Source organism: Tiliqua scincoides, chromosome 4 (assembly GCF_035046505.1).
Source record: "Tiliqua scincoides isolate rTilSci1 chromosome 4, rTilSci1.hap2, whole genome shotgun sequence".
NCBI lineage: Eukaryota > Metazoa > Chordata > Lepidosauria > Squamata > Scincidae > Tiliqua > Tiliqua scincoides.
The window spans coordinates 116,989,481-117,111,376 of NC_089824.1; the positions used below are offsets into that span (position 1 = coordinate 116,989,481).

A 121,896-nucleotide genomic window follows, 5' to 3' on the forward strand; every position below is an offset into this window, starting at 1 on the left:
AATGAGGAGGAAGGTGAGAGTGAAAGATGCAACAAACAAACTTTATTGCAGGGATAAATTTACAATAATAGGGAAGCAATTCTATCAAAATAAAGCAATTCAGGGCGCAATCCTGGCTGTGCATTGGGCCAGCATAAATCTCTTGAGCCAGCCCAGAAGGGTTGCAAACATGTTGTAAAGCATGTATGTGCCTCCTGAGAGTTGGCTGGGCCAGCACAGGGACATGCATCAGCCTGTGGAGGCTGCATTCAGCCTCCGCACCAACTTGGGGAGGGAGGGTTGTGTCAGCCAAGTTCAGTTGACATAGAGGTCTGGGGTGGGTGGGGAGGAGGCAGAAGGGAGGCATTCTGAGGTGGGGGGGAGGGTGGGCAGAGAGCAATCCTGGGGACGGGTGGGCAGGGAGCGGGAGGTGGGGCTGGGACCTGGCTGTTATGCCGGATCTCAACCCCATTTCCCAAGCAGCATGGAGTGACTACAAGCTGCTCCGCTCTCCTTGGTCTTATGCCACCTCCGGAGGTGGTGCAAGTTCAAGGAGACCCATTGGAGCCATGGTGACTTACCCGGAGGTTAGGAGAAGAGTTTCCTCTGGCTGAGCCACTTCAGTTCCTAATATTGCTCTGGATACAGTGCAGGTCTCCTGCCTGCCTGTTCCATCACAAAATTGGATTGGACTGTCAATGTTTCTTAGCCATTCACACAGCCATTCCTTGGATTCAAAAAGGAAGAGTGGTGGGTTGCAATGTTCTCATTCCATTGCTCTTCTTTCTTCCATTCTCCTTTCCAACCTAGCCTGTTCCACTCTTCCATTTTGAATCCAAGGAGCAGGAGGAAGAAGTGGGCCTCTGCCAATTGAGCTGGCTGCCTCAGAGGGCCACATGGATGGGCCAGCGCTGCTCTTAAGTAAGTAAGCTATAGGATCTGGTAAAATACTGCCTATCTTTTGTAATGGAATTAAAGGTGAACAACATGCAGGTTCAAATTCTGCCTGAAGGCAAACTGTGATGAGCTGTACCTTAGAAATTAGGGAGTGGGAAGCATAACATAGCCCAGTCCTAACCGATGCTGAAATGGGGAGGCCGGCTGGCCTGCCCCATATCCAACGCGAGGTTGGAACCAACTGTGGCTCAGCCCAGGGCAAGGGGAATTCCCCCCTTCCCCTGAGTAATGCTGCAGCAGCCCCAATGGGACTACTCAGATGTGCGCCACATCAAGAGGTGGCACAGATCCGAGCAGCCAGGAGCGGCTCCAGGCTGCCTGGGACCAAGGTTAGGATTCAGCGCAAGTGCTTGTTCCTGGTCCCACTACCCTGCTTACCCACAGCCTGCCCATGGGCCCACCCACCACCCACCCTCCTCCTGCCCCGAAACACCACCTTCCTGCTCTCCCCCCACCCCTCCAGACCCCCACACCAACCTGACCTATCTGGTGTGGGGCCATCTCTTGTGCTGGCTTGTGGGGCTTGGGCCAGCCTCACTCAGTGGTGCAAATGTGCATATTTGCAGCACCTCTGGGCAGGCACAAGGGACTTGTGCTAGCCCATCACCCTTTTGGGATTGCGCCCTCAGTGATACAGCAACAACTTTGCATATAGAAGGTTTCAGATTCAATCCCTTGCATTTTCTGTTGACGGATCTGAAGCAGCAAGATTAGGAAAGATCCATAAGAGACCTCAACAAGCTGCTGCCAGTCAAGCAGATGATACTGGGTTAGGTAGACTTGCTCTGTAAGACTCTGACTCTGTAAGACCACTTCACCTATGTTCCAATAAGCAAGGTTTTTCTAGGGACACTGGACAAAGGAGGCAGACCAAGCAGAGAAGAACTATGTTCTGAATTCCATATCTACTAGAAAGGGCTGAGTTATTTTAGTGACTCTCTGAGGCTGTACTATCTCTGCCTCTTCTAAAAACAGGAGAACTTCAGTTTCTTTAACCTTAACTGTCATTCTTTTTAAAACATGCAGCCCTGTCTGTGATTGAGAAGCACTAACCCTGAGCACAGAACATTCTCTCTGAAACCCAGATGGAGTGCTCTTTTTAAATGAGGTCTGCTGCTGCTTAGGAAAAGGGGAGAATGAAGAAGGATCAGTGGACTATATCTCAGAGCTGTGCTAAATCAATTGGATCCAAGGGGAAAAAGAATTAGTCTTCTGGTACCAAGCTTCTGAAAGGAATACAAAACTTCCTCCTTTCAGGATCTCTGTATGAGACTGTGACTCATCTCATTTCATGGATGTACTGAACTGTGCTTGTCTGAAACTCTTTTTAACTACCTGCAAAGATACATATTTCCAGCCATTGCAGCAAATGGGCTATTGTACTTGTGTGCAACAAATATCTGCTGCATGGGTGTTTGGGCTATGGGCATCCCAAAGAACCCCAATATACCTTTGGTTTACATCATATCATACAGGCCTCTTTTGCCTGGACAAGGCAGACAGATTCACCTTTGATATTCTGCTCATATCATTTTTGTGTTTGAAGTTTCAAGGATAAATGTCTGCAAAAGAGAGCAGGAGACAAAGCCCAATCCTATAATTTATAATCCTGTAACTTTTTCAGTTCTCTCTTTTTCCTCCCCTCAGATGTTTCCAAGGAATTTTCTTTTAAGAACCATGTTTGAAATTACTGTTATTTATTTTACATAAAAAACACACAGTGGCAGCATGTAAACAGGCTATTTTAGAGTTCCATGTGAAAAAGACTTGCCCTCAAGGAGTGCACAATCTAAAATTCAATAGGGGGTTTTGAAGAATGATCTTAAGGAAGATGACACTGCACATGTGTTCAGGATGGGAGTTCCAGGCACAGGAGGCAATAAATTAGCACCGTAATAGTGTTTTACAACTTTTATTATGTGTCCCCTTGCAATAACCATGTGAGATACGTAACTTCTATTGCCATTTTACAGTTGAGTAAAATGTAAGGCCCAATAATATCCAATTTTCCAGTGCTGGTTCTGCTGTGCCAATGGGGTAGGCACTGCTTCTTGTCATGGGAAGGCAGTCACAGAGGCCTCCTCAAGCTATGAGAACATTTGTACATTTGAGGCAGTACCGATGCTGGAAAGTTGAATAGGATTGGGCCCTAAATGTAGCAGTGTAAACTATGGTCCAGCAACTGGAGAGCTTTAGAATCTTGATTGTGGCTACAATTTTATCCACACTTTCCTGGGAGTAAGCCCTATTGACTATAATTGGACTTACTTCTGAGTAGACATGCATAGGCTTGGATTCTAAGGCCCCAATCCTATCCAATTTTCCAGCACTGGTGCAGCCGCAATGCAGCCCCAAAGTAAGGGAGCATACCTTGAGGAGGCCTTTGTGACTGCCTCCCCCACCACAGGATGCAGTGCATGCCCCATAGACACAGCTGCACAGGCACTGGAAAATTGGATAGGATTGGGCCCTCAATCACCTGTAGCAGCAGTGTTACACCAACATCAGGGTTACATTGGAGTAATATAGTATTACACTGCTGTAACACCAAAGCTTGTATGATATTGCCAGTGCAGAGGTGAAAAATGCCTGCCCCTAGGGAAGGAGCAGGGCTTAATCAGTATCTTAAACTCTCTCAGACCTTGGGCTTTTGACTGAGAATGGCATTATATTATGACTACAAAAGTGGTTGAATTAAAATATTCCCTCTGAAGTCACCAATGGGCCAAAAACCACTGCTCCCCCTTCTTCCTGCTTTATTTCCACAGCTATAACACAGCATAGCATTCAGACTAAATCTGCAGCCAATCACAGCTCAACAGTATATAATACTGTTGTATATTAACAGTATATAAAACAATAACAACAGTATATAAAACCCTGCCTGGTAACCCATCATTTCCGATAATAAGATGGTAACACATAGGGCTGTATTGCTCCAACCTAATGTATTGCAAAAACAGAGCACACAAGGTATGTGAAGGGTCATCTTGGTGACCCCAGGTTAGTTCATATATGAAAAAACTTAGAGAAATTGCAACAAATTAAAGTTGGTTTTTTTTCCCCCAGACTTGGAAAGATACCCATCAACATATCCAAAATCTATGAAAACTGAAAGCTGCAGTTTTTTGATGCCAGGCTACTTATGCAGAATGCTCCCTTCAGGTGTCACTCCCCTTCAGTCACTGCCAGTGCAACCCTTGCCAAGTCACAGACCAGCCATATGGAACAGCACAGTCACTGCACAGAATCTCACTGCAACTCTGATCAAAAGTAAATACTGTTACTACAGCCTCTCCCACAACAGATAAATCCCCAAATGTGGATCTGAGTTTATCAGAGTCATTTGCCATGCGTTGAGTCTGTGACAGGCATGGGAATGGAACCAAAGTCTCTCCATTTAAGGAGTTTCTTGAGCCATTCGCATCCAAGTCCAGGTTAGAAGTGAGTGCTGCAGCACAATCCCATATATGCCTACCCAGAAGTCCTACTTTGTTCAATGGTGCTGCAATCCTAAACTGTACATACTTGGGAGTAAGTCCTTTTGAACTCAATGGCGCCTACTTCTGTTATGTCTAGGATGGATAAGATTGAGCCCTTAGTGTAATTTTTAATCATAATTGAACTCTGGTTCTGTTTTTCATTATCACTTTTATAAACAATAGAATTTATTTTTAGGCTAGTATGCATCATTACTTCTATTACTGTTAATCTTACATGAAGGATAAGCAGATGTGAAGGACTTTGAAATGATACATGGATCATCTTTCATTTGGAATTCACTGCCAGGGAAAGTGACACAGCTTATGTACCAAGAAGCTGTCTCATATCCCACATTCAGACTGTGACTCTGCAGAAAGCATAATCTGACTCAGTGAGAAATGTATTGAATGTTTTATGGCTTGTGAGCTCCGCCTGCACTTTCCTAATAGGGCATGAATCCAGGGCCATTCTAGGATATGGTATTGCTGACAATCCTGTTTGAATTTAAAGAGTGACATGAAAATGTAATTTCATATGAAACTAATTCACACATGCAAATATCTAATTGCCTGGTTGCTCTCAGGGTGACTTTAGCATTTCATCTGGGCAGGCGAGATATTTGGTAGTAAGCAACTTGAAAACCACAGCTTTTGTCTGCAGGGCAAGAATTTAGTTTCTACTGGTCTCAGGACTACCCACAAAGCAAGGAAAAGTAATCACTTCAGGTGGTAATCATTTTTCTGCTTTGATCTCTCTCTCTTCTCATTTTTAAAATGAAGGGTGTTAATTTGAGTTAACTTTTCCTTTACATACAAAAATATCTTAAGGCTGACACTGGTAGCCCTACAGCAGGGGTGGGTAAACTTTCAACTTTAGGGATCCTGGACCTTTAAGAATTGAGTAGGAGAGAGAATTTCAGCAGGTACAGCTTGTCATCTATGAGATGACAAGCGGCACCTGCTAAAATTACCTCTTCTAGACAACACACCCCCACCTACCTCTCCACTGCCCAGTGGTTCATATGACTGCTGAGCAGTGGAACACTGCTGCTCCACCTGCGCTAACCCGGTGTTAAGCTAGCACTGGTGCTCCACCAGTGCTGAGGACAGCAAATGTACTTTACAGCATATTTATGACAGTGCGCGCTGGAGGTGAGTCAGCATACACTGCATAGGGTTGGACCCTTAATTCCAAGTAAACATGTACAAGACTATGCTGTTTACCTTACTTTTAACAAAGCATCTGATTCCTCCAAGTAATGCAGACACTCTGATATGATACTGTTGGCTGGACGTCAAAAAGCCTAACATGGACCGGGCCCAGCACAAGTACTGTACTTGTAGAACCTGAGTCCCACATAGAGGTGCTTCCTCCCATTATTTTTTAATTTTCTTTAGTACACAAAGTGTCCCACCATCTTTCACTCTGCCCAGTTTCAGTGCATTTCCCCTCCTCATCCCACCATCTTTAGTCAGGCTTTATGTATCATCTCTGCTAGCTACCGCAGCTGCTACTCTATTCTTCTCCCTACTTCCTTTTACTGTTCCTTGCCCTGCCACTCTTTTCAAACTGCAGGGGTAGAGATGGCCAGCTGGGATGAGGAGGAGGAAGTGGAGGCATCATGTAGGTGGGGCAGTAGCAACCATGGCAGCAGATGAAGTGCTGTAGAAGATGTAGGAAACAGAAGGGCTAGGGAGAAGGCATAAGGGCTGAGGCACATTCTGCCACCCTCCCAAAGTGTCATGTCGCATTAGGGTCCCACTGGAGTCTACTGAAGGGCAGTTCCTGGGATGGATCACATAAAGTGTCACTCTGACAGTGATTAAGGGAGATGGGAAAGGGAAGGGGAGGAATATGGAGAGAGAAGAAAACACTTTTCTCTTTTTGTGATAATAGATCAGAAATATTTTCTCATAATGGTTGGAGGTTGCCATGAGTTCTTAGTGCTGATTATATAAGACTACAAAATTCACTAATAAGTCCTGTTTCTAATAAAAAAATAATGAGGAGAATAATGAGGGAGGGCCTGAGAAATTAATACTGAGTAAGGGATAACTAACTTATGCAGAAGAGAAAATGATCTCAGAGGCAAAAGGGGGAGACTGTATGCTGGACAGACACTGGTACAACAACCCTGGTTGTTGCCCAATAGCTGCAAAGTAGAAGTGGGAGGGCGTGATTTACAAGGACGTTGAGTGGCGGAGGAAGTTCTCAACTCTCAGGCCTTCCCCTTGCTTTTCCTACACAATCCTTTCCTCAGTTGGTATTTCACCAGTGTCACAGGGGAAAGTGCCTAGGAGAGGGGGACTTACAGGGGAAAGTTCCTGGGGGAAGGGTTAGTTATACAGGTCCAGACTATTTATACACAGATTTTTTATACACAGATTTGACACAATTGGCAAATACTGTTGGTTCCAGCAGCATCGCAGGAGTTGCCAGAACGTGACTGTGTTCAGCTATGAACTGCCTCAGGGACTCCAGCTCCGGATTTTGCCTCGAGGTTGACTCCTGAAGCCTTTTCCATAACTGGATGTAGCCACAAGGCAGTGGAGGTTTGGGATCAGTTTTCCTTCTCTCAGATGAGCTGCCTCCCCAGGCTGACGAGTCCCACCTACCCGGTGGCTGTTTAGTCACCTCTTACGACAAGTACAGCCAAACTGAGGGCCTATTCTTATCCCCAGCCCCCAGGGGTTTAATGCCCCCATGCCTGAAATAGAAGAACTTTAAACTGGGCACTGGGGAGGACTGGAAATCTCGCTGATTCTTTTGGGGGGAGGTGGGGGGGGGGTTTGCAGGCAGGCTACAGAGTAAGCTCCATTGACCACTATGGGACTTACTTCAGAGTAGACATGCATAGGATTGGGCTCACAGGCGGCAATCCTACCCACACTTTCCTGGGAGTAAGCCCCATTGACTCTTATGGGACTTACTTCTGAGTAGACAGGCATAGGAGTGGACTCTCAGGCTGCAATCCTGTCCTCACTTTCCTGGGAGTAAACCCCATTGACTACAGTGGGACTTGCTCCTGAGTAGACATGCATAGGCTGGGGCTCTTGGTCTGCATTTGTCCAGTGTTCTTCTCCCCCTCCATGCACTTTTCTTCTGCAGCATCCAGGCTGATCTGCTTGTCTTCTTTATCCCAGTCTGTTTCTGCAGCAGGTGCTGGCCTGGCAAGCCTGGCCCTAACCAACTTTCCTGCACCCATCCAGCCACCCATCCGCCCAATCCTGTCCACACTTTCCTGGGAGTAAGCCCCACTGACTCTAATGGGACTGACTTCTGAGTAGACATGCCTAGGATTGGTCATCACCACATCTTGTGGCTGCAAATTCTATACATGTGTGTAGAAGAACTTTCTTTGGACTGTTCTGAATCTGTTGCCCTCAATTCAGTGGTTGAATTTTAGGGGTTGGAACACTGAGTGTCTGTGGAACTCCTTGCCTCAGGACATGGTGATAAATACAGTGAATAGGGGGATGCTCTTTTCCCTCTAGCACAACACCAGAACCAGGGGACGTCCACTCACACTGAGTGTCTGTGGAACTCCTTGCCTCAGGACATGGTGATAAATACAGTGTATAGGGGGATGCTGTTCTCCCCTCACAGAACACCAGAACCAGGGGACGTCCACTCACACTGAATGCCTGTGGAACTCCTGGCCACAGGATGTGGTGATAGAGTGGGCAGGGGGATGTTCTTTTCTTTGCGCCAATCATGTTTCAATGTCTTGAGCCAATAGAGGGTGTGTGACCACATGATTTTTGATCCATAACTTGTTTATTAATCAATTAATTAACCCATCTTTTGTGCCCCCTCTCCCCCGTGTGCTAATTGATTTGGGTTCAAACAAATCTGTAGAGTGATGTAATGTAATCATTTTTTATATTTTGCCTTCATCAATTGTGTTAACCAATGTTTATTAAAAGTTTTAATTAAATTTTTTGGTTGTTACATATTTGCAAATACATGCAACAAGCCTTGATATAATCCTTGGTGGTGGTCCGTCTCTTTTTGTTCTTCTCTCTTGAAGATCTCCCCTCATTTTCTAGTTCTTAAGTAGTTGGGGAATGGGGATTTAAAGAGAGAGAAATGAAATGAATACATAAATGAAATAAATAAATAAATAAATAAAAGATTTACTTTAAATAAATAAAATATTTTATATATTTATTTTATATATTTATATATAATATATTTATATATATATTAAATAAAATATTTTATTTTAAATAAATTCAAAAATAAATAAATAAATAAATAAAATAAAAGTTTAACAAGTCGTGAGTTCCTGCACCTTTTTTTTTTTTTTTTACAAAAAAAGCACTGCCTAGAACAAATTTTAAGTCAAAGCTTCAATCTGGTATTTTAATACTTAGAAAAAGTGCATGCTAATTGGCTGCTATAACTGTTGGAACAGTAGTGGATTTTTATGGCTGAAATCTAATGAAAACCCATCTTGATGATGATGATGGTACTACTTTCTCTTTTAATCTTTTTTGTCAATCTGCTTTTTTGTCAATCTGCTGCCAGCCCCTCCAAAAGTTCATATTGGATCAATGTTTGAATTGGGGTCCATTCTCTTGATGCCTGAAACAAATAGCTCAGGTTTCTGTCAAATGGCTGATTTTTCCTTCATTTTATTTATTTATTTATACATGTATTTATAGACTGCCTTTCTTTGGTTGTCAGATTTCTCCTCAGACTTTAATCCAAGGCGGTTTACATAGGCAGGCTGTTCTAAACCCCCGTAGGGATTTTTACAATTGAATAGTTCTAGTCTTTCATAGAACTCCTCGTTCCAGCTGGATAGCCATAGTGAATGGCAAAAAAGCGGTGTGCCATCAGTTCTAACTCCCAGCTACACTTTTCCAACTCTTCGTCCAAATTAGAAATCCAAGGATTCAGTTGAGAGAGATTTTCTCCACAATTCATCAAGTGCCTTGAGGCTATCTCGTGATTTGAGTGACTTCTCTGTATACCCTGGGCTGCCAATCTCATGTGTCTTCCAGCCATAACCAATTCTCTAATGATAATCTCAGCTGGTGAATTACCACCTGGAAAGAGAAAGCATAACCCTCCCATGCTTGTCAGCTTTAAAGACAGAATGTGTTCACACGCAAATTTTATAGTAATAACTAGATATTTATATACCGCCTTTCTGGTCATTAGATTACTCCTCTGACTTTATTCAAGGCGGTTTACATAGGCAGGCGTTTCTAAATCCCTCAAGGGGATTTTTACAATCATAGAGGTTCTCTCTTTCAAGAACCAACAACATTTCAGAATGGATCTTCCTGGTTTGGTCTCACTTCTGGCCTCCAGTTCTCCCACGCAGGCTGACAAGCAGCTCCATCTCTCACATGGAGGGCAGCCAAGACACTTCTTGCTCACACCAAGAACAGATGGAATCACTCAGCTGGGCTTGTCAGTTGCTTCAGGGTCCTGCCATTCTCAGCCGTTCAGGGAGCTGCCGGTGTCCTCGAACTGGAGACCTTCTAATGTTATCTTCAGGCTAACGGAGGCTCTACCCTCTAGACCAGACCTCCTGCCCTGATCTGATCAGTTGCTAAGCATTTTTTCTGAACTCTGTGATGTCACAGCCAGCAGTTCCGATGAGTGGTTTTATAGATAGCTTGAAATATGGACCTTTCTTTCTTTCTTTCTTTCTTTCTTTCTTTCTTTCTTTCTTTCTTTCTTTCTTTCTTTCTTTCTTTCTTTCACCACATGCTGTGGCAAGGAATTCCACAGACCAACCTCACACTGAACAAAGAAATACCTATATTTTCTTTTGTCTATCTTAACTCTCCCAACACTCAATTTTAGTGGATGTCCCCTGGTTCTGGTGTTCATTCATTTAAATACTTTATGTTTTAATATATTGGACTTGGTGCTACCACGGCATATGGCTGCATTTACAGAGTTGTTACAGAGCTGCACTTTTAACAGGCTACTATGTCTATGCTTTTAACAATGTTAGTTAGTGGTACTTACTCCTGGGTAAGTGTGGGTAGGATTGCAGCCTAAGACTATTAAAATTTTTCCTGCTTGATGATGTCACTTCTGATCATGACATCACTTCTGGTGAGTCCTGACAGACTGATATCATCAAATCATCATCACTATAGCAAATCAATTTAAAAAACAAAGTTTCTTTGCTCCAGTAATTTAAAAACAGCCTTGCTGACTTTTGTGATGTAAGATAAGAGTCATTAAGAAGATAATCCATCAATCAGTCATCCTCCAAGCACTTCACTCAGTCTCTCCCTTCACCAGTGCAAAATGATCACCTTTCTTTCATGTACTCAGAGGGAAGGGAGTGGTCCACTGGAGAGAGAAGGATTGATGGATTGTCAGCCAGGTGCCCCCCCCCCTCTCATTAAGAAGGCTATTGTTAAAGGACTGTTGTTTTTTAAACTGATTTTAAATGGGTACATTTTCCCCTTCTCCAGGGATCAGCACATTCTCATTTGCAGGGACCATTTGTGATAGCAACTCAATTGGTCTACTGCTTTTGCAGAGCCTTTTAAACATTTTCTCTGTTAACTATCCCCTACTGAAGGGCCCCCAAGAACAGTAGATAATGGCATCAGACTGCACACCTCCAGGATCTCCACAGACTAGAACAGGGTGGGCAGACTTCAAGCTTGTGTAATCACACAACAGGAGGGAGAGCGCTAAGAGAACTCCATCCATCCTGGGGTAGTTACACTGATGGGTAGAGGAGGAAGAGAAGATACAAACAGCTGCTATTACTCCTGCCACTGCTGCTTTAAATTAAGGAATGGCAGAAACAGCCATTCAAGAACAGTTAATATTGAATGGGAACAAAAAGGAAATACAAGGAATCTCTAAAAGCAATAAGAGAATGCCTGGATGGTTAGTCAGCAACCACCCAAAATGAGTCACTTATTTCCACTCCTCTCCTTTGTAACAGTAACTATTTGAGTCACCTGTTTGCAGAGGTAGGTCGCTATCACTGCTGCCTCTTAATTTAAAGTGGCTGCAAGAGCAACAGCAGCACCTCCTCCCTGCCATGTGGTCCACTGAAAATTGGCTAACAGTCAGCCACTGTGACATTATGCCCAGCGCCTGGGCTAGAATTTCACCTCAGTGCCCTGAAGACTTGGCTATAAAGCAATTTGCTGCACGCTGGGAAGTTTTGCTCCAAGATCCAACAGTTTTAATACATACTGAAGAGGGCCAGCAACTGTGTCCAGCAGAGCTGTTCATCCTGGCTATAACTGTGCTGCTCAGTCTCATTGCTGAAGTCTCGTAAGTGATGCAACTGAAACAGGTTGATGACGGTAATGTGGACTAGCTGCTGAGAGTTGAATGTTTTTTGGAATAGCAGCCTCTGCAACAAAGAACATGCATATTTGTGAGAAACTAGCGCAACATGAGCTGCTCAATCTGACTAGCAACTACTCGTCAGTCATATTTATATTTATTTTACATATACCATACATTATTGCAATGTGATCAAGCACTGCAAAAGCTTGCAAGAAGAGGTCTCTATCAATTGGCAGGAAGAAACCAAAACTTCTTTGCAGGATGTTCCAGAAAGTAGGTGGCATCACAGAGGAACCTGCTCTGAATCCCAAACAATCTCATTTCAGTCAAAGGAGGAATATGGAGCAAGCCTCACCAGATCTTAAGGGACAGGGGGGAATACTCGAGAGAAAGAACTCCCCAAGATGCATCTGTGTTCTTTTAACAGGGAAAACTCTCATCAAAGTACCAAACCCTACATGGACGATTGTTCAGTAAGGAAAGCAGGACATTCTGTGCAGACCAACCTTGAACTGCTCCTCTAACTTCTCACGAAGAGGGTTCAGTTTCTCTAAGTTCTTACTCAGATACACATGGCCATGGAATTTTATAAAAGCCTTGATGAAATCACATAATCCCCACTGAGTCTTCACCTCATCACGACTGCAATTAAGAAAAAACAGTATTTCAGTCTTGATAAACAGATGCAATAAAAATATGCGCCCTGTTGCACAAAAATATACAGCAGACTAGCTTCTTCTTTAAGGGAGATAGTGTATGACAAAAAAAAAAGAAGATTGCCAGTGCCTCCCAAGACAACTGCATTAACAATAAATAGTTTGGTTTTTTTTACCAACTCTCCAGCTAGTAGATTTTATTCCTTGTGTAGACTAGAAACAGACAACTTTGGTGTAATCTCAAGACTCACTCTGTTCTCCATACAGTGATCTACATGTGATCATAAGAGAAGATGGCTTCACCCAGCAGAAGAGTTCTGCACAGTTATGGAGAACCCATGCTTATGTATAGCATTATGTACAAATATGTAGAAGTACTGCAAACAAAATCCAAAAAACAAAAGTAAAATTAAAGTGTGAATCTATTTCTGACAACATAAAAGCATTTTTGTTTGTCCAGCTCATGGGACAACAATTGGTTATTTTTTGACTAGACCAGTGCTTCCCAAACTTTTTAGCACTGGGAAGCTTTTTTAAGAAACAACAATCTACTGGGACCCACCAAGCTTTACTAGACAGAAAAAGAGTTGTAGAAATAAATGTATTAATTAATAAACTATTATTAATAAATTATTAATAACCAGGGCTCTGTGCTCCTGAGGCTGCTAGAGACCTTCCATATAGTATGCTTGGGTAGTCAGTTTGCTAGACTCTCCCTAGAAATGCGACTTCAGGACTATCCCCCAACCTGAAACTGGGTTCACATATGATCTACAGCTTGCCAATTACTAGGGAAAATTAGAAAATGTGACATTTTAATTTGGGGGTATGAAGCAAGTTAGCATTCCAGTCACGAGAGTAGTTTCTCTATCCAGCTTGCCTGTTTTGCAATTTTCTTCTGCAAACTGAGCAAGGGTGGTTGCAAGGTTTTCAAAATATATTTCAGAAACTTTTCGCAACCCATCAAAATCGGCTCGTGACCCACTGGTGAGTCCCAACACCCCGTTGGGGAAACACTACTCTACAACATATCAAAATAATGTGCTTCGAATAGAAGCCAAGGTTCTCTTAACTTGATTCCCTTTCTGTACACACTTTTGATACCTTCAATCAGTAATTGTGAAAAATACAGGGGTGCCCCCGTATCCACAGTGATTTCGTTCTGGAACCTCCCAGTCCCTGCAGTCAGGGGGAGGGGCGCCTTCCCAGAGGTGGGGGAGCCTGAGCTCAGCAGAGGCTGGGGATCTGTATCCCCAGCCTCTGCCAGGTTCAGACTGAGCTCTGGAATAGAAAAAATGCAACTTCCTGTATCATGGAGAAACTGGAAGTGATGTTTTTAACGCTTTATAATGCATTCAAAATGTCACTTGTGTTTCTTCTATTACAGAACTCAGGCTGAGCCCAGCAGGAGTTGGGGATGGATGCCCCCAGCCTCTGCTGGGCTCAGATTCCCTTCTGGAGATGAGGGGAGCAGAGCTCTGGAAGGGGCATGCAAGGGGGTCAGGACCCGGTGTGCAGATTACTGAATCCACAGATATGGAATCTGTCAATATGGGGCCCCCCCGTATATGTATATTCACATATGCACCAAGCCCCTGTCCTGAACATACCTGCTCATAGACAAATCAGTGGCATTCTCTTATGAACTACAATTTAGGATCATAGCCCAGAATGAAACATTTCTGCTGTTATTACTAGCCTGAAAAAGGCACAGATTTACTTACCTGTAACTGATGTTCTTCGACAAGTACTGTCTACAAAGAGGCACATATCAATATTGTGAATTAGGGAAGAAAACCTCTACAATATGCCTGCCCTCCCCGCACACATGCAGAGGAAGCTTATAAAGGGCCACACAAAACCAGAACATACCTTTCCAGTGCTTTAGAAAGTGCTTTTTGTAGATTAGTAGAGGCTGCTGGGAAAGGGAATTTCACAGCAATGCTTCTGCAGTAGTAGAAAATTGTGGTCAGGTGGTCTCCTTTGGAGGATGCTAAAATAGCCAGCTGATTGTAAGGCTGACCTAAGGCCAAAAACAAAACCCAAAGTTTCTCATGGAGCTCAGGACTAAATTTATATGTACAATCCAACTTTGTCACTGCATTCTAGCCACATGTCTGCTTTTGACTGCTTCAGCCTATTTATTTAAACACTAGGTAGGTTACTACTTAAATATTTTATTATCGTTTGATTTCTTATTTTTATTTTCAGTCATTTTAATCCAGCCTTTCCTAAACTGAAAGAGGTTTACAATACCAAAAATATTAAAAGAATCATCCATCAATGAACTGTAAAATCAGAACAGAAAAGGTGCCATATCATTTTCATAGATGAGCTCAATCTCAGATACCTTCAGAACAAAACAAGGGCAGCAACTTGCCAACTTGTCATCTGGGGTGTATTCCAAAGACTCACAGCAACAATGGCCAAGGCCCTGCTCGTCACAGATGTGAAGCAGGGTCTGGCTCACTCCCCACAACTGCCATAGGGGTTCACGTATGGAGAGGTGGTCTCAAAGCATGTCCCAGACTATGAAAGTCTTCAAAGTTAATACAGTTTCTTAAATATGGAGGCTCTTTTAAAAGTTGGCTTGCTACAGCTGTTGTTCCTGCCCCATGCAGTGAAGACAATTGCAGTTGGGTCCTGCTTCAAATGTCACACAAGCATATATAGTAAACAAAAGGGGACATCTGCGAGATTATGGGGGGAGAGGAGGAGAAGAATTCAAAGAGGGATAACTGATGGGAGATTGAGCTATTTGAAGGAAAAAGATGGAAAAGACTCATGAAGACATTGTATCCCAAAATGCTGGAAGCCTCAACAGAATCTCAAAATCTAAACATTCAAGAGAAATTCTCCTACACAGGGTTTTTCACAGCCATGAGATAAGAAACTTGAAAAAACTATTTGATGCCAATGCAGTATGTAATTTGCATATCCCAGAGTCACAATATTGCCCACTAACTCACCTGTGTGTAAAAGCCACTAGCTGCCTCTAAGAACAGAGAAAGGTTTGCCTGAACTTCACTCCGATTTGGATTTGATCGGTTTTTTGCTTGACCCTGTAGAGTTGTGATCTGATTCTTAAAGGCATGATTCCACCTAGTAAAGAAAGAGAAGCTTCTGTGACAAAAAATTACTAACTGAGCAACACTGCCTCTTCCACCCCCATGAGGGGGAAAAAGAAAAAGAATGCTGCTTATGACAACAGTTATGAAAGCACTGGAAAGTAGAGGCATATTCACAGTTCTTAACTTTGACCTCATCTGCATCTTTTACAAGAATAAAGTATCCAAAAGCCATCAAGATAATGAAGCAGTATTGTGTTCCTTCCTTTCAGTGTGATTTGTAGAAGAAAATATTTAGAAGATTTAATACTTTCAATAGCTAGCATACATTGTGCACCAATCAAGCGACGGATTGCAGTAGTAAGTAGTATTGTTTTCAATTTCTATACTGTGAATATCACATTATGATATTTCTGTTTGGGCATACATCATAACAGTCACTGCAGAATTCTGTTCATCTTCAAGGAAAAGTCAGAACAAGCCAGGCATCCCCACATACAGAGGACATTTTCTGAATTCTACCGACCTCTATACTAAAATATAACAATTGCGGTCTCTGGGCCAAATCCCCTCCCAAGTGTTAATGAACTAGGAAAACAAGAAACATGTCAATCAGATTTGGCACACAGGCAGTTTTGTAATGGGTTCTGAATCCTCACTCACCTCTCAAAGTGGCCCCCGGCAAAACTAGTTGCTGACCAGGTGCTGGTGCCTAAGTTTAGTCAGTGATTAAGGACTTAGGAGTCAACCCCAGGGTTCTAATGTGATCAAGATAAGGACTCCACAGCAGAGCTATGAAGATAACAGGTTCAGTTCTAAGACCACTGATAAGATATCCCACAGGGAAGACAATGGATATCTGTATTATATATGAGCCTTCCATCCTTTCACCACCATCCAGGCTGTCACAATGAATGACTTTCTGTTAGATGCTTAATAAAAGCCAATGCTAGAGGTATGCCTGCATCACAAACAGCATCCAGTTCAAAGATCAAGAACACCATGGTCAAGTAAAAATCAACTTGCATCATGGTCCTCAATGAGAACTAAAAACCTAAGCTGCTTTAAAGCTGGAAACTCTAGGTCCTAAACAAGATTGCCTACAAGCCCAAGATCTCAACTAGCTAGCTTCTCAGAATCTGCAGTTTCTTTTAATTCACTTACAAAGTACCTTAACTCCTCTCCAGAGCACTTCACCTCAGCTGGCATGTTGTGCTCCTACAGAGCACAACCTGAATAGCTAAACACATTCAGGAAGTATCAGTAAAGACAAAGTGACCAGCACAAAAGCTGGTTTCAAATGCAGGAGAAGATAAGTCTTAAATCTGGTCTCTGGGTCCCCTCAAAGTAGGAGAACTGACAAAGTGAGAAACAAGTCTACAGCTCAGAATTAACTTTTTTTTTTGGGGGGGGGGGGATTAACCCAGGTGGAATTTCAATGGATATCATACTTTTGAAAGTCCTGGAGCAGGGGCTCCCCCCACCCACCCACAATGTTGCTCTTCACTTGGTCAATCCATTATGTGTTTGAGCGCTTCATTTAAATAAAAACATTATTTCAGTAATAGTAGGTATTTGTGTCAAATCAACGACCTCAAATATATAAAAAAAGAAAATTATGAACAGAATGTCACATCACACGTTATCAGTCAAATCTTGTGTCATCAGTAATTTTCAAAGCTATACCATAAAAACATACTGGATGATCAGTATTTGCATTCTCCCCTGCAAAGTGACATCCATACTGCCACTTTGAAGCTATTCTCAGGTTCCCAGATCCATGTCCACTGCTTCCTGTCAAGTCTGACACTACAGTATATGAAGCATGAAAGAACAGGTTACAAAGGTTTAGAAGACGCAGAAGGCTTAAGGAACAAATACAAATGAGAAGTACTTAACGTAGATAGGACCAGGAAGGAATACCTACTCATATCGATCTTTTTCAGTTTCTTCAGCTGTTTGGGATAAGCCTTCCTTTTAAAAAAAAAGAGGTAATTGTGAACCAGAGGAAAGATTAATTTTTTATAACTTGGCATGCTATCTGTGTGATCATGTATAATTAGAATTTGGAGCCCTTACATGAGAAAGCATTCAAGGCCTTTTGAGGGTGTTCATTCACAATCTCAGACCTGCTTACTTCCCAAAGTGTTGGGACAGATAACAGCAGTTAAAAATAAAACACATACAATAATGGTGAGGAGGATTACTGAAGGCCCAGACATGCATACTCCCCTTACCAGTGCTGCAGCTAAGGGAGAACAGGGATACATTGCCCCAGGTACCAGGCCTTGAGGGGGCGTCAAGGGAGCTTGACACTAGTGATCAAAATTGTGGAAACCTTGGTATTTATGGATAACACCATCATGTTATATATCATTTGATAGGTAATTTAATGAAGAATGCAATTAAACAAATTTCATTGAATTACCTGTATTCTATCAAAGGCACCATCTTGGATGCCACAGAGAGACAGTGAAGACCCTGAAGTCCTTCTGTAATGTGCTTTTTTGCAACCCACTCAGGAAAGGAGATAAGCTGCTTAGTTCTATACCAACTGAAGTTTCTGGACAGTCATCAAGGGCAGGCCAACAAGGATCATGTTACAGTAGCTAGCTTTGAGATTATGAAGGTGTGATGAATGCCCCATTCCCCCATTTTTCCTTATTTTTGGACACTTCTAACTCCCTAGAAGCTTATGGACAGGTTCAGCAGTCTAAAAGGCAGTGGGGACATCTTACTCCTGCAGTTTTGGTCCTTTGCTGAAATGCCATTAACAGCCAGCCATTTTGACTTTTTCCTGCCTAGTCCATGTTCATGTGTAATCACGTCTGATTGCTCTTGCAGACAATACTGTGAGTTCAATTTTGAGTAAGAATCCCTGCAGTTCTGTGATCTCCTGGGAAAGGAATTTTTGCCAGATGGTCCCCCTCTGCCTGGTCTGTATAGTCTGGAATAGTAGTATCAGATGGAAACTAACACACACACCCCAATTCAACTGCTGACCCAAAAAAAGGGAAAGCAGGAAGCAGTAGAGGTGCATGAATACTAATCACTAGGCACTATTCCCTCAATCATCCTGCTTTGTCCCAGGATGGATAAAAACAGACATGGCCTTTTCACAAGATGTAGGGCACAATCCTAACCAGGTCTACTCTGGAGTAAGTCTTATTTTGTTCAATGGGGCTTACTCTCAGGAAAGTGTGGTTAGGATTGCAGCCGTATTTTCTGAATGGCAAAATTGAATACTGTGGCTGCAACCTATACTTCCAATTGAAGCTATGGGTCAGAAACACCCTTTGTTGGAGAACCAAAGTTGAATACCACCTGTTACACCTGGATAACAGAGAAACACCTGAATACCACCTATTACAAGTGCTCCTATCCACTGCACCCTCCCTGCAGTCACACTACCTTACTCTGTGCAGGCAGCAGGTTACTAGAGGCCTAAGGGCAAAACTTTGCCCTGAACTCCTATGGTACCCTGTTTCATCCCCTGATGGTACAATTAGGAGCTACTACTGCCACTGAGGGTTCAGGGACTGGTCTGGTTTAGTAGGCTTTGGTAGGCTGTAGGCATGGGCCCACAGCCAGTACCCAATCTGGCTGACCCCTGAAGCCAATCCTGACCTCATCTCAGTCTTATATGCATTCTATTTCAGCTGACAACACACATCTAGTTCCAAGGACACTGCAACATGTACACCATATGAAAAACAGATCTTTCAAATTACTTCCCACACATGGCTGTGCAGTAAGCCTTACAACAGTCCCGTAATATGCCTCTGCACAATTATCCCCATATTGCAGATGGAGGCCTGAGGGTGAGAGAGAATCTTGCCTATGGCTACCTAGTAACTAACACATTGCACAGGCAAAATTTGAAGTGGGAATTTGATTTTCTAATTTATAGGTCAGTCTTGTGCAGTGTAAGCCTATGCACATTCATGCAGAAGTCCATTACAATCAATGGAGCTTACTCCCAAGTAAGGGCCCAATCCTATCAAATTTTCCAGTGCCATGCCAATAGGACATGTGGGGGGGGGGGCAATCATTTGTTCCCTTTCCAAAAGGCTGCATTGTGGCACTGGAAAGTTGGATCCCCATATTGTGGATAGGATTGCAGCCTCACAGCCCAATCCTATCCACACTTTCCTGGGAGTAAGCCCCATGGACTCTAATGGCATTTACTTCTGAATGGACATGCAGAGGCTTGTGCTGTCAGTCACTCTGCTGTCCCAGCTCTACTACTTCAGGGAAGCTGATGGATGGCAGCTCAAACACAGCCTATGTGTACTATGCATGCTAATATAGGAAGACTTATAGCCCCATCTACAGCATGTCTACTCAGAAGTAAGTCCCATTAGAGTCAATAGTGCTTACTCCCAGGAAAGTGTGGCTAGGGTTGGGCTGCTAGAGCCCAGCACATGCTTGTCTACTCTGGAGTAAGTCCCATTATACTCCATGGGGCTTACTCCCAAGTAAGTGTGGACAGGATTGGGCCCTTACCTCTTACCTAGTGAGTATCCACAGGGTTGGGTGTCAGAAGGCGCCAGCCTTTACCACTGAACTCAGTGGGACTTACTTCCCGCTGAGGAAACCCGCTGAGGATCGCGCTGCCCGTGGCAGTGATGCTTGCTGGTGCAGGAATCAGTGCCCGCTGAAGGAGCGTTGACAGGAGGGAGGCGCCACGGGGAGGGACGGTTGACTCCCTTTCAAGGCAGGCCTCAGCCAACTGTGGTTGCCATAGCGACCACACACCGCTGCGCATCCCCTCCTCCACCCCACGCACTCCCCGTTGCTATGGCACCGGCCCAGCCAATAGGATGCCGCGTTGGGCGAGCGAGGGAGGGAAGAGTTTTGCAGCAAGCTACAGCGGAAGCGTGACCAGCGGGGCTTGGGCCGCGGCCGGAAGTGTGGGTTGCGGGGGCGTCGGCATAGTTGACGGGGAAGCCCGAGCCGGCCTGACCTGGCGCGCCCGCGCGAGAGAGCGACGGGTCTCGCGAGAGTCGGCTTCCTCGCGCGGGAGGCGGAGAGCAGAGCCGCTCCTCCCCCCCGGCTGTGCCTGTTTCCTCCCCCCTCCCTGCCGCGCCGCCTCCCCCTCCAGGAAGCGCCTGGGCCCGACACGGGAAGATGGCGGCGGCCGGAGGCGGCGGCGGTAGCAGCAGCGGCCGCGGCGGCTGCTGGGCAGCGGAAGGGCCGGAGCTGTGAGACCCCAGCCCAGGGCCGGTGCGGGCGGACGGCGGAGGATGAGCTTGCTTTGCGCTCAGTATCTCCGGTGAGGGGGAGGAGAGCGCAGGAGGCTCCTTGGGGCCGTTGGTGGAGAAGGAGGGCGGGGGGCTTCCTCGGGGGCCCCGAGCGTGGAGGGAGCGAGGGGCCTGGGCGAGGCGAGGCGAGGCTCGCGTGTGAGGGATGCTGGGCGGCCGCCGGCGAGGGGCTTCTCCTCCCATCTCGGGGCAGAGGCCGGGGCAGCCCAAGCGCGCGGAGGGCGAGCAGCAGCAGGCGTCCCTCTGCCGGCTCCCCCGTGGCCTGAGCAGCATCAGCCTGGCGCTGGGGGCAGCGTGACTGGACCCGCAAGGGAAGGACCGGGGGTAGGTGGGCACAAGTGGAGCCTGGCTGTCCTCCTCCACACGTGCAGGCACTCGGCTCCCAGCACTCGGAGGAACAAAGAAAGAGGACCCAGGTGGGAGCAGAAGTGAGGGACGTGCCTGGGGAGTGGGAGAGATGCTGAAGAAGGCAGGTGGGGCTGGCTGAGAAGGGCTGTGGCGCCCCGTGGCTGATGGGAGAGAGGCGCCTGCATGAGCACAGGGGGAGACTGCACGATGGAGAGCAGTAGACTTAAGGAGGGCAAGTCCTGGGCCTGGGATCACTTAAAGGTGCTGCTTAGTAGCATCACAACTCTTGCTGCCAAGACTGTGTCTTTCTTCTAGAGCAGGGGTGCCCACTTGCGGCCCTCAGGGAGCCCCCAGTCTCCAGTGAGCCTCTGGCCCCCCAGAGACTTGATGCAACTGCTCTCAGTGTGACAGCCTCTCCTGTGAGCTGTGGGACGAGGGCTCCCTCCACTGCTTGCTGTTTCACCTCTGGGATGCAGCAGTGGCAGGAAAGGAAAGGCTGGCCTTGCTTTGTGTGAGGCCTTTTGCAGGCCTTGAGCTCCTGCAAGACCTTCATTCATTCATATCAGTTCTATCTCTAATATAGTCATTTATTCAAATTTGAACTGTAAATTTATTTTTATTCCCGGCCTCCGACACAGCGTCAGAGAGATGATGTGGCCCTCCTGCCAAAAAGTTTGGACGCCTCTGTTCTAGAGTACTGAATGGATGTGCCACAAACATACTGCTCCAGTGGTTCTCACACATTTAGCACCAGGACCCACTTTTAAGAACATAAGAACAGCCCCACTGGATCAGGCCAAAGGCCCATCTAGTCCAGCTTCCTGTATCTCACAGCGGCCCAGGGAGCACACCAGATAACAAGAGACCTGCATCCTGGTGCCCTCCCCTGCATCTGACATAGCCCATTTCTTGAATTGGAATCTTTCAGGGCCCACACTGGAAGTGATGTCATGACCGGAAGCAACATCGTCAAGCAGGAAAATTGGTAACCATACTAGGCTGCAGTCCTACCCACAGTCCCGTTGACTGTCGTTGCTAAAAGAATATACATAGCAGCTTATTAAAAGGGCAGGTCTGTAACATTTCCCCAAATGCAGTCACGTCCCATGGTAGCATCAATTCTGATATATTTAAATGAATGGTTACCCACCTGAAATTGGCTCATAACCCACCTGTGGGTCCTGACCCACAGTTTGAGAAACACTGTACTATGCAATTCTGTTTCACCTTGTTAAGCAGCACCAACATTCATCTCAGATGCAAAGTAAGGTCTGCAACTTCGGTAGGCGAAGTATCTAGGGCTGCAAATCATTACATTCCTGGGAGTGCGTCCTGTTGAATATAATGGAACATACTTCTGACTTGGCGTGCATAGGATTGTGCTGTAAGTGTCCTCTGTTTAAGATGTTGTAGAATTGGTTTCCAGTTACAGTAGTTAGTTTCCCAGCAGCTATCATACTCTTCTTTTAAATTTTGTAGTCTTAGACATTTTTGAAACCCAGCAGTCCTTTGCAGCAGGAGAGGAGATAGTCTATATGTGATTGTTCTTGTAAGATGTGCATAATGTATATTTCAAAGTAGCAGTTTAAAGCTAGTGTGTAAAGAGAACAGTGCCTCCAATCAAGAGTTTTCAGTCGGGGGGGGGGGTATAAAACTAATGGGTTATGCTGACAGTTTCTAAATGGACTTTCTACCTTTTTTCCAGTCTTCGATCTTTATCTAACTAGTTTTGGATATTAAGAAGATGCCTTCAAACAACATTCTGAAATGTATCTCTGTTCCTTCTGCATTCTTTTATGAGGAAATACTGTATTATCTTTCCCTGTCATTTCTATCATTTATTGCCCAAGCCTTTCTTCAAGTACCCCATGTTTGTGAATTGCTAAATTATTACTTAGACCTTATTTTGTCTGGTGTTCAGCTGTTAAGGTGAACGTTGCTTTGCAATGTACCAGCCAACGACAGGCCACATACGCAATGGTCCATCACCAGTTACTGTCCCCTTCAGCCAAATCTCTGAAGCCGAGGAGAGCTGTGCTCCCCTCACTTTCAGTGGCATTTCTGAGCTTTGCAGAGGCAGCATGTGTCTGCGCACTGCCTCTGCAAGGCTCAGAATAGCCTTTTCGACCAGAAGGATGCAACTTCCAGTTTCCTCAGGGAAACAGAAAGTGATTTTTTGGGGGGGCCTTATAAGGCATTTGGAGGCCCAGAGAAGTTTCCCCAAGGAAATTAGAAGTTGTGTCTTTTTGGCGAAAAGGCTTTTGAGCCTGTGTGGGACTCAGAAAAGCCTCCCAGAGGCAAGGGGAACACAGTGTTCCGAGGTTCCATTTAGTGTCAGGCATTGCTTGACAGTGGGGGTGTGGGAACACATCCCTGTTGTAAAGCAACACAGACATGTATTTCCAATTTCTTTTTATCTTTCTGTATCTTTATTACCATGGCGGACGATAGAGCTGTCAATATTTACTTATTTATTATTTATTTATAGTATTTTTATCCTTCCTTTCTCCCACACCAAAAGGGACTCAAGACAGTTACCAATGTGAAACATAAATACAATAAATATTAAAATGAAAGCATTAAAACAATTAAAACATTAAAACAAACAGGATCACAACAGTTAAAATATAAATCATTAAAAAGCGCCAGCAGCCAGAATCAGTTAAATGCCTTCATGACTAAGATGGTTTTGAGGCCCCACTGAAAGGTCTCTAGAGAGGGACCTGTCCAGGAGAAGTGAATTCCATAAATAGGGTGCCACCATCAAGAAGGCCCTTTTCCTAGCTGCTGCCGCCCCCCACTTCTGCTAGTGGTGGCACAGTCAGGAGGTCCCCCTCAGATGACCTGAGAGGATGGGTAGGATTATATGAAGGTGGTCCCTCAAATGCTCTCAGTGAAAATGCAAGCTTGGCAACCTTCAGTCTCGAAAGACTATGGTATCGCGCTCTGAAAGGTGGTTCTGGAACAGCGTCTAGTGTGGCTGAAAAGGCCAATTGGGGAGTGACAATCCCTTCCACATGGAGCAAGTGCAGTCTGTCCCTGGTCTGTCTCCCTGGCTATGGGCCTTCCTTCTTTGCCTCTTAGCCTCAGACTGTTGGCCAAGTGTCTCTTCAAACTGGGAAAGGTCATGCTGCACAGCCTGCCTCCAAGCGGGCTGCTCAGAGGCCAGGGCTTCCCACCTGTTGAGGTCCACTCCTAAGGCCTTCAGATCCCTCTTGCAGATGTCCTTGTATCGCAGCTGTGGTCTACCTGTAGGGCACTTTCCTTGCACGAGTTCTCCATAGAGGAGATCCTTTGGGATCCGGCCATCATCCATTCTCATGACATGACCGAGCCAACGCAGGTGTCTCTGTTTCAGCAGTGCATACATGCTAATGAATTTATGTAAAATAGTATTTTTTCATGGCTATATGAGAGTCAGTCTAGTTAAGGGGAGTCATCTAGAAGAGACTGCCACCCATGGAGTCTTGAGTCATGCAAATAGCTTGCCTACTAGCAATATTCACAGTTTAATTAGGGAATAACTGCCCTTAAAAATTATTCTTAAAGAGACATCACTACTATCCAAATCTGTTGTTAAGATCTATTTTTTTCTGCAAAATGAGTAAGGATAGGTGGTAATGTTTGGCAGTATCCTATACAGACAGCCACATAGATTTCTTAAACTGTCATTGCCTTGTCTGCACAACACCGTATTAGAAATGAAGTACATTTTCTCCAGTATTTTTTTTAAAGTATCATTTATTCAGTTAACTACACTGATCTCGCTTTCAAAACATAAGAAATGCCATTTTTAAGTAATACTTGTCCCTTTTTGGTTATCATGATTTCTAAGTATTATTGTCTTCCAAGGAATTCTTTGATGGGAGAGGCCCAGAAATGAGTGCTTTGATGGTGCCGCAGCTACTGTGGCGCTACTGGGAGCAGGAGGCTTTAAAACTTGCCTGAAGGGCACCACTGGCCTTCTGCAAGTTCGGGGGGGGGGGGTGGGTGGGCTCACAGCACAAACTGGAAGTGGCTTCTAATTGGAGATAAGTGGTGTTTATAGCAGCACAGAGGTCTGCAGAGGGGACTGGGAGCCCCCCAGACCCTGCAGAAAGCCAGCACTGCCCCCCAGGTCAGTTTAAAAGCCCCTTGCTCCCAGGGATGGTGATTTCAATATTTTTTGCTTGAGAGTTTGTACTTTTCACAAATCTGGGAAGCAAAGCCCACCTCCTGTAATTTAGTCAGGTCAGGTCAGTCAGGTAGCCCCAAGTAGTGCACTAGTTGGACCCAGCTTGTTATCTGATTGCATCAGTGGGGTTTACAAAGAGAACAATTCGTGCTTTTCGTACGTGCAGCATAAAAGTCCATAAATTAGAGCTCTGTTACCTTAAGGATAATGAATATTGAACTGTATCTGATTTTGAATGTAAAATTTGTCTGATAGACAGTAATTGCTACCTATATGTACTGAGGGTTTTACTTTTCTAATTTTTCTCTTTTGATTTTCACCCTAACCTACCCAACTCTTCCCCAAAGACTGGGGCTAGGTAAGATCATGTTAGGAGTATATAACCCTTCCAAATAATAAAAAGTAACCTTAATTGCTCTGCTTGAGCCATCAAGATCCAACTGCAATGAAAAGAAGGCTTACATCGCTTGTGGGAGGATTCACAGTAGCTTTGGTAGCTTTCCCTAAAGGCACAGAAAGAGATTTCTATGATTTGTCTCTCTTTAAAGAAGCAGTGATCTGTCTCCTAAAATAAGTATCTGAAAAAAGAGGATCCAACCAGTTGTAGGCCTGTGTCCAGTGTTTAATTTTTAGCGATAGGTATAGCAGAGCAACTCAAGATGTTTTTGAATGATCCATTTCTTCTCAAAACATTTCGTTGGCTTCAGATTTGCTTTGGGAATGGCATTGGTAGCCCTGATCAATCTCTGGTCTAGAAAATGCTTCCTTCCTAGTTTTGTTGGAACTCTCAGTAGCTTTTGATGCTGTGGACCGCATCATTCTCATAGATCAGCAGTCTCCAAACTGCTGGACCTCAGCGCAACAAAAAACTCTTCTCCATCCTGCACAGTGCTTACTGTTTTGTGTGGCAGCCCCGTATCTTTCCCTCTGATCTCCTCATGCTGGACAGCCACATCTGACTAGAAATCTGGGTGCAGAGTCTGCTGGGGCGATGGACAGTTGAATTGGCCGCCCGGTACAAGCTTCTAAGGAGATCAGAGGGAATGATATGAGGCTGCCACATGGAACAGTAAGCAAAATGTGGGACAAGGAAGGGGTTTTCATTGTGTCGAATCCAATCTAGGGGCCATAGTATAGAGCAAGCTCAGTAGTGCTAGAGATCAGGTTGAGTTATAAGGTGTACTCAACAATATTCTGTTCCTTTTAGGCTAATTGAATTCAGGAAACGACCTTTCAAGAGGGGAATTTAGCCCCATGGGAGTTGGTACATGGTGTTTCTTAGGGTTCAGGTTTTTACTAGTGCTCTTTAAATCCCTGTGAGGGTGGTTGGAACGACCATCTGCTTCAGAGTTGGGTCTCCTCAGTATGCTGTCACCCACCTCTATATAGCAAAGCAACTGGGAGTTACTGTTCCTGTCCTTGTTCACTGTTTGGGTGCTGCAGTCAGATGGATAGGGTTGAACAAACTGCAATTGAATCCAGGGCAGTGATGCTAGTGGGAAATCTTAGTACATAGCAGGATGAATAAACAAAAGTTTATGTGCTTAGGGCCCAATCCCATCCAAATTGCCAGTATTGATGCAGCCTCAATGCAGCTCCAAGGTAAAGGAACAAACATTCTCTTACCTTGAGGAGGCTATTGTTTGTTACTGGATTATCTTTGCAATTTGAAAAGGGCTGAAGTAGGTAGAAACAAACTTCATTTGGACCCAAGGTTCTAACCCATTCTGTAGTAACCAGGAAGTCGTTAATGCTATAGCCCAGAGTCCGAAAATCTTGTGTTGCATTGGAACTGTTTTAAAAGGGCTTCGGGCTGTGGTTTTCAAACTCACAGTTTTCAAACTTCACGTTGGCGGAGTGCAGTTGCCCCACTCTCACTTTCCCTGACCCAAGGAGCCCTGCAGGTGCTCGCGCCTGGCTCCCCACAGCCAGGGATAGCTGCTGCAGGGACTCGAGGGTGCACCCCAAAAGGGGAAGTGGGGCGATTGCACACCGCTTCCGGTTTAGTGGAGCGGGGCGCGATCGCTCCGCTGTCACCTTCACTGACCCGGGGAGCCTGCCAAAGATCACGCAGGGCTCCCCGCACTCCCAGGGAGCTGCAGGGAGCTTGGGCAAGTGCACCAAGCCCCTGCAGCCCCCTTGAGTGTCGAGATTCTGGGGATCACGCTGCTGTCTCCTCCCTGCCTCCTGGCTGCCCCTGCCCCTTAAGGGAAAAGGGACCAGGACCCTCAGGCTGGAGCATCGCGACACCCCAGTTTGAATACTGCTGGCTTTGGGGAATCTCTATATAATCATTATTTTTATAAAACTTGTACAGATGTGGTTGTTGCCTTGTTGTGAGGGTGATGTCCCTTTTTTAGATAATGTTCAGGGATTAACCACAAATAGTCCAGATGATATTGCACATTATCTTGCAGTTAGTTCATTTATAATTTTTATAGACTTGCATGTACTTTGCCTTTGATAGCGATCTTCCTGTCAGGCTAATAGAGTAACAGCCCAATCCTATTCATGTTTGCTCAGAAGTAAGTCTCATTAATGTCAATGAGGCTCACTCCCAGAAAAGTGTGGATAGGATCGGTCTGTTAGTTTCTTAAAGATCACTCTTTGAGGACATGAGGATCTCCATATGTCGATCTTAATCAGCAAATTGCTCCTCTGTTCTTTTAGTGCCAATGCATTCCTTGAGATAATATTTCTGTAGAACTAGGAAAACCATGTAACATTCATAACCTGATTGCTATATAACTCTGACAGAGAGATGGCTTTTTTAACCATTACTATCACTTCCTGAGGTCTTGAAGATCTGCAGCTAAAAGTGCCAGAGCTCCAGAACAGCAATTTTTCAATCACTGTGCCAAGGTATATTGGGGTGCTGTGAATGGTCTGCAGGTGTGCCAAGGGAGTTTGGGGGAGGGTCATAAATTGGTAGGGCCGTTGGGGGATGAGTCCCATACTGGCGGTGTGGTGTGCCTTCCAGTTTTCAAAAAGTGATGTGTTCCTTGACAAGTTTAGTGCCTTCTCAGTGTGGCATCAGTAGAGGTGTTTGAAAACGGTGCTATTTGCCTGCTGAAGAAAGCCCATTGCATTCAGTGAGATTTAGGCTATAATTCTATCTTACTCACCAGAAACAAACACCTCTAGCTATGAGATGAAAAAGGTTGAAAAACACTGCTCTACAGAACATATGCTGTGGAATGAAGACTTTATATCATGCTAGCAGTCTCCAGGCATTCTGTTTGGGAAGATGGTCCTAATTAATGGGGGAGCTGCTATAAACATGAAAGATCTGTGGCTGAGCCCTGCTGCTGTCCCAGCAGTCTTCGAACACTAACTGTGCAGTATGTTGCTTAGTAAGATTCTACAGCCTCTATAATGTTTATTAAGGAAACTATTATATAAAAATTTTACTGGTCTTTTAAAAATAGTATTGTGACTGGATTAGACAGAAACATATTCACTATGCTGTTGCATTTTTTATAGCATCTTTACAGCATAGTTGTGGCGCCACTACAGAGAATGCTCACCCTCATGCCACCATCCCTCTCACTTGGGATAAAGGTGGCACTTGCAGGAAGACCCCCTCAGATGAGTTAGGAGATTGGGCCAGAATGTATTGGACTACTAGGCGGTCCCTCAGATAACCTTAACCCAAACCATGAAGGGCTTTAAAGGTCAATACCAGCACCTCGACTTTTGACTTGTATAATTTGAACTGTAATTTGCATAAACAAAATTAGAAAATATGACATTGATGAGAAGGCTATTGCTACTAGAAAGTAAAGAACTGATCTGGTACGGACACTGTGCAGCCGGGATTGAGTCCTTGTTTCAAATGATGTCTCCAGACTACAGGCACCTGTGTTCCTCCATCCTGGATAAGGGAGTTCCATAACCAGAGTGACACTAAGTTCTTTCATATGTAGCCACCAGAAGTATTTCTGTTGGTGGTGAAGCCTGTAAAAGGGCTTTCCCCAAAGACCTCAGGGGACAGGCAGTTTCATGTGGGATGAGGCAATTATTCAAATCGTCAATGGTCATTGGTGCTTGTGTGCTTGGGAAGTAGAGTGTCCTAGTTCATACACTACATATTCAGTTTCCATAACATGGAAAGCTGGGGAAAAAAAAGAATAAAATGCATGTGTGGCATGGATACAGAGATCCCCTTTATAAATTGGGATTAGGGAAAGGAAACTTTGGTTTTATAGCAAAACAGCATATAAAGGAGAATTTCTCCCATAAGAAATCATGTAAATGGGACCATATGTCTATCCATACCCTACACCAGTGGTTCTCAACCTTTTATCACCAGGACCCATTTTTTAGAATGAGAATCTGTCAGGACCCACTGGAAGTGATGTCATGACTGGAAGTGACATCATCAAGCAGGAAAATTTTTAACAATCCTAGGCTGCAATCCAACTCACACTTGCCCAGGGGACTATCAATAGCCTTTTGACATTGATAGTCCCTAAATGCAGTCACATATGGCAGCATCAAATCTAATATATTAAAAATAAAATATTGAAATGAATGGGGACCCACCTGAAATTGGCTCACGACCCACCTGGTGGGTCCCGACCACAGTTTGAGAAACACTGCCCTACACTGAACTTGGAGGAGAATTTTTTCTCATACAAAACAATGGAATAAAGGTAGGGATGTACTCTTGAACACACAGAAACCAGCACACACCTTGTATCCATTCACAACAACCCAGAAGGGTCCCTTCCACCTATAGTGCACTGTTACAGCAAAGGTCTGGATGTTGTCTCCTGTAAATGATGGTGTTAGCCATTTGCCAGTGGCAGATGTTGTTTGCATATGTTCTTTCCTGCTTTGTTGTTTATGTGGTGGCATGCAGAGCAGTCTATAATCCCAAGTGCCAGAATATGGGTCTTATGGCTCTCTCTGTTGCTAAAGGGCATGTGGTGATTTGCAGGTAAGAAATGGTGGGGAGAGCTGTGTGCTTGGAGCTGTACACTAGCAACTTCCTTCTCCAGATGATATAAAAACTTCTGGGAATTTTGGCTGGTCAAAAATGTTGCAGGGAAGATTAAACATGTGACCACTTTTTTTCTCTCTCCTGAAAAATTCACTTACCACCTCTATGTATAGCAGAGAAGCAACAGGTGTGATTCTTATATCTGTTGAAAGTGTAGATTCCTTTCATACTGGTCTGTGTGCATAAAAGACTTTTCGAAGTGGGTTTCCCAAGTCAAATTGAAATTAATGGGAATTAGTTTTGACTAATTGACTAATTTAACTAATTTGACTAATTTAACTTGAATCATTGATTTCAGTTGTGCTTGTTAGAATTTACTTTCTTAGGATATGATCTAATCCCAAAGTGTGGATTTCGACCCACTGGTGAGTCATGAGCTCATGTGCGGTGGATTGCAACCAGGGCCCACCTGCCTGCCCCTGGGACTGTTTGGTTCTATATTGGAGCCATTTCGGAAGGAGGGGTGCGGACCCAGTGATGCTGCCAGCCACAAAGCCTTACTCAGAGGCCTTAGAGGCCTCTTTCTGGGTTGCTCTTGTCTGGGGACGTATTCTGTTGGCCTCTGCAGGCATCTGAATGGCTTGCAGAAGTGTCTGGAAGTGACTTCGAGTTTTCAGATTTAACATCCAATTTGCCTCAGAAAACCAGAAGTTGCTTTTATTTGTTTCTGAAGGCCATTCTGAGGCTCTCAGATGCCAATCAAGTGGGTCAATTTGGAAGAGGCCTCTGGGGTCTCCCTAAGCACCAACAGAAGCATCAGGGTGCAGAAAATTTTGGGAATCCCTGATCTAATGTATATGGTTGTCCAAAGAGATTTGATGATGCTATTCCCCATGTGTTATACTGTCCTTGCAGTTTGCTGCTTGTATATGGGGAATTGATTTTCTTTTTCAGAATCCATAGACCTCACCAAATAGTGTCAAGAGAGAATTTTGTGTGTGTGTGTGTGAGTGAGAGAGAGAGAGAGATAAATAGGTTTTTGGTCACCAAAATTGTGGTAATTCATCCCTCTCCATGTTGGTTTGGAGCTTGAGGAGCCAAGGAAGCCCTTCCCCCACTCCATTCCATAGCAGGAAAAGATGGTACAGGATTTGTCTCTTTGGCCCTACATCATCAAATCATTCTAGGCACTACAGCCAAGCAGTCATCAAGCACGCTTTCTGTGCTTCCCTTGCTCTTTCAGTTAGTTTTCTTTTTTCTTGGAGAGAAAACCAAATGCAAGGACAACTTGCATAATTGGTGCAGAGTTCTAGAAGACAGCATATGAATAGTCTTGGCTAGAATGGTGCTATGATGACAAAGCTACTTGGAGTGAGAGGCAGTTAGCAGAATAAGGCTGCAATCCTAACCACACTTTCCTGAGAGTAAGCTCCACTGAACAAAATAGGACTTACTTCTGAGTAGACCTATTTAGGATTGTGTCCTCGGATGTGTATTTCAGTGTTTTATGAGTACATACCTGTATGGAAAAATATATAAAATATGAACCACCAAATAATTGATCTAATCAGTGGGATTTTCTTGCTTCCTAACACTACATTTCATCTAAAAGTATTTGCATAGCCTTCTAGCATCAGTACCAATGTTTCTTGCCTTTTAACTAACTTTAGTGATTATCTGGATACATCTGGCTTGTTAATTAACTTTCGGACATTATATTTTGGTAGTCAAATATGGCTCAGCTTCTCTGAAAGTACTACCTTCTCACATTTTTCTTGGTCATTTTCACTGTGTATTTTTTTTCTGGTGTAGGTTTCTTTCATTTTTTTAAAGTTGTCTTATTGCTTCTGTGTTCTCCTGTAAGATGAAAATACTGTGCATTTCTTGCTTATGAAATCCATATGTTCTTTAAAACTTAGTGAGGGTATGAGACTGTAAGTGTATACTTAGTCTCTTCCTGCCACTTTGTAGCATTTGGAATAAGAAATCCAACATTTACCACAGGTGGAGTATTTACCTGCATAAATGTTTCATGTGCACCCTCTCATGCTTAAATTCACTTACCAAATGCTTCTGCCTATCCACATGTAAGGTTAACATGCCAGTGATTGGTGGCATGAATGGGTGTGCCAATGTTGTGGTAATGCTACATGCAAATAGGTTGCTATACTTGCCACACATGTGCTGTAGTGCACATAGAATGCACTGTAGATGCATTAGATGGATATTTACTTGTGGCTGCTGTTGCATCTGCTTTGGGAATACCAACTTACTTCAGTACCCTTCAGTAAATGCAAAATGACTGACCCAAGTGAGGAGTGTGCACAAGCAATATTGCCTTTGTTGGAAGCCCGCTTTTATTTCATACTAGGAGACAGGACCAGCCTTAGAGCAATGGGGTCTATGTTGTGACATTGGGCCCCATTCTCTGCTCCTCCCTTGCACTGGGGCGGTGGGTAGATCTCTTGCTGCTGCTGTATCTGGCAGCCTGGGAAATCAGTTCTGTGAGCAATGTGTGGGTTTGCTCGCCTTCTCCTGGGACTATTTGGTCTGAAATGGGCCTCCCAGAAGTAGTTGGCAATGACGTTATGTCACTGCCAACTACTTCCGAATGCCATACTTTGCACCCAGCACCACAGGCTTCTGGCTTGACACAGCTGCAGTTGCCACATCAGCCTGATGAGTAGCTTTGGGTCCCATTGGCCCTGAAGCCAGCCCTGCTAAGGGAATGCCTGTCTTCATGTGCAGAGAACACACATTGAACATTGTAGACGACCCATGGGGGAGGGAGCAATGTGTCCTTACCCACAAACTCATTGCTTGATCCCCATGAGTGCCAGAATTTAATGTCCCATTACAAAGTTAACCCAGTTAGCATACCAGTTCTGTTCAGTGTTAGTGCATTATGAAGGTCAGAACCTTTTCAAACTCTGGATAACCAGTGCTCCTTCCCCTTTTGCATGTTTGGGCACTAAATGGTGCTGTTTTCCTCTAGTTTCTTGAGAAACAGGAGGGGGTTCAGGAAACTTCTTAGTTTGAAATCTATTCTAAATGATCACAAGCTTCTCCCTGGAAATAACTTTGTCTCCTAGTGGTCCCAGTAATGTGGGAGGAACGGTCAAAGTAAAGAGCTGAAATTGGAGGTTGTGTGTAGGGGTGAAGGTATCAGCTGCCAGGAAACAAGGGCTGGGACAGGAGCTCTGATAGCAGGTGTTTGAGTGTCAAGGTTAAAACTATTTTTAGGAGAAAGTGCACAAACATAGCATGGCATGTCTGTCTATGTTTTGAATACTGTCTTTACAAAACTATATGCAAAAGAAGGTTTGCATTTGATGAAGCAAAACAACATTGAGATCTGTGTCCAGAGTAGCTTTGCTAGCTAATATAGCTGTTCTTCTAACTCAGTTTAAAATAGTTTCATGTATTTTATTTTGCATGACATAAGATGTTCTCTTAAAACACAACAGCTGTTAACCAAGAAATAAGTAGAGGTGTTTAAAAACAGTTATTTATTTTACTCAAAAGTGTGCCCATTGTGTTCAGTAAGATGCTGTAGTCCTATCTTACTCAATGGAAATGAAACGTTTCTAGAAAAGAGTTAGGATAGCTACAATTCCAAATACAACAAATCCAATTTTAATTGTTTGATTGAATGATTTGTATACTTCTTTTCCTTCCGAATAGTCTAAGCGCTTTATCTGGTTAATCGTCAGATATTTAGGAAGTGCAGGCTTTTGAACTTCTGTACTGTTGAATAAAAATGTTTACATAATAGGAGTGGAGATTCCCATTTTAAGTGGACTTCTAAAGGGTACAACAGTTTCTATAAATATTCCTGAGAAAGAGATGCGAGTTCATAGATATCTTGAAATACTGGAATTCCTCTGGTTCTTAAATTTAATTACTAAAATTATGGAACTTTGTGAGCCACCTTGGACAGTTGCTTTGGCCTGGGAAAGGAGGGATAAAAATTTTTCAAATAAATTTATACAATGTTCTAGTTAAATTGATAGGTACATAAGGTCTTAATGGGCAGTGAAGTTGGGGTGAATACATACTTCATGGGGTTTATATGGGCCTTACTTAGAGCCCAGTCCTAAACTCTTTAGTGCTGGCAGTATGTGCATAAGGCACACCTGCAACACCCTGTGCAGAGTCAACACCAGAGCTGGCCCAGCACCAGTCAGCACTGGTTCCAGCACCGGCTGGATGCTGCTTGGAGCTAGGTAAGAGGTCTAGGAAGCAGTGAGGGCCTCAGGAGTGGGGGGGCATTCCAAGGCAGGGTGGAATGGGACAGGATGAGGAACTGGGCTGGGAGGTGTGCGACTCAGAGCTCTGCTGGATCCTGAGCTCTGTGTTGGCCCAACATGGAGCTTCTCAAGTCTGTGCTGGCAAAATAGCTGGCACAGACTTGAGAAGCCCCATTGTGGGGCTTGGAGCTTTCCCTGGGGGAAGGGGACAAAAGTCTTCTTCTCCCTGGGGAGATCTCCGGTGGCTGCAGTGCTGCCTTTAGGATTGGGCCACCCATCTGTTTGTAAATGGTAAAGCAGATAATTTGGTGTGTATCTCTCTCTCTTCCTCCCCATCTCTAAATCATTTCACAGTCCTGCTCCCTAGGTTTCTGATCAGATATGGAAGTGTAGTAAGAATTTCACAGACAATACAGGCTATCATGTTAGCTGATAACATGTGCCTGCTGCCATAAGTTATCATTTGATAAATGGTTGTATTCACCCAATGTGTTTGACTACTGTTAGAATTCCTTGGGTTGTCTCTTAAATTTAGTTAGTCATGACTAAGTCTCAGTGAAATGAATGGGATTTGGTCATAACCAACTTCCTTGGTCATAACTGAGCCTATGATCTAAAATTTTATTGTGATAGTAACCTTATCCAGAGTAGACCTATGCTCTTCCAGTGGGTCAGAAGTTGACCAACAGTACCTCTGTCTTGTCTAGATTCAATTTCAACTTGTTTGCCTTCTTCCAACCCATTACTGACTCCAAATGCTGATTTAGAGCATCCAATGTCTCCCTAACTGAAGATAAAAGAGAGAGGTAGAGTTGGGTGTTATCCATATACTGGTGACAGCCAACTCTAGTCTCCCAAGTGACCTCCCTCAGCAGTTTCACGTAAGTGTTTAAAAGCATGGGGAACAAGATAGAACTCCAAAGGCCAGCACCACCTTCTGGAAAGTACCCTGCAGGAAGGAATGGATAACAGTAAGTAAACAGTAAAAGGCTGTCATGGTCATTGGTACCAAAGCGCTCTGAGAGATTCAACAGAACCAGCAGAGATGCACTCTTATCCACTTCCTGGCATAGATCATCCATTGAGTGACCAAAGCAGCTCTGGTTCCAAATTCAGGTCAAAACTCAGATTAAAATGGGTTGAGAGAATTTGTTTCACCACTGCACACTTGAGTACCTTTCCAAAAAGAAAGATTGGGATCCAGTCAGAAATATACAGTGGGATCTAGGGAGGATTTTGTTCAACAGAGGTTGAACTGTTGCCATGCCAGAACAGGCAAGGGTCGAGCGTGCACGTGGGTGTTCTCAGGCTCACAGGAATTTAGTCCATGTCCTGAGGCTGCATATGCTGAAAAGAATCTAAAACAACTGGACAAATGGGTGTGGAGGGAATGTCCCTTTAAACCATCAAAGTTGAGTTTAAGCTCTTGCAGATGAAAGTTCTTATCTGCAAAGTACTTACTTAGTAAAGTCACAGTGGGTTACCAAGGTGCCCTCTTTTAAATCCACTAAAGTATAATGGACATTGAACAGTCCTTTTGAATGGCTCTCTGTGAATATGATGGTGGCAAGGAAGTAACCCTTTTTTTGCTGCTATCACTACTATAGAATAGTTCTCCAATCCCATGTTTGATTGAATTTTTCATAATATTCCTCCATTGTTGCTCAGGTTTATCTCCCTAGACCAGTGATTTTCAACCTTTTTCGTCTCACGGCACTCTGACAAGGTACTAAAATTGTCAAGGCACACCATCATTTTTTGACAATTGACAAGGCACATCATGCTGTTGGTGGGGGGCTCACATCCCCCAATGACCCTACTAATAAATGACCCTCCCCCAAACTCCCGCAGCACACCTGCAGACCATTTGTGGCACACCAGCAAATGAAAATGGCTACCAAAGACACCATTTCTAGCAGCTCTGCAGTAAACTTGGGTCTTAGCTCTGTGAGAACAGAGGGGACGCTCATGAGTGATTGTTGAATGTATGTAATTAAGAGCAGTGCAAAAGAGTATACAAAGTCTCTTTCTTTCACTATCTAACTGCAGTCTGTTCCCACACACTTAGCAGATTGAAGAGCAGGGATTCCAGGATAGATAGTCCCTTTGTTTGGGAGGAGGTACTCACTAGCTAAACTAAGTGCTACCTTGCCTGATAATTCTTTTGGATTCTAACTAAAGTAGCCTAAGATGGGGGCCAACACCCTCCTCACCAGAATGGAGTTGGTCACTTTGCCCTCTTTGACATTTTTCAGTAGCGTCTGTACTGGGGCATACCACAGAGCAGAAAACGGAACTTACAACCTGTACCTGCACTGTACATGTTGTGTAAAGATTCCCTGGACCCTTTAAGGGGCCGGTGGGGGGTTGAGGGCAGCAAAGCAATCAGCAGGATTATGTTGCTAACGGGGGCGTAAGCGAGTTGCTTATACTCATGGAGGGCTACTGCAAGCTGCAGAGGTACTGGGAGCCTCATGCAACCCTGTGGAGGGCTCCCTGATGCTTAGAATGTTGAAACTGAGCAATCGCAAAGCACTTGGTGTTTGCAAATGCAACTGGAAAGTGCTTTATGATAGCTCCTTTTGAACATTCTACGCTTCAAAAAACCCTGTGCGAGGCTGTGCCAGGCCCTGTGCAAGGCTCCCCATGCCTCCTGTGGGGAGTAAAACCCCTGAGAAGTTTGAGAACTACCAATCTTTAGGATGGTTTCTAACTCTTCCTTTCTAGTCACAGTAGTCAAATGGATGGTAACTTGGCAGCTCCAAACTTTCCTGGATGAAACACTTTCTTGGTCTATTTCCGTCTGTTTGTTGGCTGCATTTTGGGTCTGCTTCATGATCTTCACTGAAGAAAGAGATCTCTCTCTGATTTTCAGTATGGAATATGGTAATCTTGTGGATCACCTGTAGGATTTGGAAGCACTACTTTGCTATGGTTCTGCTCCTGTATCACAAGTAGATTCCAGAAGGAATGGAATCCTTAACTATTGTGTAATCAAGAAGTCATCCTCCTTGACTATTGTGCAGTCTACACTGTAATTGGAGAAGTGGCACCAGGTAGAGGTTCGTGATTGCTCATAGTGACCAAATTTATAGGGCTTGATTAAAATGGCAGACATTACTAGTGGTGTGCATTTGGGGGGAGATTGTAGGTCACATCTGAGCTATTTTTCCTTGGTAATTCTTGACAAGCACATTTGGCATAACCAGAGAATTATCTGTTTGACAATGCACCATTCCTTTGCAGAATTGTGATTTTATTAGCATGTAGGCGACCTTGTTTTGAAGCCCACCCAGAACTCACCACAGACACCCGCCTATAAGTCGATCTCACAGACAAGTCAAGGGCAGGTTTTGGACCCCAAATCATAGAATTTTCTGTGACCCTCGGATAAGTCGGGGCTTAAACTTAGGGGGGTCTGACTATAATTTTATCTGATTTTACCCGAGACCAGATCCAGAAAAATAACCTTCCAGTAAGTGTTGCCTAAAAACTGTACAGTTTCTAATTTATTAACAATACAATAAAAGATCATAAGATGCATTTTTGTTCATTAACTTTTAAAATTCTGGTCTTCACAACATTTGTGTAAACACTGTCAGAGTAAGTGTTGTGCTTGTAAGCAACATACCAGTAGAACCATCAGTCAAATCCTTCTTTAAGGTGCCTGGCATGTTAAGCCAGAGACTCTACATATGACATGCAACATAAAACATGTAATTGGGAGTGTGCAGTTTAGTTCACAGCAGGGAGACGAGCAACAAGGACTGAGGTGCGCACAGTTTCAACCCTCTTTACTCAGAAGCAGACTCCCTGCTTTCCATGGGTGTTAGTCTTATGTACTGGTGCATTGCAGCCTGGGACTTTGTTTCAGATGGAAATGAGGATCACATCCTGGGTTTTTAAAAACCAGACCCCTAAACTTGGGGGGGGGGGGAGGGAATTCTTTGCAAATGACTTGCCAGGAATGTTCAGAGGCAGCAGCAAATGAAGGAGGCATTTCCCTTCTCCAAACTGGAAGGGAGACAAAGGGGTTTCTAGGAATTGTGGGGAGGCTTTGTGGGAGCATGTGCTGCATTCCATAGCAGCAGCCCATACAGACTACAGTTCCCAGAAGCGCCTTCACTTCTCTTCCTGTCTGGAGAATAGGCTAAAATGGCTGCCTCTGAATACCGTAATTACTGGTAAAAATTCTGCTTTTTCCCCACCTGCTTCCTGCTTCTCAACCCATTTCCACCCCCCCCCCCCAACTTCACCAGACAGCTGCTGAGCCTCCAGAAGCTCCTAGAGGACGCTGCTTCATTCACTGCATTTACCTGGGTATAAGTCAGGATCTCAGGCTCCATTTTAGGCATAAATTTTTCGATCTATAGGCGAGTATATACGGTTTTTCCCCATAGTCTGTAATCTCAGCCTGGTCTGTCTTCATGCTGCAGTAACTCATGAAAGAGGCTGATATAGAATGGGGGGATGCTAATACAGGTATGTCCCCATATCTGTAGGGGTTCCAACCCCCCCCGCAGTTAAGTGAAACCACATATACAGCCATACACCCCGCACCCTCCCCTTCTCTTCGGAGGTTTGTCTGAGTGCACAGATGTCTGTGCCGGACTCAGTCTGAGCCTTGGAGGCAAAAACACATGATTTCTGGTTTTTCAGAAAAAACGGAAGTGATGTTTTTAATGCCTTATAAGACATTTAAAATGTCGCTTCCAATTTTCTTCGTTAAACCGGAAGTTGCGTTTTTTAAACTGCTGGGCTCAGTTTGAGCCCGGCATAGGTCGTGGTAGAGGTTTGCGCATGGGGGCCCTGCAGATCCGATATGTAGATAAATGAATCCGTGGATACGGGGGGTCCATACACAGTTCATTGCTACTTTGAATTTTCTGTTCCCTTCTTTCAAGAGAGACTCTTGCAGACTTGTGCATATAAACCTTTTTTTAGCCTGACAAAATGCATTTATTTTGACAGTTGTATCCTGCCTTAAAAGACACAATTTTCTCAAGGTGGCTTACAGATTACAAAGCTAAAAGTACCAAGTAGAGTAGTGGCAGCCAAACTGGAGATTGAAACAGGGATGTGTAAAATTCATTTGAAAAATCACAGTCTGTTTTGGCAATGTGCATATTCTTTCCAGTGCATTTGTATGATTGCAATAAAGTGAAAGGAAATTAATCCTTGGACTGGAGTTGTGGCAGAAATCTTGCTGAGTATATGAACTGTTGTAAGATTGTGAAACTGATTATAGGTAGTCCTACAGATGTTTAATGGACTGATGATAAAGGTCAGAAGCCACTAATTCTGACTAGCTTATTTTTTGACAAAATAGCTAATTAGATTTTCCTTGTTAGGTTATCTCAGTAAATTATAAATGCATCATTCGGGTGGTGAGATTGCATATGAGATTGAGCATAAAGTATTTTACAGGAAATGCTCAACAGGCTTGTTCAGTTTAGAACCCTAGTAGCACCAAAACATTGTTCTTGCATATTGAAATTCAGATAAGCTGCACTTTGTCTGCAGGGAACTGACACTTTAAAGTCTGAGTGTACTTGTATGTTTCCCTTAATCAGATCTTGTTGGTTGTAACAATATTTATTATGCTTTCCACTTGCAGGCAGGCAGAAGTCCTGAAGGCTGACATGACAGGTAACTCATCTTTCATCACACAGCTGTCAGAAACTTAGGTGATCTCCTTTCTACGAGTGCTATTGCATTGCATGAACTAGATTCTGTAAATCCTGTTGTTTTGACTGAATACAGAACCTAGCCCCTCTTCTCAACCTCAAAAACTAAGTGCCAGCCTAACCCACAAAACTATATCCAAGGAACCTCTGTGCTAGGATAATGTTATCTGGATTGCAGAGTAAGCAAATCTGTGTTGGTAGTACCTAACTCATCCACATTCTATCTGCTTGATATAAAGCCCAGATCTTTCTTTATGGGTTGACTGTTCTCAGCTGCCTGTAGTGATGTAGTAGAGATGTTCATCCTCTCATAAGGAAGGAGTAGTAAAGATTTAATTGTAATGATGTTTTAACAAATGTTTACTCTTGTTACTCAGATTCAAAGCTGGGTCCAGCTGAAGCCTGGACATCCAGACAGGCTTTGCAGGACTTGTATCAGAAAATGCTAGTAACGGATTTGGAGTATGCATTGGACAAAAAAGTGGAACAAGATCTGTAAGTACTTTATCATAACCATATATGCTTTGCGCATGGGGATCTTAATCCATTTGGGGAAGAACGAATGCAGTGTGTTAAAGTGTTATTAGACTTGATAGCTTGTTTTATTATTTATAGAGCCATCAATGTACATGGTGCTTTACATAAAGTAAAAAGGACAGGTCCATGCCACCTTTCCCTCTAAGTCACTGGTTCTCAACCTATGGTCTGGGGATCACTTCCAGTGTGTTCCCCCATGGACCACCAGAGAGGGCAGCAACCCATAAATCATCACTGTAAATAATACATATAAACTCTAATAAATCTATGATTATTACAAATTTAATTGTTTTTGTGTGTGAAGGAGTGGGGGTTGCTTGCAGGGCCCATGAAAGGGTACAGGTGTAATTTGTACCTAGGCCCCAGGTCAAAAGGGGGCCCAGGAGCTAAAGGGGGGGACCTCAGAAATTTTCTGGAATCTTTTATATTTTCCAATCTCATTGGGACTTGCTGCCCACGTGGGATGATGAGTGCACAGTGGCTATGGCTGTTGCATGCCGTATGTACTGGGCCAAGGAATGCTTACATGACACTCCTGGACTCTGTCAAATCTGGGAGGAGACTGGCCTGCTATATTAGCTCCTTTGGCTTGTGGATCTGCTTATGAAGGAGCATATCAAGGACACAGCTGTGGAAGTACGTTTTGGTACGCACAGAACACTTTCCATTCTAGTGTGAACCTAAATATGATGATCTGATTTTCTGCAATGATTTTTTATATTTAAAAATTTTTAGACTTAGGAGTGTGTGTGTGGTTTTCTGTTTTACTGTGTCTAATTGCTGACACTGTATGGGTAGGTAGACTTGGGCTCCACATTGGGAAGCACAGTAGACAGTGCTTCAAAGACTCTTCGTGCTGTTGCAACCCTTCCCCTGCCCTCCCTATCCCTGTTCTGTCCATCCCTGTCACCACCCTCCCTGACTGTTTCATCCTATCCCCTCCCCTTTGGGAAGGGTCCCAAAGGACATTGTTCCCCATGATAAAATTCAGCTTGGAAGCCCTAGTTGCATGTGGTTCACGCTAATTCCAATTTTTGTCTCTGTGGTCCACGGGCTCCTAAAGTTGGGAACCACCGCTTTAAGTGGTCTGTGCTGATTCATGAACCTATTTGACAGTTGCAAAGCATTACAGGTCATTGTTTCACTGTCTCCTGATGTTCAGTGATGTCATCACTAAATTTTTGGCTTGCTGAGCTTTGTGCTGTTCTAGTTTCTGCCCTGTGAGCTTATAAAATCAACACAAAGAAAATAAAAAAGGATGATGAACCAGGGTTAGACATGGTAAGCAAATGCGGTTCTTTCAGTTTCATGAAATCTGTAAACTTAGTTGTTTAAATTGGTTCAGTTCAAATCAGTAAACTTAGTTACTGAGGGGTGGTTTACATGCTTGAAGATTACTAATCATCCAGTATGTTTTTATGGTATAGCTTTGAAAATTACTGATGACGCTAGATTTGACTGATTTGATTACATGTGGTGTGACATTCCGTTCATAATTTTCTTTTTTTATATTTGAGGTAGTTGACTTGACACAAATACCTAATATTACTGAAATAATGTTTTTATTTAAATGAAGCGCTCAAACACATAATGGATTGACTGAGTGAAGAGCAACACTGTGGGGGGGGAGCCCCTCCTCCAGGGTTTTCTAAAATATGATATCCATTGAAATTCCTCCTGAGTTAATCCCCCCCCCCCAATAAAGTTAATTCTGAGCTGTAGACTTGTTTGTCAGCTCTCCTACTTTTAGGGGACCCAGAGACCAGATTTAAGACTTAACTTCTCCTGCATTTGAAACCAGCTTTTGTACTGGTCACTTTGTCTTTACTGATACTTCCTGAATGTGTTTAGCTATTCAGGTTGTGCTCTGTAGGAGCACAACATGCCAGCTGAAGTGAAGTGCACTGGAGAGGAGGTAAGGTACTTTGTAAGTGAATTAAAAGAAACTGCAGATTCTGAGAAGCTAGCTAGCTGAGATCTTGGGCTTGTAGGCAATCTGGTTTAGGACCTAGAGTTTCCAGCTTTAAAGCAGCTTAGGTTTTTAGTTCTCATTGAGGACCATGATGCAAGTTGATTTTTACTTGACCATGGTGTTCTTGATCTTTGAACTGGATGCTGTTTGTGATGCAGGCATACCTCTAGCATTGGCTTTTATTAAGCATCTAACAGAAAGTCATTCATTGTGACAGCCTGGATGGTGGTGAAAGGATGGAAGGCTCTTATATCATACAGATATCCATTGTCTTCCCTGTGGGATATCTTGTCAGTGGTCTTAGAACTGAGCCTGTTATCTTCATAGCTCTGCTGTGGAGTCCTTATCTTGATCACATTAGAACGCTGGGGTTGACTCCTAAGTCCTTAATCACTGACTGTACTTAGGCACCAGCACCTGGTCAGCAACTAGTTTTACCAGGGGTCCACTTTGAGAGGTGAGTGAGGATTCAGAACCCATTAACAAACTGCCTGTGTGCCAAATCTGATTGACATGTTTCCTGTTTTCCAACTTCATTAACACTTGGGAGGGGATTTGGCCCAGAGACTGCAATTGTTATATTCTAGTATAGAGGTCGGTAGAATTCAGAAAATGTCCTCTGTATGTGGGGATGCCTGGCTTGTTCTGCCTCTTCCTTGAAGATGAACAGAATTCTGCAGTGACTGTTATGATGTATGCCCAAACAGAAATATCATAATGTGATATTCACAGTATAGAAATTGAAAACAATACTACTTACTACTGCAATCTGTCGCTTAATTGGTGCACAGTGTATGCTAGCTATTGAAAGTATCAAATCTTCTAAATATTTTCTTCTACAAATCACACTGAAAGGAAGGAACACAATACTGCTTCATTATCTTGATGGCTTTTGGATACTTTATTCTTGTAAAAGATGCAGATGAGGTCAAAGTTAAGAACTGTGAATATGCCTCTACTTTCCAGTGCTTTCATAACTGTTGTCATAAGCAGCATTCTTTTTCTTTTTCCCCTTCATGGGGGTGGAAGAGGCAGTGTTGCTCAGTTAGTAATTTTTTGTCACAGAAGCTTCTCTTTCTTTACTAGGTGGAATCATGCCTTTAAGAATCAGATCACAACTCTACAGGGTCAAGCAAAAAACCGATCAAATCCAAATCGGAGTGAAGTTCAGGCAAACCTTTCTCTGTTCTTAGAGGCAGCTAGTGGCTTTTACACACAGGTGAGTTAGTGGGTAATATTGTGACTCTGGGATATGCAAATTGCATACTGCATTGGCATCAAATAGTTTTTTCAAGTTTCTTATCTCATGGCTGTGAAAAACCCTGTGTAGGAGAATTTCTCTTGAATCTTTAGATTTTGAGATTCTGTTGAGGCTTCCAGCATTTTGGGATAGGGCTTTAGACAGAATAATTCTTATCCTTCCTCTGTCCAAATTGTTCTTATAAGCTTTCATCCACTGTGTTATTTAAAAGGAAAATACAAATTGTACAAAAGCAGAACAAAAAAAATCCATATTCTGAAATATGTAATGGGAAAGAGTAGGGAATTCCTTCCAGGTCGCTAAGTTCTAAATCTGATGGGTATATGGGGGAGGGGGAATCCTACCTTCTGTTGTGCAACTCATTGATATAGCTGTTAACTTTACAGCAATATTTTCTTTTTTGCAGAAACAGTAGGTACTGTGCAAATGTGACTTGTGCTGAATCAGACCAGTGTTCTCTGGCTGGCTGTTGATCTCCAAAATCTTGGCTGGAGGTCTTTCTGATCCCTGCATCCTGAGATCCATTTAACTGGAGATGCCAGAGATTGAAACTGGGAGATTTTGCACATTAAGCCTGTAGTTCTACTTCATAGGAAAAACATCTCCCGTAACACTATCCAAGGACAAAATTGTCTATTTTCAGTCAAATGAATCTGAATTGATCAGGCATGGCTTTTGTGGCTGTTAATTATTATCAACTTATATTATGTAGAAACTTGTTTTGATGGAGGATAACAGAGTAGAAAGGTAATTCCAGCTCCAAAGAGGGAACTTGAGTTCTAGAAGTAACTGGCTATTGCAGCATTTCTCAAACTGTGGGTCACAACCCACTGGTGGGTTGCAACCTAACAAACCGACATGCTGGGCTGTATCACGATGTTCTTTGCATTGTCGCTTTGCCTTCTTGGGCAGCCCCCAGGGGCCACTTCTGGGTTTCACTGAGCCTGCAGCTTACTCCATAGGCCCCAGAAAGCCCTGCAAAAGCAATTTCTGGTTTGCAGGCTCAACTTCTGGTTGCTTTTGTGGGGCATTCTGGGTCCCGCAAAGGGCAATGGAGTGGGTCGTGGGTACAGTGCAACCTAGAAGTGGCCCCTAGAATTCCCAAGAAAGCATTGCAGTTCTGCAGGGAGCATTACATTGCGACCCATTGTAGAGGATGCGGTGGGTTGTGGCACTAAAATGTTTGGGAACCACTAGGCTATTGTATATGATAGCTCTATTAGACACGGTTGTTTCTAATTCCAGCTACTGCAGGAGCTGTGCACAGTGTTTAATGTAGACTTGCCCTGTCGTGTGAAGTCCTCCCAACTGGGAATTATCAGCAATAAACAGACGCACACCAGCGCCATTGTGAAGCCACAATCTAGCTCCTGCTCGTATATTTGCCAGCACTGCCTTGTCCACCTTGGAGACATTGGTGAGTAATAGAGGCAGGGAAAACTCCAGAGTTCTGTGTAGTATCAAGTGTGGGCCCAATGCTATCCAGTTTTCCAGGACTGGTGTAGCTGTGCCAATGGCCATGCACTGCATCCTGTGGTGGGAGAGCAGTCACAGAGGCCTCCTCAAGGTATGGGAACATTTGTTCCTTTACCTCGGGGCTGCATTTTGGTTGCGCCGGTGCTGGAAAGTTGGATAGGATTGGGCCCTGTAACATACAAGCAAACATGTGGCAGGGGGAGGTTTTGAGTGGCTGTCAAATATTAGTCTGTGGGAACAGTAGTAAGCCATGTGAAGGCAAGTATTTTATGGATCCCTTGACCATAGAAAATAGGGCTGAAGAAGCTTGCTTCAGGTGGCAGATTTTGGAGTACTATTAAAGGGTAGCACACTTTTCAGTTCTGAACACCATTTGGCTTTTGTGTTTCAGACATTGACATGTCTTGAACCACCTCTCCATCGAGTAAACAGAGTCCAAACCATTTTCACAAGGCATATACTCTCACTGAACAGTAGAGCTGTGCTGTTTTTGCAGGATGTTTATGCAGAAGGGTCTGATGTGAAAACTGAGAGCCAGTGGATTTTGGGGAAGAGCTCAGAGGTGGCAATTATGTTAATGGCAATGTACATTAGTAATACAAGAGGCCAAAGAGAATACATGTTCACGAATTGCCTTGCCTGGAACAGACAAAGTCCAGCAATTCTGTTCCTAATAGCAGTCAGTCAAGCGCTTCTTGGTGCTCACAAGCAGGACAAGAAATAGATAGGTATCTACATTTGTCCTCGTCTTGGATACTTCATCTGTTTATAGCAAACTTTATGCTAGCTGGCTGGCTTTGTCTTGAGGTTTATATCCTGACTTTGTAATGCTCAGGTTGTATAGTTTTGTAACATCTTCTGTGGTTTGTTACCATCTATAGTCAACAAACCTCACCTCTGAAATGGAGAATGTAGCATGTTAATGTTCTCTAACATTTTTCTTCTTGGTTTTTCAGCTCGCTACAGAAATCAGACCAGCCAGGCTGAGTCCTACTATAGACATGCAGCTCAGCTTGTCCCCTCCAATGGTGAGTTTGTGAGATGAGGTCCATGTGGTTGAATTTCTCCATTTCAAGTCAGCGCTATGCATATTTTCTCAGAAATAAATCTTGCTGTGTTCCATGGGGTTTATTCCCTATTTAGTGAGTTTAGAATTGCAGCGATAAGCATTTGAACTCCTCATTCATCTTCAGGTGTGTGCGTGCACAAAGGGGCTCTAATACAAGTGGTTACACAGAAATGTTCACTGGTGAGTATGTTCATTTATGTAAGATGCCAAGTAACTCTTTGAGATGTACTTGCTTCTGCAACTGTAAACTAAACAATATTTTTGTTAAATCCCATTGGAATGGAATTCCATTTCATATTTTCATCAATTAACCCAGCTCTGTTTCTTGAAAATAGTTATGTTCCTTTCTAAAGTGAACTGTGTAAATGTGCCAGTGTAGTGTAGTGCAGTGGTTCTCAAACTGGTGGGTTGCAACCCACCAGGGGTATGGGAAGGTGTCCATTTCCCCTTAATGGGAGTGACCACAAAATTACTGAGGCAGCAGCAGTGCAGTGATTGCTGTGCTGCCATGAAGAATGGACTTGTAAACATATCTGGGGGTAGTGCCAGCTGTCAGGAGAGTGTGGGGTGCTTGCAACAGCCTCTGCAACTTTCCACTGCTTAGGAAGGTTCTTAGATTGCAACCCACTCTCCTCCTGCAAAGGCTTACCAGGTTCTGAGTAGGATTTTAAGAACACTGGTGTAGTAGATGACTGGAAAATGGAATTACTGAGCTCTTTTTAGGTAAGGTTGTAATGTATCATATTGCAATTATGCTATGAGGTAAAACCTTGTATACAGTGTCTTCATGAGTCTTTTCCATCTTTTTCTTCAAATAACTCAATCTCCCATCAGTTATCCCTCTTTGAATTCTTCTCCTCCCCTCCCCTCACAATCCCACAGATCTCCCCTTTTGTTTACTATATAAGCTTGTGTGACATTTGGAGCAGGACCCAACTGCGATTGTCTTCACTGCATGGGGCAGGAACAACAGCTGTAGCAAGCCAACTTTTAAAAGAGCCTCCATATTTAAGAAACTGTATTAACTTTGAAGACTTTCATAGTCTGGGACATGCTTTGAGACCACCTCTCCATACGTGAACCCCTATGGCAGTTGTGGGGAGTGAGCCAGACCCTGCTTCACATCTGTGACGAACAGGGCCTTGGCCATTGTTGCTGTGAGTCTTTGGAATACACCCCAGATGACAAGTTGGCAAGTTGCTGCCCTTGTTTTGTTCTGAAGGTATCTAAGATTGAGCTCATCTATGAAAATGATATGGCAACTTTTTCTATTCTGATTTTAAAGTTCATTGATGGATGATTCTTTTAATATTTTTGGTATTGTAAACCTCCTTCTGTTTAGGAAAGGCTGGATTAAAACGACTGAAAATAAAAATAAGAAATCAAACGATAATAAAATATTTAAGTAGTAACCTACCTAGTGTTTAAATAAATAGGCTGAAGCAGTCAAAAGCAGACATGTGGCTAGAATGCAGTGACAAAGTTGGATTGTACATATAAATTTAGTCCTGAGCTCCATGAGAAACTTTGGGTTTTGTTTTTGGCCTTAGGTCAGCCTTACAATCAGCTGGCTATTTTAGCATCCTCCAAAGGAGACCACCTGACCACAATTTTCTACTACTGCAGAAGCATTGCTGTGAAATTCCCTTTCCCAGCAGCCTCTACTAATCTACAAAAAGCACTTTCTAAAGCACTGGAAAGGTATGTTCTGGTTTTGTGTGGCCCTTTATAAGCTTCCTCTGCATGTGCGCGGGGAGGGCAGGCATATTGTAGAGGTTTTCTTCCCTAATTCCACAATATTGATATGTGCCTCTTTGTAGACAGTACTTGTCGAAGAACATCAGTTACAGGTAAGTAAATCTGTGCCTTTTTCAGGCTAGTAATAACAGCAGAAATGTTTCATTCTGGGCTATGATCCTAAATTGTAGTTCATAAGAGAATGCCACTGATTTGTCCATGAGCAGGTATGTTCAGGACAGGGGCTTGATGCATATGTGAATATACATATACGGGGGGCCCCATATTGACAGATTCCATATCTGTGGATTCAGTAATCTGCACACCGGGTCCTGACCCCCTTGCATGCCCCTTCCAGAGCTCTGCTCCCCTCATCTCCAGAAGGGAATCTGAGCCCAGCAGAGGCTGGGGGCATCCATCCCCAACTCCTGCTGGGCTCAGCCTGAGTTCTGTAATAGAAGAAACACAAGTGACATTTTGAATGCATTATAAAGCGTTAAAAACATCACTTCCAGTTTCTCCATGATACAGGAAGTTGCATTTTTTCTATTCCAGAGCTCAGTCTGAACCTGGCAGAGGCTGGGGATACAGATCCCCAGCCTCTGCTGAGCTCAGGCTCCCCCACCTCTGGGAAGGCGCCCCTCCCCCTGACTGCAGGGACTGGGAGGTTCCAGAATGAAATCACTGTGGATAAGGGGGCACCCCTGTATTTTTCACAATTACTGATTGAAGGTATCAAAAGTGTGTACAGAAAGGGAATCAAGTTAAGAGAACCTTGGCTTCTATTCGAAGCACATTATTTTGATATGTTGTAGAGTAGTGTTTCCCCAACGGGGTGTTGGGACTCACCAGTGGGTCACGAGCCGATTTTGATGGGTTGCGAAAAGTTTCTGAAATATATTTTGAAAACCTTGCAACCACCCTTGCTCAGTTTGCAGAAGAAAATTGCAAAACAGGCAATCTGGATAGAGAAACTACTGTCGTGACTGGAATGCTAACTTGCTTCATACCCCCAAATTAAAATGTCATATTTTCTAATTTTCCCTAGTAATTGGCAAGCTGTAGATCATATGTGAACCCAGTTTCAGGTTGGGGGATAGTCCTGAAGTCGCATTTCTAGGGAGAGTCTAGCAAACTGACTACCCAAGCATACTATATGGAAGGTCTCTAGCAGCCTCAGGAGCACAGAGCCCTGGTTATTAATAATTTATTAATAATAGTTTATTAATTAATACATTTATTTCTACAACTCTTTTTCTGTCTAGTAAAGCTTGGTGGGTCCCAGTAGATTGTTGTTTCTTAAAAAAGCTTCCCAGTGCTAAAAAGTTTGGGAAGCACTGGTCTAGTCAAAAAATAACCAATTGTTGTCCCATGAGCTGGACAAACAAAAATGCTTTTATGTTGTCAGAAATAGATTCACACTTTAATTTTACTTTTGTTTTTTGGATTTTGTTTGCAGTACTTCTACATATTTGTACATAATGCTATACATAAGCATGGGTTCTCCATAACTGTGCAGAACTCTTCTGCTGGGTGAAGCCATCTTCTCTTATGATCACATGTAGATCACTGTATGGAGAACAGAGTGAGTCTTGAGATTACACCAAAGTTGTCTGTTTCTAGTCTACACAAGGAATAAAATCTACTAGCTGGAGAGTTGGTAAAAAAAACCAAACTATTTATTGTTAATGCAGTTGTCTTGGGAGGCACTGGCAATCTTCTTTTTTTTTTTTTGTCATACACTATCTCCCTTAAAGAAGAAGCTAGTCTGCTGTATATTTTTGTGCAACAGGGCGCATATTTTTATTGCATCTGTTTATCAAGACTGAAATACTGTTTTTTCTTAATTGCAGTCGTGATGAGGTGAAGACTCAGTGGGGAGTATGTGATTTCATCAAGGCTTTTATAAAATTCCATGGCCATGTGTATCTGAGTAAGAACTTAGAGAAACTGAACCCTCTTCGTGAGAAGTTAGAGGAGCAGTTCAAGGTTGGTCTGCACAGAATGTCCTGCTTTCCTTACTGAACAATCGTCCATGTAGGGTTTGGTACTTTGATGAGAGTTTTCCCTGTTAAAAGAACACAGATGCATCTTGGGGAGTTCTTTCTCTCGAGTATTCCCCCCTGTCCCTTAAGATCTGGTGAGGCTTGCTCCATATTCCTCCTTTGACTGAAATGAGATTGTTTGGGATTCAGAGCAGGTTCCTCTGTGATGCCACCTACTTTCTGGAACATCCTGCAAAGAAGTTTTGGTTTCTTCCTGCCAATTGATAGAGACCTCTTCTTGCAAGCTTTTGCAGTGCTTGATCACATTGCAATAATGTATGGTATATGTAAAATAAATATAAATATGACTGACGAGTAGTTGCTAGTCAGATTGAGCAGCTCATGTTGTGCTACAGTTTCTCACAAATATGCATGTTCTTTGTTGCAGAGGCTGCTATTCCAAAAAACATTCAACTCTCAGCAGCTAGTCCACATTACCGTCATCAACCTGTTTCAGTTGCATCACTTACGAGACTTCAGCAATGAGACTGAGCAGCACAGTTATAGCCAGGATGAACAGCTCTGCTGGACACAGTTGCTGGCCCTCTTCAGTATGTATTAAAACTGTTGGATCTTGGAGCAAAACTTCCCAGCGTGCAGCAAATTGCTTTATAGCCAAGTCTTCAGGGCACTGAGGTGAAATTCTAGCCCAGGCGCTGGGCATAATGTCACAGTGGCTGACTGTTAGCCAATTTTCAGTGGACCACATGGCAGGGAGGAGGTGCTGCTGTTGCTCTTGCAGCCACTTTAAATTAAGAGGCAGCAGTGATAGCGACCTACCTCTGCAAACAGGTGACTCAAATAGTTACTGTTACAAAGGAGAGGAGTGGAAATAAGTGACTCATTTTGGGTGGTTGCTGACTAACCATCCAGGCATTCTCTTATTGCTTTTAGAGATTCCTTGTATTTCCTTTTTGTTCCCATTCAATATTAACTGTTCTTGAATGGCTGTTTCTGCCATTCCTTAATTTAAAGCAGCAGTGGCAGGAGTAATAGCAGCTGTTTGTATCTTCTCTTCCTCCTCTACCCATCAGTGTAACTACCCCAGGATGGATGGAGTTCTCTTAGCGCTCTCCCTCCTGTTGTGTGATTACACAAGCTTGAAGTCTGCCCACCCTGTTCTAGTCTGTGGAGATCCTGGAGGTGTGCAGTCTGATGCCATTATCTACTGTTCTTGGGGGCCCTTCAGTAGGGGATAGTTAACAGAGAAAATGTTTAAAAGGCTCTGCAAAAGCAGTAGACCGATTGAGTTGGGGAATTTCCCAGAACTTGAACAGATGGAGTTTAGTTGTTATGCAGCCATTTTCCCAATATAGTCCAGAGATTTCCTGGACTTGTTCACAGTTGTCTGGAGTCTTAATAATGAGGCATTTACGTAGCTCTGTCTGCATAGCAGTTAATGTTCAGAGCATAGACAAAAATAGTAATTTTAAGGCAATATGATACAGTGAAGCCAGCCTATCATGTTGCTTTGGAACTCTTGGTAGAAGTGGTTTTTTAAAAAGAGATCTCAGCAAATGCTCATAATTGGTGACCAGTTTCTTGATCAAGCTGAAGTGAGCAAAAGTCCTGATGGCTTTTGACTGTTTGAGGTTATAGGTTGATATCAGGGAAGAAGGTTTTCTAGGCAGAGCAGATCAGATGTTTTCTTGCAAGCTACCTTGTATTTATTGCTGTGTGGGATTTTCTGATTCCGAATTAGCAGTGTTATTCAATCTCATTAGCACATAAGAAAAGCCCTGCTGGTTCAGGCCAAGAGCTCATCTAATCCAGCATCCTGTTTCCCACAATGATGCACTAGCTGCCTCTTGGAAAGCCCACAAACAGGAGAGAAGACATGCTTCTTTCCCACCATCACTCCTCTGCAGTTGGTATTTAAAAACACATACTGCTGGAGGTAGTGCATCGCCATCATGACAAGTAGCCATTGAGAGACCAGGCCTTCATGGATTTGCCCTACCCTCTTTAAAGCCATCTAATGGCCTCCTCAACATCTTGTGGCAACAAATTCCACAGACCTAATTACGTGCTGTGTTGGAGTAGTCCCTCCTCTGGTCCGTCCTAAACCTTCCCCCAGTCAGTTTCATTGGATGACCCCTGGATCTGTTGTGAGACAGAGAGAGAGAAACTTCTCTAGTCACTTCCTCGACAGCATGCATAATTCTATGTCACAGTCACATCCTCCCTTTGTTGCTTCCCCCCCCCCCAAAGCTAAAAAGCCCCAAACAGTATTGTCATGTAAGGAAGGTTGCTCTAGTCCCCTCACTATTTTGGCTGTCTTCATTTGCACCTTTTCCAGTCTACAATATTCTCCTTGTAGTGTGGCAACCAGACTGTCTACAGCATTCCAAATGTGGTTGCACCATTGTATAGGAGCATTTACAGGTCCAGTCTCGTTATACATGGGTTTGACTCAACACAAATGGTCACTGCAAATGAGAAGGAATGTGCTGATCCCTGGAGAAGGGGAAAAATGCATCCCTTTAAAATCAGTTTAAAAAACTGCTTTTCTTACTAATAGTAGAGAGACATTTATGCAAGTGATTACAGGTATAACCTACTTATCCATGGATTTGTCACCCATGGAAAATGGGAATGAGAAGGTTTAACAATAGCCTCTTTAATTTGAGAGGAGAGAGCGCAGCTGACTGAAAATCCATCCATCATTCTCTCTCCAGACACTTAGAACCCCCTTCCCCCTGAACAAGTTATTATCACCTCCTCCATTAGTGCCTGAAGAGAGACTGATTGCCTCTGTGTGCATTACAAAAAGTCAGCAAAGCTGTTTTTAAATTGCTGAGCAAAAGGACATTGTTTTTTAAAATAGATTTGCTTTAATGTGATTTTTGCCATCCAGGTGAAACCTTTGCAAATAATCAGACTCAACTCAATAATATTAGCATTTAACATTGACTGAGGGTGTAATTCTGTACGTACTTACCTGAAAGTACTTCCTGTTGAATTTGATGGGACTTGCTTCTGAGTAGACATGCAAAGGATAGTGCTGCAAAAGTGATTTATTACTTGCCCAGTATAACCTAACTGCTGAACAGATCACTACATTGCTACTGGTAGGTTATTTGGCTTTGTGGCTGTAGCTGGTGTCGATTGATTTCCAGCATGGTGAGATTGATACCAATATGAGTGGAAACTTGGGGTGCTATAGGTTGCTTAACTGTTGCCATCTACTGTCCATTTCTTTCCATTCTCATTATTTTTCACAGAAGTCAAAAGTTATATACATATGCTCCCTAATGTCATTATAGCATAATCTGGACCTGCTTCCCCCAGTTAAAATGAGATAACTTAACCAAATAATAACCAAATAATGCTATCATAGCTGATCCATACAGAAGAATATATATGATGTCTGTTCTTTTTCCTAGTGTCTTTTCTTGGAATCCTGTGCAAATGTCCACTCCAGAATGATTACCAGGAAGAATCTTGGGGTTCTTACCCGCTTCCTGCTCTCAAAGTCTCAATGGATTGGCTGAAACTTAGACCCAGTGTGTTTCAGGAGATGGTGGTTGATGAAAGACAATAGTAAGTCTTGTCTTTTCATAGCTTGTCCTTATTTGTTGTTTGTATGAAGTGAGTTAGTAATAAAGAATTTGTGGCAGAAGTTGGATGTTTGAATAAGAGCTACACAACTGCAGTGATTAAGACTGAGCTGAAAATAGGAAGTCCCTGGTACAAATCCTGTTTCTGCTGTGAATTCAGTAGGTAGATGTGACCTTTTCTTGCCATCAACCCTCCATCTGCAGTACAGGGATAGTAATATTGTCCCATCTTTACAAAGTACTTGTGAGATTGACTGAGACGCTATACATTAAAAATTTGGAAATGCAATATAAATGTTAAGTATCTTTTCTTGAAGCTTCTTTACTTTATTCCTCTGAAGAATTCTTTGCTAGACCAAAGTAGTTCATGGTGTGAATCTCCTTCTTTAATGCCCTGTAAACAGAGGTGTGATTTCTTTTCAGTGATAATGAAATAAAAACACATTGCACCACTTTCTGCACTTCTCATTTTTGTTTAAAAAAGAAAAGAAAGAAATCTGTGAAAAATATTTTCTAACACCTGATTGACTGTGTCATGACTGTGGCTGCATCTGCTGACACTATACCAACTATATCTCCTACCTAGTACACTTTTAAAGCTATTATAGTTTATGATTTTATAAAAATGCGCCCATGGAATAAAAGCACATAACTCTACTTTCTGCAGTTTTTCGGGGGGGGGGGGGGGAATGAAATCAGTGAAAACATTCAAATGCTTAAAAACACCTTTCCCTACAAGATACTGCTCATAGCACCTTACAAGCAGGTCCACAGAACCTCACAGGTACTGAGATGCTCTTGGAAGCGTTTCCATCAGCTTTTTCCACACTCTCACTCATTAGCTACCAAACCAATGCCTTCTGGACCCAATAGCATTCCTTGCATTCTGTAGCCAGATTAAATAAACCTGCCAGTACTAGCATTGAAGAACCAGCAGCCACTTGCTGTCTAACTGCGTTCCTTCTGGGCACCTCTTGTAACATTTGTTGTTCCCAGGTGGCCACTACAACAATCACCTTGCTTGATTGATGCTGAGGAGGCTTAATTAGGATATCCTTGATCCTGGACTAGGTTGAGAAAGCAATAGCTTCAGACTGCTTTAAGTGTTAACCTCAGTTAAGTATCCCACCGACAGATAGGGCACCGTCTCCTGAATAGGCATAGCTAATATCACCTGTCTGTGGAGATCTGTGTTTGGTTTTTTATTTTGTTTTTGTTTACGCTTATCCTACCTTTCTTCCATGATGAAACTCAGGTTGGTGTAAATAGGATGCCCAGGCAGTCTCTCTTCAAGGCATTGATCAGGCTTGGGCTGCCTAGCTTCATCAAGGTTGCTGCATTACATAACTCAGACCAGGCTTGTTCTCTCACTTTAAATGTGTACAGCCTATGCTTGGTGAGGGAGCAAGATCCATCTGCAGTGTGTCCCATTTCCATGCCTGTGTTGAGCTTCCACGTGTTAAATGTAACACGTGTACAATGATTATGTGCATAAAATTCAGCATATGTAGGCTCAAGCCATGCAATTGTTTAATATTCATACAATCTGGGAAATAACTACATAGTTTAGACCCATGCGCGTAGTACCGAGACCAGGGTTTCTCAAACTTTGAGGGAGATTTACTCCCTCAGTAAGTTCTTGTGTGGGAGGGGCTAGGGCAGCAATGTGATCCCCAGGATTGCATCCTGAAGGGAGGCAAGGGGGGGGCGCTTGTGCCTTACTTTGCATTCTGCTGGGCTGCAGGAGGTGCAGGCAGCCCTTCACAGTGCTCCCCGATGCTTGGAGCCTGCAAAAGAAGTGGGCGCAAAGCACCTCCTGCAAAACGGAAGTGCTTTGCACCCGCTTCTTTTGCAGGTTCCAAGCATCAGGGAGCACCGTGCAGGGCTGCCTGCACCTCCTGCTGCAGCCCAGCATCATGCAAAGTAAGGCATAAGCACCCCCCCTTGCCTCCCTTCAGGATGCAATCCTGGGGATCACATTGCTGCCCTAGCCCCTCCCACACAAGAACTTACTGAGGGAGTAAATCTCCCTCAAAGTTTGAGAAACCCTGGTCTTGGGGATCCTGGGGATCGCGTTGCTGGATCCCTCCCCTTCCCCCGCCCCTTAAAGGGACAGGGGAAGTGTTACACGAACTGGTGGGTCGTGACCCACCAGTTTGAGAACCACTGACCTAGATACATATTCCCAATGTGTGGGTGCCCCAGCTATGGGGCATGTTTGCTCAGTCAATAAGGCAGGAGGCTTTCTCCTTTGTGTGTAGGTTCTACACATTTGGTTCTAGTACATTTGGAGAACCCTTAAATATATGTGCTGCTGTAGAAGAAAGAGGAAACTGTAGAAGCTCAAGAAACTATTTGATGCATAGCTTCTCTGTTCTGGCTGATTGTTCCCACTCATAGAGTTACAACTAGAGACATTAAGATTGATGGCAACAGCCTCTTTACTAAAGGCCAAATGATAGCACCTTAATCAAAGTTGCTTATTCCAAGATGTGAATCTGACGCTTGACCTTAAGATTGTGCATCAGTGTAGGCGGCATAGTATTACTGTGCTCTGTGATTCCTATAGAGTCCAAATTACATGCTTTGATCGTTCTGTGGATGTTTGCTAATAAATTGACTTCCTCAATTACAGCGATTAAGTTTGATTTGTTTTACCTTCTTTTACTTTTACTTATTTGGGTTTCAACACTAGTAAGGGCAGTTTATATATGTGATTAAAAGTCCAGAAGAAGAGTCTTGATGACTAGATAATGATGTATTCCTAAGTTATATGTAACCTTACCAGTGATTTGCATTCTTCCTCCAGCTTCATGGTTATAAAGAAATATAGGCTGGAGGGGGGTGTATGAAGGGAGACGAGAAAAAACAAAACTAAAGTTTCTGCTATGAATTGCACATTCCTAGTCATTCTATTTCTTAAACAGATGTATTGTCATATTCATATCCCTTGTAATTTGAAACCATCCATACTAATACCATGGACCCCTGGAACTTACAGTCATTTCTAAAGTTCTTCCCCTCCTCCTCTGTTTGAATCTTATTCTCTAACCGCTCTTGCTACAAAATTTGGCCCAATATTGGATTCACAGAGAGACTAGCCCCAAATTGCAGAATTTTTAGTTTGTTCCATAGGCAGGATAAAGGTTCTGATAGTCAGGAAGAGGAGGCTGTTAGATAGCACTGGGAAGCATGGCAGAAAGAACAAAGGAAGGTGTGGGAAAAGCATAAAGGGGCAAGTAACACTGGATAAATGTGAAGCAGGGAAGAAAAAGCACTGTCTTATCTTGATTTACAGCATCTGGCCCTGGCTGATTTCCCTTCTGAACAGTTTTCAGCCTCATGAAGAGGACCTCTCCTGCCCTAATGGTAAGAACACTCCCTTTATTTACTGGTCTATGGAAAATATTGTTGAATTTGGAGTGATGTTGGCAGAGAGCAAAGTGCACCAGTACTGATGCACAGTCTCCTCCCCACTGGCCTTCCATTGGCTCATCTTGGTCCCTCATGTCCACCCAGCACTCTTGTTAACACCTTTCATTATATTAATCACACCAATCTTATCCCAGCCCTCAAATTTTTCCACTGGCTTCCAGTCCGCTCCTAGACTGAGCACAAGTTCCTTGTCTTTATCTTTAAAACCCTCTATTTCTCTCCCTGCCTTTCAGCTCCTGTATCTCACTAGACTCTTGCCTGTGATCATTGCTTTTCCAGCTCCATTATCTTCAGCTACCTAAAAATCTCCTGCTCCCCAAATGTCTTTGTCTTTTCTCCCTTGCCACTCCTTATGCATAGAATTGCTTACTAGTATACCTGCAGGAAGTTTTCTCACTCACTTCCTTTAAATCAGTGGTTCCCAACCTTTAGGAGCCTGCAGACCACCGAGGCAAAAATTGGAATTGTCATGGACCACATGAGGCTGTGGGTGGTCTGGCCTCCACCCTCTTTGGTCTGTCAAGTGCTCCTGTACAGACTATCAAAGAGGACAGAGAATGGACCACCCATAACCACTGACACTTAAGTGGTTGTTGATGCAGGTGGTCTCCAGCCTCTTTGGTCCATGGGAGATTGCTTCTCAGCAGGACACTGGAAGTGATCAAAGGTGATTTTTTTTCCTCCTGAGACCTTGGGGACTGCTTCTCAGGATCTTGTGGACCATGTGTGGTCCAGGGACCACAGGTTGGGAACCAGTGCTTGCGGGTCTTGAGGACCACCTATGGTCCATGGACCACAGGTTGGGAACCATTTTTTAAAATCCTCTTAAAACCCACCTGTTCCATAGAGCCTTTAACACTGTGCCTCAGTTTCCATTCTCTACTGTAACTAAGTCTAAGTACGTGACACTGGAAGAATTGTATACATGCCCCATCTTTTCCCCATCCATCCTGAAACTATCTTGTGTAACTTGTATAACTATTTAGATCAGCCATTTTCAACCACTGTGCCATGGCACACTGGTGTGCTGTGAATGGTCTTCAGGTGTGCAGGAAGAGAGGAAAGACACAGCCCAGAGGGGCATAGTGCCAGGAGGAGCTGCAACTCCCAGCACGATGCCACACCAGGCCACGTCTTTCTTCTTCTCCTTTATAGGGGGCAAGGAAGGGGGCCGGCCCAGAATGTTGCAGATTTGCTCCAAGAGTGGCTGCAAGTTGCAGCCATTCCGTTGGGCATGATTTCTGGGCTGCTCCATCAGGACTACCCCCTTCAGGAGGAAGGGGGCAGCAGTGGGGGGGGAGCAAGTCTGGTGGCACCATCCCTGTAGGCATGGCATCCGGGATATTTGCCCTCTTGTCCCCCCTTGTATACCACTGCTTAAAGATATCATGGGTGATTGTAATCATATGGGATACTATAACCAATTGGGTTAAACCCTGTAGGCAAATAAGATTGACAGTGATGGCACAGGAAAAAGAAAGTGACATGCAGTAACTGAAGGAATACATGGAACTGAACAAGGGGGATTGCTATGTGGTGGGTGTATTGTGTGAATAAGTACAGTTTTTTAATCACTTGGCTACCTGAGCTGTGCTGTTTTCAAATTTATTATTGAAATTGGATAATATTTAGTGTAGCTCTAAATGTGAATCACCTTTATGTTTTATATATGTTTTATAAATATACATAAATATATGTTTTATATATAAAATTATATTAAAATCTAATTGAGGCTACAAACAAAATTAAGCATTTTATATACTGGTGGGAACTTGATATCTGTGGTGATCCATTCTCAGTCCCCCCTCAGAATGCCTTTTAAAGGCATAAAAACATCTGGTTTTCCTCCAAAAAGGCGTTTTTTGGCCACATGTGGATGTGTGTGGCCTCTGTGTGATTCAGAAAGCCCTCCAGAGGTGACTGGAGCACAAATTCAGTCGCCTTCTAAGGGTTCAGCTTGACCCAAGTCTGAATCCAAGTTGAGCTAGATCCAGAGATAGAAAATCTGCGGATAAGTAGGCTCAACTTGTATTCAGTTGATCTTGGTTGTAGCATTCTTGTTTAATTCTTTTCAGTAGAAATTAGTGGAACTTGAACATGCTCAGTTCTGGTACATTTTCATCCAAATAGTGGATTATAGATTTGTGGTTCAGTGCAGTTGTGCACAATTATTCATCTTTTTCCCCGGTCTGATTTTCCACTAGCTATCCCTCTCCCAGAGGAGTTTGAGCTTCAGGGATTCTTAGCTCTGAGACCTTCCTTCAGGTGAGTAATTGACATGAGGTAGTGATTTACTGTGGTGACAGGTCTTGTCTATATCAATCCCTGTTGAACAGTTTTAATCCCCAGTATTTAACAGAGACACACAATCATGGCATACCTTTATCTCTCCACTTCCTTCAACAGTTGAAATCTTTTGTCTTTTCTGTATCTTCCCTTTTAAAACTTTTATGACCTGAGTTCTAACTACTTAAACTTTTATTTTACAATGCTTAAGGTTTTATTTCTTTGGAGACCTTTAAAGGGTAACTGACCTGAGCTAATGTAAGACAAGAGGACAGGATGGAGCTGGCTGATATACACCCTGGGACACACAGGCTGCTCTGCCACCCCTTCCAACCCTACCTCTCCCTCCAAGCTGGAAGTAATTATGGTGACATGATGATGTCATCACAGTTACTGCTGCGAAGGTGTCTTCTGTTTGCCACCTCCACGGCAGTGAGGCCAGCCAGCAAGCATACCAAGAATCAGTGTGGGGATGGAGCCATCACTGGAGCAGTTATTCCTGGCATGCCCACTTTAGAGTGAAACTGGCCGGTTTCACTCCCTGTGAGCACACCAAGAATCGCTGTAGGAGTGGCCGGCAGGAGGACCTGTTGTTCTCCACACACCTCCAGAGCAGTCGTTCTCAGTGCGCTCACTTCGGAGTAAAGCCAGCCGGCAGCTTCACTCCCAGCGAGCACACCGAGAATTGATTCCAGTGTGGCTGGCAGGAGGACCTGCTCTCCTAGGCAGACCCAAAGAGCCGCCCGGTACCACATATACTATACATCTCTAAGGCGCTACACCACTGCAAGAGGAACTCGTCTATGAGGGAAAACACCTCTTTAGACAGCATGTTTCCACTTGTCATGGAAGTAGAATTTCTCTCATCTCACTTTATGAAGCCTTTGGTTTTATAAAACAGCTGTCCAGGAAAATTTTCCTGGCTAGCAGATTATCCCATGAATCTGTTCAGGAAGAAAACTACTTAGAAGCTATAAGTCTGCCTGCAAACATATCCATGACACCTTTTCATATTGTAACTATCTTTGGAGAAATTCTGTCAAGGGATTGACACTGAAGACAAATGGAAGGTTAAGTTTTGGAAAAGCTGAAGAGTGACTGAAGGATTGATTGTGGGTAACTTAATGTAGAAATCAGCAACTATTGGTCCATGAACCAAGTTGAATCAGTGTCATCAGTTGACAACCCACAGGCAGAAAGGGAAGCAATAGCTTGGGATTTGTTAGCAACAAGTAATAGTAGGAGCTGATTCATTTCTTTCCACCCTAATTCCCCATTCAAAGTGATCATCTGAGAATAATAGTTGCTGACTTGGGTCTTAGACAATACTAGAGGGAGGTCATAATAGCAAATTGCTATAAAGAGGAAAATTGTGGTTCATTAGGCAGATATGGGAAGAGGAAAAGTAAAGGGTTCAAGCTATTGGAGACGATCATGAAATGGTTACTAAACTAAAAATTTTGCTCCGAAGTTGTGAAATTCATTTCTTCTGGGATGTTTAAGAGGTATCTGGCTATGGATCTTTCTAGAATCTTAGACTATTCAGACACTACTTTACCCTTGGGATTCTACTTGGGCTGGGAGTCATATTGGGTTCATGTACACTCTACCTTATTCACCACACTGTTGCGAAAGAACTACTGGATTTGTGTGTCTTGAAGAGTTGGAGACATAGTGTGTTCAAAGAGATGCGGGGTTTCCCTTGCATCTTGATGGGAATGAAGTAGGAAACAGGATCTCCAACCCTGTTCCTGGTATATCCCTGTGCACAGATAGAGATGGAAAATTTCTGAAAATTTTGAAACTCGGAAAAAACCCCAGTTTTGGGGGGGGAAATGGAAATCTTTGGAAAAATTGAAAAAAGTTACATTAGCACTTTTTTTCTTTTTCAGACTGAAAGTCATTCTGTTACTTTAGGAACATAAAATATGACTATGGACAATTTGACTTGACATAAAATTATCACAGCTAACATATTAAAAATATAGTGTATCCAAACAATTATCACAAACAGAATTTACTTTTTAATAATATTTATTTGTAATTGTAAGAAATGGAGCAACGCTCTCCTGAACCGTTTACTAGTTTATGTGGAACAGACAAAAAAACTCCACAAAACAAAATCCAGAAGTAACAATTATTCATATTTCCGCTCCACAGTATTAAATAAAAATAAAAAACCCATTCTCATAAAAAGAATTGAAATGGGGAAAGTGTATAGAAGGGAGTGGGGCTAAGTTTCAATGAATGGACATGAAATTTAATCCGAATCATTTTCTGAGCTATAATTATTAGTATCGGTTTCAATCTCTGCTTCTGCAGCTACTCTGTTATGTCTGTCATTATCACCGTTATTATGGACTTCTAAAAACCAAAGGTTTGCCCGGATTGAAACAAGCTTCTCTACCCTTTCACATGTCAGTTTATTTCTTGATATAGTGTAAGTGTTTCCAAACATAGACCAGATTCTTTCACATGCTGCAGAAGATGGAGGAATCTGAAGAAGGCAAGAAGCAAGAGGAATCAGAGGCTGTGTTGTGCAGAGACCTTGCCACCATGTTGCAGGAGGAATATGTTTGGCAGAATCCCAGATTGCATTCCTGGACCAAATCCCTGAAGATGTTCTACATATATTCTGCAACATTTGAAAGTACCTTCCCAACATCAAGTCCTAAATGTGATGCTTGTTTTGTAATCCAGTCAAATGCAGTAATAGTGCTATCATCACTTATATTTCCACCTTTGAATTTTGGATCCAATAGATTTGCAGCAGCATGAATTGGATGACAACAAAATTCTTCCCTTTTTAAAAATAAAATCTTTCACTTTACTTCTGTAGTTGTAAGTGGAGATATACTGAGATTGTCAAAAACAGTTATTTTTATCTTGGTCAGATGCAGTGATTGCTGCAGAAATTGGCTTTAGAATCTTCAAGGAATTTTGCAGCTGAACCCAGAAGACATCCTGATCAAGAACAATGTTTCTTACACTCCTGGGTACTTTAAGATCTTCAGCTATTACTGTTTCCTGAAGAGCTTCTTTGTTTTTTAGTAAACATTCAAAGGAGATCTATTTTCTGCAACATTTGAAAGTACCTTCCCAACATCAAATCCTAAGTGTCCAACCCACTGAGTTTTACTACAGAGCTTCAGTGTCACTATTTTATTCTTTGCATTTTTTTTCTACTTGCTTCTTCTTGAAAACCAAAGCTACAATATAAGTACCTTTTACATGTTTTATAACTTCTTTTGCTCATCTAAAGATCATTTGAAGGCTGTCCAGTTTCATCATATCATTAAGAAGCAAGTTGAGCCCATGAGATGCACATTCTATTGCAGTAATATGTGGATACTTCTCCATTATGATCTCCCATGCTGCTTTCATATTGCTGGCATTGTCAGTCAGCAAATACTTTACCACTTCCAATTTTCTGTAGGACTTTACATATTTTACAGCTGATATGCTCTGCAGTATGTCTGTTCTCTTCTGTTTCAGTGCTTTTGTACAAAACTGGTTGAGGTGTTATAGCAAAATTTATAATTCCTTCTCTCACATTTGTCCATCCATCTGTAAGTAGTGCAAGACTCAGTGCTTCATTAATTTTTCCTTGCATAGATTCCATGACATGTTCATATTCTAACTCCAAAAGAGCCTTGCTCAAAGAATGTCTGCTGGGCAAATGGTATGATGCTCTTAGTAATTCCAAAGCTTCCTGCCAGTATGTATTTTCAGTTATTGAAGATGGTGTTCCAGAAGGATATATTGCTCTTGCAAGAGCTTGGTCAATTTTTTCCTGATCTTCAGGTGTCATCTTGTCTACAAATGAAGTTATTGAATAATTTTTGGATGCAGCTGTCTTCAGTATCTTTTTACTTGAAGATGCTGCCGATGGGACAACACTTCGTGTTGCTGCTGATGTTACAGATGGACTAGAAAGAGGACACTTGTTACATACAAGAATGTGTTTTGTCATCCTGGTAACATTTGGAAATGCCTATTTCATCTGACAATATTTGCAAATCACATTTATTTTCTCAGAAGAACTTGTAATGTGAAAATACCTCCATATGCTAGATGCTGACCTCACCATTTTCCTGAGGAAAGAAAAATAATTTAATGGCTAGTTTGCAAGAAGACACTAATCTATGGTTGTGGGTGGAGGAAGTAAAGAACCAGACTAGTAGTAATTAAATCATTATTTACACAAAGGTTATAAAGGTAACCTGGAGTATAGGCTGACTTTCCCATCTTTGTTTGTCAACAACTAGGAATTTAGATTTCTCCAAAGGCCACCAGGGGATTACAGGAGACAAAGAAGGGCAGCATCGGCGTATACGGCAACAGCGCCTGATCTTCACAGGCAAATGGATTGCTGACAACCAGCCAAGGTATCTGCACAGCTGATGGCATCATCTCTCATTCTTCTATGCATGAATTTTTTTTTTTGTTGCTTGGTGGTAATGACAGGTGTGGAAAATGGTTAAAACTGAAATGAAGGTGTTCTATAGGATGCTATATTTAACACTGCATGAGGCAATGTGTAGAAGCATGATGGTCACACAAGTTGCTTATGAAGGAAAAAAAAGATAGTTACATTGGTTTTAAGGGGTGGGCAGCCTGTTGCAGCAATATTGAGTTTTTAGGGCTTTAATCAACTTGGGTTATTTTATTTTGATATTGGAAACATAATAGGGATATCCCGTTAAAGCACACAGAGTACCAAGCATCTTAAGAGTACCAAGCTGCTTTTATACTAACTCAATCTTTTGTTTTAGCTAGCCTATTATTGTTTAGTCTGCCTAGCAGCAGTTTGCCACTGTCTCAGGTTCCCAGCCTTGCCAACTTGAGATCTGTAACTGAAGGTGCTAGGGCTTGAACCTGGGACCTGCTCTGCTGTTTAGAGCATGAGGCTAGCTCCTAGATACTTGTGTCTGGAAATGTGTATCTCCAAAGTGAAAATGAACTTTGTCATAGAAATAATATGTAAACCTTAGCCATCAGAACTGGAAAATTGATCTTTGATGTAGTGTTAGTAGCATGCTGCTTTTGATATGATATGGGGTCCCTTGAACAAAAGTAATGTCATTGGTGAATGAAAGGTGGTTATGTTTCTACCCTTGCTTCAGTTGTTTCAGTGACATGGCAAAATTTTCTAAAGTCAGGTAGTTTTTCTCCCTGGCAAGATCATTTTTAAATAACTCCAGTGTATGCGTGTTGGGAATGGTCTCTGCATACTTCTTTTACAAATTACTTCCTTGGTTAATCAAGCAAAAAAGGTGGCTTTCTGTGTGTCTGCAGCCAGCCAGACCACCAATATTAGCAAAAGTAGAATAAGGAATATCTTTTCAGTTTGCATGGGTTCTACTACAGGATTGAAAATTGAGTTAGTATTCTTAACTGCCAGATGTCAGAACTCAAACCCACAGTAGGTCTTGAGCTAGTAACCTGAGCAGTGGCAGGTGAGTATTCGGTCTAGGTGCCGCCACCCAGCTCTGGCCTAAAGAGGGAGTTGCAATGAGATGAAACATGAAAGTTCCTTGTGTCAGTTGGCAAGAGTGGGTAAGGCAATTCTCTTCAACTGCTATAAAAGCTCACTGAACAGCTAGGGGATCTGCTCTTGCTAGCTACAGACCTTTTTCACCAGTGTCTTGGGGTCTTGGGAACTGGATCTGATATCAAAAAGCCATATGCTTGCTTTCCACTTTATTCTGTATATTATTTGTTTGAGCGCTCTTAAGATGTCATCATTAACATGAAGTCAACTCATTTTTATTTTTGTGTTTAAGGCTGATTCAATGTGAAAATGAAGTTGGGAAACTACTGTTTCTGACAGAGATCCCCGAATTATTACTTGAGGAGCATAGTGAAGCCAAACAGAGTCTTGTTCTGCAGGAAGCACCTCTTACAGAACCACAGTTTGCGGACGGGAGCCCAGGACTTAAGTCGGTGCTGTCAACAGGTCGAAACCTGAGCAGCAGCTGTGACACAGGAGATAAGCCAATGGTGACATTCAAAGAGAACATTAAACCGCGAGAGGTAAACAGAGAGCAAAGTCGAAGCTATCTAACGAAGGAAGTGGGCAGGGAAAGAAGGGAGTATAGCAAAGGAATAACAGCCAATAAAAATGATGGGAAGAAGGACAACAGCAACAACAAGAGGAAGAATGAGACCAAGAAATGTGGCTTGGAAAAAATGCAGGAGATGGGAAAGCAGAATGTGGCAGTACAGGTAAGGATTGTACATCAAAAGAACAGACATGCAGCCATTGAAGCTGGCGAAGGCTGCTAAGTTCCTTTTAAGCTTTGATATGATTGGCATATTTTTAGTTTCAAATATTTCTGTCTGCTTTCCTTGCAAGCCAAGGTGCCCAGTGTGACTAATAATCAAACTAAAAATTGCAATTCAAGTAAGACAAAATAAAATAAAACTAACAAATGAGTGCAGAAGAAAACACACCTTTCAAGTCAAAGGAAGGAACAAAAAAAGACAATACAGTGAAATTTCTTGGGGATCTCCTTTGTACTTGTTTGCATGTTTATGTTCAGAAGCCTCCCTGAGCCTGCAGTAGCCAGCAATTAAGACAGCCAGGACAGGCATTTACGGTTGGATCTCCTTTCATCCCTCAGCTTGCCTGTGTTTTCAGAAAGGAGAGAATCTGCACGTTTTCTCTTTTTTCCTATAAAAGGAGATAAGGAAATAGCTGCTGTTTTTCTTTCTTTGTTTTTTGATACTGGCTGCAAGATGACAGGGAAAGCAAGTAAGTGCACTGCAGCTCTGTGCTTGGAAGTGAAGCAAAGGCTCTTCTGCTATGAGTCCCTGTACTGGGAATGCCTTTTATAGAAGTGGTCTCTCATTAAAAGAGAACTAACTTTATAGTGCTGCTGAATTTAAAAAAAAAAATGCGGTCTTTTTTCACCACTGATGGGCACTGTTCATTTCTGACCCTCTCTCCTAGGATAATTTTTGACAATTCGGCCTTAATTCTTTTGGTGTTTTGTTAACGATGAAGCATTTGTCGCCGTTGCAAAAGAAGTTTCAACAGACCTCATATTCACCAAAAATTGATCCTGGTAATGACTTGGGATCTTTTGACATTGAACTTCGTTTCTTTTCATCAGTTTCCTAATAGTGAAATTAAATAGGAGTTTTTAAAATTTAAATTTAAACAAGATTAAGCACATTCTTTTTCAATGTAGTGGATCACAAGATCACTTTTTAAAAATATCTATCTGAAGATGTTGGGAAATTCATTTTTAATGGAAAAGATTTCTTCCATCATTGGGACTGAAGAATGAATATAGAGTGAGCCCTCCTTATCTGCAAGTTTGGAATCTTCAGATTTGACCCAATGCGGGTTCCAAACCCGTGTCTAGGGGACCCACAGAGGACTCTGAATGTGGCTGGAAGTGCCTTCTGGAAACAACCAAAAGTGTCCTGAGGTGCAGAGGCCACATGCCGCTTCCCCATGCCTCAGAAAGCCTTTGAGAGGTACCTCCATTTTCTCGACCTCCCTGCACCTCAGAACACTTCCGGTCATGTCCAGAGGTCTTCTGTGAGGCTCCTCACAGATCTCAGTATCCGCAGGGGGGACCAGGAACAGATTCCCTGCGGATTCCAAGATCCATTCTATACAGTACTAAAGTAATGTTAACTGTTTAAAATCTTGAGCTTTGTTAAGGAGACTCTAACAAAACACTGTGTGCTCTGAAATAAATACTGTAGATACTCGCCTATAGTACATAAAATTTTTGTCAAGTAATCAAGCTCTGATTATCACTTCGCCTTATCTCTGGGTCAATCAGAGGGCAGAGCCTTTCCGCTCTGAAAAGTTTAGTTTCTCACCTCTTGCCCATCAGAGGCAATACAGAGATGGTTAGTTTCTATAGTAACTTTCCTGGGAAATTCCAACCAAAGTTAACCTTTTATTCTTCTCCAGAGAATTTTGCAAATGCTGCTGCAACCTGGTTCCTTTTTGCAAATGCATGCATTTGGCAGAAGTGTTTTTAATGGTGTTTTTTTCAACACCAAGATGGGATCCTCCTTTCCATTTGAAATAAAATCCCAGCCTACAATTCAGTGCACCATTACTTAAGAATAACACCCATGGAAAACTGTGGGTCTACTTTTGAGTAAAAAGGGTTGCAACTATATGCAGCTCATCTCTCTGCTGTGAACTGAATTGCACACTCTCAGTTATGTGTTATAAGTTGTATATGTAGAGCTTTGGGCTTAACACACCAGACACCTTAAAGGTGGATTTGATTCATGGATCTCCTGCAGTGGTTCCCAACCTTTTTCACTTGCATATCCCTTGGCAGCCCATTTCCATAAATTGTACCCTTCCTATTAGCAAAATGTTGTAATTAATAATACAAACCCTCATCTCCTCCATATGAAAACCCAGACTTCATGTATTCGTCAGTGTTTTCTCTTTTTATCTGTTTGAAGAACAGAAGACTCTGCCTTTGTACTGTTTTGCACCGGAAGTGTGCTGAGAAATTCTGGGTGATTGATCACTTTCCATATTATGTTTCCGCTTTTTTACTATGCTGGTTTTCAATCAATTCAGCATACATTTATTGATGACCAAAAACTAGCTATTGGTGGGGCTTTCACTGCCTACTAGCTACCTCCCTTTCTGCCTTGCTCGCCCTGCAAGCCATTCTGGAGCATGACCTGCATTATGCCATTCTTTTTCAAGTACCCCTAAAAGTCCTGTTGAGTGCCCCTGAATACCAGGTTGGGAACCATTGTTGTTTACAGGTATGTTGTTTACAGTGCACTTACTCTGATAGTGCTTACAAAAAGGTTAGGTAACAATTACTGGTAGGTCATTTTTCAGGAACTGGCCTCGAGTAAAATCAGACAAAACTATAGTCAGACACCCCCCCTAATTTTAACCCCCGACTTATCCGAGGGTCATAGAAAATTCCATGATTTTTTGACTCAAAACCTGCCCTTGACTTATCTGTGGAATCGACTTACAGGCGAGTATCTGTGGTGTTCTAGCATTTTTAAAAAATGAATGGTTGGTGCAGTAGCCTTTATCATTGTTCGTTATGACAATCGATTGCCATTTATGCACAATATCTGTAGCTGCGCTATCTGATTTTCAGTTTAAAGTGGCCCAGTGCATACCTGTATTTTCAAGGAAGGAATCTTCATAGGAGAGTATAAGTTGTAACACAGGCTGATGTAAGCTTAGCATTAATCTTAAATCACTTAGCATTCCTTTTGTACTAGAGCATTTTCTTTAATCTCCTGCTAAGTACTCTTGTCATTTCTCCTTAATCTCCAAATTCTCTCATTCAGTCATTTGATTCTGCTAGTTGTTGGCTAAGTGGTTTATAAAAACGTAACATTGAAGACTTTCCTCGATCTCATGTAAGAAATCTATCTTGTTTTAAGCAGCTTTGAAACTACAGTGGATGGTGAGAGAAATGGAACTTGGACTAACGTAGGCAGTGATGATCACTAATTTTATTAAAGCCCTTCTTATAAACCTATATATCTAGATGGGGTACATATGGTGAAGGAGCAGAAACATGCTTATCCACTGGGCATTTCTGGCCTGCCCCTAGGCCCAATGAGCATGCTGCTATTGAATGTACAGTGTGCCCCAGTATCTATGGATACCAGAATTGCCTCCAGAGGGTCTTCTGAGCCCCATGGAGGCTGTGTGTGTCCACCTGTGGCCTCTGCAGGCCTCTGAATGGCTGTTTCAATGAAAAAGATTGACTTCTGGTTTTGCAGAAAAACCAGAAGTGACTTTTATGCCTCTGAAAGGCATTATGAGGCAAAACTGGAAGTCGTGTTTTTTTCATTGAACCAGCCATTCTGAGGCTTGCAGAGGCCATGCAGGAAAGCGCAGCTCCCCTTACCTCCAGTATCCATAGTTTCAAGTATCTGCAGGGGTTCCGGAAAGGAACTCCCGTGGATACTGGGGCACTCATGTACTTTTGACTATTGGAAAAAATGAGATTTATAGAGTAATTAAAATTTTAAAAATCGTGTTAATTACTAAATATGTCAAGCATGTTAAATGGATCCCATTCAATTTAGGGCATCAAAATTCTAAAAACAGCTAATTCAGCTTTTTCCAACCCTCATCATTGTTCACTTTCTAGATTTGATGGGATAACAATTGTTCGATTAAGGCCTAGGCCTGCCTGCATATGTAGGTCATAAGTAAATGTTGCATTCAATATGTGGACACGCTTGGAAGTGGTGCAGGAATACCTATTTTGGGGGCATATGGCCCCACTGAAACTGGCCTCATGATGCAGAATGTTATATAGGCATGTATATAGTGAAAACAGAACAGTGTATATTCTTGGTTTCATATCTTGCATAGATGTGGTTTTTACATTCAGAAAGGTATGACAGGGTGAAAACAAGGTTAAAAATCCAACAGCTGGATAAATGTTGAAAATGTTTTTTAAAAACACCCTGAAGCGGTTCTCTGTATATTTTTCTACATTATAATACAGAGTGATTCTCCATACTTCTGCATTTTAATACTATTCATACACCGTCAATAGTAGTATATAAATTTGTTTATGTGGCCTCAAAATTTGCTGTGTGCTGCTGCTCAGACCTTGTTTTTGTTTTGCAGAAATTGATACAGTAATTCTGAAATAAAATATGCATTTTAAGATTGTGGTAGATATAAATGATCAAGACAAGTATAGGATGGCAGCACTATCCTTCTGGTATAATGGGTTTATATTTAAAATGCATCATATACACAGCTTGGTTTAGACCAGAACAGCACAGTGAAAGTGTCATTGTATTCATTTTCTATATCTGAACTCATTCTCATAATTCTCAGACTGATGGGATAGGGAACATACATCACAGGCAAGAATCAATACGTCTTGAGCAAACTTTAGTCCCATCTTTTCAAATAGGAAGAAGTTGGCAGAGACAAAATCCAGTATTAATACTTGAATGATTTATCACCTTAGGTAAAATCCCAGACTGAACTGAGGAAGACTCCAGTGTCTGAAGCCAGGAAAACACCAGTAAATCAGTCTCCAAACCAGGCCAGCAACTCGCAGTTCATCCCCATCCATCACCCAGGAGCTTTCCCGCCTCTTCCCAGCCGGCCAGGTAAAAAAATCTTCATCCTTCTCTGAACTGCCAATTACATTAAGTTTTAAAATATAATTTACAAGAAGCAGCAATTGCCATATAAAAGGCTGAAAATGTTTGAAACATTCAGCTGCAATTAATACAATTGGATGTTGTGTATGAATGAAACTTTCTCAAGAATAAGTTTCAAATGAAACTCATTAGAGAACAAGAATATATTCTATTATTCATTGTGTATTTAACAGCAACTTACATATGCATATCCAGATAAAATCTGTCAATAAGTATTAACAATGTCTAAGGAGGTATTATGGGAGTTGGGTAATCTTCCAATATCAAATGCCTATGTCTTGTCGGGTATCATTTTCTTGCACTCAGCATTGCAAATAAGCAATGATATAAGCTTCTCTATTTTTTTTAAAATATAGTCCACCAGTGCCATCCACATATTAATCAATCAATCAATCAGTCCGCATATCTACTGTTCTCTTCCTGATCCTATAACATGAATTACTGTGATTAGTGATGGATAAATGATAAATGTTACATCTCATGGTACTTTGAGGCACAAAATTATCTTCTGTAGTGCAGAAATGTCCTTTCTGCTTCAGGTAAACAGAATGGAAAGTTGCCTCCTATGTAATATTATGTAAACCACTTTGTGAATGTTTTTGTTGGAAAGTGGGTATATGGATATCCTTAACCATATAGTCTGCTTGTGCAAAAGATAGTTCTACTGCTGCAAAATACACACCTTTTTCACTGATGAGATTAAGGTTGGTGTTGAAAAAAACCAATGTGCAGAGCAACCCATAATTTCCCAGAAATACTATGTTTTGTGTAACACACACCTATAAATAGAACATTTGGAAAAATATCTCCAAAGGCCTTGTAGGATGTTGCAGTAGTCTAGATTTTCCCTTGTCTCTGCCCCCAAATTTTCCATAATGAGAGATTGAAAGGGAGGCTCCAATACTTCCTCCTCCTATCCTTTTCTTACTGCAGGAAAGAATGAATGGATGGTTGATTCGGGAGAAATCTTGTGTGCATGGGATCGCCTTAACTACAGGTTTAAAACTTTTTAAAAAGATAGAGCCAGGGGTGAAAGCTAAAGGCCCCATAATGATCTGTCCTTGGGGGCAATCTCAGAGAGTATGAAAGTCCATAGAGGCCTTTAGCTATGCCCTGCTCTAGAAAGTAACCGATTTTTAAACATGTGTCTGACTTGTTTTTTGTGTGTGATTTGTCTGTTTTGAAGGCTTCCCACCTCCAGCCTATGTGATTCCCCCTCCTGTGGCTTTTTCTATGAGCTCAGGATACACTTTTCCAGGTGGGGTTTCTGTCCCAGGAACCTTTCTTCAGCCTGCAGCTCATTCACCTGCAGGAAACCAGGTGCAAGCTGGGAAGCAATCCCACATTCCTTACAGCCAGCAGCGGCCCTCTGGACCAGGCCCAATGAACCAGGGACCTCAGCAGACATCATCCCCTTCTCAGCAGCCCCTTGCATCCTTACCAGCTCAGGCAACAGCACAGTCTGCAAGCCAGTTACAAGTCCAGGCTCTGGCCCAGCAGCAGCAACAGTCCCCTACAAAAGCCGTGCAGGCCTTAGGGAAGAGCCCTCCACACCACTCTGGGTTCCAGCAGGTGAGCTTTGAACAGAACTGTGATTGAGAGGTTCTAGTAGACTCAAAGTCTGGACTAGATCAGACTGGGGGGTGAATCACATTTTTGGTCAGGAAAAGTTTAGGTTCAGATATGAATACTCAAAACACTACAAAAAGGCAGAATGGAAATGTACAGACAGGGAATGAGAGAAGACAGTAAACTATGTCAGAGTTGGGGGCAGGTGACTGGAGCCTGTTGGCACAGGCCTCTGATACAAGGCACATTTTAAATTGTTATAAGCTGTCCCTAAAGTTTCATTTAGATCTGTGGGGGCCAGTCTTTTAATCATTAAGGCTGTTGTAGTTTTACTGCTTGTTTCGATAGGATGCAGATTTGGCCCTGTGATACAGCAAACTGCATTTATTAAAAAAGAGGAGTCTTAATATGGGAAAGTGTGCTCATCTGTATGCTATTTGCTAAAACATTTTGCAGTGTTCCCCTCTGATTGTGAGATCTAGGAACTTTACTTTAAGAGCAGTAAGCCAGCAGGTTCTGCTTGGTGGTACATAGTGTGCTGTTGTGCCCTTGTGTATTGAGTAATGACAGTTCATACATATTTTTATATTCGGTTGTGTATGTAATGCAGCACACTTTAGGGAGGAACAATAATGTATCTTGCTATGCTTTTCCTGTAGTTAGTGTCTTAAGAGACTTCCAGTTCAATGTCTAGTTGGCTGGTAGAGAAGTAAAACTGCTGACTATTTTTCATCTGTGATGTGGGTTTCAGGAAAATTTGGAATTGGAAAAATTTTTAATGCTTAACTGGGTTCCACTTTAGCATGTTAGTTTAGCTTTTTAGTTTTGTTCATTAAATGTAAAAATATGCCATGTCAATTTTTCAGATTTTTCTAATGTTCGAAAGAATTTGGACTAAAGAATTTGATTAAGAAAATGATTTGGTATGGAATAAAGTGACTGAGGCTGCAATCCTAACCACACTTTCCTGAGAGTAAGTCCCACTGAACAAAATAGGACTTACTTCTGAGTTGACCTGGTTAGGATTGTGCCCTTAAATGTTAAGCTCAAAACTTTTGTGAAAATACTTTTAAATATTTTAAGATAGTACCATTCAACAGCATGCACATCATATAGATTGTTTACGTAGATTTTAAGGAAAAAAAATAAGATACTGAAAATGAAACATACTAATTTTGGCATGTCCAAAACCTGGGGGATGTATTTCCTAGGACTAATCATGGAAAAAAGTTAATAACAATTTTGAAACTGTCTAGTTCGAGTATGGAATCAATTAATTATATATTGATTTTATGAACATTACGTTTTTAGAAATGGTGAACTTTTTGTGAAGAATAATATAGCAGTCAGAGAAAAATGTCAACCCCACATCACTGTTTTTGGGAGAGCAAGAATATGCAGTTTGTCATGTTGGTCTCTTGGTGGCTAGAAACCTAAATTCAGAGTCTCCTGAGTTTTAAGTAGAGGTTATGCTGACCACAGGAATGTCTGTTCTTAGTACTCCCAGGCGGACTCCAAGCAGCTGTGGAACCCTCCTCAGGTCCAAGGCCCATTGGGGAAGATCATGCCTGTGAAGCAGCCCTACTATCTTCAGAGCCAGGATCCCCTAAAACTGTTTGAACAGTCATTGCAGCCTCACCTCCTGCAACAGCAGCAGCCTCTGGAGAAGAAAATGAAGCCTTTCCCCATGGAGCCATATAACCATAACCCCTCAGAGGTCAAGGTGCCAGAATTTTACTGGGACTCCTATGGCATGACCGATAATCGTGTTGTGATTGCACAGCAGCAAGTTAACATGGACCGCCGAGGGAAACGTCAGCAAGGAGTCTTCCGCCCAGAGCAGGATGCAGTGCCTAGGATGGGTTTTGAGGTAAATGTGCCGGTTAATTGTTGAACAGTTGGCAGTGTTTGGGAAGAGAAGAATAGCTTCCTTGTGCCCAAAACGAATCTAGCACTGGGCACCCTGGTGGTTCGTAGGCGGACCCGTTGGGGCAGGCAGGTGCGGCATCCCAGTCTCCCTGCCATATTATTTCTTTCAGACATTTGTTAAGAACATCTGTAGTTGTCTCACTGCTTCTACCCCTTGATTTTTCTTATGGACAGTTAAATGGGCTTACATGCAAGTTAAGCCTGCAAAGGCACGAATTCCACCCCCCTTCCGTTTTCTCCTCTTAAGTCAAAAGTTGACTGACTTTGGGGCACAGTCCTAACCAGGTCTATTCAGAAGTAAATCCTATTGTGTTCAGTGGGACTTACTCCCAGGAAAGTGAGATTAGGATTGTGCCCTTGGTTTGTTAACAATGCTTATATTCCCAGAGTCTGTAGGATGTGAAAGAGCCCCCCACTTCTGGGAACTTGGGAGGGAGAACAAAGTATTTGCCAACCTTCCTATTGGTGGTGTTTATATTTTTATTGTGCCTTTCTGGTTGTACAACAGCTAAAGTGGCTCATCAAAGAAATAGCTACATATTTAAAAAAACAACCAAAATGCAATTGAAACAATACAGAGAAATGAAATTACAAACCATTGGTGCAAATTCCAAATAAGACTGGCAGAACAAATGTAGAGCATAATGCCAATAAATGAATTCCCAGTATACCAATTGAAAAAGCAAAATTTTCCACTGCACTGAACGTCAAGAGTGTGAAGGTCATGTGTACATGGTTCACTTAACGGGGTAGAACTCGATCCATGTTTCCCAAACTGGGGGTCACTTAAGCCATTTCTTCCCAGCATTGCAAAAGGGATCAAACTTGTACTCCTGTGGACTAAGCAGAAATGGGTTGAGGAGGTTAGCAACCTAAACGGGGACCCGTGGGTACCTTTGCTATGCCATTTCTGGGTTTTGCTGTCACCGCCAAACCCAAGTAAGTAAAAAAGGGTTTTTTAACTTGTGATTGGTGGTGGTGGTGGTGGTGGCGGCAAAATCCAGAAGTGCTGTATTAATAGCACGTATGAGTTCCTGGTCCCAACTGAAGTTTGGGAACCCACTGAACTAGATCAAGAAACATGGATCTGCTGGCATTGTGTGCCTCTTTTTCCTTCTCTTCCATATGATGTCCAATAGTGCTGCACAAGAGGTGGAGCCCTATGCAGAGATGTCCCTTCATCATCTGAATAGTGGTCACTCAGCTGTGGTCATTACAATAACCCAGGGCTTTTCAAACTAGGGCGTTGCGACGTCCCAGTCTGTGGGCCCTGGCCTCTGCCCCCTTAAGGGACAGGGACAGCCTGGAGGCACCAGGCAGGGAAGAGGCAGTGGGGCTCGGGGCTGCAGGGGCTTGAGTGCACTTACCCAAGCCTCCTGCAGCCTCCCCCGGGTGTGGGGAGCCGGTGCGAACCTTTGGCAGGGCTTCCTGCAGCAGTGAAAGCGGAGCGATTGCGCTCCACTTCCGCTTTAGCAGAGGCGGGGCGTGATCACTCTGCTTTTACATTTTACAAGAAGAAATCATGTTGGGGAGGAAAAGCAAAAAATGGAACTTGCTGTTGTAGGGGCAGTGAATAGTGGGGAAATGTGTGGAAAAGAGATGCTTTTGTGGGTCTTTGGAGGAATGTTTCAGCCTCCCAAGCTTCCTTTTAATTTCAAAAAAGTTTGGGAACATTCACCAGATCCCTAGTTCAGCTGTGGTTTAAGATATAAGAGTAACCACAATGTGTTCTTAAGATGCTGCTTGTTATTTTTTTGCTGCCTTTTGATATTGAGTATACCTAATAGCAGCAGGCCTTTTAAATCTTGCTTATAATGCCTCTTCCCTTTCCCCAAACAGTTTGTCTCTCTCTTATTTGAAGAGGTGTCTCAGTGAGTGACCTTAGCAAGAGAAGTGGGGCAGAGCACTATCTTGTGGAAAGCTGACCAAAGTTCATGTTCCATTTTGAGTGTGAATTTCTACCAAAACTTACAGATCATTACAAGAGTTCTTAAAATTTTTATCATTGTAAGTCTCCACATACCATGATTTATCTTTAGACAGTCCCTAGGTTTAACTAGACAAAAGTAAATCAGTCAATCCCAGAGGGATTGGTTTTTAACCATAAACTGGGAACAACAAAAGTGAAACAGCAAAACCACATGGGCTTTAAGTGATAGGATAGACACTTATCGAAAAGGGGAATGACCCCAATAGGTTGGTGGGGGGCACTCTGCCTCCTGTCCTGTCAGTTCTTATACTGAAAGAGTTTGGATGGGGAAGCTCACATCTCTGTTATCAGCACCACTACATGGAGACCCCGCAAATTTCAGAGGCCAACTGATTTAGTATGACTGTTTTTTAGAAATGCAGTAACTCTAGGAATCTTGAAGCAGGCAATTGCTAAAGAGCTGATACTGTTGCCTTCAAGCTGCTTAGTATATCAGGTGCATGAAAGTGACAGAAGCACAAGCACTTAAATATGTTTATTTCTGTACTGATGGACCACCAAAGCCATAGTGAGACCCATGTTCTGCTTGAGCCAATCACTTGCACCTGAGTACACCAACAGCTTTATTCTGCCAAAGACTGACCATAAAAATAACTCTGATAATTAATGTTGCAATTCAGTCAAAGAACAGAAGACAAATAGCCTGTTTGCTTTTTGTTGTTGCTTGCTTTTGTCGTCTTTTGCTGTGTCAGTGCTTTGCCAGTTGTGCTTTCAGCTAAGCAATGCTGCTGCAGTTAACCTCTGCCTTCCTTTATAAGTTACCCTATAGTGCAAACCAGGAGTTCAGGTGGTATATATTGGTAGTTGCAAAGATGCTGAGGTAGAAAGTTAGTTTCTGTTTTTATTTAAGGCTATCATCTATGAGTGTTCTCTAAGAACATTTTAAGAGGTCTCCCCAGACCTCCAAGGTTTGTCTTTGGGAATGGAGGCACAATAATAGTGTTCTGCATGTTTGGATATCTTGTTTCGTGTATTCAGGTTATTTTCAGTAACTTCAGTGTTTGATCTCATCCCAGCAATTGCAGATTAGAGACTTTTGAGGGAAACAGTATTGGGCAGTGAGAGGTTCATAGTAAAAGTAATAGGGTGTGGGTATGCCAAGGATGGGGGCAAGAAATATTTATGGAAAGGAGCATAAATCTCATTACCCAAGTTTGCTGATATTCTGTGCACCTTTGAAAGAGTGCTAGAAACCTGACCATATTAGAGAAAAAAGATCCAGTTTCTGTGTAGTAGGTGAAGAAAAAAATCCTGCCAGTTGTAGATCCAGAAGCGATCATGAGAATAAGGGAATATTGACTGTAGTACCTTGTCTGTTTAATTTAGATACGATAACTCTTGTGCTACCTGCCACTGACCAGGTAGTCAAGATACTGGAAATTAAATATTTTTTGTTAGTAAGTTGTGAAGATTACATTCTCCATAAGGGGGGCCCAGTAGTTTGACAGCTTGATCGGAAGCAGCATGACTCCTAAAATGCAAAAGAAGGAATTACGTGTGTTTTGCCTCAATTTCTTTCTCCCCTTGAGTTCTTTGTTATCCTGCTCTTTACCTCTGTGAGCTGCTTTTGCATGCTGGCATAAACTGTCCTTTCGTTCCCTTCTTGTGTACAGTAGCCTGCCTTGCGCTCCTTGTGCTTCATATGGACCCTCTTTCTGTTTCTCTAGAATCCTTGCCTATCTACTTCTATTCTTACTTTTTCTTCTTTTCTTGCTGCATCTCACTGTGCTCCTTTCTGTCACTAGGACCCCAAGAGCTCCCCTCTGCTTCCTCCGGACCTGTTAAAGAGTCTGGCTGCCTTGGAGGAGGAGGAAGAGCTGATTTTCTCTAATCCTCCTGATCTTTACCCAGCTCTGCTGGGGCCTCTCGCCTCTCTTCCGGGACGAAGCCTCTTTGTATGTATTTGACTTAATTCTGCTGCTTCTTGCACTAACTTTGGCATATCTTTTTATTTATTTTTCCTGCGAGATCAATCAGATATGTGAAATTCATATCCCTTGCCGAAATACTCTTCATGGGGAAATTTTAAAGGGAGAACTCATAGGCCTGGCATTCTGTAGATCTGCTAGGAGGAAGCAACTTCTGCATAATTATATAATATCTAATTGGTCTTATGGTTGTTGCTTTCTGACCCAGCACCTGGTGCCTTAAAAGGTCTGGTAAAGGGACAACAATATTGGGAGGTTTGTCCCACCATAACTTTGCTTTTTTGCAGTAATTTAGTCATTGATGAACCAGGTGCCTCTCGACAGTGAGAGAGGAGGGGGCAACTGACTTATTGCAGCACTAGGGCAGGAGAAGCTGTTCTAACTGAATGTGTTCCTACTCCAGAGCTCTTAAGCAGGTATGGTCACAAAGTCAGGAAGTTGTAACCCAGCAGATCCAATCTTGATCTCTTGGTTTGCTGAGAACTTCCACTTTAAAACTTGCAGTTTTCTGTTTATCTTGTATAAAGCCATACAGTCTCTCTTCAGAGTATATCATAATATGAAAGAACGAGCCAATATCTAAATAGATCAAAGACTGAAAAAGAGAAAATCATTTGTTTTTGGTTTTGCAGAAACTGAATTTTGTAATGAAAGATGTTGGTCTTGTACACATGTATGGAACAGAAGCTGTAAGATACATGAAGCTCACTGATTCCTCCTTTTGAGGAACCCTCAGGCACCTTCTGCATTTCTCCTGTGTGGCCCACACAAACAACTCATTGAGCTAACGGAGGGTCTGAGACATCTGATAAGTTACTCATATCTGTCCATAGAAAGAACATAAGAGCTGCCTTGCTAGATCATCTAGTTTAACGTTCTGTTTGCTGCATCAGGCAGCCAGATGTCTCTGGAAGCTCACAAGTGGAATATGAGGATGAAAGCCTTTCCCTGCTTATCTCCAGCATCTGATACTCAGAGGTGTACTTCTCTGCACTTGGAGAAGTAATTACCATTGATAGATGTGTCTCCCATGAACTTGGTTCTCTGTGTGATAACTAGCATAAATTAGAGGATTCTGTTGTTATAAAGAGCAGTTAGTCAAACATTGAAGTGTTGAAGTTATATGATATCCATGTACTGGTGTGATAGGAAGAGAAGCAGATTAAATTCTTGCTCAAAACAAAAACCCTAAATTGAGGCCTTTTATGTATTTACTTCATAAGTCAGCCAGGATGTGTCTGATGATAGACTCGAGGAAATCACCAGCTGAGGCTTGGGTGAAATTCAGAAACTTTTTTTCTCATCCTCACTACAAGTGTAATGCAAGAGAGTCTGCTCCCTTGCATGATGGACACCAGGGAAGTACTCTGGTGTTAGTCACATCAAAGAAGTGTCCATCTTGCTCACTGTATGTTGAGGAATAGGCACTGATTGAAACTTTCTTCAAATGTTGCTTTTGAGTCATTTGTATATTGCCTGCTTTTCCAAGATGAGATTTATGATTGTTTGTTGGGAATCCTGACAAGAGCTAGTATAGTCTATTGGATTCTGGGAGGCTGATCAAACCCCTGTGGTATCATGAACTCAGGCCATTTTGAATATTACAGATTCCAGGTGGAGGTGACCAAAACACTCTCTCATAATTGCATGAAAGCCCCTTACCCGATGCATCACCCCAAGGACATGCAACTTCTTCATGCCAGCAGCACCAGTAGTCCCCAGAGAGATAGTGCTGCATAGGGATACATTTAGCATTTGGGTCAGCACAGAGTGTAAGTGCTTTGGCTCATTGCTGTGGCCACACAGAACACTGCTGAGAAGGGAGTGCTTTTTAATGGCTTCCCTATGGGAGTTGGCTGTATAGATGGACAGGATGGGAGAACTATAAAGAATTAAAAATGATTGAGGATGGAGTTGTCATCAGTTGATCCCAAGTTGTATCTGGTATCAGAGTTCTCTGGTGATTGTTTATAAGGATGGGTCATCATTATACTGGTTGGTCTTACCTTATTTCCTAAGTTATGTTAGCAACTATGTTTTGTTGTATAGCTCAAGGTTTTTGGTTGCAGGGGGGATGGAATGATCCATGGTTTGAGCCTTGAGTGATCATCAAAGTGACTTGGGTTTCTAGGCAATTCTAGATATAGCTTTTGACTCAAAGACTAGATTCTCGAATTTCATGCTAACACACAACTGATTTAATTCCCCAGGACTTCTGCAGTGAAGTTCAGGGAGTGGTGGTCTTTTTCATCAGTGCAAAAATACAAAGGGTAAAGCTTGTAACGCAGTTCAGTCTATCAGGTTGCCTAGGATGATTGATTGCTTCTGTTCATTAAATTCCTGTTCTTTAATTTCTACAAGTTGCATATGTCTCTCTTCCTTTTTTCTTTTGACCAATGGTCTTTTGTGAAATTTCAAGTACTATACAGGCAAGTTTCTGAACTGGAATGTGTAGCTGCTGGATTATTCTTTCCTATTAGTAGAATAGTGTTTGGCTCTCTGTAATCTTCAATGAGTTTCAGTATGTCTTTAACCACCTGCACTCTCTTCATCTCTGTGCAGTCACACCATTTAGTGGAGTTCTGGTTATGCATAGAGCTGACCACAGAAGCTTCTAGAGCAAGGGTGTCCAAACTTTTTGGCAGGAGGGCCACATCATCTCTGACACTGTGTCGGGAGCGGGAAATAAAATTTGAATAAATTTACATAAAAGAGTATATTAGAGATGGAACTTATATGAATGAATGAAGGTCTTGCAATAACTCAAGGCCTATAAAAAGCCTTGCACAAAGCAAACCCAGTGTTTCTTTTGCCTCCACTGCTGCATCACAGATGTCAAACAGCAAGCAGCCCTTGTTGCACAGCTCATGCGAGAGGTCAGACAGTCACCCTCATGCTGAGAACAGTTGTGTCGGTCCAATGCGGGCACCAGCAAGTCTCCAGAGGGCCAGAAGCTCATTGGAGACTGGGAGTTCCCCGTGGGCCAGATTGGGAGTACGCAAATAGCCCCCGGGCCGGGGTTTGGGCACCCATGTTCTAGAGCAGGGGTGCTCAATAGGTAGATCGTGATCTACCGGTAGATCGCAAGGCAAAATGAGTAGATCGCAGAGCCCTGTCTCTCCAAACTGTTAATATGTCAGTTTCGTCTAGTGGCTATTTAGCTGACACTAAACTGACACTGAAACTGACACTTTAGCTGCTCTTCAGGGGGCGGGAGTTCGAGATGGAGTCGCTCTGATGGCGGTAGCCGCAGGAGGCCCCAAGTGACCCTCCCCTTCCCTTCCAGTCCCTCAGTCGGGGCTGACAGGTGAGACGACCCCCCTGCCGCCTGCACGCGCAGCCCCTCTCCATGGAAACGGGGAAGCCCCCCGCCCCTACCGAGGGGGACCTGCGATGCCTCCCTCTCCCTGCTGGTCTTCGGGGCACAGCCACAAAGAGTTTGGGGGGGTTGGGGAGTGGGGAGCTCCTCCCCCCCGTAGTGCAGCAAGGCTGGGCATGTGCCTCTTGGGGGGACCTGTGGCTGCCCCCAGTATGTGGGGTGGGGAGAGAGGAGAGGCCTCCCGTGTGCTTCCTGAAGCATCTGGTGGGCCACTGTGGGGCACAGGAAGCTGGACTTGGTGGGCCTCCTCTGACCTGGTCCAGCAGGGGCTCCATACATCAAAGGGGGTGTCTGTCAGACGCTTCCTTCCCCCCTGGTAGATCTCCGGGCCTTGCTGGGTTTCAAAGTAGCTCTCGAGCCAAAAAAGTGTGAGCACCCCTGTTCTAGAGCGTTGTCAGATGTTCTGCCCTTTTCCACAAGTGGCAAGATCCTCTGCACAACCTTGAGAGCAGGAAGAACACCCAGTCCCTCAGTTCCTTTGGGACTGCTGCCTCAGCAGCATTGCTCTTTTGGCTTGCCTGTTTCTCCCTCATTTTTTCCAAAATTAAGACACCTGTACCTCAGTTATTAAACTTATTTTATCTCAGTGTCAGTATTTGTTGTTTTTTTCAAAAAGATAGGGGAGACACTATGTGGCTAAACTCCCCCATTACCCCAATGGGACTACTCCTGCCCACTGTCCTGCAGGGACCAATGTCGTGAATGTTTGTGTCTTTTATTAATGTAATCAATTAGCAGGAACTGGTAGTTTTGCTTGGAACCTACACTGTAGAAGCCGCCTACCCAGTTCACTATTTTCAGACTTCAGGTACCATCTGTTTTTTCCACCACTAACATAATTTTAACTTCTTCCAATAAATGACTACAACTACAATTTTTTTTTACCTTGACTTTATCCAGGAAGCTAAGATGTGGCAGCATAAGTCTTCACAATCAAAGCTGCCTAAATAGATTTAATCAAAAGCTCAATTCTGGCATTTCACATGCATGCATGGTGTTATACAGCTGTGACCAAAGTACATGTCATCAAGTAAGTTGCTGAAACAGCTTACATGTAAAAGTACTTGTCATCAAGTAAGTTGCTTAAAATTCCATCAAGAGAGGAATTCCAGCTTTCAGATTCATGTGGAAACTTCAAACCAAGATGTGTGGGCATAAAACTTCTTTATCAAAGGTGCCTAAGAGGAATGGTGTATGAACTGGGTCAGGCACAAGTCTTTCTCTTTCGGAATTTTTTAGTGGATTCTATCCTGAAAGGGATTCTGGCTCTTGCAGTCATATGAGCTGTCAATCAGTTTCTGTCTTGTGACTTAGGGCTTGATCCAAATGGGCTCATGCCAGCCCAGTACTGGTGCAGTGTGAGCCCATGCTGAACCAGCACCAGGCAGGCAGCAGCATGGTAAGTCAAGGTGGGGGGGCATTCTGAGGCAGGGAGGGGGGCAGAGATGGTGGCAGGCTCTGCCACCATATTTTAACCCCCCCTCTCGACCTGAGAGACCCAACACTGGTCTCTTCGAATCTGTGCCCACTCAATAACTGGTGCAGATCCAAGGAGACCCATCAGGGCTGCCTGGTCATTATATGGGGTAAGGGAGTGTAAGCGTAAGCTCCTTTACCCCAAATAGCCTCAGTGCTGTTTCCCAGCCCTATAGGAGGCAACAGTAGCCATTTCAGTGCTGCTGTGGCCCTGGGTGCTAGGAAGCAGAGGATTGGGCTGTTAATCAGCTGCCAATTTAAACACCAGTGCATCCTCAAGACGGGAAGTAAATATTTACAAAATATTTTTGATTCAGACTCTTTGACAGGCCTTGCTCCCTGAAGGATTGGTTCCAATTAAGGCTTCTTTTTTACCAAGTTTCTTATATTCTCCTAACTGGGCAAAAAAATGCACCTTTTTGATTGGCATTTACCTCAGCACAATATTTTTTCAAGTGGCAGTTTCTGGTATTCTGCATTTTTTTAGATTGTGAGCCCTTTTGGAACAGGGAGCCATTTAGTCTATTTTCTCTGTAAACCGCTTTGTGAACTTCTAAAAGTGGTTGTTGAACTTGTTGAAAAGCGGTGAAAAGTCTTGTTGAAAAACTTGTAAAAATACAGGTGTGATCCCGTATCTGCAGTTTCACTTATCCACATTTCACAAATCCCCCATTGTGCACATAACTTATCTGGTCTCTGATGGCAGCCCTCCTGTTGCTTTCCCCTGTGTCCAGCTGTTTCTGTGCTGTCTACAAATGCTAGCAGGAAGCACCACCAGAAAGCCAGTTGGAAGGCTGAAAACAATGCAACTCTTTAATCAGAAGTTTCTTCAAAAGTCTAGCTAATTGGTGCCCATCTCGAATCTGTTTCTGTCATTAAGTTTCTTCTTGGTTTTGTCCCAACTTATGAGCAAGCTGTTCAACTTATGAGCAAGCTGTAGTGGACCTGCACCACTTTGCTCTTACAACAAGGTTTTCTGATACTCATTACTTTGCCACAGAGTCAGTGAACAGTGTTCTTCATGTTCTGACCCCCTGTTTGTCAGATTTTAGTCCAGAGACTGGACATTTTATCGTATGGTGGTCTTGGTTTTCCTCATTAATTACAACGTAAACCTGTCTCAAAACCTGACTTCAGATGGAGAGAAACCCTGTACACCCTGAACATTAAGTGAGCTTCCTTCATTTTGGACTCCCAGAACTGCATCATCCCAGGCAGACAGTTAGTGCGTATAAGCTGCTGGAGCCCAAAGAGTGAAAATGTTCCAACAAGTATCTTGGTTACTGGGTAACTAGGGTTGCAATTCTCTACACACATACTTAGTTATGTTAAGTTCACTGAACTTAACATAACTAACTTCTAAGTAGACATGCATAGGATTGATCTGTAAGACCAGCTAATAGCCAGAAAAGAGCTGCCAGCCTTTTTGGAAGGGCATTCTGCCAGAGCGGTTTCATTTTCAATTATGAGATAAAGATGTTCCATTCTTGTAACTTTGCACAGCAGCAGTGTGGTTGATGCCATTGATTTTTATCAAGCACTATGTATGCCATGTGTTCTGCCAGATTCCCAATCCAAGCCCCACTTAGGGAACTTATGCCCACTCTAATTAGCTCCCCTTTCGTTCCCCAACAATGGCCCCAGTTCTCTATGGCAGTAATGCTAGCCTCCACCACCAGGGTAGCTTGCCTGTTTAAACTGCAGGGACCCAGTTCCTAAGGCAGCAGTCCTTCCAGGTATAGTAGCACTCCTCAGCTCTCCGCAGCCTGTTCAAGTAGTCTGTTAGCTAGTGAGCCAGATAATCAATTAGCCAGAAAGTCAGTCCACAAGGCAGAGCTGTAAGTCAACAGTCCAGTAGGTCCATTAGCCACAAAGTCAGAGTATCCAGGCCAAAGTCCAGAGTCAACAAGCCGAGTTACAGTCCGAGGTCGGATTCCAGGTAAGTCAGTCAGAGTTGCCAAGCCGAAGTCCAGAGTCAGTCTCCTCTCCTACCTCCAACCTGCACTCCTTCTAAAACCTGCAAACCCTTCCTGCCTCAGGTGCTCCTTATATCCCTAAGGACCCTATTGCCTCTAGTGGCTGCAGCTGGGCAGCACACCCTTTGCTGAGAGCCCAGGCCTTAACTCTTAAAGGGGCCACTGCTGACACCACATCTACCTCCTCACCAGATCTTCCATGATTCCAGTACACCATGAACATGAAATGAAGAGCAGATGCATCATTTGGATTGGTTTTTCTGCAGTATAGCCTCTCATGACCACAGTGCACCCATCTCCAGGTACCAGAGAAGCTAATTAGTCTCCACTACATGTGACTGCAGAGTCCACAAAGTAGAACAGGTTGCTTAAACAATAGTTCTTTGAGTGCATCTGTGCAGACACATGACCCACACAGCATTCACCTCTGCAGGTCTGGCATCAAGTTCTAGAAGTGTTTTTCAAATACTGCAATTTGATTTGGAGGCATTCTTTAAAGAGTTGGGGGAGTAAACATTCTTCCCACTCTCAAGGCACAGGGTGTGCATAGGGTCTCCCCATTCAAGGGCCAGGGCATGAAATTTACCAAAGCGCTAGAAATTTCTGGAATCATCTCTGCATGTGTGCAGAACTCTGCTTCGTGCATCTGCACAGATGATGAACTACGGTTACAGTTCTGTCCCTGGCTGTTCAAGTTGCCTGAAGTTGCTTTATGGATCTTGGTTTCTCCCACAAACTTTGATGACTTCTGCCTATGAAGTGTGAGAAGAGAGCAGAGAGTGTTTGCAGGTGTTTCTGAGGCCTGTATCACATTCCAGTTCTAGACCAGATGACAACATAAATGTCTGGCTGTTGGACGTTCCAGTAACTGTCCAAAATCACCTCTCCTCAACTTGTTCAGGTGACTGTTTGGTAGCAGAGTGTTGACACTTCGGTGTACCTCAGGTTCTCAGGTTACCCAACCCAAGGTAACACAAAGCTAGAAGCAGTTGTGTTGGGTTTCTGTCACAGTAACATACATAACTCTTATAATCATAAGAATCTGAATTTTTTCTTCACCTATCCATTTGGTTGATGTCTTAATACTCAACTTACTTTCTTGGACAAAGGCACTTGAGTATCACTCATCCTAATCTCACTAACACATACCGAACTGGAGACCTTCAAGATTAAATTATGGTTGGATGTGTTTTTCAGTAGGGGCATCAGTGCTGAAAAAGCTAAAATTCCACAGCCAGGGATTCCAAATTCAGACAGTGGTAAGACAATTAGAAATGTTGTCTGTATACTCTGTAAGTAGAGCACTTTGCACAATTTTAATTATTTTTCTCATTGCTGTGAGGGGCAAGTAGCTGTGCAGGACTCTGAATCCTAATCATTGGTAGCTTGAAATCTTCTTTTTCAACCCAGCCCTCTGTCTTCTGACATTTCAGCAGTCTGTTGCCCACTCATTCAGTTCTCTATAGCCAAATGGACTAGAAACACGGTTTTTAAAAAATGAAAGGATCCTATATTCTGAACCAAGTATTGTATCCCATGCTTTTTCTGTGTTCTTGCAGATATCGCAACACAAATGCAGCTGTGTAGCAGATTGGAGAGAGTCTCCACTGATTCATAATTGAAAAGTTACACAAATAGTCAAGCGTTCATTTATAATATGGTCTGTTGCCTGCGTTATCAGCATCTGGCTAAAAAAATCCAACCCTATTATGTGTGTTAGGCAAATCGGTATTTCAGACAGTGAGCCTGCACTTTAAGCAATGTGTTTCCGTATTAGCCTCAAAGCTTTAAAGGGCAGTTGCCTGTTGGACCTGTAGCCCAACGCTTTTACACCTATATATTGTGTGTTTTGTGGTGCTGAGATGCAGTGGCCTGATGTTCCTCAGGTAATTAGTCTTTTTATTTTTCTAGCTAATGTGGGCAACCGTCTGAATCCTGTTCTAAATTTCTTGAAATTTTGTTTTCTATCAATTGTAGTTTTAGAAGGTTGATTCACATTTACTGGTACTGTGTAATATATTCCAAACATCTGTACTGCCTAACAAAAGGGCTATGCAGATATCTCCCTTGTGTTTGCCTCTCTCGCACCTACTACTGGAGCACACTTGTAACAGTTACCAGTGTAAATAGTTTTGTGCAGGAAGGTGGCAACAATAACTGTATCTAATGGTGCTTTTCTCATCTCTGGTTTTCTGAAGAAATCGCTGCTAGAGAAACCATCAGATCTGATGTCTCAGTCACCTTCTTTCCTGTCCCTCACGGGCTTCTCTCTCAATCAGGTAACTAATTGCCAGAACCTCTTGGTCTCTTTATGCTGGACAGTGTCATCAGTTGCATGTTAGTTTTTCTAAAGCCTCTTTTTCACAAGCAGCAGGTGTGGTGATAAGCCTGTCCCTGGACTGTACCACACTTCAGATAGCAAATGGAGGCTCAATAATGGGATGCTCTTCCATTAAAAACAAAACCCTGCATCGTGTGAAATTTTTTATACTACTCCAGTCGTCCTTATCCACCCCACCCCTCATGCTAGCTTTCTGTTTTTTGTGGGCAAGCATTCCATCATGTCTCTCCCTCCCATTACAATCTGAAGTGATACACTATAGACGCAGGTTTGCTACCTTATATGCTATTTGTAAGAACGGCCTAATGTAGTGTATAATTTTGAATGATTGGCATGTTGTGTATTTTGCTGTAGATAGAAGGAATTGGCAACTGATGTGCACAGCGGCATTCCAGTCTGTGTTATTGATCTTATAATTCTAAATTTATGATTTTCTGATATAGGGTGAATTCTTTTGAGAAATGTAAAAAATAAAAAAGAGACTGCTTTTTCCAGAGCTTTCAAGTCATGAACGATAAGCATGAACATACTGATTCATCTGGCAGTGCAGTCACTAATTGCAATTTGATTCTTGACCTTCCACCTCGTATGCTCATTTTTGCTTTTTATTTCTGGTATAGTTTGCATTTGTCTCTTCTGTTGGCGTATTTTCCTGTTGTACTTGTTTGCCTGATCTGGGGCCAAATGGATGCATTTTGCAGGCTGAATTCTGCTTTAGTGTTCTCAAGTTTCCCTACAGGATTTTCCTAGTCAGTTCTTCAAGAGCCTGTGGGGTTTTATTTCTTTGCACAGTTTGAAATTTAGAGATATAGTATGAGCCATGAGATATAGTGATGATCACTAGCTTGAATGGGTCTAAAAAGGGGACTAGACAAAGTCACAGAAGATAGGCCTGTCTATGGTTACATGCTGCCTCCAGGTTTAACTGCAGTATGCCTCTGAATACCAGTTGCAGGGGAGCAGTGGGGAGCCTTCTGTCCTGCTCATGGGTTTTCCAAGAGTCAGGTGGTGGGCCACTATGGGAAACAGATCGTTGAACTAGATGGGTCTATGACCTGACCCAGCAGAACTACTCTTATGTATATTGGAGAAAGTCTGTGTTCTCAGACTTCCAGTTACTGGAAGCAGGTTTCAAACTTAAAGCCAGAAAGGGAGTGTTTGTGTATGAGACAGAACTACAAGCTTTCAGAGGAACCTTCCCACTCTGTTTCTCTACTGTTCTGGGTGGCCCTCATTTTGAGAGGCAAGTCTGCTGTCACTCCCCTTTGGGTGTGATTGAATGAATTTATGAGATTGCACCCTATATAAAGATGTGGCAGAATTATTTTGCCCACTGGAAGATGATAGAAAAAGACAAGGCCATAGCAGTGAACCATACAGAGATGCTGCAGGCCGCCTCTAGTGCAGGCTCTCTTGCAGGCTTTCAAGCCTTTAATGGTTTAATCATTTTTATTTCATGCAGCACACTAGCACTTCTAATGTGCCCCAACGTTTAACTTGGGAATTACTGTGCCTAGAAGGTTGGACCGAATCCAGGGAGACTTGGGTTCAAAACCACATTCAACCATGAAGCTCTCTTAATTACAATTGCTCTCAGTATAACCTCCTATCTTTTGTGGTGAAGATAAAATCGAGAGAAGTAGGCAGTTGTGTGTTCCATTCTGAGCTCGTTGAAGAGAGTGGGATTAAAAATATTATACCACAATAAGTCTGAGCTCTCATTCTGGTGTTATCTTTTCATTGCATGTTTCTCAGATAGCTGTAACTTGTGGACATTTGTCAGATAAAGTGAATCTTCTCTCATCTAGGCTTTGATAGAAATGTCACAAGAAGCATAGGTGGTCACAAGCAAAGCTGAATTCCGATGTTCTTACCCCATCTGTACAATATTGGCTAGGTCTGGAGCTTGGAACTAATCTCTCTGTCTCTTGATCTTGTAGGAAAGATATCCAAACAGCATGTTCAATGAGGTTTATGGAAAAAACCTCAATGCCAGCACAAAAACAGAGGTCGCTCCATCAGTGGCCCACCAGGAGACTTCACTCTACTCTCTCTTTGAAGGGACTCCATGGTCTCCATCTCTTCCAGCCAGCTCAGGTACTATTAGTTTGTATGACGCACACTGCAGTTGTATTGTGGCTTGTATATAACAGGCAGGAACCACCCTTTTAAATTAGTGGTCTACTTTTGTCTTCTCCAGTTTTTTAATTTAAGTCATGTGTACAGTCGCCTTTCATTTTATGGCAGAGTTGGCTTGTGTGAATTCAACTACTGGTAAAATAAAAAATAGAAAAGCAGTTTAAATAGTGTAGGCAATTCCACCTGCCAGTCCACTTACTAAATAAAATGCCTGAGAGTGAGATTGAGATTGGAGAATGAAGCTGCTGTTCGCTCATTCAGTCTCGGTTCCCTTCTACCTCTTGTAATTTTTAAACAGACAATACATGTTTTTTGAATGTAAGAGATTTTCAATGTAATTTTAAATTGCCGTGTTAGCTTTATGCTCAGACATACAAACATAACCCTCATGTAAGACAAGTGGTGACTGTATTACAAAAAAAATCCTACCTCTGTACTAATACATCACTTGTAACTTAAATTCTCAAATTAATGGGAACCACCATTCCTTTAGAATAGATGTAACTGTTCTCTTCATCTATTCTAAAGAAATGGTGGTTTCCATTAATATGGGAATCTGAGTTATAGTGATGCATTATTAGAGAGAAGATTCTACTCAAACTGTTTCAGCAGCTTCAAGTGCCTCAGAAGCATTCAGAAGATATGAGCTTCCAGGTCCAGGTCCAAACCTTTATAGGTGCTACTAACTAATTCTGCATTTGTCCTCAGCTTTTCAAATTCTTAGTATTGATTAGCTTGAATTAGGATGGTGTCTGCTTTTGTTTTGAAAGAGTAATAAATGTATCTTTTAAAAATTATTTCCTAAAGGTTGTGCATGCATCTGATTAAAGTAGGTGTTTCTGTTGCAAATCTTTTGGCCTTCTCCAGTGTCTTCTAATTAGAGCTCCTCTCACTTTTAAATACACAATTAAGATGTTTCATGGTTTGTTTTACACAAAAAAGTAAATATATTAAGGTAGTCTCAGCGTACAGCTGCAGCTTACAAAGGTGTTATTACAGATGTACTTGAAGTTCTTTACAGATTCTATATAGACCATTTTTTCCAAGCCTGCCAGAAGGTCGCTAAATCTTAAATTCTGCTTTTGCACCTCATTCAGTATATTGCACCTCATTGCAAATATTCAAGCTTTGTTAAGACTTTTTCTGTACAGCTTTCCTACTTTTTGACTTTCAATCCTCTAAATTGCCATCTTCTGATGCGTGATCATCTTTTCTAAGCCTTTATGTTTCCTCTCTGGTTTGTCAACTTTATCTTCAGTTCTCCAAATTTTACATCATACTTTTTTTTTAGTAACTGCATTTAATTTAACTTCTAGTTTATCTCTCTTCTGTTCACTGTTCTCCTAATTTAATAACTAATAATAGCCTGTCACTTTGTTTCAAAGTATCTTTAGGTTCCCCCCCCCCCATATTTTGTTGCAGCATTCGTTAAATTAAATTCTTCTTAAAAATCAAATCAAATCTTTAACTGTCAGGGTGATGTCACCTCTTCTTTCTATTCCTGATCTTGATCTTTTTCCTTTTTTAAAAAAAAATCTTAGTTAATATTCAATATTTTTTTGTTTGCTTCCATTGTTTCTCCATATACATACATATATCTCCATCAGGCATATGTGCTGCAGGTGTTTCTCTGTCACTTGGAGCAGTGGTTTAGGAGGACAACTGAATGGAATGGCAGTTTCCCTATCCTTTGAGGTAGTTTTTCTCCTTGACAGGATGGACCAAGAGCACCAGTTTGTAGACACAAGCTCAAGGAAGTTAGATGTAACTGTGCATTAAATGTAACTGTGCAGGCATAGAATGTGCACATATGACTACAGGTCCAGCCTATTTAAACACGGATTTTTTATACACGGATTTGACTCAACACGAATGGCCCCTGCAAATGAGAAGGAATGTGCTGATCCCTGGAGAAGGGGAAAAATGCATCCCTTTAAAAACAGTTTAAAAAACTGAACAGTCCTTTAACAACAGCTTCCTTAATGATCAAGAGAGAGGGCAGCTGGCTGACAATCCATCAATCCTTCTCTCTCCAGCGGCCCCTCCCTTCCCCCTGAGCATTGGTTTGCATTGGTGAAGGGAGGGGCTGAGTGAATCGGTTGGAGGAGGACTGATTGATGGATTGTCTTCTTTGTTTTTTGCCATCCAATTATTCGCGTGCTTGGAACCCATGCGAATAATTAGTTTCAGCCTGTATTCACATGTGACTGTTCAAAGGAATTTTGTTGCAGATAACTTAGGTTTTTTCTATTGTTGCAACCCAGAATACTCCCCTTCAACTTTGTTAGCCTACCAAATCTCATATGCAAAAAGTTTTCCACCAAAGGAAAAAATACAGTAAAACAATTGACTAGAGCAGTGTTTCTCAAACTGTGGGTCGGGACCCACTAGGTGGGTCGCAAACCAATTTCAGGTGGGTCCCCATTCATTTAAAAATGTTATTTTTTAATATATTACACTTGATGCTACCATGGTATGTGACTGCATTTGGGGAAATGTGGCAGACCTGTACTTTTAACAAGCTACTATGTATATTCTTTTAACAATTAATAGTAAGTAGGACTTACTCCTGGGTAAGTGTGGGTAGGATTGCAGCCTAGGATTGTTAAAAATTTTCCTGCTTGATGATGTCACTTATGGTCATGGCATCACTTCTGGTGGGTCTTGACAGATTCTCATTCTAAAAAATTGGGTCCCAGTGCTAAATGTGTGAGAACAACTGGACTAGAGGAATTGTCGCTTTATGATATTTCTGTTGTTTTGACTTTTAATGTTTTATTCAATAGATCATTCAACACCAGCTAGCCAGTCCCCTCATTCCTCTAACCCAAGCAGCTTGCCGAGCTCTCCTCCAACTCACAACCACAATTCTGTTCCGTTCTCCAACTTTGGGCCCATTGGGACACCAGACATCAGGGATCGGAGGGTTGCAGATAGATGGAAGACGGATAAGCCAGGTGAGTGCTGTGTTCTAGCACTAGGCACAACTTCAGTGGTTTGCTGGATTGACAACTTGCTAACTTTTCTCTCTTTTAGCAATGGGAGGATTTGGGCTGGACTATCTTCCAGCAACGTCGTCCTCTTCAGAGAGTAGCTGGCACCCAACCAGCACTCCAAGTGGAACCTGGGCAGCCCATGGCCCATCCATAGAGGATTCATCAGCAGTCCTTATGGAAAGCCTGAAGGTAGGATGCATGTGGGTGTCAAAGAGCAAAACCATTTCAAGAGTCATTTGCCTGGATGATTTAGCAAAATCACATTTCTTTCAGCTACATTCTGATGCAAACTAAGTGCCTATAGCTTAGGTCAACTTTTTCTTTCTTGGTCTTTGAAACTTATATTGCGAACCAACTGATAGAAACAGACGGTTGGAGTTCTGGACCTCATGATGTCTTCCTGTTTTTCTGGTAATTGGCATAGGAGAGAGTGATTGTGGCAAAGAATTTTAAAACTCTCATTTATTAACTTCATTATGACTTAGAGGAAATTCCCTTTGAACTGAGCTAAAACTGGAAAACCAGCAACATTGTCTGCCCACTAACTCATTATGTGAACCAGTATGCTGGCAAGTGACTTTAAATTGCTTCTCTTTGATAAATCTTATTGCACCACTGCTTTTTGCCTGTGTGTCTGAGTGAGGTCTGGAGGCACATTAACAGGAGAAAACTTTGCCAAACGTCTCTATTGTTGCTCACCTTTTAGGAAGAGGGGTTTAAAGAGCCTTTTTCTTATGCCTTGATGTCTGTTAGAGACAGCAGTTGAGGCTCTGTAACAAAGTGGCTCTACTCAGGAGGCCGGAAAGAAAGCCTTGGAAAACTGGACTAACTCTTTGGGCCACCAGTTGCCTACATCTGCAGTACAGTAGAAAGTAAACCAATCACTGGAATGATAGGTGAATATTGACTTGCTTTGGAATGGTTCGTTTAATTAATTTGTATGTTTTTGTGTTTAGTCCATCTGGTCCAGTTCCATGATGCATCCTGGACCTTCTGCCTTGGAGCAGCTGTTGATGCAGCAGAAGCAGAAGCAGCAACGTGGGCAAGGTGCCATGAATCCACCACACTGAGAATGGAAAAGGGTGGCAACCTTTGCAACCGAAAGCTCCATAAATCATGGCATGTGGGTTTGCAGGACTGTCCCACATAGTCCTGTGCGAGTGGCAGCCCTCTCTTCTGTTCCTTGCTGTCAGGAGGGCGTAAGTGCTCCACCGACCCACCGAGTGTGCACGAAAATGTCTGCAGTGCAACGGAAAACCAACACCAGGAACTCTCCCATCCCTCCAGGGCCCTATGGAGGGAGAGAGGGACTGCTGTTTGTCTCACAGTAACCCGATATCACCGCCTCTCACCTTCTCCATCGTGCATGTCCCCAGCCACGTGGGAAAATAAAAAAGCTGAGAATGAAGAGCAGATAGGAGAAGCCACTGAGAACTTCTCGATCCTTCGCCTCAATTTTGGGGAAACCAATAGGAATCTATTACTGATAGCTTTGCTGACTGAGAATGTAGTTGAAACTTATTCCTCAACAACATCTAAATTTCAGATTATTACTATCTCAGTAGTAAGGTCACACTGAATTCTTCCATACACAGATGTGCTTTGTAGTCAGTGTGTAGCAACCCCTCCAGTCGCTGATCCAGCCAGAAGTGGGTGGTGGGAAATTGGATGCAGGGGTGGTGTCTGTCTCCTGAGCTTGATAAGGAGTTTCATGAAGGACAATCCGCCCCTCTCCCCACAGCGCCAGTCCACCTTTTCCTCAAAGGCTGTCTTCGGGCAACCCTGAACGGGTTAGAGATTCCAATACTGAAATGCTGTGGCCACTGTGGGGCCCCGCGAGGGCAAGCAAGCCACTGCTATGGGGTTTTAAGTTAAATGGTTCAGATTCCTGTACATTTTATGATAGCGTAGTGACCAGCCTCACGAAATGGCAAGCTGGTCTGTGCATTCACAGCCTGACTCCTTTACGTAGGTAGATAGAAACTTTGTGTCTCTTTTTTGTTTGTTTTTTGTTTGTTCCCCACTCCTTTTTTCTTCCTTCTCCTTTCCTCGCTGGTTGCTAGTAGTTCTATTCTTCATATGCAGCATCTCACAGAGTCCTAGAAAGTTACTGGGGAGCAAAGGAGTTAGTCTGGACAGGACAATGTGTGCAATTCTCCCTCCCAATAGGCGTGTGTCCACTCCCACACACCTGCAGCCACGAGGTTCCGATGCTGGAATGGAAGTTCAGAACAACTGAGACACATTCATGGAGCCCATGCACAGAAGTCAACAGTCCCCTCTTGTTCCCACAAGGGTACAGAATGGGGCAAAGGGTTCTACTTGATATTTATTGAACAGAAGGAAGATAGTGACTCTTCTTGCATAGGATAAAGGACAGCATTTCTTTTTGTTTCCCAGGGTAGCTATGGAAACAATCTAAATGGTATAAGCTGCTGCGGTTGCAGGAGTGTGTGTGTGTCAGTCCAGGATCTATGAGTCGGGAAATGGCCACAGAGCAAAGCACATCCAGGGTCCACGGGTGGCATTGGAGTTGGGGAGCAGCTCCAAAGAAACTTACTATAAAGGGAAGCTGTATGCATAGTGCTCTCTCTAGGATAGGAATTTGACCCCAAGCCTCCCCGGTGTTGCTACTCTGCATTGCATTTTTGAAATGTGTTCCTCAAAAAAAGGCTTCTTTGACTCCCCCTTCATCCCAAACTCCCTTCTCCCAGTTTGTGTATTTGAGCTGTGCACCCAGGCAGCTGCAACATTCCAGTGTTTGAACCGCCACTGATTCTTGCACCTGAGACCACCTAACCAGGTTCACCATCTCACACTCTCAGCAGTGCCAGAGACCCAGCGTGTTGGCTCCCATTTCTGCATGAGAAATCTGGTGTTTGGAATGTTTTTTTTTCTGAATCTTTTGGGCAGAGCTTCCTATCCTCACACACACACACCCTTCTGTGTCGGGAGCCTCAAGGGAAGGGGAACCCCCAGCAGAGAAAACTGGTTTGTGTCGTAAGCTTCTTTTTGTGTTTTTTGTCTGTCTGTGCAAGACCTGCAGCTGCTGAACTCAGCTTTGCCTTTAATTAAACCATGTTCTCTACAGCCAGCCTTGTGTAGTAACATCTTTCTTGAATTACTGCGCTACAGTTAATAACACTGTGCATGTACTTCTTTTCAGAAGGGGAAATCCCAGTAATGAGAGTGATAAGTGTTTATAATGTCATGATAGCTTACTGTAGTTAAGCAGATAGGTAACGAGAAGACAAGGCATACCAGGTTGCAATTTCTGTGCCATATCAAAGATTATCATTTGGGGAGGTGGGGGGAAGTTATTGCATAACTTCAACCACAGAGAAGGGTGAAGATGACACAGTGCTAGTCAGAGATGCACATTATTGAATAGCTCCCCCAAATCAGCAACTTTAAATACTTTGGCAGGCTGAACTCTTCAAAATTGGTGTAGTGTATTGGCAGTACTTTTGCCAGTATATGTTTTTCGAGTTTGTAGGAATCCAGGTGGTGACAGGAAAAAAAACACGGTGGAATTCTAGGGGAAAGAATACATGCACAAACAACAAAGATGTGCAGCTTTTTTTGGTAGAAATTGCAAGAAAATTCAACATTTATTGAGAATTGTAACTGCTCAGCATTTCAAATCATATTGCTAATTCTGGTAAAGCACTGTGAAGCAAATGAACTAGTTAGTTGAGTAGTAATCTCAATGGGTTACAAGCCATGATGCGTATGTGCAACCTCCTGATTTCAGAAATGGGCTAAGTCAGGTTGCCAGATGCAAGAGAGGGCACCAGGATGCAGGTCTCTTGTTATCTGGTGTGCTCCCTGGGGCATTTGGTGGGCCGCTGTGAGATACAGGAAGCTGGACTAGATGGGCCTATGCCCTGATCCAGTGGGGCTGTTCTTGCGTTCTTAATCTCCTACTGGAGACTGAAAAGCTTGGTTTTTGAGAGGCTACAATCATTCCAATCTAGTAGCTAGGGTTTCCAGGTTTCTGGCCATAGAACATGCTTGTACTTTTATAAATTCTGTTGTGCTGTGTGGCCCACTTGAAATGCCACACTTGTTACAGCAGTTGAAGGAGGGAGGGAGGACAAAACTTTTTATATTAAAGGTATCTGCATATTTTTCAGATTGTGGCATACTAATGCCCCAGTCAATTTCACATTATCCACAAAATACAAATAGACAACTATATCCTGCTTTTATCAATCATGACTAACTATACAAGAATCTGTCTCTTTAAAATTCTGAAGCACAGTAATTAAATAACTGAATTGGCTGGTTTTGTAACACAGGGATAAGCTTAAGAAACTAGTGTTGGTCCCAACTGATTTCCATTTAAGCAGAATATGATATGCCCCAATCTCCAGAGGTTTCCATTGGCACAGATAAGTGTCTTCAATGCAGTGAACAATGAGAAGAGTTGCTTGTCTTGCTTAAACAAAAAATCTTCTGGAGCCCCTTCATTTTGGTGGGTGTTGTGGTTATGCTTCAGAAATAGATTCAGGATCTTTGCTGCTGTCGTCAACAAAGGCTTTGGGAAAAATGCCCACTTTCCCATTACACTCGCCTTCCAACCACTCATCATTCACTAGAAGATAAAATAACATTTGCATCTTGTTTGAATTGCTGGCATTTATGCTGGGGGGGAAGGAGAGGTAATGTGGTAGAGTGCAGTATATCATTACTGATCTGGAAACAGAGGAATATCTATGAGACTTAAGGTGAGCAGAAGCAAAGAAAGAAAGAGGGCTCCTATACTACTTTAGAGTTTGTACATTGGGAGAATTTTAACAGGTTCACCTTTTTTCATCCCTTCATTACAACTGCACCTGGAAAAATTCCCCAACAGTAAAACTCTGCTGTGGTACAGTAGTCATGCCCCCCCGTTTCCATCTAGTTATCTTTTGTATGCAAGGATATGGAAGCAGCAAGAGCCCTTTAGGTTGTACGATTCCTGATATGCCTAACTTGGACTAATGCATGCAGCAGTATGGGGGGGGGGGAAACTGGAAATTCAGGTCCATTAAACTAGGAGAACAGTAGCATAATCACTCAAGGCTGCAGAAGAAAGTGTCCATATGAAACATGGGCATGCAGTATTAATATTAATACAGCATTAATATTGATACCACTTTAACAGTTGAACACACCACCTCTTGGTCCTAGCTATTGATAGAGAAAAAGAATTTGGCCTTTTGTGCTGCTGAAGATGCCATTCCAAGTTGAGTGAACCCTGTTTGGATGCCAAGCCTACATTGTGCCTTTTAGCAAATGTTTCCCTATTTAGCTTTTCAGCCCCAGTTGAAAAGAGTGTGATGGGACTCTGTTCAATGAAACTACCTTGGCATGGAAATGGAATGTTAGAACGCAGCAGGGAGGAGGAAAGCACACTACATGCTGAAAGGCTGCATCTAGGATGTCTTCAATGGCTTTGGCCTAAGCCCCACTTTGCAGTTGTGTCTGGCATCCAAAAATGACACAAACGATGAGGTAGAGACCATTAGTCCCAAGTCATCACAGAATTTTCCTTTCCTATTCCACTATGAAGCGCAAAGTGTCCCATGTGTGATGGCTGCCATGGAATTCCAAAATAAGCTGAGCAAGAGAACTAGTTGGAAGGTCAAACTGTGGCGAAGCTACTACGACTCTTAATGGTGTTGATGACAGATGTCCAACTCCACATTTTGAGAAAGGAAAGTTGTTAGTCAACCTGTATGTGGTGCTTTGGGTTAGCAACCAATCTTGTTTGATACAGCCCTTGACCTTTAGATACTGCATTAATCCACAACTGAGTGCAGATTGCATTCAAAGAGCATTAGACGTCATTGATGTTTTCAATGGGCATGGTAGCTTATTTAGTATTTAAACATCCCTGTAAAGACTGAACTATTTACTTGACTTCACCAAAGTGTTTATTAAGAATGGCAACTCTCATGAAGATTCCTAAAAGGGGGAAATTGTAGGAATTCCTGGTAATCTTGCTATGTATGCTGTGTGTGCAAGGCCCCTTGGTTTCACTTACCTTTGGACAGAATAACAATGATGTCCCCCTTCTGGAACTCCAGGTCCTCTGGTTGACAGGCTTCATAAGCAAAGCGGGCTACAACTTGGTTTGCTTCCAGTAGTTTTACTGTCTCCTGTGGGGCTTCCTCACCTGCCTGATGTAAGGATACAGCCAGTATAAATATGTTACTCTGTTCTAAACAAGCAATGCAAAATAAACATGGAGAGCTAGCTTTATATCAGTTAGATTTACATGGCTGTAAAAATATGAAGGGCAAGCTTTTCAGTTAATCAAATTGAGTCTCATCATCTTGAAGAGATCATGCACAATTGATTCTCCTTTAATTTAAGTCACTCTGCTTCCTCCTGACTTTTCAGGTTTCCATGTAATTTTTGTGGTTGGAGCTCACCAGGGTCTTGAACTTCTTTTGAAGGGCTGGGAAAGATGGTTCAAATCAGTGTTTCCCAAACCTCTGGTAGGCGTGCTTTTTTTTCCCATCTGTGTTACAAATGGAGGCACACTTCCCTTCAGAAAGGTTTATTTTAGAGTGAGTGGGCAAGGAAGAGAGAACCACCTGCTCCCAGATAAGCCTACTGATTGTTCTATTGGAGTTACTGTTCTTGGTTTGCCACCTTTTAAGGGCAGATAATACTACTGTATCAAGAGCAACTGAAAGATCCAATTCATGAGATGTTGCAGAATTACCCACATTCAGTGTAGGAAGGAAGCAAGGCTGGAGAGGTGAATCATGCAGAAACACAGAAGGTACCTTTTGTGGGCGGATATCTGGGCTCCCAGGAGCCTTTATTTCTTGTGGCATGCCAGTGGGAATTACTAAATTTAAAACTAAGCATCTGTTTCCATGGTGCTGAGGAACTATGACATGAGCCAATTTAAAATAAAAAAATCACAACGTGAGTCAGAATTTAGCAGCTGGGTGGAAGGGGGGACTGCTGCTGTTTCTGTATAGCTATTCTTATCACAGTGCAGACCTGCTGTAGTTGACCTGCCTTGGAAGTATACACCAACAGCTCTGCCTCCATTTCTCACCTTGCAGTGTACCATACTGCCAAGGGAAACTAAGCTGTGGGTGAAAACGCATGTACTGGAAGGTGCCAGAAAAAGGTGCGAGTTGCAAAAAAGGCAGCCATTTTTGCAACCATTTTGCATACGGAGGTTGCAAAAAAGGCAACTTCAATATAACAGAGTGATACTATATGAAAAGTCTTTATGTCCAGCTTTATGAATGCAGCAAGCACACTGAAGGGTCTTTGCCGTGTGTTTTGTTCATTCTCAACCAGGCCCTGTTTGGACTGGAGGGTGGACATCATGACAGCGCAAAACAGCAAACACCAAACTATAAGTAGCTCAGTGGGTTTTTAAGTAGATAATTTTAACAATATGTGCTTATAATAACTTTTGAAAAATGCCACATTATCACCAATTTGCTCTCAAGCTAGGAAAATAAGACTTCTACAATCAGCCAAGAAAATAGTCTAGCCATGGCAGAACCACACCTATAAATGGGCAAAGGACAACTACACAGCAATCCTGCCTGCTTCTCTTTCATTCATCAGTACACGCAGCAGAGAGAGAAGAAGCTGGATATAACTTGTTCCCCTGACTTGTTAGTCCTTCCAGTGTCTTCGCACAATTAGACAGAATAGTTGGAGCATGCATACTCAGTTGGCAGAATAGCACCTGTACCTCATTTTTCTTTAAATTTCCATATCAGTGTTATATTTATGATATATATCCATATGAATATAAATATCAGTGGAAGCTCAGAAGGCATACCCAGATGCCTGATGGAATGAACACACTGTGAAGGATTCCATCTGGAAAAAGAAGAAGCTGCCTATAGAATAATCATTGTAAAAACTCATTTGTACTCTACTATGGATCTTTGAAAGCCACCTTGGGCATTTGCTTCTGCATGGGAAAGGCAGAATATAAATTTCTCAAAATAAATAAAAATAACTGCAAGGGCTAGATGTTAACAAAAGTTGGAACTTTAGGGGGAAAGCTTAGAATAGCCCTGGATGCCTTGCCTTGACTGGAACTAAGTTTTACTAGTGACTTTAAAAAGGTTGGGTGTTTATATCCAGGACTGCCCATAATTTGCACCCTGGAAATCAAAATCCTATAGCACAAAAATTCCAATTGCGTAATTAACAAAACTGCAAAGCTTTGCTAACAGGATCCAAAGTACAGATTGAGTCTCATTATTCAGGAGGGTTCCGTTCCCAGAACTCATGGCAAAAATGAGTGGATGGTAAAAATCGTACTTAAAGCAAAACCATTTAAAAAACAATGTTCTTTGGCTCAAAGATTTAAAAACAGTCTTGCTGACCTTTTGTAATGCACACAAAGCAAATTGGTCTCTCTCCAGGAGCTTAGAAAGTCTTCACTCTGAGGCAGTGAACCCTCCCTTCCTGGGAGCCCAGCACAGGGAAAGAATGGAGGAGGTGATAATGACTTGCATTCTTTAATGACTTGCATTCTGATAATGACTCAGGGGAAATGGAAGGGTCACTTGCCTGGGAGTGAAGCTGTTCTAAGTGCCTGAACTGATTGATTGGATTGTCACAGGTTGCCCTCTCCCCCATTAATGAGGATATTGTTAAACGTCTTTTTTCCCTTTGATTTAAAGGGTCCTTCTCATCGCGTTGAGATAAAACCGCAGGTGAACAATCTGTGGATAATTATGTTATACCTGTATTGTGCAACTAGTTCAACACACCCAAGGCAGCTGTGTACAGTATTTGCATTTGTCAAAGAGCAGCCTCCACAGTCATCAGTTTACATGATAAACTGCTTTTGAAATGTTCGAAATCCATTTCTGATTTTGGGGCAGGGGGAGGGACATGCTTTTATTAAAAGAAAACAACAGTTGCGCTGAACACACCCAAGCAGCTGTTTAGATCCTGCTCAGTGTGGTTGTTTTTCAAGCTCATGCTTTGTTTGCATATTTTGAACTGCATATGTTGAGTTTTTAAACAATGGCCCAGTTGCTCAGATTATGTGAGCTGAAGGAGGGCTGGTCTGTGCCATCAATCTCTTTATCTCTTGATAGGAAGAATCCTGGCACACTGATCTACAGCTCCACACATTCTTCAAACTGAGGAGCTGTGGTTTACAAACCAGAATTTGAGCTTGGTTTCATACCGTGGTTTGTAAACCACAATCAAAGTACAGTTCTTAAGTTTGTATGACATGTGGAGCTGTGGTTAAATAAACCAGACTGCCTTCGTTGTAGTCGTGAACCTGATCCTAGGAGGAAAGGGGAAGACAGAGTGCAAGGGCTTGGTGTGCCTTCAGCTCATGTTCTTGACATAATAAGCCATGATTTGTTGGACTGTCTGAACTGGACCAAAAGGTTTTGTGTTTTTATGATGCAGTGTGTGGGTGGCAGAAGTAGCAAGTAGGGCAAAGAGCATCCTGATTACATCCTGTCCTCCTCCTGAGGGGCTCAGGATAGTGTTTATATCATCCCATTGTATCCCTGCAACTCCAGTGAGGCAAGGTTGATAGAGAAACCGTGAGTCAGTGAAGACTACAGCATGAGTTTCATCTGCTTTGCAGTCAGACTAATGTGAACGTGCTCTCGGCTATACATGCAGGTCACTTCTGTATGAAGTACAGCAGTTTTTTCTCTAGAAGAAATAAAATCAGTTTTTAAAAGCCTTATATCTTCAAATAGAACTCTGTATTTGAAGATCTCTATCTATCATGAGTAGAAATTTGATTTTTCAAAAGCTCTCTAAAACAGGAATCCGTACTCCAAGCCAGAAAGGCAGATGACACAATCAGGCTCTCTCATTTCTAGAATTAGGAGGTGGGGAAGAAGGAAAAGGTTCACTTTTATTTTCATAAAATAAAATTATATTTTTGAAAAATTAATTTCTCAAACACTTTTCAAACTGTGTGTGTGTAAATAGGAACTAAAAATTCAGCAAAAGGAGTCTAGAATGTTCCTGGGGAGTGGGTGACAGACCGCCTCCACTTCCAGTTGTTTGGCATGCCCTGGCAAAGTGTGCCTTTTCGAATCTAGCCTTTACCCACCTGATCGTTGTTGCACCACAGTGTTAAGCAGTAGTTTTTGGCATGACTCCACACAGTCTTCATGCTTTCCTCATTCAAAAGCACCAGTTGCTCGCTATCTGTAGGGCGATAGCTGGACAATGCAGAGACACCGGTTAACACCAAAAGCCTTCCATTCCTCAGCAGAAATGAAAGAGATGAGGGAAAACCTTTCTTACCTCAGTTTTGTGTGCTGGGGTGAGAGCTCTAGCTTTTTGCAAACCTGGTCCAGGACGGTGCTATAAGACATCTTGGGACTGGCTTGGAATGCTATTGTGTATTTATAATGCACCTTGACAATGTATGGGGTTGGTGTGGCCAAGCCAACAACCACCTACAGGAGGAAAAAGATGGAATGGATTAATACAGCCTGTACAAGAGAAAATAGCAGAGTAGCATAGCTGTTTATGTACACTGAAGCATGCACATTAAAGATAGCAAAGGCAAGCTTGCAGGTACATGTCCATTCTATGTTTTCATGTGTGTACAAACATGTACCTGCAGCTTGCACTCTACAGTTATATCCCATGGGTGAAAGTAGACAATATGGTTGGGTATGGAGAACCAGGATAAGGTTTAGCAGTGGAAGGGCCAGCAGAAGCTCTACACTTGAACTATTTCAAAAAGAATTTCCAACTGTGTCCTCAGGATGGTAGCCCAGGGAGGTGGGAGGAGCTTAATTTCTAGATTAAAAGGTGCTGGGGTTCAGACCAAGCTGCATGGGGTTCTCAGTAATGGGTCCTGGAAGGAACCTGCTCCTTAATTCTAAAAAAGTGTGGATGGAAAAGTTAACTGCATGTGTTCTGCGGTACGTACTTTTTGTTTTTATAATATTTGTTTGTCTTAGAACAGGGGTGCCCAAACCCCGGCCCGGGGGCCACTTGCAGCCCTCGGGGACTCCCAATTCGTCCCACAGGGAGCCCCCAGTCTCCAATGAGCCTCTGGCCCTCTGGAGACTTGCTGGAGCCTGTGCTGGCCCTACACAACTGCTCTCAGCATGAGGGCGACTGTTCAACCTCTTGCATGAGCTGTGGGATGAGGGCTCCCTCCACTGCTTGCTATTTCACATCTCTGATGTCGCAGTTGCAGTGATGGAAAGGCCAGCCTCGCTTTGTGCAAGGCCTTTTATAGGTCTTGAACTATTGCAAGACCGCCATTCATTCATATAAGTGCCATCTCTAATATATTCATTTATGTAAATTTATTCAAATTTGAAATGTAAATTAACTCCTTTTTTGCCAGGCCCCTGACACAGTGTCAGAGAGTTGATGTGGCCCTCCTGCCAAAATGTTTGGACACCCCTGCCTGTCTTAGGGTAAAGAAAATGTATGGAACAAAATAAGTGATTAAAAGAGGAGAAGGGGGACTAAGAGGCCAACAGTCCCTGGCAAAGCAATATTCTTCCTACACAACTTACTAGGTTATCACTCCAAACTCTATTGAAGAAGCATGTGAAGTGCTCATACATCAAAATGTAGACTGGTTCATATAAATATCAGGTACAGAATATATGCATGAAGTGCCCTTTTACTGAGTCGGTCGTTGGTCAATTTAACTCAGTCTTGCTTATACAGTACTGACTAGCAGTGGCTGCAGGGTTTCACACAGGGATTTTTCCCCCCATCTTGCTTTGGAGAGGAGGGTGCTGAGAGCACCATGTACAAATTCAAGAACTAAGAATGTGAGAAGCTTCCCCCCCCTCCCAAAGAAAAAGTATTTTGGTCCTATTGCGCACTGTATGACTTCAATATTATAATGCCGTTGTACAAATCGATGGTAAGGCCACACCTGGAGTATTGTGTCCAGTTCTGGTCGCCGCATCTCAAAAAAGACATAGTGGAAATGGAAAAGGTGCAAAAGAGAGCGACTAAGATGATTACGGGGCTGGGGCACCTTCCTTATGAGGAAAGGCTACGGCGTTTGGGCCTCTTCAGCCTAGAAAAGAGACGCTTGAGGGGGGACATGATTGAGACATACAAAATTATGCAGGGGATGAACAGAGTGGATAGGGAGATGCTCTTTACACTCTCACATAATACCAGAACCAGGGGACATCCACTAAAATTGAGTGTTGGGCGGGTTAGGACAGACAAAAGAAAATATTTCTTTACTCAGCGCGTGGTCGGTCTGTGGAACTCCTTGCCACAGGATGTGGTGCTGGCGTCTAGCCTAGACGCCTTTAAAAGGGGATTGGACGAGTTTCTGGAGGAAAAATCCATTATGGGGTACAAGCCATGATGTGTATGCGCAACCTCCTGATTTTAGGAATGGGTTAAGTCAGAATGCCAGATGTAGGGGAGAGCACCAGGATGAGGTCTCTTGTTATCTGGTGTGCTCCCTGGGGCATTTGGTGGGCCGCTGTGAGATACAGGAAGCTGGACTAGATGGGCCTATGGCCTGATCCAGTGGGGCTGTTCTTATGTTCTTATGTTCAATGGCCAATTTCTCCACTCCAGAAAAAACCTCACAGTGCAAGCAGGTTCTTACCTCTGGTGCTTTTCTTCTTTGAACTGCAAGGAGAGCAAAGAGAAGAAAAAGTATGCATAGGCATTAGACACACAGCAGCTGTTACAGACTGGATCTATGTGCTCAGCAGAATGGAGCTCAGTGGAGCTCACTAGGGTTTGTGGCACCCGGTGCGGGATGCCAGCGTGTCACCCCCCATGCAGTGGGTGGGGCAACACCCCAGGTGGTGGGCATGGTGATGTACCATCACTCCACCCCCACTGGTTTTTTGGCTGTACCTTTTGATAGAACAAAGATAGAACACATGCTGCATGAAATTATGCATTGATTGATATATAACATGATGAAATTATTCCTCCAAACTGTGATTTTAGTCACTAGTGTAGTCACACAAACCCCCAAGGGTGTCAACTTACTAACACCTTACTGCAGCAATTCTCAAACTTTTAGCACTGGGACCCACTTTTTAGAATGACAATCTGTTCAAGACCCACCAGAGGTGATGTCACGGTTGAAGTGCATCATCAGGCAAATTAAAATAAGTATAAATAATTAAAGTAAAACAAATAATTAAATAAGCAGAAGCCAGTCCTGGTCCACCAAGTGAATTTCCTCTGTGGCCTGCCTGCAATAACACCCCCCCCTCCAAAACCAGTAAGGTTTTCCGCCCTACCCAGTGCCCAGTTCAATTTAAGAGCTTCTGTTTAAACCAGATCACTGTCAGGATCCCCCTGGCTTTGCAAGTCTCAAAAAAGTTCACCCTATCAGCTGAAGCCTCTGTTTTGATCCTTTTTAGTGGGGGGGGGGGAGGCTTCCTTCTGGAGCACTTGTTTAACTACAGGTGCATAGGATCAGGATCATTCTGGTAGCCTTGCGCTCTCCTTCACCTGATCTTCCACACCAGCCAAGGCACATTTGCTTACTTGCGGGTAAACGCGACCATAAGACTTAGTTCTGCTTTCCATAGGGCTCAATGCATTCATCTGCTTGGAGGGAGGGACTTCCTTCTCATGTGTTTTTGGGGGCTGCATTCATTGGATCAGGACCATTCTAGTGTTGTTGGATTCCTCTCAGCCTGTCCTTTCCAATGGACTAAGGCACGTTTGCCTACTCACGAGTAAACATGCAATACCGCTCACCCTCACTTTCTATAGGGCTCCATGCATTTTTGTTCTTCAGTTTTTTGGCCATAACTTTTGATAGAAAGGAGATATTTCACTCTGGTATTTTGCATTGCATTCCACTCGAAATTCTGCATCCAATGGTATATAATATGATGAGGTTACTCCTAACCACCACGATTTTAGCGCATCACCCCCCAGTGCGCATTACCTGGTGTGGCTTGCACCCCCTGCACTCCCCTAGCAACACCACTGATGCAGCTGACAAGCCCAGAGGTGAAAGAATTGATGGAACTACTTCAAACTGAAGGTGGGGGGCTCACACTTTTTAATGTTCCCTTGCACTTTTGAAAAAAGCACTACTTGCAAATACAAAACTAGCACAACAGAGTGGAAACTGGGTTACTCCCTGCTGTGCTTGTATTCTACCAACACAGTCAGGGGTTTGGGGTTGGTTAGGTTTGTCTGTTTTACATAAGCTGTGTTAGCCAATATGAGGCAACATTCAAAATGCCAAACCCCAATTGCAGGCTGAAGTGGTCTAATCTGTTCTAGTGCCTCTGAATTATACCTCCTCATTCAGCTGCTTACTTAGATCATCCACAGAGAAGTACCCTTTACTTTTGCAGGTTCCATAAAATTGCAAGTGGATTAATAAAAATGTTGATGAAGTTAACTGGCAGCTTTGGGTTGTATCCCAGATTCAGTTGGTCATAACGACATCCGCTTTTGTTCTTTGGTGGGACTAAGTCACAACTAGGCAAACTTAAAATAGAACCCCTTCTCCTTACTTAGAAATAAGCTCCATTGAATTCAGTGAGTTTACATCCAAGTAGATGCAGTTGGCATCAAGATGCAGCTGTCAGCCCCCAGTCTTGTTTTGTAGGTGAGATCTGTGCTTGGGCTTTGTGGAGATTAGTTATTATAAACTCTATCCAGTTAGGTTTGCAATTCAATACATGCTTACTTGGGAGTAAATAGTACTGAACTTGGTGGGACTTAATATTAAGTGTATGCAAGATTAGACTACACAAGGATCTAACCTTGCCCCTCCCCCCAATGTTCCAGTCTTTGCAAGTGGAAAACTAAATTTTATCTGTTTCCATGCCCTATTCCAATCAAAGGAGGCATGCAGTTGTTTCATATGCATGGTCATCTGGAAGCAAGTTCCTCTTAATTTCAATTTCAAGTAGGTTTCCACGGGACTGCAGCCTGAATAACATAAATTTGGATCGTCTGATGGTATAGGGTTGCAATGTGCCCTCTATTCTATAAACATAAAAAAAAATTTCTTCTAAGAAGAGGACTTCTTAAGCCTCAGTGTTATAAACTAGTTTCTTTAAAGATAGTGGCAAAGGCAGAAAAGCACACAAATGAAAGAAATGCCCCAAAATGCTCTTTCACTTATGTCCATCAGGTCACTGCAAAATTGAGTTTGCAAATGTGAAGTCAATATTAAGAATAATAATAACAGGTATTTATATACCGCCTTTCTTGGTCTTTACTCAAGACTTTATTCAAGGCAGATTACATAGGCAGGCTTTTTATTTAAATCCCTTAAAAAATAGGGATTTTTACAATTTGAAAGAAGGTTCTTTCTTTCAAGAACCACTACATTCAGGAGTTTCATTCCGATCTGGCTTCACACTCTGGCCTCCATCCTCCCACGCTCAGAGCAGATGGAATAGCTCAGCTTCGAACTGGCGACCTTGTGGATGTTATCTTCAGGCAGATGGAGGCTCTACCCTCTAGACCAGACCTCCTGCCCATTCTTCTCTTCCCCCCACCAATGTTTCCTATAAGGTGTCCATGACACTGAGTGGACCCTGTCTGCTGCTGTGACACATCACAACTGTTTAATGACACTGTCTCTGGACATTCAGTGATGGTGTCAAGCATCGTAGCCATGCTACTGGGCTGCATGGAGCTCAGTGGCAAGCTGTTTAGCTACCCCCCACCCATCACTCCTTTCTCCAAAAGGAATTTCTCCCTCTTCTCCCTTGCTGGAGTTGATGATTTTGAGTCATATATGCACCAGTTCTAAACATGGTTACCTTGTAAATCAGAATTTAAAACTAATTGGTTTTCAAACTGTAGTTATAAAGTTATCATGAACCATTGTTAGTGAAGGTGCCTATATGACTCAGGGCGCAATTCTAACTGGTGCTGGAAACAGGGAGGCCAGAAGGCCTGTGCTGTATCCAGCGTACATTTGAAGCTGTCTGAGGCTCGGCCCAAGGCAAGGGGAAACTTTTCCCCTTACCTGGGGGAGAGCCACAGCAGCCCCAATGGGTCTACTCAGATCTGTGCCACCTGATGAGGTGGCACAAATTTGAGCAACCCAAGACTGCCCTGGAATGACGCTAGCATCCGGCATAAGTGCTGGATCCTGACCCCACCTCCCACTCCCCGCCTGCCTACCCAAGGTCCCGCCTGCTGCCTGCCCTCCCCCACCCCAAAACATCTCCCTCCTGCCTCCTCCCCGCCCTCCCCACGCCTCCCCCAGACCTCTGTGCCAACCAAGCTCCGCCGACGCAGCTTTCCCTGGGGCCCACATTGGCGTAGGGAGGCCAGTGCACCTCAGTGCACCAGCCTATCTCCCCTTATGTTGGTGCGAAAGTGCTCTATGGCACTTTCACAACAATGATGGGCCAGCACATGGGACTTGCGTCAGCCCATCTGCCACTCAGGATTGTGCCCTAAACCAGAGAAGGGAAAGTAAAGGAGCAGAGGGAAGAGGCACAAATTAATGTTTTTTTTTTGGGCTCCTGATTTGCTAGTCATGGTTCACAAGAAGTCACAGTGATGTCTGCATTGGACCTCTAAAAGGATTTAGCATGTGTTGCTCTCACTAACCTGGCGAAGGCCTACCAGGGCGTTCTGGAGCAGCAATGCTGGGTGGAGCAGGAATGTCTAATTCCACACTGATCTCCTCCTGTGTAAAAGGAAAAGTGAGTGACTAATGTGGCTGTGTGCAGTACTGGTGCCAGTTCCTGTGTTTAATCCCAGAAATAAGCAATGTAAAATAGGTAAAGTGAACCTTTTTTGTGGGGGGGGGGGGGGAGAAACAGGCAGAATTTGGAATTGTATGAAAACATACAGAAAGCCTTCAACTGGGTAGCAGGTTTCTCTCCCTGGGCCACTAGAAACTCCAACACTTTTGTTGGGGATCATCCAGTGAATCTGGTCCTGGGCCATTTGACTTTGATAGTGGGACTTTGGAAGAAAAGTTGCATGAATAATCCAATCACACACATTGTGCCCTGGTACCCCTTCCAAAAGACACCATGTGATTAGGAGATCACTTGATGCTTTACTCACTGAGCAGGGAGCTGTAGAAGTGGGGGCACATCTCAACTAAAGTATGGACTGGCTTGTTGTTCATGGATGCATGTAAGTTACTATCCTCTAGCCTTAGTTTTCTAGCTGAAATGGAAAATATAGTGACTGACTTCACTGGAGCTATGTTGAGACAAATGGGATATGGACAGTAAAACCATGCATGAAGTATCGCATAAATGGTAAGTCAGAGACTGGAATTAAACATGACAGTGTATCTGGCTGCCAACACAAATGGGAGCTATGGATGAAACTCACTTCCATCTCCTCAGTTAAGAACATAAGAACAGCCCTGTTGGATCAGGCCATAGGCCCATCTAGTCCAGCTTCCTGTAACTCACAGTGGCCCACCAAATGCCCCAGGGAGCACACCAGATAATAAGAGACCTGCATCCTGGTGCCCTCCCTTGCATCTGACATAGCCCATTTCTAAAATCAGGAGGTTGCACATACTCATCATGGCTTATAACCCATGATGGATTTTTCCTCCAGAAATTTGTCCAATCCCCTTTTAAAATGCATCTAGGCCCGATGCCATCACCACATCCTGTGGCAAAGAGTTCCACAGTTTAACTACATGCTGAGTAAAGAAATCACACTTATAACAACTTACTGGAGTCCTGATGTTACAATGTTTGGGATTTTCCTGTCCTACATTTTTGGCTGCTGGTAGCATGGCATGTATGTGGTGGGGAGGGCGGAGAGGAATGCAAAATGCTGTGATATCAGGACATGGAATGGGAGGGGGCAGGTCTACATGTGAATCCCGTTTTTTTGCAAGTAGTCGCATCTAAGTTGCCATGTCTAATTCTACTTGAATGCTACTTTACCCGGAGTGAAGACTGATTCTGTAGTTCCACTGGCTCTAGGTAATTGCAGGGTACAATTCCTTTCTGTACAAAGAACAAAACCAAGGAACAGTTAGGAGAGGCAAGGAAGCTAGAAGTGCAGAGGAGGAAGGACATCTGATCTGCCCCTATTTCAAAAGTCATCTTTCCCAGTCCCCACATTCTGAATGTTAATTCTCATATATACCAGCCTAAGGTCTTTGGAGAAAGGGCAGGATATAGCTACGATGGCCGTGTACAGTATGCCACCTATGTTCTCCCTATGTAGTAGGGGAACCTGTAATATGGTTAAGTAACCCCAGAAGCCCATAGGTCAGTACAAACCAATTAGAATGCAAATATACTACCCTGACAGTGGGACAGCAGATGTTCCTGAGAATTATCCTTGTAATACCTTTCCGTTAAATACAACAGTGGCCCAGTTGTCTTTCTCCTTCTTCAAGACAAAAACAATGTTGCCCGGAAGGACCTGGAGTTCTTCTTCAGTTTCTGGTGTAAATTCGTATAAGACTCTGTGAGGTTCTCCCTGCAAGGCCCTGTAACAGAAAGCAACAAACATCACCATAACAAAATGATATTATTGCTGTTATTAGTATTAATAAAATGGCTTCACAACCAAGGCCCAGAGGAGAATGCAATGCAACGAGTGCAATAATCATTGTGCCAGGGATGTGAATATGTGGCAAGGTTGTCAGATGCAGCCATCTGACAACCTTGCCACATATTCACATTTTATGCCACATATTCATTTTATGCACATGGACTGCCCAGGAATCTTTCGGCACTGAGCCCACTGTAAGGATGCTATTGCCATGGGTGGACAATTCCAGATTAAGCAGTTGCTGAGAGGGAAGGCCAACTATCTTGTGCATCAAGCACATCACTCTGCATATCACAAGCATACCTTATCCTTTTGTGTGTTTGCTTTAGTTGGAGTCCATCCATCCCCTTCCTCTTTTTCTTTATTTGAAAAAATTATCTTCCCATTACAATAAGCCCTTTTCTTCTCATTATTATTATTATTATTATTATTATTATTATTATTATTATTATTATTATTATTATTATTATACCGCTTTTCAACTAAAAGTTCACAAAGTGGTTTATAGAGAAAAATCAAATAACTAAATGGCTCCCTGTCCCAAAAGGGCTCACAATCTAAAAAGATGCAAATGAATACCAGCAGACAGCCACTAGAACAGACAGTGCTGGGGTGAGGTGGGCCAGTTACTCTCCCCCTGCTAAAAAAAGGAGCACCCACTTGAAAAAGTGCCTCTTACCCAATTAGCAGGGGTATAACAGAGACATCTAACCATCCCAGTGTTGAATGTTTAATCAGAGTTCAATTTTAAACTGTAGTTGTAGGAGAGTTTGGCTACTGTCTGCTGAGTTTCACTGAAATACATTGATCTTACCGGAGAATTTCTGGAGTTTTGGGCGTGGGAGGCAGCTCTGATGCCTGCAAACAAACCAATACATTTTAGTCCGTGTTTAGTAATGACTGTCTAGCAGTAGTTTTCAATCTTTTCTAATTCAGGCCCTGAGAAGCTGCTAAGTGTTCAGAGTTCATTTGAGCAGAAGACAGAAATATACATCCTCCTGCTACTTTAACGAGGAATTGACAAAAGCATGCAAAACCAGCCATTCTTTTCCGTGAGCTGAGAATATCATCATGGAGTTTTCCATTCACAGAAGAAAAGAGACACTGACTCACATTACACTGCTCACACAAGTAGATCACTAACATAAGGTAGTAATGGAAGTGCATAAATGAAGTGAACATCCCAAAGGAGGCAAAACCTGATTTCAAAGAGAGAGTGTGTGTGTGTGTAAAAAATAATCTGTTGCCTTAGAGGCACTAAATTGATCAAATGTGTTTTATTGCATCCAGTTCTGGTCTCCACACCTCAGAAAAGACGCAGTGGAACTAGACAAGGGGCAGAAGAGAATGACCAAAATGATTACTGGCCTGGGGCACCTCCCTTATGAGGAAAGGCTACAGCATTTGGGCTCTTTAGTCTTAAGAAAAGGTGACTGAGGGGGGACATGATTGAGACATACAAAATTATGCAGGGGATGGATAGAGTGAATAGAGGGATATTCTTTTCCCTCTCGCAAAACACCAGAACCGGGGCACATTCACTAAAACTGAGACAAAAGAAAATATTTATTTACCCAGCATGTAATTAGTCTGTGGGACTCTGCCACAGGATGTGGTGACCGCATCTGGCCTAAATGCCTTTAAAACAGGATTGAACAGATTTAAAAGTTCATCATGAGTTACAAGCTGAGGTGGGTACGTGCAACCTCCTGGTTTTAGAAATAGTCTACCTTAGAATGCCAGATGCAAGGAAGTGGCAACAAGATGCAGGTCTCTTGTTGTCTTGTGTGCTCCCTGAGGCATCTGGTGGGCCACTGTTAGATACAGCAAGCTGGATTAGATGGGTCTTTGGCCTGATCCAGCTGGGCTCTTCCTATGTTCTTAGGTTCCTATGTTTAATTGATTAATAATAATCTAACAGATTGAACAACTGATTGCTGCAGCCCTAGTCTGTTATTCTGGAAAGGCAGGAAAGGAAAACAAAAATTGAGACATTGCCCATAAAGTCCTTTAAACATGGTGCATCCTGCAAACATTTTAGATCTTCAGCAGTTGGAAGAAATAGCAGATGGTGCAGTTGGGAAGATTTTGAGAAGAATGAAAGTAAGCAAACAGAAGCACATCTGATTCCAGGCAGGTCTGGAAGGCAGCTTTCTGCACACAGAGATGAGTGATCATTAAAGAGGAAAAACCAGCAGTTGCTGAGAGTAAGCGAGACTCTCTTACCTGGGGCTGAAGTGGTGCAAAGCCTGAAAACTCATCTTTGTCAACCACGGATGCCACAACCTGGAAACAGGAGGGGGGATATTTTAATTGCTTTATCTTACCTGGAAAGGCCATGTTTTTGTGCTGTCATGTCCTACTTTTCCCCATGTGCTTACTTTTCCCTTTGAACTTAATTGAGCATAAGTGCAGAGTCAGATTATTGTTTTATTTACAGCCCATCTTTTCTCTGAGGTGCTCAGGGTGGGGGACATCATTCCCCTTTCCCCTTTTTATCCTCACAAGTCAGTCTGGTCAGTTAGGTTGAAAGAGAGGACCTGACCCAGCAAGAGAGGATTTGAACTCAGGTTTCCCCAGTACAAGAGGAACCAACACTAACCGCTGCATCATGCTACCTCCCTTCCACATTGTCATCACATCTCGGACACAGATAAAAAGACTCCTGGACAATTGTGCAGAGCCCACTTTTTCCTGTCCATGTTAGGGGCCTGCCCAAGTTGCCTTTCCTTTGATAGCAGCACTCCTTGCAAATACTGTACATTCAGCCCACATCTTCCATGAGAGTTACATTCCAGGTCAGCACATAAATCCAAAATTGCTGCACCTGCAGCAATTAACAAATGACAATGTTTATTTCCATGGCATTAAAAGCTTCATCCACTTTGGGAACTTCTTTGTTCAAAGGTGGTAGGTAAATATTCTAAATAGTTCATATATATGGATCTGATTTGAATGATCCTTTCAGGAATAACTGTGGGATGAAACGTGTATGTTAATTCCACTTCCACTGTGGATTAATTTCCTACCGTGGCTTTCCCCAAGTAATCTTTCTTCTCCAGCTGTGCCACTTGCTTTTCGTTTGGCCGAAAGAGCTTCCCTTCAGCAATCACAACAGGCTCAAAGAGTTTTTGCTTCTGCATGTACAAAAACACATACACAGAAACCAATTGCTGTTTGTTTTTTGATAGCTTGCTCCATTTCTTTGGTTATTCCATGTCTGTGTTGCATTCATGTTTCAGCAATACACTGTAGTCCCTCTCTCTTAAGAAATTCTCCTCCCTGACTGTAACTGTAAAAGTCACAAACATTCATATTTAATGGAAGTCTAATTAGAGTCTCTCTTGTAGTGATCAAATATTTAAAAAGATGGGGCTCCAACATATAGTGGACATATAATCAGGGCCAGCCCATTCATGAGGCGGACAGGCAGCCTAACCCTACAGCCGGCGGCTCCATTGGGTGCAGCGGTGCCAAAACGGCTACTGTTGAATCCAATGGCACCGCCAAGGCCACCTGAGGTCTCCATGGATGAAGGAGACTTTCATCCTCTTCCCTTGGGGAAAGCCCCAATGGGGCTTCTCAAGTCTGTGCCAACTATTTTGCAGGTGCAGACTTGAGTGTTGGGACTTCTGGCCCAACATGAAGTTCAGGGGTCCACCCCTTCCTGCCCCAGTTCATCCCCCCTTACCTAGCTCCCGCCCTGGTTCCTCCCTCTTACCTAGTGACGCCCAGCTGGTGCCGGGCTCAGTACTGACTGGTGTTGGGTTGGTGCTGGGACTGACTCCTGACACTTGCAGGGTGTTACGGACATGCCTTACAGCACATTTGCAACACCCAGTGCCATCGCTGAAGCTCAGCGCCAGTGCTGGCCCTGTTCAGGTTTGCCTCAGGGAGTAGACTGGCAGCGACCACACACTTCCATCTTCTCACTAGCCTCCACTGCTGCCACTCCTCCTCCCACTCCCTGGCTTGGAAAGGAAAAGAGGAAATGGCGTAGGAAAGACCGTGTGGAGGAGAGGAAAGTAATGGGCCAGGATGTCTCAATGCCCTAGCCTGCCACTCTCCTCCTCTACACTTCCTCTTCTACTCCTCCGCTTTTTCCTTTTCCCAATCCAGACAGAGGGAGGAGCAGAGGCTGGCAGATCACTAGGTAGGCAACATTTCATAGGCTAACTCAGAAATCAAGAGGTCTTCACTGACCCTGCATATAGAAGAGAGAATGCAGGTAATGTTTTGCTTACCCCTGCCTGACAAGTTGCACAACAGAAATGCCCTCTGTTACATAGCTCTTGATGGGGTTGTCTGATTGCAGGGTTTGAACTGAAATTATAGGATTTATAGCCCAATCCTACCTTCTCTGACCATCATAGCAGCACCTCTTCCACTAGCACCGACTGCTAGCAGAAGACAGTTAGCACCAGTGATAAAAGGTGCTCTGACCCTTACCCTATTGCAGTGGTTCCCAAACTGTGAGTGCTCCAGGGTTCACTCACAGGAGTACCACATGGCTCTTCTTCCAGGCTTGCCAGGCCGATGTTGAGTAAAAGCTCACACAAAATCTCTTGTGATTGTTACAAGATCTCACATGATGGTGCTTCTGCAAGAGAGCACCATGAATAAAGGGAGCTGCAGTAGCAGTAAGTTTGGAAACCACCATCCTAATGATTACTGTCATGTTAGAAATCACAGTTTGTTAGATTCCCAAGATAGTATTACCTATGTATGTGTTTGGTGTATCTTGCTAACTTATAGTTGTGTTGCAACCTAAAATCTTGCTAAAGCCAAACAACACAACCTTTTGCAACATCCCTAAATCGAGCTCTGCCATGTTACAAGAGTGATATCTGTGCTCCAGAGTTCCATGATCCTAATTATGAGGCTAGGGCAGTGGTTTTGAAAGCCATGGCTCCCTACGGAGCCATGGAAATCAGCCAGGAATCCTCACCAAAAACCTGTCAATGTATAGGATTGTAGCCATAATGGGGAGCTGTGGCCAATGGCACAGTAGGTCAAAGGAGTCACCAGTTGAAAAGATTTGGGAACCATAGGGCATTTCTCATCCTTTTCTACATTTTCTTACCAGGATGGATTCCATGGCTCTATCTATTTTGTTGTGCCGAGTCTCACACTTTACGTTCATTGCCATGGCCAAGTTCTCTTCAGCTTTCTTCCACTCCTCCAGCTTGGCATGAGCAAGGGCTATATTGTATAACACCTGTTGGACAAAGGGCAGGAGTGTCAGAGAATAATAACCTGAATCTAGTTATGTTTACTTGGAAATCCCATTGATTTCCACTGAGCGCCAGTATGGAATGGTGGATAGAGTGCTGGATGTGGCCTGGGGAGGCCTGGATCCAAATCCACTAAGCCTGCAGGTTAACTTTCTTAGCTTAACCAATGTCACAGGTCGGCTGGGAGGGCCAAATTACCAGTGGTTCATTCACTGACCTGTTCTTGGCCAGTTCTCCTGTGCATGAGCAGGACTGAGTCGGAAACTTACCGGCTGATTCCAGCAGTTTTCATGAAGCCTAGAAACTCACCTCACAAGCAAACAATTTGAACTGCAGGCCAAGGATCTTGTAATCTATTAGGTGGTTCCCACGGAGCTGAGCCAAGGCCTCTTTTAACTCACTAATGGCTGACTGATAACTAGAAAAGCAATGGATAGAACAAGAACAAGTAAGCACTCTGGGGCCAAACAAAACATGGAGTGGTAGACTGTAGCTCTAGGCTGGCTGGCTGCCACTGCTGAAGTGTGCCCTTACCTGGCTCTAAGGCAACCTAGTTCTCAAAATATTCCCTTTGATTACCACCATAAGTCAAGATCTAAATCAGAACCACCCTCAGGAATGGCTCGCATTGCCAGCAACTCAGTGCAATGTGACTCCTATCACAAGGGCTGGAAGTTTTTTTCAATTCCACACAAGAACGGAAAATTCACAGAATTTCAGACCATACACAAAGTTGAGTACTATAGTTTTCTTCTCTTTTTTTCACCCTTTTTTAAACCTCAGATGAGAAGCTAAGCTCACAACTGTGTTAATAATGTCTGACCAAAATTTCAGAACCAAGAGGAAGCCTGAACCCTGTTTAACAGAGCATGTATCTGAGATAAGTGTATGTTCTTTCCCTGTCTACTCCTGCTTCCACCTTCCTCTGTTGTTTCTTCTACATGGAATTTTAGATTGCAAACGCCTTGGGGCCTGAGTTCAAATGAATATGGGGGAAGGGAGCAGAGGCTCCCTAGGAGAGGGTGACTAGGAGAGGGTGAGGGGTGGGGGCAGACTGCACTGGGTCTGCACCCCTTGGGGGGGTGACACCAGTAGTGACCAAAATTGTGGAAACTTTTAGGAAAATGTGTATCAATGAATAATACTGAACCATAAAATTATCAATCATTAGAAAGGTAATTTAATGCAGAACATAATGAAACAGTGTTGAATTAACTGTATTCTATTAGATATAGGCAAATAATCAGAAAAACAAAACACGACTGCCTTATGTAACAAAAATTGGACTTCCTTAACTCAAAACTGACCAATGAGCCTGATTGTTCCCAGAGTCAATGAGGTGCTGTTATGACACAGCAGGCAACCAATAAGGTATGACTCAGCTCTCATTTCCATGTATCAGAGCTAATATTAGAACTTCTATACAGTTGTTTTTCATCAAGTTTTTTTTGTTGGTTACTGATTTGATGGATGAAAAATAAATATTTATTATTGTTATTTATTATTTCATTATTTATTATTACATTTATGAGGAGGTCCATGGGGGCGTCACCCTGAGTTACAGCCTCGGGTGATACCAACCATAGTGACACCAGGAGAGAGAAAGATATGCACATATATAAGTCAAGCAGAATTTCCAGAGGTCACTGGGTGGAGCCCCCAATTACTAGCAGAACCAAATTTACATAATTTTACTAGTTTTACTAGCAAAACATTTAATTTACATAATTTATTTGCATCCCACTTCTCTTGGAATTGACACAGAATTTTATTTGATTAGCACCCCATTCCTTCTGGAGGTACTGTGATGGAGTTGGTGTTTCCCCTCCTTGCCCACTTGCTACCACAAGTGCACTAGGCTCTCCTGTGCCATTCCACCCCACTCTGAGCACACACCTCTCCAAACTTAGAGTAAAAATTCCCTATTAATAAACTGAGGTTAATACAGAAGAAGCTGCCACCCACACCATAGTGGGTTTCTCAAGGGCAGCTTGAGGAAGTCACTACACAACAGGCTATATAGAAAACAAGAAAGCTAGTCTAAGTCTACAATACTCGCAAGTGATACCTACACTCAAAGGTGGTTCCATTTTGATGTTCAGAGTGACAAATCCTTCACTGGCCATTGCCAACCCACGAGGGACACTGCTCAAAGGCTAAATAGAGCCCATATTTATAGAACACTCTGACTCTATGAGGGTCTCATGCCAATCATATTTCCCAAATTATGCTGAATCATGCCTGGTCAGCTCATATTCTTGACCAATCAGACCTTGTACTGACATGATGTCACCCTTTTGCACCTATGTTTTATCTCCTGGTGTTTCTCCTATCTCCCTTGTACCCAAGGGCATTTGCTCTTCTCAAACTCTATTTCAAAATTAACCTCCTACTTCCTTTCCTGTTAGTTAACACTTCTAACACACTAGCATTCTGCTATGTAGTTGGCACATCAAAGGGCATTCAGATCCTTTCACACCACACTTACTACATGTTGGTATCCATTTAAAGTACTCATCCCTCAGTTATGTTGTCAGCTTGAACGTAATTGCATTATTAACTTCTATATATCTCCTTATAATGCTGTAACCCTCTAAAACAGTGGTTTTCAAACTGGGGCCTCGCAACACCCCAGCCTGAGAGCCGTGTGCTGTTTAAAGGGCAGGGAGGGGGGAAAGCAGAGACACGATGCCCAGCATCGTGCCTCTAATCGGGACGCAGGGGCGCGCTGCCACTCACCACCGTCTGCAGGAGCCTCCTGGGGGGTCGGTGGAGCCCGGTGCCAGCCTCAGCAGGGCACCCCACATAGCGCAGAGCCCTCCAGAAGGCAACCGCAACCATTTCCAGTGATCAAGAAACAGGCTCCTGCAGGCGGCGGTGAGTGACAGTGCACCCCTGTGCCCAGATCAGAGGTGCGATGCTGGGCATCGCATCTCTGCTGCCCCCCCGCCCCCCTGCCTTCTGAGGCAAAGACTTGGTGGCTCTCAAACTCTCCCTGAGAGTTTGAGAACCACTGCTCTAAAATATAGTTCGCCCCCTTTACAGGTACCATGTGTTATGACTTACTTCTCCATCTTGTAAGCCACAGCTCCTTGCTGAAAGTAGGCCACCGCTAAGTGTTTGTCATTGTTAGTGCTTCTGGTGAAGGCCTGTAAGAAACAGCAATAATGGATACATAGCTATTGTTTCCGCCACAAAATGTATCCTCAGTACACCTCAAACTGATAGTCCCTGGACTGCTAGCTATGACCCGTTCATGTAGCACAGTGGTCACTCTTGCAAAAGTCTTGGATCAGGCCTACACAGTTTCTGATCTGAATGCAATCCTCCAGCTGTGTATGGTTGCCTGCCTGAGGTTCAATTAAAATGTTTTGCTTGTAGTCATGCACTGGAAAAACAGAGAGGCTCTCAAGTGGTTGACAACACAGTATATTGCTGCAGAGTTTCCAATTCAATAGTATTTGACTGGACTGGCGGATAATAGTCCCATGGTGTACTGTGTCACTCTTGGGGATTGAAAAATCTATGAACTCCAGGTTCTGTCAGGTTCTTGCTTTCACACAGCCTACCAGGTTCGTGCTTTCCCCACTCTAATTTGACAGATTATGCCCAGGTTCCACTTTGGGTTGATACCCCCTAGGATTGGCCTGGACCCTCCAGGAATCTGCATTGAGGTCCAGGTGACTACTGGAAACAATCCTAGATATTTTTACAGGCCCTGTCTGGATAAATGACATTACATTAAGAAGGGTTATATTCAGTCACAGTTGCCACCAAGACAAGGATGCCACATGCAGAAGTGGTATGAGCTTCTCAGCCATTTCACACCATTGGTGTCACCGGCACTGGGACTTCAGGAGTCAGCTCAGGTGGTTGGGCCCTCTGATGGGCATGGGCCACTAGCCAATCCCTGACTTGGCCGACCCCTGATGTTACTCCCGGCTAGTCTGAGCTGACAAAATCCCAGATTGAACTAATTCAGACTACAGATGTGGGGATCATAGGTTAAAAAAAATTTCACTGTGGCCATCAGTGAGAGGGCCACAATTTACAAGTTTTCTACATGGAGGGAGATTTTTTTTTAATCCAGAGAAGCATTTAGAAAGGATCTTCACTTACAGCCTGAAAGTGGTGTCCAATTCTATCAAGTCAATCTACCACTTCATTCTGTGTAATGTATAAAATCCTACCCAGTTGTTTTGGCATAGATTCTGCCAGTCACCTGCCCATTAAATCTACTTCAGCACTGACCAATGTAGATTAGCCTTTGATTTTCAGCTGGGTTCTAACTAAACCCACTTTTTGACAGTTGACAGTGACTGCCCTAACCCACCAGAGCTGCCAGTTAGTTTGTTATCAGTAAGAAATGTAGAACTCCACCACTCACCTGCTGGGCCTCAGCCAAATTGCCAATGATCAGGTGGATGCAGCCAATGTTAAAGCAGATCTTGGAAGAAGGATTCTGAACGGCTGTGAAGGCATCCAGAGCTGCTGCCCAGTCCTTGCGGTCTGCTGCAGACACCCCTTCATTCCAAAGCCGGATCGTCTCAGCCAGTGACATGACAGAAATGGAATCTGAAGGTAACTGGAGGGCTGGGAAGCTTCCTCGCAGGTGCTGCTCCTCCTTGGCTCAGATTTCTTTCCTCTTGCACATTCAGCCTATGTGCTCTTGCATGCATATAGTTCTGCAAACTCTCTGGAAAGTCTTCAGTGTCGCAAGCGTACCAGGAAGTGTCCCCACTTAACGAATAACTGAAACAAGCCCACTGCATGAAGGGAAGTAATACAGGCTGACTGAAGTGAGTCAGGTTTCTAAACAGAGCACTCTCTGTAAACGTCTTTCTCAGTTTGTGACGCTGACGTCTCCTCCCACCCCAGCTCCTGTTATGCTTTCCCTCTTCTGAATTTCACTTTCTAGAGGTCTTAATAAATTGTGGGTCTGCCTCAGAAGAAATTTTCCTCCTTATGACCCAAGATTTTTACTTGTACAGATGATTGGGGGAGTGACTGAGGCTGAGTCACATATCCACTGGAAAAAGGTCATAGAGAAGAGTCTTTATCCTCAAAGGCCGTTAGGCCCCAGTTGAACACGCCCCTTCTCAAGTAAGGTCAGTGATGTCTTACACCAGGCAAGTGGCTTAACCTGTTTAGCTCCAGCACATGCAACCATGCAAACATGCCCGCTGACAAACTGGAGCTCCCTAAGGCACCCTGCCACAGCAGAATTCCACCTCTCTGTTGTCTTTGGCAGTATTTGAAGGGTAAGTTAAACAGTGTGTTCTAACACATTGCTGAACTTGAGGTTCCCATGTGGCAAGAGCTTTTCCTTCTCCTTTTCCTTGTGGGTTCCTTCTGAGCATAATGAATGACTAACATGATTAACACCTTCTCTCTGACCCAATGTCCTCCTCAGAATGATAATGCCCCTGGAAAATACAAAATATGTCAGGAGATAGTCATATGCGATCATATGCTCAGGATTCACCCACAGGCATTTCATGAATGATCCACACATCATCTCTCTTCAATGGATGGGGAAAAGATGGTGAGGTCCAAAATTTTGATTGGTTTGGTTTTTCTAAAGCAAATTATTTGACAGTGCAGCTGATTAAAAATTCCCTTATGAAATGTTACATTTGCCATAAAATATGATTTATAGTTTGAGAGGTAGTTGCTATCTGGTTGGTGATATGGGTATTAGACTTGGAAAAATTGGGTTGAAGTTCAAGTTCAGATATAACAAAATAACTTAATTCCATGGCTTTGAGTGAGTCACTGTTTCTGGGCAATGGAAATACAGGGCTTTTTTTGTACTAGAACGCA

At 43.1% G+C, this 121,896-nt stretch overlaps 2 protein-coding genes across 4 annotated transcripts; one reads left to right on the forward strand and one right to left on the reverse strand.

Annotated features, from left to right (window-relative positions):
* The first annotated feature begins 20,372 nt into the window (after window positions 1-20,372).
* Window positions 20,373-95,462, forward strand: SMG7 (SMG7 nonsense mediated mRNA decay factor). 3 transcript variants are annotated; one of them, XM_066626385.1, is made up of 24 exons: window positions 20,373-20,708; window positions 21,974-22,030; window positions 40,032-40,063; window positions 40,479-40,596; window positions 43,697-43,829; window positions 45,117-45,288; window positions 46,304-46,375; window positions 47,967-48,117; window positions 50,007-50,142; window positions 50,587-50,749; window positions 53,585-53,741; window positions 57,057-57,127; window positions 59,398-59,458; window positions 63,748-63,867; window positions 65,266-65,707; window positions 70,447-70,591; window positions 71,832-72,217; window positions 73,713-74,084; window positions 77,879-78,028; window positions 87,091-87,171; window positions 89,174-89,330; window positions 92,159-92,329; window positions 92,409-92,557; window positions 93,325-95,462. In XM_066626385.1, the coding sequence occupies exons 1-24, from the start codon at window positions 20,680-20,682 to the stop codon at window positions 93,436-93,438; spliced, it is 3,639 nt and encodes a 1,212-aa protein (XP_066482482.1). In that variant the 5' UTR covers window positions 20,373-20,679; the 3' UTR covers window positions 93,439-95,462. The 3 variants fall into 3 exon arrangements, with proteins under 3 accessions (XP_066482482.1, XP_066482483.1, XP_066482484.1); XM_066626386.1 differs by lacking the exon at window positions 21,974-22,030; XM_066626387.1 differs by lacking the exon at window positions 77,879-78,028 and having other exon boundaries at window positions 20,374-20,708.
* Window positions 95,463-96,039: 577 nt separating this feature from the next.
* NCF2 (neutrophil cytosolic factor 2) lies at window positions 96,040-120,634 on the reverse strand. The gene is made up of 15 exons (XM_066624031.1): window positions 120,461-120,634; window positions 119,140-119,222; window positions 116,383-116,491; window positions 115,923-116,057; window positions 113,869-113,976; window positions 113,066-113,125; window positions 111,654-111,697; window positions 110,633-110,774; window positions 110,221-110,283; window positions 108,908-108,986; window positions 104,952-104,974; window positions 102,644-102,798; window positions 102,447-102,558; window positions 98,400-98,535; window positions 96,040-96,965 (listed from the first exon to the last, which is right to left on the reverse strand). The coding sequence occupies exons 1-15, from the start codon at window positions 120,632-120,634 to the stop codon at window positions 96,859-96,861; spliced, it is 1,530 nt and encodes a 509-aa protein (XP_066480128.1). The 3' UTR covers window positions 96,040-96,858.
* Between the last annotated feature and the right edge of the window lie 1,262 nt (window positions 120,635-121,896).

What these genes read in the sequence shown, in the direction of transcription:
- NCF2 (XM_066624031.1), bottom strand. Translation starts at nt 120,634, where the DNA reads ATGTCACTGGCTGAGACGATCCGGCTTTGGAATGAAGGGGTGTCTGCA. An exon ending in ATTACTTGGGGAAAGCCACG is followed by an intron (nt 113,126 to 113,868) that starts GTAGGAAATTAA and finishes TCCTGTTTCCAG; the next exon opens with GTTGTGGCATCCGTGGTTGA. An exon ending in CATTGTTATTCTGTCCAAAG is followed by an intron (nt 96,966 to 98,399) that starts GTAAGTGAAACC and finishes TTTATCTTCTAG; the next exon opens with TGAATGATGAGTGGTTGGAA.
- SMG7 (XM_066626385.1), top strand. Translation starts at nt 20,680, where the DNA reads ATGAGCTTGCTTTGCGCTCAGTATCTCCG. An exon ending in CCTGAAGGCTGACATGACAG is followed by an intron (nt 40,064 to 40,478) that starts GTAACTCATCTT and finishes CTTGTTACTCAG; the next exon opens with ATTCAAAGCTGGGTCCAGCT. An exon ending in CTTTCTAAAGCACTGGAAAG is followed by an intron (nt 48,118 to 50,006) that starts GTATGTTCTGGT and finishes TCTTAATTGCAG; the next exon opens with TCGTGATGAGGTGAAGACTC.